Raw genomic sequence first — 144,179 nt, 5'->3', positions numbered from 1 at the left:
GCTCGCGTGCCACAAGTGTGGGGAGCACAGGGGGGTCGAGTGCGGGCGTGCCGCACCCATAATGCAACGCACGACCCCCCCAGTGCACATGCGCGCAAAACGCGCGACCCCCCCATTTTTACATGTTTTTTTTGCCCTCCCCAGGCTCCAGGGGCTTTATAGGAGCCTGGGGAGGGCGAAAAGAGCCTCACCCAACCCCCCGGAGGCCCTCTGGAGGCTTCAGGGACTGTCCAGAGGCTTCCCTGAAGCCTTCGGAGTGCTTAAAACCACCCTCCGAGCAAACCGGAAGTGACTTCCGGGTTGCTCGGAGGGTGGTTTTAAGCGCTCCAAAGGCATCAGGGAAGCCTCGGACGGTCCCTGAAGCCTTCGGAGCACTTAAAACGGCCCTCCGAGCAACCCGGAAGTCACTTCCAGTTTGCTCAGAGGGTGGTTTTAAGAGCTCCGAAGGCTTCAGGGACGGTCCCTGAAGCCTCGGGGGGGGGGGAGGCTCTTTTCGCCCTCCCCAGGCTCCTATAAAGCCTCTGGAGCCTGGGGAAGGCGAAAAATAGCTTTTAAAAAGGTGAACTCAGCTGGCCAGCGTGCGCATGCACGCTGGCCAGCTGACAGGGCAGTGCCTCGCGTGCCCTGACAAATGGCTCCGCGTGCCACTTGTGGCACGCGTGCCATAGGTTCGCCATCACGGGCCTAGACAATTTGGTGAGGTACCGACGTTTAATATTGTAAGGAGCCCCAGACTGCTTCTGAGTGAAGGAGTGGAATGTCTGCCAGTTTGAACTGAGGTAACGGAATGTGAGGCAACTGGCAATTGGAACAGAGTTCTTTTCAGGTGGGGAGGGGGAGTAGAACTCCTTAGCATCAGAGCGTGTTAGTTATTGTATAAGAAATACTAATGATCTCATGGTCATTTTGAAAAATCCTTTCTTAGCGAGCATCTAGAAGCCAAGAGGAACATACTTGTCAAATTTCAAGTTTGTAGGTTTTACAGTTCTGGAGATTTCATGATGAGTGAGTGGTGATTGCCTTTTATATATAGATAGATATGTCTTAATAATAACTCAAGGTACAAACACACACAATAGTCCTTCCATTTCCTATTTTTCCCACATAAAACAACCCTGTGAGGTGGAATTTCACCAGCCCAAACACAACAGAGTTTCTCATAACATTACGGCAGTGCTGGATTGGCTACACTTGGACAGACCACAGAGGGAGGTCCGGGGGTAAACAGGGTTTAGTTCTGTATTGGTGCATGGGAATTTTAGATTTTGCTTGACTCTGCTGCAAGGGTATCAAACTCAGGTTGTCACGGCGATGTCATGTGACATATCAGGACTTTTCCCCCCTTCACTAAACTGGGTGTGGCAGCACATGATGCATCCAGCCTGCAGGCCAGGAGTTTGACAGCCCTGCCCTATTGCAATCAGCATCTCTTATTAAAAGTGCCTTTTCATTTCAAATAGAGTCAAGAGTTTTACTTCCCTATGGGATCAGACTAGGGCAGGCATGACACCTGCATTCTCATTAAATGACTTTTGGTTAGTCACTCTCACACAACAGGGAAGGGAAGGGAAGGGGGAAGGAAGGAAGGAAGGAAGGAAGGAAGGAGGGAGGGAGGGAGGGAGGGAGGGAAGGAAGGAAGGAAGGAAGGAAGGAAGGAAGGAAGGAAGGAAGGAAGGAAGGAAGGAAATGAACATGCAGAATGAATGTGTGAGATAACTCTAACAATCCCTTCTAGAGCCTCTTCCTTGTAGAATTGGGAAACTGAAACTGTGGGGAGACAGAAGTGTTCCTGTTACCAGTGGGTGAGTTTTAAAGCCACAAATGCTTCCTTCACCAAAAGGCTGTAGAGCCCCAAATAACATTGGAATGGCTTCTTATAAAAACAGAACAGGATGGAAGACAATTTGTGTCAGGGGGAAAAACAACAGTGGTGGAGTGACATCTGGTGGCAGATGGAAAGGTAGGATTTGTTAGGCAACTAGATCCACTAAGAATCACATCAGATCGGTTTTGAATACTAAACTCCTGCTGATCTCAGTGATCAGTCCAATGAACCGAATACGTGAATCACACTTTTAATTTGGAGAACGATTCTATTTGGAAGCAAAGTCTACACTTCTCCGAAGCACAGCTAGTCTTTGACTTACAACTGTTTGTCTAGCGACCTAATAGCACTGGAAAAAGTGACTTATGTCCATTTTTCACCCTTACAACCGTTGCAGCATCCCCATGGTTATGTGATCAAAATTCAGCCACTTGGCAACTGGCTCTTGTTTATGACAGTTATTGTGTCCTGGGGTCGTGCGATCACATTTTTTCACCCTCTGAGAAACTAAGTCTATGGGGCAGCCGGATTCATTTAGACATATATCACTCTAGAGTGCTTTAGAGCCATGGTGGCGCAGTGGTGAGAGTACAGTACTGCAGGCTACTTCTGCTGACTGCTGACTGCCTGCAATTTGGCAGTTCGAATCTCACCAGGCTCAAGGTTGACTCAGCCTTCCATCCTTCCGAGGTGGGTAAAATGAGGACCCTGATTGTTGGGGGCAAGAGGCTGACTCTGTAAACCGCTTAGAGAGGGCTGAAAAAGCACCGTGTATGTAAGTCTAAGTCAGTGGTTCTCAACCTTCCCAATGCCGCGACCCTTTAATACAGTTCCTCATGTTGTGGTGACCCCCAACCATAAAACTGGTGTCTTGGTTCCTAAGACCATCGAAAATATGTGTTTTCCGATAGTCTTAGGCAACCCCTGTGAAAGGGTCATTCGACTCCCAAAGGGGTCCCGACCCACAGGTTGAGAACCACTGGTCTAAGTGCTATTGCTTTATAGCACTCTATGAGCAGTTTACAGAGTCAGCATATTTCCTCAACAATCTGGGTCCTCAATTTACGGACCTCAGAAGGATGGAAAGCTGAGTCAACCTTGAGCCGGTCAGGATTGAACTCATGGCTGTTGGCAGAGTTAACCTGCAAGACTACATTCTAATCACTGTGCCACCACAGCTCTTAATGGTATTAGCAAGCAAGGCACAGTATGTAAAAAAAAAAACATTCCAAGTTTCATATTCAAAGAATCTAGATTTATCTGCACAGTAGATTGCCAGAAATATCTGAAAGCTCCCATTATGAGACTGGAAATGAAAGGACTAGTGGCTTCAAATGATACTCCATGTCAGAATATAAAATTGGGTGGGTTACTCAGCACAGCTGGCAACATAATTTCATTGCAATTTCTAATGCCACAACATCTGGCCCTTGGCAGCTGGATTTCCATCTTTTTAGTTCACAGTCCACATTTCTCCCCTGGAGGACAGGGAGAAAATTTGAAAGTTTTGCATTGCTTCCAATGAAAAATTGTCATATTTGCTAATCAACACAAACGATTTATTCGGGAGCTAAACTACAGAGGGATACAATCAAGATGAAGGGAGGTACTAATACCACTCTATAAAGCTTTAGTAAGACCACACCTAGAGTACTGCATCCAGTTTTGGTCACCACACTATAAAAAAAGATGTGAGACTCTAGAAAGAGTGCAGAGAAGAGCAACCAGGATGATTAGGGGACTGGAGGCTAAAACATACAATGAACGGTTGCAGGAACTGGGCATGGCTAGTCTAGGGAAGAGAAGGACCAGGGGAGAGATGATAGCAACGTTCCAACATTTGAGGGGCTGCTAGAGAGAGGAGGGGGTCAAGCTATTTTCCAAAGCACCCGAAGGCCAGACAAGGAATAATGGATGGAAACTGATCAAGGAGAGATTCAACCTAGAAATAAGGAGGAACTTCCTGACAGTGAGAGCAATCAACCCATGGAACAGAAGTTGCCTTCGGAAGTTGTGGGAGCTTCATCACTGGAAGCTTTCAAGAAGAGATTGGATTGTCATTTGTCAGAAATGGTGTAGGGCAGGGGTGCCCAAACTTGGCAACTTTTAAGACTTGTGGACTTGCTATGCTGGCTGGAGAATTCTGGGAGAATTCTCCAGCCAGAATTCTGGGAGTGGAAGGGACCTTGTAGGTCATCTAGTCCACCCCACCCCGCCCAAGCAGGAGACACGACACCAGGGGTGCCCAAACTTGGCAACTTTAAGACTTGTGGACTTGCTATGCTAGCTGGAGAATTCCAGGAATTGAAGTCCACAAGTCTTAAAGTTGCCAAGTTTGGGCACCCCTGGTGTAGGGTCTCCTGTTTGGGGGCAGGGGGGTTGGACTAGATGACCTAAGAGGTCCCTTCCAACTCTCTTAATTTGTTATGTTAATGTCTGAATCCGAATCCCTGCATCCCATTCATTCCCCTACACAGCGAAGGACAAGCATCCCAACTAGGTGGGCTTTAATTCTTTCCAATCCTCTTAGTTACAACTCCAATGTTTTTTTTAAAAAATAGAAAAACAAAATCATTTAAAAATCGCTTCCAGCGATAATTCTCCACGCAGCCAAAGCCCTTCAATTAACACCCCCGTTGCTCCGCCCCCTTTCCCCCTCCCTCTGTTGATGTGGTGCGTCGGCCATGCCCCCTGCACGTGCCCCGTTGGCGCGCAAAGGAGGTGGGGGGAGAGCAAGGAGGGGAGGGAGAACGTTTCTATTGGTGCGCTGTCGGCTTTTTTTTTCCTTCGCCGTGACGCCAACACTGCGCGACCCGTCGCGAGGCTCCGGCATCATCCGAGCGGGCCTAGGCGACCGGCGGCGTGAGGGAGCGACGCAATGGCCGCTTAGGGCCGTTGGAGGCGGCTGTTTTTTTTTCTGGGCGAGGAGGAGGAGGAGGAGAAGGGCGGAAGGGAGCCTCTTTTGCCGCCAGGATGCTCGAAGGGCTGAGGCGGCTTCAGCTGCTCAGTTGGCGGCGGCGGCGGCAGCGGCAGCAACGACCGGGGTGAGCGAGGCTCTCCGCCTCTCGGGGGTGCTTGAAGGGCCAGGAAAGATGAGGCCGTGGCCCCCGAGCTCGCTTTCTCTGGGCGAGAGTCATCCTAGCCCGGTTTAGCTTCTGGGCCCTTCTCCCAGGGGAGGGAGATGGAAGAGCGGCCGTTGGAGGCATTTCATAAGCTAAAACTAAAAACTTAAGGCTGCAGACAGACAGACAGGCACTTGCCACATATCAGCCCAGGCTTAACAACTGCCAATAAGAAAGACGGGGGAAAAAAGACTGTGTGTACGTGGCAGTACTTGAAGAGAGAGAGGGGGGCGGGGGGGCAGGATATAGGTGGTCCTCGACTTAGCGGAGACCCCAATTTCTGTGGTTGAGGAAAACATTTGTTAAGTGGATTTTGCACCATTTTGCGACCTTTCTTGCCACCGTTGTTAAGTGAATCACTGCAGTCAATAAGTTAATATACCCGGTTGTTAAGGGAATCTGGCTTCAATTATTATTCGTACTTCGGAAACCCTAGAAGACGGTTCTTAGATTATTACCTGGGTGAGGCAGATTTTCCAGTCACGGGGATGCAGATCGTAGTGAAGGCAGCAAAGTCAATTTTAAACCTCTACTTCTTTTGGAAAAGGGTAGAGGGGCAGAATCCAGGGGGTACTGAGAGAATCTGTATCGTAGGGGAACCATTGACTTTGCTGGTCAGGGGGTCGCAAAAGGGGCATCACTGAACCTTGGGAGACAGCAACTGTCATAAATATGAGTCAGTTGCCAAGCATCTGAATTTTTATGACATATAAAGCGGTATGTAAGTCTTAAGTGCTATTGCTATGATCGTGGGGGTGCTGCAAAGGTCACATAACAGTCATAAGTCATATTTTTCAGTGCCGTTGTAACTTTGAACAATCACTAAACAAACAGTTGTAAGTTGAGGACTACCTGTAGAAGAGAAAGAACTGGAGAAGGGAACAAAATACAAAGAGCTGCAAATAGACATAGGACAGTTGTGGCAAAAGCAAGCCAAGGTAAATACCAATAGTGACAGGTGCCCTTGAGTGCAATTCCAAAATACTTGGGGCATTCCTTGATCACCGTGCATTGACAAGTTCACCATCAATAAATTGCAAAAGGTGGCTTTATTCAGAACATCTGACATCCTGAGATGATAACTGTAACACCGTCAACCATTCACAGTGATAATCTTACCCGCACAAACATCTATGTTACACGAACTGATAACCCTATGAGTTTTAGATTGCTGGGGACAGAAATGTTCTGTATCAATTAATTATCTGTCCCCGCTGTTCAGTTTAAATGTTTATCCAGAAAATCTGTGAATTTAATGCCAAGTAACTCAGTCCCTTTCTTGGATGGATGCAAACCATCTCTTTTGAACAGTTTTTCATTGGACCAGCTGCAGGCATCGTGACTAATAAAACCAAAGCTTCCCCCTTTACACCACTCCTGTAGCCACACATTAAACTCTGCTACATGCTGGCCCTTCCCTTTTTGTTCCTTATATACTGGTAAAACCTCTGAAAAGATAAGCCTACGACCTACACTACTAAGTTCATACCCCAAGCTCTGGAAATCATTCTTCACAGAAAGTACATCTTTTGGGGACAGATCATTTGTGCCAAGATGTATAATAGCATTAACGTCACATTCCTTACTTGCATTCTTGACTATCTTAAGAATACACCTCTTGTCTCTACTGGCAGTAGCACCTGGCAAACACCTCACCTCTTTTAAAACCTCCATATCCTTTCCTAAACTTACATCCCTTACGATTGAATCACCAACCAGAAGGTGACTTCTCTTTTTACATACCTTGATCTTCTTGTGCAACTGATGTGTGATACCTGGGTCCCCATTTCCCCTTTCCAAAGAAAGTTCTTCATTTTGGACCACGATCCCCTGCTTATTTGAGTCATCATTATCACAACTACCTTGACCTGTCTCTTTAGTGTCCCCATTAAAGTCAGCAAGGGCGCTATATCTGTTATGCTGGGTCACAGCAAAAGCTTTGTGTTTATGGTTCACAGCTCTCACCCTGCCAGATCCCACAGTTGTCCAGACTGCTCTTCTGCAGGATCTTTGTGGTAGAGAGGGTTGATAGCTTGGCATCTCCGTAGTGTGGAATGGCCGAATTGGCACCTAATTTCTGCTTGGAGAGCACAGATTAGAGATTCTAGATAGGTAACCTGTCTATGTAGACTAGTAATTTGTTTACAAAGGGGACAGTATCCAAATTTGAAAAGAGTACTGCGAAAGACAGGTGCAAAACAGCTATTAAGCCGGTCATTCTGAAATAAAATAAAATCACAATCTCAAGCACACTAATCCAGAATGTATTATTGCTATTTTGGTTTATAGATATATAGTCCTCTTTGTTTCTCTGACTCCCCCCTTGTAGAAAACTGCTCCAATTACCAGCCTCAGGGAAGTTCAAATGATATTTAAATGTAAACCTTTTAATAATGATGCTTAAATGTATACATGTAGATAATATATACATTTTAATAATTAAATTTATATACTGCCCATCATCCAGACGACTCTAGAGAGGCAGCTGGAGGGTTTCACACAGGACTTTAATTAAAAACATTGAAAAAGGATTTTTTGGAAGGTTTTGGGAAATGAGCTGGCTAAGATCTTATGGGACTTTAAAATCTAAACAGAAAGGCAACTGTTCATAATATGCATGATTTAAGTTACTGGAAAAAAGTTTATAGATTATAAAACAGCATGACAAGAAACATGAAACAATAATCATGGAGAAAACCAGCCTAGATGGGAACAAGGGAAAAGAAGAAATTATTAGGGCTTATTGTTAATCAGATTTAGAAACTACCCATCTCTCTCTGTCCCTTTGTATACAGGTAGTCCTCATCTTATATGGAGACTAAAACATATGAAGAACAGTTGCAGGAACTGGGTATGTTTAGCTTAAGAGAAAGAAGGACTAGGGGAGACATGATAGCATTATTCCAATATCTCAGAGGTTGCCACAAAGAAGAGGGAGTCAAACTATTCTCCAAAGCACCTGAGGGTAGAACAAGAAGCAATGGGTGGAAACTAATCAAGGAGAGAAGCAACTTAGAACTGAGGAGAAATTTCCTGACAGTGAGAACAATTAATCAGTGGAACAGCTTGCCTCCAGAAGTTGTGAATGCCCCAACACTGGAAGTCTTTAAGAAGATGTTGGATAGCTATTTGTCTGAAACGGTATAGGGTTTCCTGCCTAGGCAGGGGGTTGGACTAGAAGACCTCCAAGGTCCCTTCCAACTCTACTATTGTATTATTGTATTATATCACAACCTCCAAATTTCTATTGCTAAGCAACAGTTAAGTGAGTTTTGCCCCATTGTATGAACTGGCCACAGTAGTTGCATCTGAATCATCACAGTTTTAAAGTTAGTAATAACAATTGTAAAGTGAATCTGGCTTCACCATTGACTTTGCTTGTCAGGAGGTTGCAAAAGGTGATCCCGTGACCTTAGGACACTGCAACCATCACAAATACACACCAGTTTCCAAGCATCTGAAGTTTGATCATGCAACCCCGGGGAATCTGTGATAAGTCACTTTTTTCAGCGCCGTTGCAACTTTGGATGGTCACTAAATGGTTGGTTGTAAATCGAGGACTACCTGTATTCCTTGTATGCAGAGCACAACTTTTAAGATTGTTGTAATAACAGGGAGCAGTTTCTGGGCGGTCTGCCTTTAGGCCTCTTTCTCTAGTCAAAATACTGCTGAGAAAGCTTTTTTTTTAAGAGGAAAGAATGTTAAACAGGTCTGTCTTTATCAACCCAGATACTTCTTGCTCTACATTGTTACCGTGTTTCCCCGAAAATAAGACAGGGTTTTTGACCCCTGAAATAAGCGCTTGACCTTATTTTCAGGGAAGTCTTATTTTTGAGGTGCAGGAGGCCCCTTAACCTCAACCTGTGGCCCGCAGATCAGGGGATCCAGAGAGTGCCAGACATTCTGTCTCTGTTTCTGGCACATTCTTGCCAGCCCTAGCGTCACTGGACCTGCCGCTCTTTTTGCGACCGCCACTAAGAGAAGGGGCGTGGTAGCCAAGGTTCGCGATAGCAGCCTCCGTGAGGCTGTTCTGTGTGGATTCCGTGAAGAGTAAGGTTCTGCCTTTAGGCAAGAAAAACGAAATGCACAGGTACAGTATAGGTGGTACCTTGCTCAGTAGTAGTAACTGTGAAAGGGATCTTGGAGTCCTAGTGGACAACCATTTAAATAGGAGCCAGCCGTGTGCAGCAGCTGCCAAAAAAGCCAACACAGTTCTAGGCTGCATCAGCAGAGGGATAGAATCAAGATCACGTGAAGTGTTAATACCACTTTATAATCCCTTGGTAAGGCCACACTTGGAATCCTGCATTCAGTTTTGGTCGCCACGATGTAGAAAAGATGTGGAGACTCTAGAAAGAGTGCAGAGAAGAGCAACAAAGATGATTAGGGGACTGGAGACTAAAACATATGAAGAACGGTTGCAGGAACTGGGTATGTCTAGTTTAATGAAAAGAAGGACTAGGGGAGACATGATAGCATTGTACCAATATCTCGGGTTGCCACAAAGAAGAGGGAGTCAAACTATTCTCCAAGGCACCTGAGGGTAGAACAAGAAGCAATGGGTGGAAACTAATCAAGGAGAGAAGCAACTTAGAACTGAGGAGAAACTTCCTGACAGTTAGAACAATTAATCAGTGGAACAGCTTGCCTCCAGAAGTTGTGAATGCCCCAACACTGGAAGTCTTTAAGAAGATGTTGGATAGCCATTTGTCTGGAACGGTGTAGGGTTTCCTGCCTGGGCAGGGGGTTGGACTAGAAGACCTCCAAGGTCCCTTCCAACTCTGCTATTGTATTATTGGATGGCAGGTGCATGCGGGGCGCATGGGGCATGTGTTCCTCACCCCCCAGGAAATGGCGGGGACCGGCTATGCATGCGTTTAAATATTTTAGGGGAGGGCTTCTTTTCGTGGAAGGGCTTATTTTAGCGCATGCGCTTAAAAGCCTGATTTGGCTTATTATCCAGGGACGCCTTATTTTCAGGGAAACAGGTTAATCATTAGTCTTAAAAATTTCTGCTGTTGATAAGATACTTTTTTTGCTGCTGCTGTTGCATTTTCAGAATGTGAATTGTTTTTTCCTATATAGAAAAACATTTTGTGACAAATGAACAAGGGAGGACAGCTTAGATGTTAAATCTCTGAACATTTTGTCTTTGTATTTTTCAGATAACTTACAATAAGAAGTCCAAAACCTGGTGTATTGCTACATGTTTACTCTTGCCTTGGTTGATGACTTGAAACTCTACTAAAATGCACCAGAAACTCTTGAAGAGCTCTCATTACATTGAGCTGGGAAGTTATCAGTATTGGCCTGTTCTCGTTCCTCGAGGAATTCGTTTATACACCTATGAGCAGATTCCTGTGTTCCTTAAGGATAATCCTTACATCACTGACGGCTACAGAGCATACCTGCCTTCTAGGCTGTGTTTAAAAAGGTTTGGAGTTGAGCGAAATGGTTCAAAGTGAAATTAATCAACTAGCCTGGATTGAAGCAGTGCCTATAAGAATCAGTGAAATGTGTTTATTTTGAAACTGCTGTGTTTATTTATATTTATATCCCGCTTTCTGCAAAATATAACCAAAGCGACTAATGAAGCAAGGTGCATTGACTTGATTTAAATGTTCTTTTCTCCGCGTGAAATACATCTTAATTCTTCTGTCTTGCTGCTTATCCTTTTGAAACTTTTGAGGCACAAGTCTCTTCTCGCCAGTCCCTTTTTCTAGACTCTGAATAGACAAACTCCACCCTGCAATTTCTCAGGCCTAGTATATCCCTACAACAGCAGAAGTAATTGGCTCTCCTAATAATCTGCGAGCAGTGAGACTAATTTGCATGCTGTCCATTGCTTTAAGGCTGGAATCCCTGATTAGATCTCGGCCAGTGATGGCTAACCTTTTCATTGCTGCGTGCTGAAAGCGCATGCATGCGCCCATAATGCAATGCATGTGTGGACCCCCCATGTGCCCTGCTTCCATGCATTTGTGTGCAACCCTCTGCATGTGCGCACAGTCCCCTGTGCGCCCCCACCCCTTGCATTCACATGCGACCACTGCGCATGCGCACATGACCCCCGGAGCCTGCGCCCCACGCATGGGTGGCATAGTCCCAAAAACCAGCTGGCTGGCAAGAGGCGCGTGCACATGCGTGGTGGAGCTGAGTTGGGGTGACGGCTTGCGTGCCCGCAGAGAGGCCTCTGCGTGCCACCTGTGCCATAGGTTTGCCATCACGGATCTAGGCATTGTCCAAAGCAAAAAAAAAAATTAACAGAAAACAAAAGTTATGGATTGTCACAGGAACCATTTTCGTGCACATACGGCAGCAATATAAATATTGCAACTGAGAAAAACTAAAATCTCTGAATACAGAACAAAGAACTATTCTGTGATTCATTTATTTCAATTTTCTATTCTTCCTGAGAAAATGCAGAGAATATATGCTAAAAACGCTAATTCAGGTTCAGCATAAAGTGCCCCATTTCTGATAGACTAAAGGACAGAATGCTGATCAGATGGCATGGAAAAAATACACTACTAGCTGAGTTGAATCACATACTTACGCTGCTGTTAGTCAAAATTATTTAAAACTCATCAGACATTATTGTTTTTATCTTTTTCCCCCCCAGTCTATTCGTTTTGTCCAATGAGACAATCAATATCTGGAGTCATTTGCTGGGCTTCTTTCTCTTCTTCACTTTGGGCATATACGATATGACTTCTGTGTTGCCTTCTGCGAAAGCTTCTCGAGAAGATTTTGTTATTTGTTCTATTTGTCTTTTTTGCTTTCAGGTAAGTTCTTTTACCTGTGGCCACCAAACTTTGCAAGGGATGGGTATGTCAGAAGGCGTGAGATAGAATAAAGTTTGCATTCTCTTCCAAGGCGAGGCTCTTGCCTCATTTATTTTAATCAAAATGTCATGATAATTTACGGTCCTTTAATTATAGATTGCATGGAACAAAGTTATCATCTTATTCTGAAATCAAGGTAGCATCTCCAGTTGATCTTTTCCCTTCCTTCCTTCCTAGTCTCAATGCATTTGTATTTCATTAGGAATGTTAGTCACTAGTAGAACTAGTACATAGTAATAGAATTTTAGGGGATCGTGTAAATCCTAATTTGACGTTTTCCATTTTTCTGCTTAGTCTATTAGTATTTTCCTATAGTTGTTGCTAATTATTGTTAGCCTTCCTCTAGGATCCCCTTATATTGGAAGGTAGTAGTGTAATAAATAAATACTTCCATCTCTTTTCATATTGTAAGCAGGTTGAGTAGAGCAAAGCCAGATGTTTCTGCTGTGCTCATTTTATAGTTTCAACTAAAAACGCACAAGCCCGTTAGACTGCTGCATGCTAAAATCTAAAAAAAAACAACACAAATCAGTTGCATAAAATTAATGTGAATTTGTTTCATTGTTTTTGTAGGTCTGTATGCTTTGCTCGGTAGGGTATCACCTCTTCAGCTGTCATCGCTCAGAAAAGACCAGTCGAAGATGGATGGCATTGGATTATGCAGGAATTTCGATCGGGATCCTAGGCTGCTATGTGTCAGGAGTTTTTTATGCATTTTACTGTAGTAATGTAAGTTGGGCACAATGCTAGCTGTTGCATACCTTAAATTCTGCTGGGGTTGTCATCTCCCAAATACTGTATTTTTCAGAGTATAAAATGCACCTTTTCCCCCCACAAAAAAGAGGGCGAAAATTTGGGTGTGTCTTATACTCCGAATGTAACCCAACCAACCCCCTCCAGAGGCCAAAAACACGAGACATGGAGGCAGCGATGTCTGTGGCAATCCCTGCAGCCTGGAACAGCTGATTGGGGGGTATTCCGGCAGTCCGATCCACCCACCAATCAGCTGTGCTGAATCAGGCTGCAATAAATACTGAAGCTGACCTGGCTGGTCAGAGTTTGCAGCAGCAATCTCATTCAGAAAGCACACACAAGTAACTGATTCAGCAGGATTCAAAATAATAATAATAAACAATACATTACCAAAAGCAGGTTTTCCAAGGTAGCACTAAATACAGGCAAAACACAAGCAGTTTAACTTTCAGTTCTCAGCTAAGCCAGGCTCCTTCCTGTCTCCTTGTTGCTCACACAGCAAATTTCATAGTCCAGATAGCCCCCATTCACTGACTTAGTTGCTATGCATATTCATTGGCTGATCTTGTTACCATGTGTCAGCTAAATGCCATGGATGCTGGTAGGCAGTGGCAGAATTTTCTTTCTTCTTATTTTCCTCCCAAAAAACTAAGGTACGACTCTGGAGCATCTTTTTTTTTTTCCCAAGATTTATAGACCGCCCCCTCTCCCCGAAGGGACTCGTGGTGGTGTACAGACATCTCATTAAAAACCAGATACAAAAAATAAATACCCTTAAATACCCTTAAAATCGAATTAAACCTAACAGCTGTACAGGATAATAAAAGTTAAAAATCAACCTAAAAACTAACCCCTAAAAATTTAAAAATGCAGACTTGAGGGACTAAGCTGGGATTAGGCCAGGCCGGCTAAATTGAACAGGTGGGTTTTAAGCTTACGGAAGGAGCGGAGATCAGTGGTGGTTCTAATATCAGGAGGGAGGTCATTCCAGAGGGTCGGGCCCATCACAGAGAAGGCCCTACTCCTGGGCGTCGCCCGCTGGCACTGCCTAGTGGACGGCACCCGGAGGAGTCCCTCTCTATGAGAGCAAATCGGCCAAAGGGATGTATGGGGCAGGATACGATCTTATACTCTGAAAAATGCGGTAATTAATTTACCTACATCTGATTGTGCATGTATTCAGAATTCCAATCTGTAGTATAATCTATTTAAAATAAACCAATTCAAAATCCAATCTGCTATTCCATCTAAGCAGACTCGAATCCTGAATAAAGCTTGATCGTTTAATTACAATTTCTCAGAGCCCATGAATAACCTGTTATTTGCACACCTAAAGGCCTTGCTTGCCTCGCTAATTTAACAAATACAACCGAGGATAATGTTGCTCTCCAAGAATGGTGCCTCTTTCATTTGGATCTTCAATATTAGCCCCATTGAGAATGTTGGATCTAAGCGAGCGAGCATAAACTGGGAAAGAAGCCATTCACGGAGGCTCTGCTAATTTTGTCTCTCTGTGGACCAAAACCATTCCCACCTTCATATATTCAACACTGTGGTCTGAGGTAGCTTTTTCCAAGTAGTCCTGAGAATTCGGGCTGAGAAGTGCATGCAAAAGCTTGGGAATGGCACGGCCATCACATCTGCAACATTCCAGATTAGACAAAGTTGCTATAAATACCTTGATACTTAAAACAATCCAGGTAGATCCTTGACTTACGACCTCAATTGAGCTTCCAAAGTTTCCGTTTCTGAGTGAGACGGATGTGTGTTTTGCCCCATTTCACATTGATTTTGCTCTTCAGAAGGTTGCAAAAGGTGGTCACATGACCCCTGGACATTGCAGTCGTGATACATGAGTCAGTTGCCAAGCATCTGAATTTTGATCACCTGACCAGGTGTGGGGAAATGGTCATTAGTCACATTCTAATGGCCACTAAGCAAACTGTTGTACATCAAGAACTACCTGTGCATGCTTCTATTGACAACCACATCTGATTTGAATTGTCAATCCACAGAAACTTCAAATATTCAGAAAAATATCCAAAGTTAAGAGCAGGGAAAGGGACGGTGGCCCATTAGTGCCCATGTGACCCCAACTCCCATCTTTTCAGATAATCAAAAGTCATTCAGTCTTAGCAGCAGGGACTGGAATGTATACAGCTAGTGCAGATTTTGAGAAAGCTACTTCAACAAACACAACAGCATCCCAAATGGGCTAACTCACAGTTGAATAATCAAAACAGGAATACAATCTGTTAAAATTGCAGAGAAGAGCAACAAAGGTGATTACGGGACTGGAGGCTAAAACATACAAATGAACGGTTGCAGGAACTGGGCATGGCTAGTCTAGTGAAGAGAAGGACCAGGGGAGACAGGATAGCAGTCTTCCAATAGTTGAGGGGCTGCCACAGAGAGGAGGGGGTCAAGCTATTTTCCAAAGCACCTGAAGGCCGGATAAGGAATAATGGATGGAAGCTGATCAAGGAGAGATTCAACTTGGAAATAAGGAGAGAAGGTGAGAACAACCAATGGAACAGAAATTGCCTTCAGAAGCTGTAGGAGCTTCATCACTGGAGGATTCCAAGAAGTGACTGGACTGCCATTTGTCAGAAATGGTGTAGAACAGTGGCTCTCAACCTGTAGGTCGGGACCCCTTTGGGGGTCAAACGACACTTTCATAGGGGTTGCCTAAGATCATCGGAAAACACATATTTTCGATGGTCTTAGGAACCAAGACACCAATTTTACGGTTGGGAGTCACCACAACATGAGGAACTGTATTAAAAGGTTGTGGCATTGGGAAGGTTGAAAACCACTGGTGTAGGGTTTCCTGCTTAGGCGGGGGGTTGGACTAGATGACCTATAAGATCCCTTCCAACTCTGTAATTCTATTTTTCTGTTAAAATTATTCTGTCAATATTTGGAAATGCAAATAGTACCACCCTCATTTATATAGTTGTTCCCTGTGTTTTGGAAAAGCAGCTTAAATAGACATTCCAGCATTGGCTGGAATTGCCATGTGAGTACCCAGGTTTCCTCACATAAAGTTCTCCTCCCTTTTCTCCCCCCCCCCCCTTCTAGTACTGGCGTCAAATATACTTGATCACGGTGCTTGCTATGATCTTGGCAGTATTTTTCGCTCAGATTCACCCCAATTACCTCACTCAGCAATGGCATCGACTGCGCTTGGCCATCTTCTGCTCTGTGTCAGGCTACGGAATTATTCCCACCATCCACTGGATTTGGCTTAATGGAGGCATCACAGCATCTATTGTACAGGTAAATCTAGAACAGTTACCTCCTCTGCTACATTTGCTCCAAAGATGGTTCTACGGACCTTATGGAGGCCTGCTTCCCATTATTATTGGTTGAGGGCAGTGCTTAGCACCTAGCCAGCTTTGGTTAACCTTGGAGACTTTACAGGGTTGGCCTCGGTTAGTACTTGGGTACAGGACCATTTGGGATTTAGCTAAACTAGGAAATTGTGGGGGGAAACTCTTGGAAAACCACAGAGGGAGGATACTTTCAAAACCAAGAAACTGCATTTTGTTTGCTTGTTTATTTTATGGTTGTCCTTTTCACGTGGTTCTGGGAGCTTACAAATTTAAAAATGTTAACCTCCCACCCCGGAGTATATCTACTAAAGCCATCAAAACATAAATATACAAAATGTTAAAATTATTTTTTTTTTTAAAACTGTGGGAAGAACATAATTTGTTCTCATAACCACACTGATGCTATTTATCAGTTGAGTTGGGCAAGAGGGCATTTTTATGATACCCGATTTCTTTTGATTATTACCAGTTAAAACGTCAAGCATGAGGACATTCGGTATTTAAACTTGCTTTCCATTTTTACAGCCTCGCTTTTTTTTTTTTTTTTTTGCTTATATTGAAATTAGGATACCTGGAGAACATGGGAATATTCACTTAACAAAGTTGTGAGTGAATGCATTGGTTGCCATTTCTTGAAAAGCCAGGTGCTTTTTTCTTTTTAAAATGTTTTTTGTTTAGGGAAAGCTCAGTGATCCACACAGTTAGTACCCCATATTTAATTCTTTGTTTTGAATGAAATGCATAAAACATGGGGAAATGAACTGGGTAGATTTTGCAAGTCATCCAGCTTTTTTAAAATGTATAATACTTGAAATCTGTTGAAAAGGGTTACCATCTTCTTTCTCATCTGTCAGAGATCTGAAACCTGGATGCTTTCAGTGACTACAGTTAATGTTTTATTCTCTCTTCTCAGGAATTCGCTCCCCGAGTTATTGTGATGTACTTAATAGCCGTCACAGCATTTCTCTTCTATATTTCTAAAGTTCCAGAAAGGTATTTTCCAGGTAAATATATTCCTGATCGTTTGCTAGCTAGATAAAAGGCGCACACTGTTTTTTTTGGCACAAGATCACCCTGTTGTGATCTTGTTTTAGAGTAAATATTGGAGGAAATATAGAAAACTCCCCGGTTGTGCACCTAAATTATTAAGTATTGTGCTTAAGGCAGATGTTGTCTTTAAGTCTGCAGAGGCATTATTCAGTGTTATGAGAATATTTAGCATGATGTGCATCTTAACACACTACGCGTTACTATAACTTGAAAAATAGTATCAACATTGCTGTACACTTATTTTTTAAATAGCAATAGCTGTTAGATTTATATACTGCTTCACAGTGCTTTTACAGCCCTCTCTAAGCAGTTTACAAAGTCAGCCTATGGCCCCCAACAATCTGGGTCCTCATTTTACCCACCTCGGAAGGATGGAAAGCTGAGTCAACCTTGAGCCTGGTGAGATTCGAACTGCCAAATTGGAGGCAGTCAGCAGAGGTAGCCTGCAGTACTGCACTCTAACCACTGCGCCACCACGGGTCTGCCTCAAACATCAAATTGATAGTTAACAGTAGCCAGCCAGACATACCTCGAAGCTCAAGAGCCAAACATAAGTGAGACGGCTCTTTCCTGACCCCAAAAAATTCAATATTCTCTCACTTTCTGGGCCGTAAAGATCATTCCTAGATCAGCCAGAAAAAATAAAAATATTTGAATGGCTTTCTCTGTGTACCTCATCTTCATCTGGATGAACAAAAAAGCACATTCCTTTACTCCCTTCTGATTAAATTGGTTTTCTCTTCTTCCACAGGACAGCTAAACTACCTCGGCTCCAGCCACCAACTCTGGCACATTCTTGCTGTGGTGATGTTATATTGGTGGCACCAATCAACCATGTATATCATGCAGTACAGACACAGCAAGCCTTGCCTGGATTAGACTCATGCGCCAAAGTGCATTGAGGTAAGGTCCTCTCAATATCGGAGAACTGAAGCTCTTCTACCCTATTCTAGGTGGGGAATCCCATCACTGCAATGAATGGGATCTCTTGGACTTGTTGTTAGTTGTGAAGTGGTGTCCAACCCATTGCGACCCCCATGGACAATGTTCCTCCAGGTCTTCCTGTCCTCTACCATCCTCTGGAGTCCATTTAAGCTCACACCGACTGCTTTGGTGACTCCATCCAGCCACCTCATTCTCTGTCGTCCCCTTCTTCTTTTGCCCTCAATTGTTCCCAGCATGAGGCTCTTCTCCAGGGAGTCCTTCCTTCTCATTAGGTGGCCAAAGTATTTGAGTTTCCTCTTCAGGATCTGGCCTTCTAAAGAGCAGTCAGGGTTGATCTCCTTTAGAGCTGACCGGTTTGATCGCCTTTCAGTCCAAGGGACTCGTAGGAGTCTTCTCCAACACCATAGTTCAAAGGCCTCCATTCTTTGGCGCTCAGCCTTTCCTATGGTCTTGGAGAGCAGCTGCTTAATTCCTGGCCTGGAATTTCCCTTTACAGTGAATCCCAGATCTATCAAATTACTTGTTTCCATAGTCAGCCCATTTCTCCTCTTGTCCTTCCACATTTTGCTAATCATTCCAAATCTGTGTTATGATTGCTGGCTGGCAATGTCTCTCCTTCATTTCAGATTGGTTTTTCTTTTTCCTGGCCCTGAAATTGTGATAAGGAGACCCAGTGTAGTTGTGGGGCTAGGGAGACCCAGGTTCTGCTTTCCCACAGGATTACGGAGTTCACTAGGAGAGTTTAAGCTAGGAATGTCCAACCTTGGCAACTTTAAAACTTGTGGACTTCAACTCCCAGCATGGCTGGCTGGGGAATTCTGGGAGTTGAAGTCCACAAGTCTCCCTTACTATTTATATTGATTCTTTCCTAGTATGATTTGATTGCTTATTTGTACCCTCTGACTGTCATTAAGTGTTGTACCTTATGATTTGTGACTAATGTACCTTGTCTTTTTATGTACACTGAGAGCATATGCACCAAAGACAAATTCCTTCTGTGTCCAATCACACTTGGCCAATAAAGAACTCAATGTTATTTTCTATGTTAAAATTGCCAATGTTGGACTCGCCTGGTTTAGGCTAATCATTATCTTTTAGGCCAGCCTATTTCCCAGGATGATCAGGAGAATAAAAGCAGGGGAGAAGGCGTGAATCTTTTTAAGAAAAGGCAGGCTATAAACCTAGTTATTTGTGGGATCGTATCCTGCCCCATACATCCCTTCGGCCGATTCACTCTCACAGAGAGGGACTCCTCCGGGTGCCGTCCACTAGGCAATGCCAGCGGGCGACGCCCAGGAGTAGGGCCTTCTCTGTGATGGGCCCGACCCATTGGAATGACCTCCCCCCAGATATCAGGACTATCACCGATCTCCGCTCCTTCCGTAAGAAACTAAAGACCCACCTGTTCAATCTAGCCGGCCTGGCCTAATTCCTAATTCCCAATTTTAGTTCCTCAAGCCTGCATTTTTTAAATTTTCTAGGGGTATACTTTTAGTTGTTTTTAATTTAATTTTTTAATTTTTACTTTTTGTACAGTTGTATGAGGTTTAATTCGTTTTTAAGGGTATAGGATATTCGTCTTTTGTATTCGTTTTAATGACATACCTGTACACCGCCCCGAGTCCCTTCGGGAAGAGGGGGCGGTCTAGAAATACTGAAAAATAAATAAATAAATAAATAAATAAATAAACATAGAAGAAAAGCTTTTATGATACCTTTTACTCTTACAGGCCGTTTGTAAGTTTTTATTCATTAGGTTATATCCTGTCTATTCTTCAGGAACTCCAGGCAGTGAATACAGGTAATCCTTGACTTAACAACTACAGCTGAGCCCAAAATTTCTGTTGCTAAGTGAAACACTTGTTAAGTGAGTTTTGCCCCATTTTACGACCTTCTTGTTAAGCGAATCACCACACTTGTTAAGTTACCAACACCGTTGTTAAGTGAGCCTGGCTTTTCCATTGACTTTGCTTGTCGGAAGGTTGCAAAAAGTGATCACATGACTCCAGGACACACTACAATCAACCTAAATAGGAGTCAGTTGCTAAGCACGGCCGGCTGAAAAATTATCTTGTCATTTTTTCCAGTGCCATTCAAACTTTGAACAGTGACAAAACAAACTGTCGTAAGGCAAGGGCTACCAGTATAGAGTTCCTTTCTGTTTTTCTCCACCACCTGTCCCTCAGCCACTGAAGTGACCAGAGTGTCTTGGTTTAAGGACAGGGTTGAACCTGCATTCTTCCATTCTTATAATTCCTCCCAGGCCAACCCTTCAAACACCGCATTCTTCTAGCAGACAAAGATTTGAATTTGAGTCCATAAATTGTGGCCCTAATCTTGTGGGTTTGCAATTGCTGTAAATCAGATGGGACGCTGCAGAGGAAAAGGTGGCCAGCAGTGTATTTAAATATTGTCTTTATAAGGAGGAAATTCTGTCATTTTTTAACCAGAGAGGATGATAATTGGGGGGCAGGGGGGGGTTAATATTACATCCCTTTGTGTTTAAGATTCTGTTTTTCCATGCAAACTCTTTCATATTCTAAACAAGTTATATGACCAAAGGCGATCAAAGATATTCGTCTATGTTTCTCCAACTTAAGATGATGGGAAACCTGAGCTCTGAATGTCCAAAATTAGTGAATCAGGAATAAAGTAAGATATTGAGGTTCAGATCATGAAGTGAGCTAAATGATCATTGCACAACTGTAATGTAATTTTGTATTTCCCCGAAAATAAAACCAGGTCTTTTATATATTTTTTTGGCAACAAAAAAGGCAACCGGTCTTATTTTCAGTGTGGGGTGGGGTCCACTGACTCACTTCACTTGCGTGTGTTGCCCCCAGCCTCCTTTTCGCTTTCAGAGGCCTTCAGGAACTACTTCATCCGGCAAGGCCAGCAAGAGCCGAAGGGGCGCAGTGGCTAGAGTGCAGTACTGCAGGCTACTTCTGCCGATTGTCGGCTGCTTGCAGTTTGACAGTTCAAATCACACCAGGCTCAAGGTTGACTTAGACTTCCATCCTTCCGAGGACAGTAAAATGAGGACCCAGATTGTTGAGGGCAATAAGCTGACTCTGTAAACCGCTTAGAGGGGGCTGTAAAGCCCTGTGAAGCGGTATATAAGTCTAAGTGCTATTTCTTTCCTGAAGGACTCTCTAGCCGATAACAGAGCTCATTTTCATAATGGTTTCTATTTTCAATATGCACAGATTGATGGTGTAAAATAAATTTGAGAAAAGCAATGCTTTTTCAGCCATCTTTTTTATTTTGAGAACCTCCCCCTACTAGGAAACCTTTTCTTAGCAGAAGCACCTCGCTAGGTTCTGCTTGCATAATTTAAAATGTGGTTTGTGTGGTTTTTTTTCCAGAATTCCATCCTTGTGCCGAAGTTTGGACCCCGAATGTCTGCATGTCATGCTGATTTCGGGAGCAACAGCCTGAAGTTCTCGTTGGATCCTCTTTCTCTTAGGAATAATCTGTTCATAGGCACTCCTGAGATCATTGATCTCCATCAGCTTGAGTAACTTATTTGCCCACTTAAGGAGGTTGAAAGGACTGCAGATAACTCTGTCATATATAAACAACTTTTCTTTGAACTACTGACCTATATAAATTATAATAGGATGTGGGGACGGTTTGTGCTATCCACAAGAAAAGCTCTCCGAAATGCATGCATGTGACATTCTTATTACATTTGCATGCTGGGATCTCACTTGAAAATCCATGTTAACTGTACCTTTTTAATGTGCTCTGTGTTGTTGCGCTGATTTGGGGGTAAAAAATATTCAAATACAATACAGATTTTTTTTTAATTGGAGTTTCTTTTCCTTTCAATAAGAGTCTCCGTAGATCACCGTAGGGTAATTTTTATCTTCAAACCAAGAGTTGGACCCATCAGTCAATTTAGAATTAAACCATTGTTTTCTAATCTTGGGAGCTTGTAGTCAGTGGGTCAAACGTGTGATAAGGGTCAGAAGATTTTAGACTCCACGACAAATTGCTGCAAGTAACGCTTGCCACAAACTTGACCTGCTTGGCTACTACTTGGATAAGTGGCCTTATGAGCTATTCTTCAGGAAAGTACCTGCCTAATGCCAAACGCAAAGTGCTTGCTTGTGCCTTGACAGCACTTCCTGCTGCCCTGGAAATTTTGGAAGAAAGGTAAATTCAGCCAATGCAGAAAAAAAATATATCTGACTAGCAGTGTGGCCACCTTGGGTTTTGAGATTCCAGCAGCCACGTCTTCACAACCTGGTGCCAAAAAGGGATTTGCAGAGAAGAATGAAGGAGGTAAGAAGCATTTGAGTTACCGTTTGTCAGTTGCAAAGACTGGTATAGAATTGGGGACGGAGGGAAAAATAACGCGGAACAAAATAATCACTAAAAATCTGCTTTAAACACCCCTGGAGAACTATAGCGCTTCTCTCTTTCCCTGTAACTTCCCTCTCTTATTTTTTGATAATATTATCTGATCTTGCCCTGGGGAGTTTTTTTTAAAAAAAATGTAATTCTAGTTTTAATGTGGCTGTATGGAGAAACTTTCCTGTGTGTTTACAAGTTCCTTTCAGCAGGTTTTTTTTCCCCCCATTCTGAAAATTGTGCCGCAAGGCACATTAACTTCCAGAATACCCAGTCCATAAAAGTAACATAATGGGGAAAGTCTTGCTTATTTTCTCCAGGGTAAGATTTTGCCCTGGGCACACATACCCTCAAACTTTAGGACACAAATGGGGAAGGTATGCCTTGTAGAACCTCCCAGTCCTATAACGGTTGGACTTAAGCTGCCTCTTTTTAAGTCTGATGACTACTAGCAGTTTCCCACCAGAGGTTATAATTGGAGAGGGTAAAATTAAGCCTTCCCACATATTTCAGTTCTATTTCTCCAGAGGTACTGTTTGGTGCATGTTTTACAAAAAGGCTTTTATCGCTGAACAGGGATGAGACTGAGGGGGGGGGGAGTAGAAAGGAGAGGAAATGGACTGGTTTGAAAACAACACACTCACCAGTGAAAAACTGTAGAGCAAGGGTGTCCAAACTTGGCAACTTTTTAAGCCTGGCTGGAGATGGGGAATTCTGACCGTTGAAATCCACAAGTCTTAAAAGTTGCCAAGGTTCCACAGCCCTTTTATAGAGCATTATAGTCTTTGGAAGGCATTGGGTTTCTCCAGGTATTTGCAGTGCAGACCTGTAAGGTGCAAAATTTCCCTGGGTTTGGAATGAGCCCAGGCTTATTATAAAGTAAAATAATAAAAACATGAACAGACCACAAAGCCTAAATTGTTCATTAAGTAGGCAGTGAATCAGAGTTCACCGTTAACCAGTGTAAAACGTCCTCTAAAACAAATGCATTTTGTCTTCTGCGAGATCAAACTTTGCCTTTGGTTTCCAGGCTTATCCCTTATTGGTATTGGAGAACTGATGTGTATTTTTGTCTTATAACTTAAACTGTTAAGTTTCACTAGTGCCAGCAATACTGGGGAAAAAACCAGAATCAATGGCTTTATTGTGGTTATTAATAGTATGTCATGGTTCCTAAAACCTCTTTCCATCCTACCCTGTATGTGATAATATAACAAGCTGAGTGTTTGTGCAATAGAGAACAAAATCTACAACTGATGCCAAGATGGAAGTGAACCTCCTTAAAAGTAAATTTGGCTATTCAGACAGAGTAACTCTAGTGTATTTTACATGGTTGAAAACAGTTGCTTAGTTTATGTAAGGGCGTACTTTGTTACTACATTTTGTACAATGTAGAGAAGCAAGTCTGTTCGTTTCTCTGTTTTTAAAAAAATGAAAACTCAAGTAGAGATTCTTATGCAGAAAAAGCAGATATTAAGAGACAGTTAAAGGGCTTTCCAGAGCCGCCTTCAAGGTGTACTTGTAGCGGCAGGTTCTTCAAATAAATGCCTCATTTTCATTGAAGAAGTAATTTAAAGAATCTCCAGCGACTTTTAATTTGCTGAAATTAAAAATGGGAAGACTATTACCACAGGTGCATTGCTAGAAGCAAAATTTTAAATTTGGAAAGCTTATTGAAAGAAGAATTTCTCTGTGTACTTGCTCCTCCGCTTTGCTTCAATTTTCATAATTTCAGTTGAGAAAGGATCCTTTAAAGTAGCATCTGAAATGGTAGATGATTTTTTTTTCCTGCCTGGATAGACTGAATTCCAGTGATAATTTCCACTCTTATGTTTTTATATTTTAAAGGCATTATGCAGCTCTAACTAATGTTTTTGGGATACTTTCAGGAAGCTAAGTGCAACAAACAGCAATACCAGGTTTCCTCCTCTGGAGTCCATAACTGACCTAGGACCTATCAGCAAAGTTGATACATGCCAAGATCTGCCACAGAAGCTGCAAGCATGGCCACAGAGGAATCCACCAGACACTGTTGGAAGAGGTTTTATGGTTTATCGTGAATGCAACCAACTCTTCTAAGGGATTCCGCTCCAACATCTTTATCCATCTCCTATGCCTTCCAATTGTTTCATGCTTTATTGTTGTTGTTTTGCCTGACACTAAAACGAAAGCTACCGCTTTATTTCAGATTTATTCCTCTGGCCTGGGACAACCGTTAACAGAAAAATCTGGAGGAACTGTACATTCCCAGTTCACTGCAGGCGACGTATGTCATGGCGTCACACCGCTTTGGTTCTACCTTCGTCACCTTAGATCTTTAACCGCCTAGGAAAGTCATTAAAATTGTTGCACTCCAAGTATAAAGGCAATTTTACCAGGTTGCACTGTAGGTGTTGTGTAAATAGTGCTTCAATAAACGGTTTGCCAAAACGTATGATTTGGTGTGCTGCAGAGTAACAAATAATTGGGTAAGAAAGGGGTCGTGTCCTCCTCAGAGTCTGACTCCGAGATGGAAGACGAACAGCTGACAGAGAGCAGGAGAGTGGCTCCGTTGGCTGTGCAGGAAACTGGGGAAGGGCAAAGTCAGGCTGGGCAGAGCAGGGGAGGGGTAGAACAAGGGAGAGGGGATTCAGATGAAGACCAAGGGCCACCCCCTCCTCATCCTAGGGAGTCTCCTGGTTGAGCACTGGGAGGTTTCAAAAAGAGATTGGAATGCAGAAGAGAGCAAGGGTGGGGCTTGCATGGCTTACAAGGAAGGAAAAGGCCTCAATCCCCTTCACAAAGGCACACCTGGGGATGGAGTTTAAAGGAGAAGCAATTGGGAGGGGAGTTTGTTGGGAACAAATGCTGAGTTAGCATTGTGGCCTGCATTCCTGGCATCCCTCCCTACTGTTTGAAGTATTTACGACCTCCTGTGTGTGTTTATCTCGTCTTGCTGGAGTTATCTTCCGCTCCTGGGACCTTGCCCTGCTGGAGTGATTGATTGCAGTCATTCTGCTTACAGCGTTTGGGCTGCAGGTTTGTGGAAGAACTTTTCTCCAGGCTGGAGAGTGAAAGGGACGTTGGGGGCGCAGTTGGTGTTAATAAAGGTTGTCTGGCTATGTTGCCTTTGTGCCACGCCCCAGCTCATCAGGAGGCCTGAAAAACCCAGCATGGGAAAAGGCAGGGCTGTAAACTTTGAGAGAGCCGGTATGTCCTCCCATTACTTTGCATGCTCAAAGAAAGAAAACCTTAAGTATTCTTGTGAGGTACCAGCAAATCCCAAGAGGACAAAATGAGCAGCTTTGCATTCCCTTATCCCTCTTTATACGTAGGTTTTTAAGACAAGTATGGCCATATGAGGCTTTCAGTAGGAATTATAGATCAAACTAGTTTGAAACAACAAGCCATACCGTTGTGCTGCCCTCAGAAAGTTCTGAGTCTTTATAAGCTGAGGCTTTGTCTCCCATATGATGTTAATCCACGAGAAGTTGGAGAGCAGCTGGGTTCACACAATTCCTTAAGCCCAAACACACATGCCATCTGATAGTTTACTATGAGAATAATTTAGTTTTTGTGGTGGGCTAATGTATACTGTAAAATTTTGGCAGAAACCAAGGTTTGTGGCATTGTTCCTTAGGATGAAGTTTAGTTTAACCAACTACGGAGAAACTACTCCGTTCCTTTGTACAATATTGCTATATTGCCCCAATCATAGTCTGAAAATACAGAGGTCCGATGGCATAAAACTTCCAAGTATTACAAAACAATTACCAACACTATAACATTTACAGACGCAGAGACAATTTGGTCCAAAACCAGAACTACCAAAATAATTACTGATCTACGAAATGTGGCAATGGGGTGGAAAAAAATTTGGGCATCCATGGATACATAATTCTAGCAAATTAGGAGATTTGCTGGCAAAAATGTAACAAAAATATATTTTCGTGGTGTGATTTCACACTTGGCCATAGCAAGGTAAGGGAAAGCTTCCTGTATCTACCCCCTGCCTCACAAAGCCCCCACCCCACCCCCACCAAATGGACTGGGGGGGACTACATTCTTCAAGACCTCAAAAGAGCAGGTTATAACTCCTGATCTTTTCACATTTACCCATCCCTGACTTCAAAACATATCCAATTGTTTTGGAGGGGTTTTTTTTCCCCCTCATAAACCTCTTAAAATACCTAGATAAACTTTGAAGTTTCACTCGATTGTTATACTCAATTGTAATACCACTTTATAATGCCTTGGTAAGGCTACACTTGGAATACTGCATTCAGTTCTGGTCGCCACGATGTAAAAAAGATGTGGAGACTCTAGAAAGAGTGCAGAGAAGAGCAACAAAGATGATTAGGGGACTGGAGACTAAAACATATGAAGAACGGTTGCAGGAACTGGGTATGTTTAGCTTAAGAGAAAGAAGGACTAGGGGAGACATGATAGCAGTCTTCCAATATCTCAGAGGTTGCCACAAAGAAGAGGGAGTCAAACTATTCTCCAAGGCACCTGAGGGCAGGACAAGAAGCAATGGGTGGAAACTAATCAAAGAGAGAAGCAACTTAGAACTGAGGAGAAATTTCCTGACAGTTAGAACAATTAATCAGTGGAACAGCTTGCCTCCAGAAGTTGTGAATGCCCCAACACTGGAAGTCTTTAAGAAGATGTTGGATAGCTATTTGTCTGAAACGGTATAGGGTTTCCTGCCTAGGCAGGGGGTTGGACTAGAAGACCTCCAAAGTCCCTTCCAACTCTACTATTGTATTGTATTGTATTGTTATTAACACATCTCAGTAAACATGCTTTCTTTGAAAATGGTACAATAAGACTTTTATTATAACAGCTGGCATTGGATGGAACAAGATTTAAGTTAAAGGAGATGTAAATGAGATCTTACACATTGGGGGGGGGGAGAATCTTCATACAGTACTGGAATGACACGTTTCACTCGTTAACACCCCAGGCCCCCGTTGCAAATTCACACAGTGGTTGGCGTTACAGAAACATGGTAATCTGGTTGATTTAACAACTGGAAGTTGTTTTAGGTACATTGTTTTTGCACAAAAAAAGGTCTGTATTAGTGGTTACCCATACACATACATGCACACAGACATACCACACGACGCTTTTAGAAATTTCAAGTCTAAAAAATAATAATATGGAAGTGTAATTTTGAAAAGTGCACTTGAACGCTGTTTGCCAGCAATTAGAACAGTGTTTCTCAACCTTGGCGACTTTAAGTCCTGTGGACTTCAACTCCCAGAATCCCCCAGCCAGCATAGCTGGCTGGGGAATTCTGGGAGTTGAAGTCCACAGGACTTAAAGTCGCCAAGGTTGAGAAACACTGAATTAGAATACAACGTTATTGTTTTATTCTTAAGTGATGTTTTTTCTCCCAGAAACTAATCTGGGTAACGGTTTACAACATTCTCGTCAAAGCACTCTAGAAAAATAATCAGACAGGCAAATGTTGTTGTTTTTTTTTTTTTTTTTGCATTTTCTTGTGACTCTTTTAGCAGCTTTTGGCTCTGTTTCGCTTTCCCAACGCCGTGAAAATGATTGTGACTGCAATGCTGTCTTTTAAATCACAGACTCCCAAGAGACGACACAGGATGTGCGCGCGTGTATGCTTTATATACATCTCTCTATAAAAATACATTATCGTATAAAAAAATATTCCGATAAACTCTTAATTGCTATTCTCACAGTAGTAGCTATCTCCTTTCAGTAGGTTTTTTTTCTTCTTCCTCTCGTCGTTAAGAGGAGAAAACGGAGGACTTTTTGGGCAGCCCAACCACAAGGGTGCTTGCTACTGAATTTCAATGTTTGCAAGATCATCTCCACAGAGTATATCTGGGTAGTAGCCCCGAATTCATATTTCAATCTGCAAGATTTGTGGCGAGAGATTCAATCTCAGTTGCAAAGCTCAAAGGTTGTACCTTCTGAACACATTCAGGTAACGAATGCAGTCCGTAAGAGGGTAAGTGATATTTCCCCCGAAGCACCTTGATTTCTATCTTCGACCACACAGATAGAAATTGTATTTTCAAATTAAATATAAACAGTACCATAGTTTTACCAGTAAATTATCCTGTCCAAAGCTACATAGGCCCCAAGATGAAGTACGCAGCTGATTAGTAAAAGGAAGGCTCAGATTTCTCTACACAGTAATGAGAAGGTTTAAACGTTTCGCGGAAATGGAAACTGGATAACCACCTCCAATTCTGAATCAATACCTCTCAATCTTCTTACTATTGGAGGAAAGACCGAAACAAGAGTAAAGATATGGATAAATGCATCCATCAAGCGAGCAAGGCTATCCCAACCTCCCCACCCAAAGAAAATAAAACAGCTTTTTCAGTGAAGCACAGAATTCCACGATTAAACTAACTTGGCGAGGCGATTAAGTAGAAATCAACTTTGTGGGAACTGCCGATAGCTCATCCAGTTCAGCCACCAAAGAGACACAAAATCAGTGTATGAATCTCATTTACAATCATCTAAGATGGGTCGGCAACCTGCAGCTCTGGAGCTCCATGTGGCTCTTTCATCCCTTTGTTGCGGCTCTGTCACCACTCAGCGGCACAATTTTGAGAGGAGCTTCCGGTTGGGAGGGAGGGGAGCCTGGTGCAGGTTTTCCGGTGGGCTCTACAATTGATAGGGCTTTCGGTTAGGATAGGTAGAGGAAAAAGGATACCTCACTAGGAGGAGACTGGTGGGGGAACTGGACTTCCAGTTGGCTCCAGAATTGAACCGGGTGCTTCCGCTTAGGACTTCTGTGGCTCTTTTGAGTGTTTAAGGTTGCCGACCCCTGAGCTAGGAAATCAAATTCTTTTAAAAGTCTGATTGATCAAAGGTGCAGAAAGCTGGGAGATTAAAGACGTTATTCAAAAGCACAAAAAAAAAAGTTGGTGAAACAAACGAATGGCCATGAATTACACAGGGTTTATCACCAATCCTGCAGAGCTCTGTATATCTTTCATCTCGTATCTTCATCCTTACCAGCCAACAGCTGGAGCCTTGTAGATGTACTCCAACATTGTCCAATGAAAAATCTGTCCTAGCAACCAGAGACGATGGCCAAGATCACCTGATGCGTTTTCTAGCACAGATCAGATTTGGGAAGAATTATCTGAGAAAATATACAAACAGATGCAAAGCACGGAGTTGTGCTATTTCAGCTCCTCCCGTCACCAAATAGATTGGTGCCACTTTTGGTCATTAAGTACAGGAATTCATATAGCCGTGTAGTGTAGAGTCCAGATGTACGTAATGTACAGAATCAAACCAACCACAACTGGTACAAAGGATATCCTTCTGGCAAATTGAAGCCACAACTTTAGGATCCTGGAGACGGAAACCGGAGTGACCCAATTACTCCAAATGTCATTTCTCATCATCATCATCATCTTAACTGCTTACTGGAAACAACTTACAGCAATCTGATTTAATCAGGATTTTCTGGTGAAAAGGGTTTGGATGGAGGTATTTTTAAAATAAATCAAATGGCAGGTGTAATCCTACAGATAACATTCAAAAAATAGATATGTTACCAAACTAATTAGGTGGATTAGCTGCAATTTACTTTTGGTCCCCATTAATTTTAGTAAGTGGTGGCAAATTTGGGGTGAGGAATCCAAAACAGAGGTGGTATCCTGCCGCTTCGCTCTGGTTTGGGCGAACCGATAGCGGCGGTGGGAGGCTCCGCCCGCCCACCATCACGGGTGCTCTGCACATGCGCTCCCGTTTCCAAACCGGTAGAGAAGGTAAGAGGATTTCATGCCTGAACCCAAACTACTGCCTTCCTTTTATACCACATGAAGCACGAACATCTTTTCCAATAAAATGAGGTTATCACATGGAGACCATAATTAAAATCAGCTCTCCTTTCACTTTGGGACTCCAACTCATACGGACGTATCTCTTGCACAGAAAGCCTTCCACTATGACAGCCAGATACAGTACATTTAATTAGCAGGTCCTTAATGACTTGATTTTGGACAGGTTGATCAGACGTCAGCCACGGTTGAAGTGGCCTTTGGAAAGAGTTATTTTACAACACACACAATGTCTGAGGCTTTGGCACAAAAATATAGGAACAGGCCTTCAGAGGCATGGGCATAGCTGATTTTTAACTGATCTTTATACAATATTGAGTGTAATAGACATCTAATTTTGGGGGGCAGATATGGTTTTCAAACCATGCGAAGAGATGGACTTCACTTCTAGAAGCACATTTAGCATCAACTTGAAATTATATCTTCTAAGAACGATTAAAATGTGACATATTTTTTTTTCCAAAACTTTGAAGTATGGTTAGAGGGTCTTAAGCCTCTATCTTCACATTTATGACATTTTGCCAATTATCCAAAAGTTACTCTTAATTTTCTTCAGGTTTTAATACAGTAACCGGATGGCAAAAACCAACTTACTTGGTATCTTTTAAGGAAATTCATTCAATGCTTCCCCCCTGGAATTCTCTTTTTTTTTTCCTCCCCCTCCACAATGATATTCAAATTATGTAAATAGTACTCAAGACATAGCTATAGTTAAGGTCATGTAGCTTCTACAGTTCAAATTCAAATTTTAGCATTTCTGATTCATACACACACACACGTACTCCCAAAAGATCCTGCCATGATCTCTGGATCCCCGGCCGTGCTTTGTGACCAAATGTTTTTTACTACGTCCACTTCCAAGACTACCCATTTTCACGAAACTGAAAAGGAACTGCAGGGCATCCAATGGCTATTTTGAACACACACACGGCTGCCCTCGACGGGACCCACAGCGAATGAAGACATTGGGAGTTCCTTTGCTCCGACTGAAAGTTCCATAATGTACTTGTCTACTCACCGAAGTTCTCCAAATGTTACAATCTGTGTCTCAAGGGCACCAATTGGCTCAGAGGTAAATTAATATCAGGACGCGGTCCTGGCTGTAAGGCATTGCTGGTTTTACTACGCGGTAATGGTAAGAGACTCAAGAGAGCTTCGTTTTTAAGCCTTCAGTTCTAAACCTCCTTTTGTTGGAAACTGATCGGTGTGTTTTGTGTAAAGTCTTAGAAAAGTACAATCGCGTAATACAGAAAGCATTCAAAAATTAGGTGAGAACCATTTTAGAAGATTAAAAACCTTGTGGGGTGCATACAGTTCATAGGAAATACAAAACCCCAGTAAAGCGAACAGACCTGGGGTGAAAACTCTGATTTAAACTCTTTGTAGGTCTGAATTTGCTACAATTTCCTGGCTGTTTTTTCCCCCCCATCGTCTCTCTGTGTTGGTGTGGTTTGCAAGTACACCTTGCTCTCTTCTCAAAATGGCAATCTCCAAAGTGCTGCAAAGAAGCTAACTGTTAGTGCTGCTGCTTTCTCGTTCCATTCCCACTTCCAACTTCCCCAACTAAGTTCTTGAAATCCTAAGAATTACAACGATCCCTGTTTTATATTAATGGCACTTACTGTGGAAAAGCACAGTTCAGGCAGATAGAGATAGAAAGATTTGGGTTTTCTTCATATAAGTTTAGGAACCAGTATCAAGAGCGCAAGCTCTGATTTTCAGAGATGTGAAGAGGTTAAGGAGTGTTTTTCTTTAAAAACAAAACAAACAAAAAAACCTTTAGAACAGGTACAATGAAGCAGTTCTCAATAAACCTGGCTTTTTTTCCAGACATTTTCTTGATTTTTTTGACTGATAAGGTCTCGTTTCATTCGTCCGACCCGGTCTGATGCTTCCATCAATTGAAGTGTAATTGCACTCTAGAAAGGACACAATTCAGAAGGTTCTAGTCATAGCCGATACCGTTGGTGATAGCTATCTCCCGATCTAACTTTAGGAAAGGTTTTTCTCTTACTCAAACCTTTCTCACCGATGTATCATCCCGATCTTGCATCTTTTAACATGGCGGGTGTTAAAATCTCATCGGGCCACAGCAGAGAAATAAGCGCGTGTTTTTTTAAATAAAAAAATTGCTTCTCAACCGAAGTAAATGAATTAGAGTGGCGTATTAAATCCAAGTTTGAAAAGGAAGAAAAAAAAATTTGGATGTTCCTAAAAAATAAAGAGCCTTACGGTTTGGAAGGAAACGGAGCTGCCCCAAATGGATCAAACTCCTGTTGCTGCTGGCTCTGTTGAGACTTCACACTTGGCACGACTTCGGTGAAAGGAACTGCTCCAAAATCATCTGTTAATTTTATGCCGTCGCCAGAATGAATGCTACCAATTAAGGAGCTCTGCCTGGGTCTCCCAGGCGCTGCGGAGTTGTGATTATCCCCCCGATTATCAGCCAATCCTTGGTGTTGGGGGAGACGTATCCCTTCGGCAGGGTGGAAAGGCTTGGCTCCAAAGGGATCCAGGAGGTTATCCTCACCCTGCAAGGGATTGACTCTGTCCTTGCTATCCGACAGGCTAATACTTATGTTTTCCTTGGAATCGGAAATGGTCAGAAACTCGTTGCTGCTTTGGGAATCCCGGCGGCCGGCTTTTTTGTGCCTTCGGGCTCTCTCCGGCGTCCGGTAACTGGGCTTCAGGGTCTTCTTGCTGCTGGTGGGGGTTCCGTGATGGCGCTTGCCGTTGCTCTTGGACCCCTCTTGCTTCATGCGCCTCTGGCGGGAAGAGAGCTTCTGCAGATTCCGTTGCTGCTGTTTCGCCTTGTGTTGCTGCTGGCTGCCGGTTATCTCCTCAAACGGGACGAGCCCAAAGAGATCCTCCCTCGCTTCACCGTGCCTCTGGATGGAAACCGGCTGGAACGGGAGGCAGCCAAAGATGTCCACGCTTTTGGGGGAAACGGGAGACGTTTGAGGTTCCGAGCCTGTGATCAGATCATCTTGCTGGGATATCCTTCTGCTGAAGGGGGCTTTGGTGAAGACATCGAAGTCGTCCTGGTCTTGCTGGGGATGGGCGATGTGGGAAGAAGAATCCTTTTGTTCCTGGGGCTGCAAAACGTAGAACGGAACTGCTCCGAAGACATCAAATTCTTGTTTGGGGCTCAAACTGGAACCGGGGAACTCGGTCAACGAAGGACAGGGAAGAATCATCTCTCTGCTTTCTACATTGCCAGGCCCTTCTCTGTATCTGCCGCAAGGTACCTCTTCTGGGGGCCGAAAATGGTGACTGTCCGAGTCAGAACTGTGCTTATCATCATCTTCTACATCTTCTTCAGAATCCATGAGAAGGGGATGCTGGCCTAAGTTTTCTGGCTCTGTGTCGTTGTCGTCAATAAAGTCTCCCGTCTCGCCCTGCAAGACTTCTTCGTCCTCTTGCTCTTCCTCTTCCTCACTGCTCTTTGGAGAAGGGGGATCGGATTCAAAATCACTCTCCGATTCATCGTTTCCTTTCTTAGTAGGAACGTCCGCGGCCTTCTTTCCAGCATCCTGGTCCTTAAGAACCTGGCTTGGCCTCTCATACTTAGAAAGACCCTCTAACGTGTTTTCTAGATTGCTGGCTGGGTTATTAACTTCATTTCCTGGGGAGCCTGAAAGGATGAAGAACAGGCAAAATAACTTCAATTTCAAATCAGTGTTTCACACCTCCACAAACACACATACAGATATACATGCTTTTACATTATACAGTTGGACAATTCTTAGACTCAAAAGCAGACACTAGAACTTTAAATCTTACAGCAAGAAAAGGCATATCTGAGTATTAGTACATTCACTCTCAAAAGCAACAACTGTGCTAAACCATCAACAGATGTCTTCCCACCAACTATCATTTTGCAGAGAGGAATTTATAATGGAGGTCAGCACATTCTCTTATTCGGGGGTGAAATTCAGCAGGTTCTGACAGGTTCTGGAGAACCGGTAGCGGAAATTGTGAGTAGTTCGGTGAATAAGTAAATACCACCTCTGGCTGGCCCCACAGTGGGGTGGGAATGGGGATTTTGCAGTATCCTTCCCCTGCCATGGCCACCAAGCAACGCCCACAGAACTGGTAGTAAAAAAAATTGAATTTCACCACTGCTCTTATCTTATTTATATACAATAAGTCACACTGCTTTGAAAGGAAACATACTGAAGTACAGTACTTAATTATGTTTATAGTGTCGTTCCTGACCACCTGCTTATTTAGAAATGTTTCTATTTAATTACTGAACGATTTTTTTCCAGTACGGATTGTCCCACATCCTGGCACTGCTTATTTTCACACACTGAAGATAAACAATCCCGAAGCTGACATTTCCCTCTCTAGTCATTTTGTCCTTTCCACACTCTTTTCTATCCTAAATACACACTCCTTTTCGGCTAAACTGGAGTTTGGCATGCAGCATTCTAGCAATGCCGCTCTGTATCTGTTTCTTAAGAATTCCCACGGTGGTCCATACGATTTAATACCTAGGAAACATGTTTCGGAGTTCACCTAAATCTTTATGTAATAAAATATACCTATGTATTAATCAATTTTATTTGCCCTCTTATTATTCCCACAAAGTATACGGGCTGGTATTTTCCTTTGGAATCAACTATAACTTTTCCCCCTTACAGTATTAGTGACTAGTTTCGCTTTGATCTGTTTACATGTGAAGCTAGCATTATTTATCTCAACACACATCAAGGAAACTTTCTGTCTCATTTCACTCACCAAACTGTTGTTAAGGGGAAATTATTTTCCTTACAATGTGGAACACTGTCTCTTTGTATTTAAGCTGCGCTTCCCAGTTATTGATTTCCTGTAAATGGACCTTTGGATTAACTATTGTGATTGCTTTTTGAGTCTAAAGAGCAACGGATTAGTACAGCTAGGCCCAACTAACTGACAAAAAGAGGATGCGGTGGCTCAGGGGCTAAAATGCCGACTTTATCGATCAGAAAGGTCAGCAGTTCGGCGGTTCAAATCCCTAGCGCCACTTAACGGAGTGAGCTCCCGTGACTTGTCCCAGCTTCTGCCAACCTAGCAATTCGAAAGCACGTTAAAAAATGCAAGTAGAAAAATAGGAACCACCTTTGGTGGGAAGATAACAGCTTTCTGTTCACCGCCCCCTAGAGTCGGGAATGACTAGCACATATATGTGAGGGGAACCTTTACCTTTACGTATCTGAACAAAATCTGTCACTAGGCATTCACAAGGCCACGGTGAAGCAAAGGAGGTGCCAGGCATCCCTTCTTCCTTTTTCCTTCTGTGGTGTATCCATTAGACTCCAAGTCTTTTGAGACAAAATCTATCTTATCCTTTACTCTCTGCTCAACATTAGAACTGTTTTTCTTCCCTAACTCGGCAGCCGCCAAACCTTTGGGCACCAGGAACCGGTTCTGTGGAGAGAGGTTTTTTTCCATTGATAGAATTTGCTATAAACAGCCTATATCAGGGGTGTCCAAACTTGGGAACTTTAAGACTTGTGGACTTCAACTCCCAGAATTCCCCAGCCAGCATGGCTGGCTGGGGAATTCTGGGAGTTGAAGTCCACAAGTCTTAAAGTTCCCAAGTTTGGACACCCCTGGCCTATATCCTCCAATTCAATTTAAACCTAGAGAGCGTTTCTTTCAGTTTTTTCTACATTTAATAATATACTATAATTTCTTTATTTCTTAATTAGTAAGATAACCATAACAATTGTACTGCTATTCTCTTTAGTCTACTAATGTAACTCTTTTCCCCTTACTTCCTCTTTTAGCCATTTTCTCTTGGGCTCTCAAAAAATTCCACTTTTAATTCTTTTTCTTCTTCTCCCCCTTTCCCCTAACTTCTTCTTTCTCTTTTCCCTGTTTTTGTGATTGTTGTATCTTTTCTTCAGGGTTAATTTCTTTTATTATTCTAGTGACTTTCCCCAGGGTTGTCCCTGCTGTCCTCCTGTCCTTACTATTTCGTGGTTTCTTTTTGTGTCTGCTTTTTCTTTGTGAACTGTAAACATGGAGAGAGGTTTTTCCATGGACTGGAGAAGGCATGAGTTCACGTGCTGCCTGAATGGGGCTACACTTGTTTGCGCGGACCGGTTTCTGGCATATCGTGGCCCAGTCGCTGGCCAGTCGCAGGGTTGAGGGATCCCTGCTTTAAGTGTTAAATAGCCATTACTGATTATTTTTTTGTTGCATCCAATATTTTATCACCATTTGGGGGGATCATTTTCTATCCATGGTTTTCTAAGATTAATGTCCACATGTACCATAGATATATCAAACATATATAGTACGTGTTTAATCCTTAGCTGCTGCCTTTGAAGTGGTTGCAACCTGCTCTATTCATGCCTATAAGCAAAATATTTTAATCATTCCTTCTAGCCTGGGAACTGTATAAAATAGTCCCTATTTTCATTTTTTCATTCTTCTGCCTTCTCATTCCTTTTCCTCTTATTTTTGCAAAGTTTTGCCTGTTTTGCAAGCCTGGTAATTATTGCTCTTTGTAATATACCGTGTGGGGAGCTTTCTAAGACAAAAGAGGAAGGAGGAAAAAAAATCCTAGTAATAATGTATCATTCATAAAATATTCAAGTGTGGGATTAGAATTCATTCCACCCAGTACAGTAATTAATCAAGGAAATGTGTTTTTTAATCAAAGTGTTCGGAAAGTAAGCATATTTCTATTAATTTTCCTTTCTACTTTCTAAATTGTTCTCCTTTACAGTAAAAGAAAAAATTCCCCCTTACAATATTACATTGATTTTATCTAAAGTAAAAGTTTCTTTCATCTCCCTGACAGACACTAAGACATTTACTGACAACAAATTAATACTAATGTAAGATAAAGGTAAAAGTAAATGTTCCCCTCGCACATATGTGCTAGTCGTTCCCGACTCTGGGGGAGGGCGGTGCTCATCTCCGTTTCTAAGCTGAAGAGCCAGCACTGTCCGAAGACGTCTCCGTGATCATGTGACTGGCGTGACTAAACGCCGAAGGCACACGGAACACTGTTACCTTCCCACCAAAGGTTTCTACTTGCATTTCTACGTGCTTTTGAACTGCTAGGTTGGCAGAAGCTGGGACAAGTAACGGGAGCTCACTCCGTTCTGCGGTGCTAGGGATTCAAACCGCCTAACTGCCGACCTTTCTGATCGACAAGCTCGGCGTCTTAGCCACTGAGCCACAGCGTCCCTAATACTAATGTACTTTAACCACAAAAGTTACACTTCAACAATATCCAATACTATGGAAGTAATTAACAGAAACAGGGAAGAAGGTATAGGGGCATACTGCTATAGTGATAATCCAATCCTACAAATAGTCATAAAAATAATTGGCCTGGAAGGGGGGGGGGGGACGGACGGACACCCACCCATTTTTTTTTAATGGAAACAAATAAACAACTGTTTTTCAAGTGTGATACTATAATAGGTTGTGCTACATTTCATATAATGGATTTTATAGTCATATGAATATGTAGATTCACTTTCTTGATGTGATAAGACTTTCCCCAAAGTAACAGTCGTAATAAAGAACTTTCAGAATCCATTTCCACGTATCCTTATATGCTAAAATTGCTTACAGAAATGATTATTCTTTCAAATTAAAAATGTATTCTTTTCGGATGAACATAATTATTTTTGTTTAACTACTAACTTTAAAACTGTTGGTAATATGGGCATACCTCTATTTGTATAACCAACAACAGCTAAACACACACACATACATATCTATATCTCTATATCTATCTATCTATCTATCTATCTATCTATCTATCTATCTATCTATAGATATATATAGATGATATATAGATATATAGATATAGATGATATAGATGATATAGATATAGATATAGATATAGATATATAGATATATAGATATATAGATATATAGATATATAGATATATAGATATATAGATATATAGATATATAGATATATAGATATATAGATATATAGATATATAGATATATAGATATATAGATATATAGATATATAGATATATAGATATATAGATATATAGATATATAGATATATAGATATATAGATATATAGATATATAGATATAGATATCTTAAAGATGACGTACTTTGCCTTTATATCAGGAAGATAATTTGTTATATGTAACATTTGCTTAGTTGAGATAACATATAAATCAGGAACTCATAAATTGCTCTAAAACTACTTCTCTGTAGTTGAGCACTTCGTTTACAGGAAAAAAAGAAATTAAGTCCAAATGAATCCAGATATTAACTCAATAGTAGTTCTAGCATAATGCTACTTTAAATATATGCACACAAGAGGTACCAAATCCGTATTTTAACCCAATTCAACTTCCTGTATCAACCTCCCCCTCCCATTTAATATTCTTACATTTATCAAAAGCCCAAGAGAGAGAAATTTCAAATTCACTTTTAAATTAATGCCATAAGAATGTTGTAATACACAACATGTAGAAAAAGATTGGATGGCAGTAATCTCAAAGCTGCTCCAATGGACATCTCAAATCTGAGTTTATGAACAGCTCAGAACTGGGCAGCCTAACATCTGTTCGCAAGAAAATGTGCAGATTATATCACTTCTAATCAGGTTTGCCTCTTGTAACAGGCTGTAATTCTGCCCTCAAATCCAATGCAGGTAGAACATCTTTAATCATTAAGATCCCAATCTTCAAGATAACAAGAAAAAAAATATTCTGTTCCTGTGTTCATTTTCTAGACATCCGATTATAAGAGGATGAATGGCTTGTAACAACCGGAGTAATTACATGCCTTCTGCTTGTTCATCATTTCAAAAAACGGGGAGAAACCCATGGGCATAACCATTTTTTAAAGCTCTGCCTGAATTGGGAACATACTGCTGTCATCATTCCCCAACAATCCACCACATGTTAGTTCAAGGATTGCAAAGATGTCAGCTAAATCTGCAGCCTTCCAACAACAGACAGAGAGGCAGATGTTGGGACACCGTCAAGAGATTTAGTGGTTAGCTTGGTGTTTTTCACTTAAGGGGACAGTCAAGCGGCATTTCCTTCATTCCATTCACCCGCTTCCTTTATGCTTGTTGCAGTCGTTGGAAATACTGCAAGATGGAACCTTTTCCATTCTCAGTTCTCAACCCCGGGGACTGTTAAAATCATCGAAGAGAAATATTTTTGAGAAAATGATATCTTTTTTTTCAAACAGGGAATGAATGGCAGACTAAATGGCAGATCATCCTCGGCTTATGACGGTAATTGAGCCCAAAATGTATCTTGCTCAGAGAGAGAATTTGTTGAGTGAAATTTTGCTCTGTTTTGCGACCTTTCTTGCCGCACATGTTAAGTGAATCGCTGCAGTTGTTAAGTTAGGAACACGGTTGTTAAGTGAATCTGGCTTCCCCATTGTCAGAAGGTCTCAAAAGGGGATCACTGTAACCGTCGTAAATAGGAACCACTTGCCAGGCATTCACATTTTGATCATGTGACCATGGGGATGCTGCAACAGTTGTAAGTGTGAAAAACAGTCGGAAGTCACTTTTCTCAGCGATGTTGTAACTTCAACTGGTCACTAAATGAACTGTTGTAAGTCAAGGATTACCTCTATTAAGCACTGGTATTTATTTCAAGCATTTCAAACCCACCGTTAGAGGAAAAAATCCCTCTCAGGATGAATTCTATGTAGAAGAATAAGCAATAATCCCAATTTATGCGTAAGAATCTTTGGGCTAAACTAGGTGTGCCAAAGCCTGTGGTCCAAGGGTCGCATGTAACCCTGGACATCTGGTAACGTGGCCCCATTAGATAATTAAAAATATTTTTTAAAAAGGAAGTAGTTAATTCCTTCTCACTCAATGCAAGTCCTGGCAAGCTAAAGGATTGGACAATCATGGCTTAGATCAGTGTTTTTCAACCTTGGCAACTTGAAGATGTCCGGACTTCAACTCCCAGAATTCCCCAGCCAGCAAATGCTGGCTGGGGAATTCTGGGAGTTGAAGTCCGGACATCTTCAAGTTGCCAAGGTTGAAAAACACTGGCTTAGATGACATATGTTCTCCAGTTGGCTTTCGTCGTAATTAACTACTCCTCAATTTCTGATGGCAAATCTTGACAGCACACTAAAAAGCAGAGACATCACCCTGTCAACAAAAGTGCGTATAGCCAAGGCTATGGCTTTCCCAGTTGCAATGGATGGCTGTGATAGTTGGACCATAAGGAAAGCTGAGCGCCAAAGAATGGAGGACTTTGAACTCCGGTGCTGGAGAAGACTCCTGCGAGTCCCTTGGACTGCAAGGCGATCCAACTGGTCAGTCCTAGAGGAGATCAACCCTGACTGCTCTTTAGAAGGCCAGATCCTGAAGGTGAAACTCAAAGACTTTGGCCACTTAATGAGAAGGAAGGACTCCCTGGAGAAGAGCCTAATGCTGGGAAAGATGGAGGGCAAAAGAAGAAGGGGATGATAGAGAAGGAGGTGGCTGGATGGAGTCACCACAGCAGCAGGCGTGACCTTAAATGGACTCCAGAGGATGGTAGAAGACAGGAAGGCCTGGAGGAACGTTGTCCATGGGATCACGATGGGTCAGACACAACTTCGCAACTACCCTGTTTCCCCAAAAATAAGACCTCCCAGATAATAAGCCCAATCGGGCTTTTGAGCATATGTGCTAAAATAAGCCCTCCCCCGAAAATAAGCCCTCCCTGAAAATATTGCAACACAGCAGCAGCCATGAGGTGACCACGCTCGCCGCCTCCTGCACCTCAAAAATAATAAGACCTCCCCAAAAATAAGGCTAAGTCCTTATTTCGGGGGTCAAAAGAAAATAAGAACCTGTCTTATTTGGGGGGAAACATGGTAATAACAATAACAATTTCTAAATGGCTAGAAGGGTAGATATTACTAGCCAAGTATTACTCCAAATTATGAAAGAGGCTAAATTATGAACACACAGTTCAGAGGCTTGAGGTCCAATTTCAAAACAGGAAGAGCAGCTCTTTTTAGACACTTTCGCCAAAAGAAAACAGTAAGGGTGGTTTTATTTCCCCCCTGAATTTTCTCTGTGCTTGGTAGTAAAGAGGGGGGGGGGGTAAGTTTGCCAGAGGAAGTAAATTCCAGCCTGTGTTACATTTTGATGATTAATGGACTTCTTTCTATTGAAAATAATTCAGACAATATGTGGATTTGTAAGCTTACTGTGAAGACATATAAGATTTAGTCCCAGTTAATAAGCCACGTGCTTTAAGGTAAATTTATAGAAAGTGATCGAGTCAATATTTGGAAGAAGTGTTCATGTTATTGTTTATGAGGCTATGCAGATTTCCATATAATATAAACACCTCATTCTACCATCGATAGAAACATCCGTTGTGTTCATGAATGAAGAAAGATCTCCTTTGTTCAACTTGTCCTAGTCAGCTTATGCAAATCCACTGCTTCTAAACTTGTTTTCCCAAGGACAATCGGTTCTGCACTTTTCTCAAACTCCCAGTTTACAGAAGAGGGCAGTATCTCCCCATCCACAAAATAAGAAATGGTCGTTAAGTGTGAAAAATGGCCGTAAGTCACTTTTTTTCAGGGATGTCATAACTTCGAACGCTCACTAAATGAATTGTTGTAAGTCGAGGACTACCTGTACATATTGGCTAACCTTCCTATGCAGTGATGCACACTGTAATGGATTTGTTTATATGACCCCCGCCCCACTCCAAGAATCCAGCTCTGCCAGTTTCTCCTTAGAGCCAGCTATTCACTCAAACTGTAGAGGATCTGTAAGAACATTTTACAAGTACTTACAATAGTTCATTTAATGTCAGTTTTTTCATTGACTGTTTTTCACACTTACAACCATTGCAGCATCACCTGATCAAAATTCAAACACTTGGCAATTGACTCATATTTATACAATACAATACAATAGTAGAGTTGGAAGGGACCTTGGAGGTCTTCTAGTCCAACCCCCTGCCTAGGCAGGAAACCCTATACCGTTTCAGACAGATGGCTATCCAACATCTTCTTAAAGACTTCCAGTGTTGGGGCATTCACAACTTCTGGAGGAAAGCTGTTCCACTGATTAATTGTTCTAACAGTCAGAAAGTTTCTCCTCAGTTCTAAGTTGCTTCTCTCCTTGATTAGTTTCCACCCATTGCTTCTTGTTCTACCCTCAGGTGCCTTGGAGAAAAGCTTGACTTCCTCTTCTTTGTGGCAACCCCTGAGATATTGGAAGACTGCTATCATGTCTCCCTTAGTCCTTCTTTCTATTAAACTAGACATACCCAGTTCCTGCAACCGTTCTTCATATGTTTTAGCCTCCAGTCCCCTAATCCTCTTTGTTGCTCTTCTCTGCACTCTTTCTAGAGTCTCTACATCTTTTCTACATCGTGGCGACCAGAACTGAATGCAGTATTCCAAGTGTGGCCTTACCAAGGCCTTATAAAGTGGTATTAACACTTCACGTGATCTTGATTCCATCCCTCTGTTGATGCAGCCTAGGACTGTGTTGGCTTTTTTGGCAGCTGCTGCACACAGCTGGCTCATGTTTAAATGGTTGTCCACTAGGACTCCACTTATGACGGTGGTAGTATCCCAGGGTCACGTGGTCACCTTTTGCAACCAGCAAAGTCAATGGGGAAGCCAGATTCCATTTACAACCATGTTACTAACTTAAAAACTGCAGTGATAAACTTGACGGAAGGAAGCTAGAAAAGAAAGTAGTGAGAAGATAAAGTACCCAGACGATGCACTATTAAATGGAAAAGGGGGGGGAGGGCAAAACAGAAAAGAAAATATTAAATATATAAGTATATAAGTATATATTCAAGAGTGAGATATAAAGGGGGGGGGAAACATAACTAGGGTAGATTAGCAAAGTTAAGGGAATAAGAAATGATATTAAATTATATCTGGGTTTGCAGAAATTCCATCCCAAGAAACATAAACTGAGTTTTGAAATAGACACCAACAACAATAGAAAAAGAAAGGGAGAGAGGACGAGAGAATGAAAGGAAGACGGGGGAAAGAAGAAAGAGGTAAGGAGAGGAGGATGTAAGGGAGAGAAAGAGAATGAGAGAGGGTAGGAAGAGGAAGAATAGGAGAAAGGGAAGGGAAGAAGGAAGGGGAAGGAGAGGAGGAAGGAAGTAGAGAAGGAAGGGAGGGAGGGAGAAAAGAAAGGGAAAATAAGGTAGTGTCACAACAGGAGGAAGGGATGGTAAATAAAGCAACCCAAACTGTATATTAGAACCTATTAAGTGAAATAATAAATGTATAAGAAATACCAATGTAAAGAAGAATAACAACTATGTGAATGTATACTTAAAATGCTATGTAAGAGAATACTTTTTTAAAAATGTTTTCAAAAAACTTCAAACGCTTGGCAATTGACTCATATTTATGACGGTGGCAGTGTCCCAGGGTCACGTGATCACCTTTTGCGACCAGCAAAGTCAAAGGGGAAGCCAGATTCATTTTACAACCGTGTTACCAACTTAACAACTGCAGTGATTGACTTAACAACGGTGGCAAGAAAAGTTGTAAAATGGGGCAAAACTCACTTAATTGCCTCACCTAGCAACAGAAATGCTGGGCTCAACTGTGGTCATAAGTCGAGGGCTACCTGTAATTTTAAGAATTATATTGTATTTCATAGATGTATCCTTTTATTGTTATGGTGTGATTCTTAAGATTTATTTTTTCTCTTTTATTTTTATAAAGTAGTGTAAAGAATGCTCAAGAAAAAGTACAGGTAGTCCTTGTTTAGTGATCACAATGAGGAAGAGCTGTTCAGTTGTTAAGGAATGTGGTCCCTAAGGGGAAATATTTTACTTCGTCCTTCCATTGTTTTACAGACCTGCACTGTGGGGATTCATCAAAATGTCACTTTTTCATCACCATTATAATTGAGAATAGCTGCTAAATTAGGCAGTTGCTAAAACAGGACTACCTGCAATCCTGTTTGATACATGATAAAGTCATAAATTCAAATTACATCATCAAACTGATATATTGAATTAGAGACTGATTAGCATACAGAGGAGCAAGCAAAATTGTTTTGACTGGGGTTTGTTTTGCCAGGGGGTTGTTAATTTCACAAGAAATATATGTATGATTTATTTAGACACTATGTTAGCAACTTCCTTTTCACCTGGGGAATTTACAGCAATGCATAATTGGGCCTTTAGCACTGTACTGAAGAGATCGCGGGATATTTCATTAGCTTCCTCCCAACATGTACATCTGACAAAAAGGAAGAGCTGAATAATTGGGCAGAGAACACACAACCTCGGACTGAAAAGTCAGCATATTTTGATATTTGTGCCTAGGGCTTACTGGGTAGGTGAGTATATCTCAGCCTCAGCCACTTTAAGGTGTGCGGACTTCATTTCCCAGAATTCCCCATGCTGGCTGGAGAATTCTGAGAATTGAAGGCCGCACACCTTAAAATTACCGAGGTTGAGAAACATTGGGGCAGGTTATTTCTCTACCAGTAGAGCCAATTTGGATATAAATGTTGGTTTACCCCTCAGGCTGACCAATATTATTTCTCCATTTCTTTCTTTTTTGCGTTCTTTTGCCTAAGCCTCACCTACTTTGAGATGGGAGCGTTTGAAGGTGGGGGGGGGGCGCAAGGGGCAATTAAAATGGCTGCACTATTGGAAACTCAACCTCCTGCCACGTGTCCATTTCTTCCGTGGTGAAATCTGGACGTTGGAGCTCTATATGCAAAATTTAGATTTAGTTCAATCGGAAAAGATGCTTAAGATAATAATAGCATTTAAGCAATAGCAGTAAGACTTATATACCGCGTCACAGTGTTTTACAGCCTCCTTAAGCGGTTTGCAGCGTCGGCCTATTGCCCCCAACAATCTGGGTCCTCATTTTACAAACCGAAAATAGTCTTATCAAATGTGCTCAGGAAGAAAACAGTGGGAATTCTCTATCTCAGGGTGTCAATCTCAAGGCTCAGGAGCCGGGATCCAGCCCGCGGGGTGCTTAGATCTGGCCCGCGGGGCCACCCTGGAAATAGTGAAGGACCAGCCCGCGGCGCCTCTGCCAGTGAAAATGGAGCTCACAGGGGCCATGGGCAGCCCTCCCGAGCTTTCTTTTCGCTGGCAATGGGTTTTGGGAGGCTGTCGCAGCTGAAAACGTAGCTCGCGAGGGCCGTGGGTTGCCCTCCTGAGCAACTGGCAGAGGGTTGCAGGAGGCCATCGCAGGTGAAAACGGGAGCTTGGGAGCCCGTTTTCGCTGGCAGAGGACTCGGGCCACCACAGGCACCCCCAACACGAGTGACGTTGAGCTGGCCACCCCCAACCTGGCCATGTCCACCCCAGCCCTCGAGGTCAAACACAATCCTGATGCTGCCCTCAATGAAATCAAGTTTGACACCCCTGATCTATTTGGTTCTTGACCACAGGGAAGAATTTATACCACTGAATCAGCCCCATTTCCTTTCTATCAAGATAAATTTACACAGGAGGAAAAAAAGGCACGGTATATACTATGTGACTTGCCTGCGTGTGAAATGAAAGGAACAGAACCAAAGGGATCTTCTGGAAGATGGGTCAGTGGAGCAGAATGTGACTCCACTGGCTTATCTAAGGAGGTTCTCTTCTCCACCAGCCTGTCTGCAAAAATAAAAACGAAACAAAAACAAAAAAACAAAAGTAAAACAAAAATGGCAACTTTTAAGCCGGTTAACGTTGTATTTTTCATAAGCGTTCTTTTTCTTTTATGGAAATAATACCCAAAAATTCTTCCTGCAACCCTTCTGAGATAATTTGCAGAAGTGTAACAAAAAGAAAGGAAAAAAAAGACCTCAATTTTAACCCAAACATTTAGTTGAACTAAGGGACAAATGTAATGATTGCTTCCAAAAATTGCCCGGAATTTAATAAATATCCAAGCCAAGGAGACCTCACAAATGTGCAGCAGCCACAGGAGGACATGCATTAATAAAAGGGTAAAGAAATTCAAGAAATCAAAATAAAGATTGTTTAATTTCTGAGTTGTTCCAGATTACTTATTATACTTATTCGTTCTTCCAATTATTTATTAGTCAGGTTTCAAATACTTTAAAGGCTGGGTTCTGCATGGAAAGACACTGTTGTTATTTAGTACTAATTCAGAATTCTGTAGTGTTTCACGTTTCATTCATTTTAAAAACAGTGGCTTAACTCTTTCATCATTCTCCCGCAGAACTGTTCTGTTCTAGCAATGCGTAAGAAACACCTGTCAAAATTAAATATAAAGCACAGGCAAACTGCGTGCTTACAGCAGCTGTTTAGCGATAGAAAGACTGTCCAATTTATCATATATGAAAGCTGCATTGCACCTGCTCTTCAATTCTTTTTTCAGAAATCTATATTGTTTTTGAATTTATTTATTTATTTTGACATTCTTAACAGCGCAGTACAGTTCTGCTCCAATTAAGAACTCTTTCGGGTAAAGCTGCCAGGAACAGTATATTCCATTTTGCTTCCCAAAAGCTATTTTTAAGGCTTCATCCCAGCTTGTGCAAACTGCATCAGCCCCATTCCCTCTTCGGCTACAGGCTGATCATTTCTCAAAGTGCAAGAATCATTTTGCAGAAGAGCCCAAATGTGATAATTTCTTGCCTATGTAGATCTGAGCCATTAGTTGGATATGGATTATCCCTTCTATAAAGCAGAGACCCGTTTATTTCTGAAACAATTGAAAACTAACAAAGCATCATTCTAGGGGGTGGCAGTTTTGCCCATATGCTACTTGCTAAAGCCTAACTTTTCAAACAACAAAATTGTATCTGCTTTTGTCTGTGGTCAGGATCCTTTTGTGAATGAAATTTTACTGAAGAGGAACGGTAGAATTTTTATAATCAATTTAAAACTTTCCCTATAAATGCCATTCCAGAAGACAGCGGTATCAGTTTTTAAAGCAATTTAAAACAATGTAAGTTTTTCTCTGGTAAAGTCCCCAGTGATCAAAGCCAGTTAGCCTGTACAAATGTCAAACAAATTAACAAATAAAATATTCACAGAATCAACACCATGCAGGGCTATAGACAGCAAAAAACAATTGTAATTAAAATACAGATTACAAAGAATAACATAAAACGTTTAACATTCAACCTTCAATCACAGTAAATGAATATTCTTCATGCAAGACTTTGTGTGTGTGTGTGTGTGTGTGTGTGTAGTGTCTTGGAAAAATGAATTATACTTAAGTGTCATTTGGTATTATTTCTCCTTTTCTACAAGAAAGGAAACTAAAAGAATTGGCATATTCCAAGAGTTTCTATCCAGTACAGAAATGTTTCTCTGCTACATGCAGATTTTAAAAACTTAACACTATAATAATAGTAATAGTAATAGTAATAGTAATAGTAATAATAATAATAATAATAATAATAATAATAATAATAATAATAATAATAATAACAATAACAACACTATAATAATAATAAATAGTAATAATAATAACAATAATAATAATAATAAATAGTAATAATAATAACAACAACTAAATCATAATTACTGTATTATCTTTTGTTCATTCGGGATAATGCAAGAATGAATAATCAAAATCCTACCGGATTGTTTATTCTGCATTTTTGATTGAATCTACTATTCTGTTTCCCTGAAAATAAGACCTCCCAGATAATAAGCCCATCGGGCGTTTGAGCGCATGTGCTAAAATAAGCCCTACCAGGAAAATAAGCCCTCCCTGAAAATATTGCAACATAGCAGCAGCCATGAGGTGACCACACTCGCCGCCTCCTGCACCTCAAAAATAATAAGACCTCTCCAAAAATAAGGCTAAGTACTTATTTCGGGGATCAGAACAAAATAAGAACCTGTCTTATTTTCAGGGGGGTATTAATTATACAGAAGTAAATTTAGAGATTGTCACAGGAAAAATACTGGAATTTTATCTTAGTAGATGTACTTATAGGTACAAAAAGTGAGTTTGGAAGACAAAATTCTCATGAATAAATATTTTTTTTACACATTTTATATATTTCAATTCTATAACTACAGGAAGCCTCGGATGCTTATACTGTTCACAATCCAAAATTTTCAAGCGGTAATTCAGTTGACTTATCAAAATGGAATAAATTGCATTCGTTTCTTCAGTTACTTAGATAATTAAGGGGAAAAGAACAACTTCAGAAGAACATAAACTGGGTTTTCCCACTTCACTGACCTGCTATTATATTCATTATCAGTTATTTACTGTGGAGATTGCTGGAACTGTACAAAGTGCAACAAGAATGCTATAAATCTATTGAGTCTTTTTTAAATCCAATTTTTGCTGCAGGTGAGAATTGCAATTCAGTTACTAACAGCACAACTTCCAATGGCTGAAATACAGTTTGGGGAATAATCTTCAGTTAATATCAATAGGTATGGCCCAGAAAGTAATTCTAGATCTAATTGTGGTTTGAGAAGCAAGAAATTTTGTGAAATCCTTTCAACTCTTACATATTTATTTACACATTTATCATAGATTTCTTCCAGGGTGATTAAACACTTCATTAGTAATACTGAATTTTTACTACGTGCTCTTTAAGTAAGCAGCTCCAAAACAGATATCAAAATGTTGTAAGTTTCCAATGCTATGAAAAAGACATTCCTGTACATAACAAAAAGCATTTGAGAAGTTGAAACATTTATTCAGAGAAGAGGAAAAGCAAATGTTTTATCATGGCTCCTTCAAAGGGAAGCATTTTGAAAATTTACAGAGTTAATACATTCCAAATAAACTGCAAAACAGTGCAAAACTGTGGATTATAAAACTACTGCTTTCAACTTAATACATAGATTTTTAATAAATTACTAAATGTTTAAAGCTTTCTGTTTGACTTTCTTGTACTTTTGCAAAACTTTAATAATTTCCGATTAAATCTACAAGAAAACATTTGAAAAAAATTAACCATAAAACACAAAGAAAGGTAAAATCCAATTATGGTTGATTCTCGTATGGGTATTCTATCATATGAAGTTATCCAATTTTATAATGTTGTTTAAGGAATAAGGTTTACTCCTTGCCATTTTATAACTTTGTGGAAGATGAATAGATATATTGTAACTGATTCATTTTTAATCAAGTAATTGTTTGGTAAATCAAGTAAAACTCAACATTCATTTAATACTGGCATCTATCAAAGGTCCTGTAACAGTTTCTCTGTTAGCCTTCCCGAATTTAGTTACATGTGTTAAATATACAGCAATACAATAAATGTTATATTTTAACAAAGTGTTAAAACAGATAATAAGAGACAATGGGCAATATGGATTAAACTTATTCATATTTAAGGATACAGTTTAACTGGAATCTTTCAGGAGTCAGCCCATCGTGTTAATAACATGTCTATCAAAACTACAGCTCATAGGATGGTTGTTTCAGTGACGATCAATGACATTATCCATTATTTTAGCCACGTAACAAAGAAAGCCCAGATTTAAGCTTCTTAGTTCACATGTGAAGGGCGTAAGAGAGAACATTGGTTGAAGATTGTGTTAATTCTGGGATGCTATGTCTAAATTGGACCACGAGCCTTTCATGACAGTGACGCTTCCAATCAAAACAAGCAAGCTGCATTATTAGTTTCATCATCTGTATTTTGGTTAGGTTGCCCTTTACCAAGTTTAGAATCGATTTATCCTTCAGAGCATTCTGCGTTTTCTCCACAATTCATCTCCGCGAAAATGAACGATATAGGTAAGGGGAAGCAACTTCAAGTAAACACACTGGCTTTTTGACTTGAAGATATTTTATTCAAATATTGTTATTTTAGAACAATAAAGCAGCCTTTAACATTAAGCTACTCAAAATACATTACAAAACATTAACATAATGTACTGGGTCATTTTTCCCTCTTTCAGGCACTTTCAAAAGGCATTTTCAGACCCACAGAATCTCCTCTTCCGGTGTGCAAAAGAACAAAACTGCCAAGTGAAGCAATAATGCACAGTGCTAACTGGTATTCTGCAGGGTTACACAAGCATATATTTTTTTTGCATTCTCATTTTAACATTCAAGTAATTATTCAACATACGACCCTGACGTTTTCTGTGGTTTTTGCAAATTGTTAAAATTATTTCTATTGCACACATATATATTTTTTTTGTTTGTGACAGAAAGACAATTCACATAGCGGGTCTAGTTTTACCCTCAAATGCTCAGAAAGAGTTCTCTCTCTACGACAGACTGCGTGGCCCTTGAACAAAACAGTCTCCAGCACTGTCATCGGTACCTAACGAGCTTTTTTTAACTTTTATTGTGAAGCGAAATAAGCCTTCAAGCGTCCCTTACTTGATCTCAGAAGGTCAAACTCCCTGTCCAACAGCTCCTCCTCTGTCAGCTTGGAGAAATTGTCTTCTCCAAAAGGATTCCACCCAGACATATCAGGGGGGCTGCTGATGCTTTGTTTCGGGTAGCTGGAAACAGACTCCGTGTCAGAGGAAGATGATCTGTGGGAAGGGATTGAGAAAATTACTTCAGGCACTCTTCGGGTTGTTTTAAGTCACATTAAATGTCATTAAACACAGTGTAGAACAGGGATGGCTAATCTTTTCAGCATAAAGTGCCAAAAAGGGAGCGCACGCGCACACACACTCTCGTCTGGGTCGCGACCATTTTTAATTCAAGGATTAAAACATTGGGTATTAAAAGTTCAAAACATCACAAATTATTATTCAGGCAGATAAAAAGAGCCAGTACATAGATGAGGTGGAAGTGGGATCTTCTACTTATCAACTGCCTCCAAAATGAGATACCTCCATTGAGGCCCCCAAGCCTGTTGACAAAGACAGGTTGTCAAGCTGTCCCAAAGATGCTTTTTCAAGAGGCAAATGGACTTTCTGGTTTTTTCTTTCTGTTTTCTGGACCCAAGAAAGTCCAGTTGCCTCTTGAAAAAGCACCTTTGGGACAACCAAGACCTGCATGACTTGAGAATCTCCACAGACAGGTTCTCAAGCTTTTCCAGAAGGCCAAGGAGATAGGGGTGGATCTCACTCCGAGGGGCAAGATATTCCAAAGGGTGGAAACCATGGCAGAAAAGCGCTTTTCCTAGACCCCCCCCCCAACTTGTTCTGACCTAGACTTCTCCAGCAGCATGAATCTGATTCCGAGTCCCGATAAACCCCTTTTATTTAATTTACAGTGAATTCCTCTCCCATGATCTTTCAAGATAGTTCACAATTACTGACCTTTTATCAGGCTTGGAGAGTGGCCAGGCTGATATATTTCAGACGCTGCAATACTTGGCAAGAATGTAGGAATGAACTCATTGTCTCCTGCAAACTCCACTCCCTTTATTCCCTATGAGAGGGGCCATTTATCGTCCACCTGTGGCTTTATTCCCAAATTGACCCTTGTTCCTTAGCTGTTCCCTTCGTCTGGCAACTCTGCGCATTCGCACACTGGGAACAGGCTCCAGCTGTTCCTCTGCCTCACTGATGTCTGAAGGCAGCTGATAACTGGCATAGGGCTCTGGCCCCCTCTCTGCCTCCAACACAGAGCCCTCATCAGAGCCTTCCTCAGACTCCAGGACTGGCCCATGTTCCTCCCCAACCTCCTTACTGTCCGAATCTGCTGCCAGCTCCACTGGCGGGCCACAACACAAGTGCAATTCCTTGGCTAACGGGATCCAGAGCTTGCGCCTTCTGTCGGATTGAGTGGAGTTGGCCAATCCCATTGGGGTGAGATGGTTCTTTAAGTACAGTGACTAAAAACGTGAGTTAAGGAAGCTTGCCTGTTTGTGGAATAAGGAGCATCCAGAGCTGCACCAACATGAGCTGGAAAGGATTTAGAATGAGAGATTAAGGCTGGTGAAAACTCCTGAGGAGAGGTAAGAAACTCAGGAGAACGTTTCGGTGGTGGCAACTGATTCCCAAGGACCTGTTGCTGTAGAAGAGCTTGTTGGTACTGCTGCATCTCAAAGGAGAAGGAGAAGAATGTCAGCACTGCAAAACTCTACCTCAGGTAAGCCTTAAAACAAATAATCCCAATCACACCTTGTACAGAAAATGAACATCTTAACTGAATTAACAGAAAAACACAAACATCTGGAATTTAAACTGGCATCAAGAAACAAACAAGCTGTTAAAATAAGTTAAATTGGTTAATTAATTAGTTTCGCTTCGTTTCATTTATTGTCACTGCCCCACAACAACGAAATCAAACGCCATCGTCAATGTACATTAGAACTATAAAAATAAAAACACAAATACACATCCTTCACATGCTATTTAATTGAAACTGAAAACCCCCGATTTTGCATTAATATTGCACTACACCGTAAAATTCAATACAGTTACTGCCCTGGGATAGAAGCTGTTTTTCAGCCTGTTTGTCTTTGTTTTTATTGTCCTGTACCGTCTGCCAAATGGTAATAGTTCAAAAAAAAGGGTGCCCAGGATGAGATGGATCTTTAAAAATGTTTTAAACTTTCTTAAGGCAGCGGGAGCTATAAAGCTCTTCCAAAGAGGGCAGAGGTCAACCAATGATCCTCTGGGCAATGACCTTGACCCTCTGGAGTGCTGTCCTATCTGCCACTGTGCAATTGGCAAACCATACACAGGTGCAGTAAGTTAAAATATCTCTCTGGTGCAGCGGTAGAAGGTCTCTAGCAGTTTTTCATTCAGTTGTTGTTTCCTGAGAAGTCTCAGATAGTTACATAATTAGCACAATTAAATTATGCCATCCATTCCTCTAGCTCCACATTATGAACATAAAATGATGTAGCAAGATATTCTTGGGTGGGTGGGGGGGTCTTCACCAAAAACTTACAATATTGAACAAATATTGCTGTTTTTGATGGGTATTTTTCCCTGTTTCCAATATTTACTTCTGGTTTCCAGCAAAAAATACCGACTGCGTTCACTCAATGACTACCGGAAAAAAATTGCCGAAAAGACAGGTCCAGTCACATGATTTACAACTGCAACAACTTACAACCATACTTCCGGGTTCAACTCCGGTTTTGAGTCGAGGATTATGTCCATTTATTTTGACCAAAAAAACCCTTACAGACAATTTGTTTTTCAAGAAAGAACATCTTTCTCCTATAATTAAATATTATGGGAATTAAATAATATGGAAGGGATTGAAAACTGAAGATGTATCATTTTCTTCATGCACATTCATTGTTTCATAAGCCAAGATTAAAAAAAAAGTGGCAGCTCAGAAAAATAAGGTACCTTGAAGAGAATATATTTAAGATGAGGCTCCGCTAAAAGCCACCAGATTTATATATTCATGAGTTTCATTTATTTACATAATACTGTTAAATTCGCTCTCAACTCGTTGGTTTGCTTTAGTGAACAATAAATGGTTTCGCAAAATGTTTGCTAAGTAAAGCCTAATAAATTAAGAGGGAGCTAACCAGTGCAATCAAACTATTATTACAGTCCAAGCTTCCCTTTCTTAGCTAGAAGGGTTTCATTTGGTTTCCCAAAGTGATTTACCATAGCAGGATATGGAGAAGGAGGGGGCTGCTGCTGCTGCTGCTGATACACAGTGCGTATCAAAAGCTGCTGTTGAACGACATGCTGCTGCATTGCTTGCTGATACTGTAATTGAAAAAAGAAAATATTTGCATAAATCACAAATGCTGCTCAATCAAGTGAAATTACCCACAAACAAAACTGCTTTTGGCAACTTGGGGGGAAAAAACCAGGGAAAGCCACACAGGAATTCTCTAGTAATTGCTTAATCTTTATTGTGAACAAAACAGTCCCAAGGTAAGCTACCGTGTTTCCCTGAAAATAAGAATGTAAGAATCTTGCTGTAAAGGCAAGGACAAAGCATACTGACTTAAGATATATAAATGTACGGCAAAGTGTTAGTAGTAAACTGATTACACTAGAGTATTGTATGTCTGAAGAAAACATTGCTGATCATTTTACCAAAGCTCAAGGTACGGTCAAACATAAACATTGTTGTGAAGCATATGGACTAGGAATGTAAGGTTATATATATTGCTTACCCAAGGGGGAGAATGTTAGGAATGTAAGCTAACAGTTGGGTTAGCAATATATAAACCAGGATGGTAGTACTGTAGCTTTAAGTACTGCTGTAATGTGATTGGTTGCTGTTACCTCAAGCAGCCATAAGAGGGAGCCAGAATGTCTGTTAGCTCTCTGTTTGTTAGACGCTGATCGATGGATGTATTGTGAGGTACTGTGTTTTTGCTACTGTTAGCTGCTGTGTGTGCTAAACTGATTATTAGATACTGGACTGTGTTCGAAGGCTCATTCCTTAACTGAGAACATTGATAACTGAGTGACTGAACCGTGTATGACTTGGACTGTAAATTGAACTCTGAATACCTCTATATTTCCACATAGTAAACTACTATATTTTATACTATTTGGTGTCCCTGTATGCTGGTTTGTGCGTGTTCTTGCATACCTCTCTCATTACGCTTCTCTGCACATTCGCTCTCCTAACGGGGAGCTTACTTACTTAACATGTCTTATGGGTTTTTTTGCCACCAAAAAAGGCACCAAGTCTTATTTTCGGGAGGGGGTGGGATGTCGTCCACTGACTCACCTCACTTGCGCACGTCGCCCCTGGCCTCCTTTTCGCCTTCAGGAACTTCTTCTGCAGCCAACAAGGCTTTCCTGAAGGCCTTTGTAGACGATAACAGAGTTCCGGATCAATCTGGAGCTCTGTTATTGACTGAAGAGGCTGTCAGGAAAGCCTTGCAGGTAGAAGAAATGGGCCGGCAAGGCAGGTGTCGGGATGTGCAAGACGTGGCTGCAACGATCCAAAGATAAGTAATAGGGCAGCTCCACCCCTCCATCCCACCCTAGCTTATTTTTCATCCGTGCATCCTAGAGTGGGAGGTATCTTAATTAGGGCTTATTTTGGGAGGTAAGGCAGATGTGGGCAGATGTGTAAAAATCAAGCTAGGACTTACTTTCAGGGTAAGGCGTATTTTTGGGGAAACACGGTAGTTTGGGGGTGAGGCGGTTGAGGGCTGTTCCTACTCTGTGTTTCACATTCTCTACGCTCTGTACCCCACATAAAAATGTTAGAAATAGCAAATAGACACATCCCAAATGCAGAGCAAATCAAAAGGCATTCTGCAAAATGTTGAGGAAGATAGATAGGTTGCAAGATTTAAGTTTTAAAGAAAGTAGAAGAGGCAACATGAAAGTGGGATTACACATCACAGCTAAGCCACAACGTTACCTGCTGCACGTATGAATCATGGAGCAATTGTTGTTGTTGCTGCTGCTGTTGCTGATGCAAATGATGCAACTGCTGTAGCCTCCAGTCTCCTTGCTGTAGTTGTTGCAATACTCTGTTTTGCTGTGGGGTTCCCGGCGACAATACGCTCTCGTGACCATTTCCAATCTTTGAGGCTCCTGGAACATTTTAAAATGCACATTAATGAATTTATTTAACATGTATTTTCCTGATGACTCCAATGGCCCATCCCCAAGCTCCATAAAACTCTTAGCCTAGGAATAGCAAATCTTTCATGCTGCACTTTTCTACAGAATATTTTGCACGCTCTGCTTTATTTCCCCTTCAGCTTGCCCAGTAAATTTTACATCTTAATACAGAATATTGAACATTTCCTGTAAACGTAATCCTGTTGTTGCTCACTAAGAACTCCGCAATGTAACATTATCGCCTGAAATATTAACAAGACTTCGTTTATTTTGGGATGAGTGAACTGTTTGCTACAGAGAAATTTTTAACTAGATGCATTGCTTTTTAAAACAATAACATGTTTTCACAACTCTGCGGTAGCAATTCTCATACTGTGCTAAAATCCATTTGAGCCTAGGGAAAACCCACAATTGCTTGATTCTTACACATTTAGAAGGCAACTGCTGGTGCCTTCTAATTCTGGAATGAAGGAACCATGATTTCTACTCGTTACCAAAAGGAGCTCCTTATAGCTCACTGCATTCATTTGAGAAATTACCTTTGTGTTCATTGTTAAAATCACCGGGAACTGGCACTTTTACTGGTGTGACTGAGCTCTGAATTGTAAGAACACTAGAAGTGGCAGTGCTTGTATTGGCCTTTGGTCTCTGACGTGGTGCTATTGAGGTTTCTGTTGGTCCAATGGCATCTGTTATTCTAACAAAAGAAATTAAGAAGGAACTTTGTTATAATCTTTTTATAACCAATGTACAGAATATTATGGGTGGCAAAGGTGTGTAGGAATTTCACAAAGATTACTGGGGTGACAAATACAGCTCCCCAACTCAGAATGTTTCTAATTTGTTAGTTACTTACTTACTTACTTACTTACTTACTTACTTACTTACTTACTTACTTAGTTCAGTAGGTAGGTATGTAGGTAGGAATGAAAATACCTATCTACCTACTGAACTAACTAACTATACCACACATCTCACAGTTATAAAAATTCTGGGAGTCTTACAGCATAATACAAAGATAATACAAAACAACTACAAATTAAGAAAGATTAAATGAAAACTGAAAAGCCAAGACGACGGACAATATAGGGGTGGGGATTTATTCTCTAACTACTCATCTGCCACCCCTAGCATATTGGGGCCACAGACCTCCAAACAAAGCCAGGTTTTAAGGCTATTCCAGAAGGCCAGGAGTGGGGGGGGGGGGGACTGAAATAGGCAGTTTCATCTTATTTGAACTACTGCAGGGCTTCCCTTAAAGACCATCCAAAAACTATAGGGGTGATTTAATTCCATCTATGTGATACCTCTACTACACAAACTGCATTGATTGCTAGTTTGCTACTGGCTACAGTTCAAGGACCTATTACATCTGCTTGGCTGAGGGCCTGGATATCTATGGGATCGCCTTGTTCTATCTCTTTCTATCCCTCTGATAAGACCCAGCAGGATCACAGGCACCAAAAGCAACAGTACTTCAACAATGGTCTTCTCTGTGGTCACTCTACTTGCTGAAAATACATTTCCCAAAGTTCACAAGCTACAATCTTCCTGTCCTTTGAGGAAGCTGTAAAGACCTGATTGTTTTCAACAGGTTGCGGGCAAGGTGATTTTGTGACCCCACTTTTACTAATTGACTAACAGATGCATTGTAATTATCTAATTGCTGGCTGAATACCCCTGCTTCATAACGAAACTATGTGATCGGGCTATGCAGAAGAAATTCAGTTCATAATCCGTTGGCTCAGTGGTGGTCAAGATTGAAACATATAAGGGAATATCAGTCCCACTGCCTTGAGTCAGGAAGCAGTTCCACAGGTGGAAGGCGTAGACGTTTTGGTGAGGTACCGGTTTTTAGTACTGTAAGGAGCCCCAGACTGCTCCTGAGTGAAGGAGTGGAATGTCTGCCAGTTTGAACTTAGGTAACGAAATGTGAGGCAACTGGCAGTTGGAACAGAGTTCTTTTCAGGTGGGGAGGGGGAGTAGAACTCCTTAGCATCAGAGCGTGTTAATTACTGTATAAGAAATACTAATGATCTGATGATCATTTTGAAAAATCCTTTCTTAGTGAGCACCTAGAAGCCAAGAGAAATATATGTGCCAAATTTCTGTGCTGCCTTATACATTTCAAACAATAAAAATAAAACCATCTTTCTCCTTTACCAGCTATGAGACCAAGGGAGCGTGAATGGGAATAGTGTTTCTTCACCCCATAACCAGCCTATTGTTTCTCAATGCTGAGCCATGACAACAACAACAACGTTACAGTTGAAGGGATAGAAAAATCCTTATCACCAGCCCTTGTTTCACAATAAGAGTCTACTAGTTGGCAGTGGAAGTATAGATCATTTCATCTTTGTATCCCTTTTCAGCATCCTGTTATATTAATATGTACCATGTCTGGTTAAGAAGCATAGCAAGAAACGAAGTGAACTCTTTACTACAGCTTGATTTTTTTTTAAAAAAAGGCGTTTTTTTACTCTGAACAGTTTGAAAGTGAGTTTTAAAACAGAAAAGTGTGTTCTGGCTTCTACCCCTAATCCTTATTATGCAAAAAAAAAAAAAAAACATAAAAAGCACAGGTTAGAAACATCTCGGCTCAATTTAGTTAAATTATGTGATGCATAAACATATTTAAGTTTTTTTCTATGCATTCAAAATTGTGCATTGGGAAGCAGTGTGTCTGTGTGCATGTACACATGTGTATATCTTAGGGTATGTGTCAGAGGTGGTATTTAGCTGGTTCTCTCCGGTTCGAGCGAATCAGTAGCGGAGGCTGCGGGAGGCTCCACCCACCCGTCCTGATGTAACGCGCGAGCACTGCACATGCCCAGATGAGGCACATGCCCTCACATTTGAGAACCGGTAGGGACATTAAGTGAACCCCAGCTCTGGTATGTGTGTAGACATACATCATATGTGTTTATTCTTCAAAATTATCACAAGAGGGAGCTTGTGTAACATTTTCTCTGAAAAAAACATACATTAATGACTTATTAAATCCTGATTGTGCCACTCAGTTTACCTTCAAATGTACCCTAGTACATTTGTACAAAAATTGAATGTTTACAAACAAAAAATAATAATAAACCACTGCAGTTTTTTTTAAAAAAAGCAAAATCAGACGATTAACAATGGAAACCATTCAAGAGCGAATATTAAGATCTTACAAATAAACCGGATTATTCTCTTTAAATGGGCAACCCTTGTCTCAAGTACCCTTTCTCTTAACATATATGCAAGAGAACAAGAGTGGAAGGCAGAGGAAAATATGGGAGCTCCAAGATGCCTGGAGCAATACTGTGCTGGTAGATGAGGAGAGAACATGTCTGGACACAGGGATGCACTGAAATACAAGCCTACTACTCAGAGACGTTAAGGGCAGTGAAGTAGAATTCATTTTCTTCCCCTATTGCAGTGACAGCAAAACTTTTCAGCACCGAGTGTCCAAACCAGAACATGCACGCATGTGTGCCAGTGTGCCAGTGGTGGGTTCCGGATCCCGGTGCAACCGGTACGGTGCAATGGGGCCTGGCGTCCACCACATGAATGCGCACAGCATGTGTGCACCTGCCTGCAACATGCGTCCTTACCTCCTGCGACGTTCCGCGACGCCTCCGTGATGCTCCAGCTGCTCGGCGGAGCATTGCACAGGCGTCCTAGGCTCCGTGTGCTTGCGCGGAAGCACCAAAGAGCTCAAATACCAGTAAGGAGCGTGGGAGGGCCCTCCGGAGCACAGCACCAGAACGGTACTCGGTACTCCCGGCAGGCACCGATATGCCCGTACTGGGGTGTACCGTTTGTAACCCGTTTGTAACCCACCACAGCAGTGTGCGCATGCCAGTTTTTTGGCTGTTTTGGGCCATTTGGGGGGCTGTTTTCATGTTGTTTTTCAGGCTGTTTTTGGACAGTTTTTGGCCCACAAAAGGCCTGAAAATGGCCCAAACCACAGACTAAAAATGGCCGAAAAACCTGAAAACAGCCCAAAAAACAGCCGGGAAAACAGCCCGGAAAACGGCCTTCTTTTTGTGCTCCCCCCGCCACTCCATGAAGAGCAGCTGGCGATGGCACGCGTGCTCACAGAGAGGTCTGTGCCATAGGTTCACCATCACGGCCCTATTGCATCTGCAGAATGTTTGCTGGCTGAAATAAATAACTAAATAAATCTTCCTCCTTTAGTCAGTAAGCAGTTTTAGAAAGAAAATCACTCACATTCACTCTGAGTTGGATGGAAGCCTGGCAGCCAAAAGTTCATCAAATTTGGTAATGTTATCTGGAAAGTTATAAAACCAGTGGAGCTCATTAAAAAAAAGGGGGATAGGGTTCCTTGTGGTTTTAGCTCTCCCATTTGGAGATTTGATACCTTCCCTCTCCTGCCAGGTTAAACAGCCAAAAAAAAAGGAGGGGGGGGATTGGAACTGTCAATGTCACTCTGTGAGAGGAGTGGATTCCAGCAGTCTTAAAAGAGGTTGCTCCAGCCCCCTCTTAAGAGATCTGCTCTAACCCATTAATGTTGGACATGCTGATGGATATAAATATTTCATCCTATTTCCAACTCCCACGTTGAAGAGAAAGCACTGCAGCAACCTGCTTGACCACTGCAGTGAGATTACTAGATGCTCTTAAGGTGGAAAGATTCAACACCACCCATCATGGAGGAATGATTGTGAAGAGGATGGAACTTGTACAAAAGGCTAAGTTAACTTCTTTGACTTACATGGGAAGGAGTGGGGGGAGACACCAGTATCTACATTTATGTCTGAAAATCCCCTTGTATGGCACAGGGGGAAAATGCAAATGATTTGTGGTTTTGATGATTAGGGAAAAAAAAAGAGGTTTCAGGAGGGGAGCATCTTGTGGCCACAGGACAAAGCTCTGCATAATGAAGTTTAATAGTATGCCAAAAGAATTATTAATAAAATTATTGCACTCACCTAGCTTTTATTTGGCTTTTCTTAGCAGCAGCCTCACTAGCTGTCAAGGGCTCAGGAAGAGTTGAAGGGAGAGGAGAATTCTTGGGGAAATAAGCGAGTATATGTTAGGAATAGTTTTTTTTTTTAAAAAAAATATAGTAACAGAAAAGTTTTATATCATACTAAGTTGAACATAATCACATTGCATACCAACGATAAACAAAGAAACCCATATACGGTATTATTCTATTTGGAGAACTGGGGGTGCAGCCTCCTTGTGAGGTTTCAGGTGGTCTCCATAAACTTCTAAAGCACAATTTCATTGAGGGCCGCATCAAGGTTGTGTTTGGCCTCGAGGGGACGGGGTGGGCATGGCAAGCTCAATATCACTCGTGTTGGGGGCACTGTCAGGATGCCCTAATTAACTCTTGAAGCTCGAGCCAAGTTTCAAAAGAAATCCAGTTATTTATTAAGAGCAACATCTCAGCACATACCGGAGTGGAGTCAGCTCTGCCCCATGTAATTTAAGGCCCAACTATGACCGTGTTTCCCCCCACTCCTCCCAGGGTGTGTCATAAATCACATTCTCCAATGGAGCACTTTCTTGGGCTGTAGAAAACATGACTCTCTGGCTGGTTCTGGTAACCTGGGATACAGCCTTGAGAAAGGTATGCGTGGAATGTGTTTCTGGTCATGGCTGCTGAGCTGCTCCATCAGTTCTCCGCCGTCCTGCCTATGGCAACTCGAGAACAGGCCAGGAATGCTTTACGAGTTGACTGTTTTCGGCTGCAACGGTCTCCTGCAACCCTCTGCCAGCAAAAACAGAGCTTGGGAGGCCTTGCGAGATCCATTTTCGATGGCAGAGACACCATGAACCGATCCTTCGCTGTTTCCAGGGCAGCCTCGCAGGCCAGATCTAAGCACCCCGTGGGCCCCGAGTTTGACATCCCTGTTCTAAAGTATCACAGGAACAGTATGCGCTATTTGAAGAATGACATTTGGGAAGAAGTCTTGATGTGGCTAACAGCTGCCTCACATAAGGAGGGGCCAGGTACCCTACGTCAACAATGGAAAGAATATGGTGAAAGTCACCTGAGCGCAGCAAGGCTTGCAGAGTGCAGGGAAATGGAGGCGGCTTTATGATGGTGGCTTTATGATCACATTGCTTAGTGACAGAAATTCCAGTCCCAATTACTGTTGTGATTCAAAGACCACCTGTACAGTACTATTCTGCATTTTTAACTTTGTTTTTTGTTTGCAAAAAAACAAGGTGAGGTGAATAGCTCTTAACTTTGTCAATTATTTAATGACACAAGCATATCTTGGAAATGAGGCCAGGAAGTAATATGTCAAGTGCATTAAAAATGCATATTGCGTTTGTTATGATCAATACAAGCATACATTATCTTATTCAGTAACTTTTAAAAATAAACTCTTCCCTTGTCGATACTACATTTGGTTAAAGATATGGTCTTTTTCAACAGAGGAAGATGAATTTTTTTTTTTTTTTTAAGTAAACCTGATTACCACTCCTACTTATTATTCTGAACAAGATGTATTGTGTCAAAACAGGCAGAAATACAGATCTACGTACATTCATGTTTAAAATTGGACAGTCCTTTTTGGCAAGTTTAAAGGCAAAATAAGATACTTGAAAGATATCAGGTCTTCGCTCTTGATCTGGTTCAAGCATGTATCCTGTTGAGTACAGCAAATTAAATTATTAACATAAAAGTAAAAAGTCACTAAGGCAACCAAGTTTATTAAGAGTGAATAAATTGATTTTATAGTTTACCTCTGAGTTCTAATTACATTATTTAAGATTGTAGCAGTGGTGGGTTCCTGCTGGATCGCACCGGATCGCGCGCGCTCCCTTTCAGCGCTCCACCTGGCTTGCGCGCTCCCTTTCAGCGCTCCACCTGGCTTGCGCGCTCCCTTTCAGCGCTCCACCTGGCTTGCGCGCTCCCTTTCAGCGCTCCACCTGGCTCTCGCGCTCCCTTCCGGCGCTGAAACCGGAAGTACAGTTTTGCCCGGCCCTGGCAAAGCAACGACGCCTGTCTGCGCTCCACCAGCTCCGAGCTGGTGGAGCGCAGACAGGCGTCGTTGCTTCGCCAGGGCCGGGCAAAACTGTACTTCCGGTTTCAGCGCCGGAAGGGAGCGCGAGAGCCAGGTGGAGCGCTGAAAGGGAGCGCGCAAGCCAGGTGGAGCGCTGAAAGGGAGCGCGCAAGCCAGGTGGAGCGCTGAAAGGGAGCGCGCAAGCCAGGTGGAGCGCTGAAAGGGAGCGCGCGCGATCCGGTGCGATCCGGGAGGAACCCACCACTGGATTGTAGGTTAAGGAAGTACCATAGCCAGGTATGGGTGTTAAGAGGATAGAGTGATTGGATTGATTCCTCTTAATTGTCATTACATCATTTTACATAATAGTTTTACATCTATCCATAAGTCACACTGTGAGATTTGTACCAGTTCAATCTAGCAACAAAGCTACAGGGTTTTTTTCTTTTTAAATTAGATCTGGCTAATTTCATGCCTTCACAACAGCTAAATTATTCTAAACTGTTTCAAAAAATTATCTTAATCACCATTTGGCACCATTGTAAATTATCTTTCAGGCCTAATTTCAGTACCAATTTTAACTTTCCACACCCTTAAACTGCCAAGGCTAGATATTCTTGAATGCTGTATCTCCTATTGTATCATTCGCAGGCAAATAAAATACCACATCAATTCTACCTAGAAAATCATCACAATGTATATTTGATGACTGTGTGATAATGAAGCAATTTTCCCTGAGATTCTTTACTTCTTAAACACTATTATTTTTTAGATTCCAAAAAGAGTCTCATCTGTACTGGCCAGGATTAAGCTACAGACAATAAAATTTTTTAGTACCATTCCCTGCATAAGCACTCTAGTAGGTGAATGGTTTTTTTTTAGTTTGAAAGCAAAGTGAGCCTACACAAAAATGGAAGTATCACTTTTCATACATCTGTAATTTTTTTTAGTTTATAAATTAATGGCATTTTTAAAGAAGAAAAGTGGCTTGATAGGGACCCGAGAACTTTCTAAACTTATTTTATGGGTGGTGATTCATCACACATAAAAGATTACATTAACTAAGCCGTTGTTCAGAATTAGCAATGCTGTCATAAAATATCAAAATAAATTTAGAGGACCAAAAGAGCACTGCTATTCCAACATAGCTAAAATTATAAATCTGTAAACAAAAAATTCTATTTATATTTGCAACAATAACTTTCTCTAGAAAGGGAGGGGAAGAGAAAAGAAGGTATTAACAGGAATTCGAAGTCTGACTATACACAAAGAGCCATTGAAATCTAAGTATAATAATTTAGGACTACCTATAACAGACTTTTTTGAACACATTAGGTAAAGGTAAAAGTTCCCCTAGAACATATGTGCTAGTCGTTTCTGACTCTAGGGGGTGGTGCTCATCTCTGTTTCAAAGCCGAAGAGCCAGCGCTGTCCGAAGACGTCTCCATGATCATGTGGCTGGCATGATTAAACACCGAAGGCGCACAGAACGCTGCTACCTTCCCACCAAAGGTGGCCCCTATTTTTCTACTTGCATTTTTACATACTTTCGAACTGCTAGGTTGGGAGAAGCTGGGACAAGTAACGGGAGCTCACTCCGTTATGCAGCACTAGGGATTCAAACCGCTGAACTGCCGACCTTTCTGATTGAGAAGCTCAGCATCTTAGCCACTGAGCCACCACGTCCCTTTGAACACATTATTTATTTTTAAAACCTCATGATATTAACATGTTATGCCTACACGTAGCAATTTAATTTCACATAGAAAGTTCGGTTGGTAAAGTGTACCAGTTACTTACTTATCAAACAATGCATACTGTGTGAATAGCGTGAATTGTCTGGGATGGTAAAGCTTCCATCACAAATAGCAACCTGACTCTCACCAAAGGGAAGTGTGAAAAAACAAAGTTTATACAGCAAGCAGCCAAGGGCCTGTTTAAAAAAGCACATCATTATAGTAGTAACTGAACTATAAAAACAGCAGACTATTTCAAAAGTTGCAATCAGTTTTGTTATCACAATTTCATATTATTTGAACAATTGCTAGATATAATAATAAAACCATTGAAACATGTTGTGTCACTTAGATCATTTAGTACTATTTAGCAGCAACTTTTCCTAAACTATAATTCGGTCACGTTTGCTCATTTTAACAATAATTTTCTTGATTTTTTTTTGCTGCTTGTGGCATTATGACAATTTATTCTGATGGTTATTTATTTCACTTCTACATACGCAAAGTACACTTGTCCTAGTAAAAGTGCTATTGTGGTAAATACCGTATTTTTCAGAGTATAAGACGCGCCTTTTTCCCTCAAAGAAAAGGCTGAAAATCTGGATGCGTCTTATATACAGAATGCAGGATTTTTTGCCTCCCGAAACCCCACCCGCTTCACCAAAATGGCCATGCAGAGCCTGTAGTAGGCTTCCAGAGTGCTCCTGGGAACTGGGGATGGCAGAAATAAGCAAAAAACAGGCTGTTTTTTGCTCAGTTTTGCTCCCCCCCCCCGCCAGCCCCCAGAAGCACTCTATAAGCCTCCTAAAGGCTATGCCTGCAAAAAATTTTGACAAAAAAATGGCCCTGTTTTCATGAAAAACAGGCTGTTTTTTGCTCATTTTGGGGGGGCACCCCCCCCCCAGGAGCACTCTACAAGCCTCCTAAAGGCTATTCACGCCCTTTTTTCCCCGCGAAAACGGGCCATTTTGGGAAGATCTGCAGAGTGCAAAAACTTTTTTTTTAATTTGCCTCTTCAAAACCTTGGTGCATCTTATACTCTGAAAAATACGGTACTTTCCAAATGTAATGGATTGAATTGTTTCTATAAATTTAGTCAAGAGAACAAAAAAAAACCAAAATAAATATGATTCGTTTAAAATTATGTTCTACATTGAATTTGGCAGATTAAAAATGTCACCCATTTCATTTTTATAAATTGTATACAAGATATGAGTTGGATTCAGACACTTATAAACAGCAGACTCACTGAAATTAAGAAAGATTAAAATAAACCTGGCTACTTATAGATTCTTCTAATATAGTGATTTGGTCAGCTCCTTTCTTATTAATTCTTACAAAACAGTTTGTCTTACCCAGATATCTGCCTTGGTTGTAATCGTTTTCCCTCCATAAAGATTGATCATTTCAGGAGCTCTATATGACAATGTGGTATACCTTAAGGCAAAATAATAAAAATTAAGTGTAAAAGTTAATCAAACACAAATATGACTACTGTAACCTGTTTTACAAGCCCAAACTACACAACTATTGTACTAGTGTACTTGAACATGGGGTATTATTTATTTTATTTTTTAAAAAATTTGACACTCTTTGATACATTTTTCTCAAGGTGGTTGATAAAGAAATCAGACCTGGATATGCGCATAAAATGTTTTGATTACTGATGGTTTGGCTTAGTTTTTTGGAATTTAGGGATGCACACAATAGCAAAGAGCAAAAGCATTCCACATCAATGGCAGAAGGAAAAAGATACTAAAGGTCAGCTGGGGGCAGCAGGAGTGGCAGGAAGGAGGGGGATGTCACAGAATGCAGAGTGGCCAAAGGGGCAGAGATGGCAGAGTGGGGAGGGTTGAAGTACATGCTAGAATTGTAAATGCAGACAGGCAGAAAAGCTCTGGATTTTGATCATGTGACTACAGGGAGAGAAGTGCTTCAGTGACTTTACCTCTGAAAAGCATAACTATTTGTTTAGCACCACTGTAACTTCAAAAGGCCATTGATGGAATGGTCATTAAATGAGGACTATATATAACCGATTTCTAAATGTACAAATTCATTCAATTAAAGAACCGAGCCTTTGGATACATTATTTCTTTTTAAAACGTTCTGCTATTAAAGCAGGCACTTGAGATTTGCAAACACTTTAAAGATGTATTTTGCTGTTGTTGGGATGGAGAAAACGACTGCCTTAAGATGTGTAACTTACTTTTTAATTTCTTCTTCAACTCCACTGACTCCATCCTTCTGAGGGTTAAGGAATTTATTAGTGGCACTGCCGAAGTCACAAAGCACATAGTTTCCACCGTCATTCAATAAAAGGTTTTCAACCTAAAAGGAAACGAAAATCAATTTACGACAAATGCACACAAACACCGAATACGGTTCTAATAATTTTCAAGCACTTTCACTTAGCTGTTTGAGTTAAGATTGAAGAACTAAATGTTATTATTACTTTAATTCCCCCAAGTAAAAAATATATACACCGTATTATGACATGCACTGCATTCACACCTCAAGAGTAAATATAATAGAGTTAACAAGCTGCTTGCAATTAGTCTGCCAAATATTCTGCCCCCAAAAGAAATGAAGAGGGTTGGCTATATCAGGAGGCAGAACTTTTCAGTAGAAGCCCCTACTGCAGGGGTGTCCAAACTTGGCAACTTTAAGACTTGTGGACTTCAACTCCCAGAATTCCCCAGCCAGCTCTGCTGGCTGGGGAATTCTGGGAGTTGAAGTCCACAAGTCTTAAAGTTGCCAAGTTTGGACACCCCTGCCCTACTGGATACGCTCTTCCTGGAAGCATGATTCCCCTCTACCCTACACTCACTTACAACGCTGTACTTTCTCAAGATAGTCTATTATCTAGGTTTAGCTGCCCAAATAGTACATCCTACATTTGCACATTTTAAAGGCACTGAGATCTCCTCAAGAACATAAAAGAGAATGAAGTGTGGAGTGTAACACGCACAAAAAGAATAATTATAACAAGTCAAAATAACTTAAGTCTTTTGTTTTCAAATGATCTCAAACTGAAAAACTGTAGAAGAGCCAGCCAAACCAAACCAATAGAGATTTTGAGATTAAAGGTTATGTTATTGATTATTTGCAAAGATTAGAAATAAATGTGTACATCTTGGTGTATTCTTTAATCCTTTTGATTGTGGGACTTTCCAAGTAACACTGAAACTGTTTACAAGATTGTTATATAGAATTTGAGTAGATTTCACAGTGTTGTTCCAGCTTACAGAAGACTAAATTGTGAGTTTAAATTACAAGGAAGCATTTTCACATCTATAAGCTCAGCATCTGATAGGGTTGGTGCTGAATGCAACTCATACGTATGTGTGTGGAGAGGATACTTGATACTACCTCAGTACATAAAGAAGAATTTACTAACAATAAGAGGCCTTGAAATAGCTTGCCCCAGAAAGTGGTAAATTTCAGTGGAAAAAAGGGTAGGATGCCATAGGTTTCATAATATATTCTTCCTGGATTAGATGACCCCTACAGTCCCTTCCAACCTAATTTATAATTCTATGAACATTTTAAGCATGAAGAAAAGCTTTCTGGAGATCTCTGGCAAGAACTGTTCATCTTTTCTATAGAAGCCTAATAAGTGAGACGGAAGGGCATAAAGTATGACAAGCAAAGGAAGCAAAACTGGCTAAAACTGCTTTACACAGAGTTTTTGGATCTAAGAGAAGGAAGAATGTCTTGGTGAACGAAAGGAAGGCACTGGATTAGGCACTGGATTATTTAGCTATTTATTGATGTACTGATTTGGTTGATTGCATGTCTAATATTTGATATTTAGATTGCATTGTATTGGATTGTATATCCTGCTTATAGAGTCATGTGACTAAATTGCACTTGAATCTCAGTGGCAAATAAATAATACAATAAAAAGTGATGGGAGAAAGATTCTGTTCAAGTCAGTTATCAGTTCTGATGTTGCCTGAATGTAAGACAGATGCCTACTTTACAAAATTAATCAAATAACTTAAGAAGAAAAGCAATTTGATGCAACCTAGGAAAAATCCGACCAGACAAGTTCTAGCAATAGCAATAGCATTTATTCTTATATAAGGTCCTATAGCAATTTACAGCACTCTCTGGGAGGTTTACAATGTAAGCATTATTTGCGTATTTTCTCCAACAATCTGGGTCCTCATTTTACCAACCTCAGAAGGATGGAAGGCTGAGTCAACCTTGAGCCAGTCAGGATCAATCTCCTGGAAATAGGCAGAGTTAGCTGCAATACTGCATTTTAACCACTGCTCCACCAGGACTCCCTAATTTTAAACTAGTAGGCTCTTCTAACTATTTCAAAGGACAACGTATATGTTTTAGAGTACAACCACCACCTCCACGTTATCTGATTAGGAATTATGCCTTTTAATGTATGCCGATTAGTATACATTTGAAGTGACAGTAAAATTATTTTTAGTCTATTGTCAATTCCTGTGATATGGTAAAGTAGCATAGATATTATTAAAAAGTAGCTTCCTCTATGATTAGGAAAATTCTGTTCAGGAAAAATCAAGACTGCTAAAAAGTCATAGCTTGTCAGAATCGTTTATGTCTCTAAAAAATACTGGATCATTTTCTAGAGACACAAACTAGGGGGAAAAAGTATTCCTTTTTCTTCAAAGGGAAAACTATCTGAACTGGAACACATAAGGATCAATCTCCCAGATCAGAAATTATCCAGCTTCTTGTCAACAAATGGCTTTATCTTACCGCCTTTTAGTTTATTCCATTACTTAATCAGACAATCCTTCAATACCATCTATCCTCACTCAGTTGATACAAGCTGAAAGCCAAAACTATCATCAGCATACTAGGATAAATTACTCCAAATTCCCAGAACCTGCTTAAAATATTATAGCTATTTCAGAAGCCAGTAATTTCTCTGAAAACTATTGTTTAACAGTAACCCCGCAAATACAATCATATTCAATTTATTATCGATTTGGCCTCCAATCTATTAAACTACTGAAGAAAGAAATCAGGGTTGAGATTAACGTTTGCTGTCAGCTAAAAAACAGTAAAGTCTTATCCCATAAGTAATCCGCTACAGTAAACCCAAAATTTTCAAGTATTTTACACAAAAAGGGCACACCTGAAACAAATGATAAATAGTAGTTATATTATTTCCACAAGCCTTTCCTAATTAATTAATACCATTACTACCAGTTTCAAAACAGCATTTCAAACCATTCTTTCTTTTGGCAAGACAGCAATTTTTTTCAGTACATTTGGTATAGTTTGAAATGCTGTTTCGAAACTGGTAGTAATGATATTTGGCCATCATTTGGCCATCATTTTCCACTTCCATTCAACTGAACTTCCGGTTCCACTTAAGGAGCAAGATGAAAAAGAATTAATTATTCAGATAATTTCTTAGATCTCATCCAGCAAGTTGAGCATATTCTCAAATCAAAGAAACCAAAATCGATATAATAACAACAAGGTTTTTTAAGACACCGTCTATCTAAACTCGATTATGTACTTAGGAAGAAAACATGGACATAAGCAACCTAATAGATAAATTGCACAAAGGCAAATATAAAGACTTTATTTGATTGTTTGAAACATTGATGTAGACACCCATTTTATACAAGAATTGAAATATTGATAGTAAAAGCTAAAAAAAAACCACATTAAATAATGCCATGAACAGTTTAAGGCAAAGATAATGAATAAATAAAACTACGCCATACAATTATTCATTCATAGACAGGAAATAGCATGGATTTCGGTCATAATTTTCTCACCTTCAAATCTCTATGAACAATGGGAGTTTTGCATTGGTGCAGCCTAGCAACAGCTTCACAGGCATCACAAAAAATTCTTAGCACTTCTGATTCAGTAAAGCCCGTTTGTAATCTCTGGTTCATCTGATTCACTATTTGCCCCGCTACAAAGAAGGAATAAAAAAAATGTTATAGAGCAGATTGGATTCAATTCGGTAAGATTGGAAACATTAAATATTCAAAACCCTGAAACATTTAACACAACGTTGCTATTCAAAGTAAGAGTTTAGATTTCATCTATTATTTATTAGAGATAAATACTAAGGATACAGTTAACATAAGCATTTCACAATAACAAAATTGAATCAAAGCATTTTTTTTATTTAATCTGGCAATTTACAGTCAAATTAGCCTGATAAAAAACATGTCCCAATATATGGATCATAAACTGCAGTCCAAGCACAAATAACAAAATTAATTGCACCACATTGAAGAAAGGATCTTCTCCAGATAAACCTAAAACACTGATTCTATCTGAAATGTGCTCTAAATATTTCATATTGCACTAACATACGAGTGATCACTGTCATTTTTGTACCATGTTTGCTTTCTAACAAGAAGCAACGAAATGGAGGAACATTAGGAAACCAGGTTGGCTGTGGATAATCTATTTCACCTTGCAGTAACTATGTCCAAAGCTGCTGTATTTTTCTCCAAAACACTGCATGCTAGCCAACTATTTTTGTTATTAAGATGACAAAAAAATGTACTTACCGCGACAATATTCCATTAAGATAAGCACTTCCCACACATTATCACTAACAGAATTAACAGCACAATCCAAATACCCTACAATGTTCTTGTGCCCAGACAATTCTTTCTGTAAAAAGAGAAACATTCTTAAGTATAAAGGGGGAAAAAAGAATATGCTAACTTTTAAGGCCAAAAACAAAAGTAATTCTATCACAAACTATCATTCAATGCAAACTATTAATCATCAGTTAATTATTTTATGATGTATTAGACATTTTATTAAGTATTTGTTTCCTGTTATCATCTTGAATACAGAATCTTACCAATGTGATGTATGAAATAGTTTCATCTCTTCTAAATAAACTTATGAAACTCTCTTTGTGTTATCTATTACTGGCTTAGAATCATTAAATTATTGAAAGCAGGGGTGTCAAACTGGATTTCTTCAAGGGCCAGATCAGCATTGTTCTCCACAGACCAGCCAAAGTGGGGGGCAGAACGGGACGGACGCCTCCTGCAGCACCCTGCTGGCCAAAACCAGAGACACCCCCCTGCACCCCATTTTGGCCAGCAATGTGCTGCAAGAGGCCATCCAGGCCAAAAACGGGGCATGGTGGGGGCCTCATGCCCCCCTGTGCTCCATTTTGGCTGCCAGTGGTACCACAGGCCAGTCCTTTGCTATTTCCAGGCCGGCCCTGCGGGCCAGATTTAAGCACCCCTGATTTAAAGCTTATTTAACATGATCTAGCAATTAAACAAAACATGGATTTGAGGCTTTATATAGAAAGCCAGGTTAAAGGGGAAATAAGCCACATAAATATTGAAGCTCTTATACAAATTAAACTGCAGTTCCTATATTGTTTCTGAAAGTGATCTAATCATTAGGAATGCGCAGCATTTCAAAATTGACTCCAGAAAGTTGTTTTTAAGTACGTTCAAGCACAGAGTACCCATCTCCAACTCTACAAATGCAAATTGTCCAACCCTCTTAGACAAAACTAACTGTTGAAATAAAATGTGGAATGCTACAATCCAGAAATAAGCTATTTTTTGCAATACACTCCATAATTTAACCACAGTGGTTTCCTCATATCAAAGAATCACATTTAAACACAATGAAAACAAATTCAAACATTAGATCCCAAACTAATGCATCATTTCTAAATTATACATAGCCTCACATATACTATAACCAGGGGTCGGTTCCTGCCAGTTCTAACCTCTTCTATATAAGAGGTTCCACAAATCTACCGTGCCGTTTAGAACCGGTTCCACCTCCCTCCCCTCACCCGTCCGCACATCATCAAGATGAAGAGCGAGAGGAGGAATTCTGGGAGTTGAAGTCCACAAGTCTTAAAGCTGTCAAGTTTGAACACCCCTGGGTTTTTTTTTTCTAAAGGGTTAGGGGTGCAAGAGTCTTGTAACTTGACAGCTTTAAGACTTGCGTGCGTCAAATGCCAGAGTTTCTGAGGCAACATTTTGGTTGCTAAGCAAGAGCGTTGTTAAGTGAGTTTCACTACATTTTACAAGTTGGCCACGCCCACCTAGTCACAGGGCCGGCAAGCCACTCCCACAAAGCAGGCCACACCTACAGAAGAGGTTCTAAAAAATTTTGAAACCCACCACTGACTATAACATAAAACTTATATTAACTTACCATTATTGTTATTTCCCTTTTGCAGATATTGAGGTCAGGCACATTATTTACATACATTCTTTTCAATGCACATCGAATTCCACCATGAGTACGCACAAGGAGTACCGTTGAAAAGCCACCTAGAAGAACAACAGTGCTATGAATAAGTTCATCTTTTTAACTTAAGAAGTTAAACGTTTATTTCGTAAAAAATAATTCAAGGGATTACTAATATTCTTGAATGCTTTCATTTAATAAAACTACGTGAAAGTCTGCAAAAAGAATTATGCAGTAAAAGACAAATGCCTATTATTTTCACATTTCAGAAATTCATTCATTTAGAAAGAAGGAATTAGGCTGAAGCAGTCTGTTTGAATCCAAACTTGGAAATCCAACATATCAAAATAATCAGAGATGAAGAAAATCTTATTCAAAAAGTAACTATTACTGTAAACTCTGCAACTTCATAGAAACTTCTGCAAACATCCTATGAAATATCAGAAGTTTGTTTCACAGAATGGTTTACACAGGGGCAAATAGTTTTAGAACTATTTTATGATGCTGCTGAAGTTAATACAACTTCAGCAGCATCAGAAAAACAAATTTCATATGAAATCCTGATATAGCATACGCAACAACTTTAAGTTTCAAATTTTCATTGTACAATATAGCTTTTATACAATTACTGTGTATTGTATTATTGTTTATACTAAATGAAGTCTGAAACTACCAAAGCACAGATTCAAGCAAGTATTCTTTGCCATTAGATGGCAACGTATCCTAGCACCTTTTAAATCTATCACTGTTCTGGATAGTAAACTGTAGTGTCCTGAAGAATGTCACGTACCGATATTATTATTTCCAACATTATATTTATTGAAGATTTTTTATGATTAACTGACCAACTATTTATAGAATTATACAAAAGAAGTTGTCGACTGGCTAAAGCAAAATGTGATAAGGCTTGCAAGTCATCTATTCCACAAAAGTCCTCATTAAGCAGATGTGGGCATGTTCCTACCCTTACATCCTTCCCATTATAAAACCTTTGCAAAAATGCCATGCTGCAGGTAGAAATCACATAACCATCCTTACTCTACTTAAAATATTGGTTCAAGTACGCACAAAGTATGCAACCCTCTCCATAGCTACTGCTTTCTCCGCAACAAAGTCTGAGACTCAAGACGTCATGTTAGCACTATGCTATTTAAAGCTCTTACATTTTAAGAGATTCTTTTTATTAAATATATTTACAGCAGGGGTATCAAACTACATGCAGCCCCCCCCCCGTGCCTCGTTTTCGCCCTCCACGGCCTCCTGCAACTCTCTGCCAGCTGAAAACGGGTGGGACGCGGCCCATTTTCCGCCAGCAGAATGTTTCAGGAGGCCATAGAGGGTGAAAACAAGGCACAGGGGCCACACACCTTTTATATTTCCAGGCCAGCCCCGCGGGCCGGATTTAAGCACCCTATGGCCCGGATGCAGCCTGTGGGCCTTGAGTTTGACACTCCTGCTTTACAGCAACAAATAGTGCTTTGCAGAACTTCAGCTTTAAAGGCAAAAAAAGTGTTCCAGTGTATGTAGAGATTCAAACATTGCACCTCTCTGCAACTCCTCTCTGTAAACCAAATATGTATAATCTTCTATAATCAGGCACAAATAGAAGTGTGATTCGGAGGGGGGGAAAGCATTTGAGTTGCAGACTGATGCTACATTCCAGTCAATCCAAAGAATATTTGGCCCTGCACAGCCTTAGAAACAACCAATGCACCAATATGTTTTATTCCCATTCCACAGGAACCGAGCTTCAGTAACTAAAACTGGTCCGGTTAGAGAGTGACCCTAGCAAACAAGTTTCAAAAACCACATCCTCAACAGTGAGATTTTGAAACTGTATTCCACAGAAATCTAGGATTCTGCAAAGACTTACAGTAAATGGGTTCAATAGAATTAAAGGGGGGGGGGAGACTCTCTGCGAGGAACCAAGGGGAAAAAAGGGGCATATTGTAGTCTCATGTAGAAAGGACTCCACCCACCCCCATAGTCTGTTGTGAAGAGATTCCTCCACCCAATTTTAGCAAGAATTTTAAAAAAATAAGGGAAAAAAATCTCTACATAAGAAAATTGTTATGGGTACCCCTAAAGAATAAGTTGAAAGTGGCTGAGTGTATTGAGTTTCATATCCTTTTTCTCTTGGTTCCTTCAGAGAGTTTCTCTTCACTCTTTTAAACCCTGGAGTTCTGAAAAAACAAATTCTTAACAATCATTTTTTGCAGCCTTAAAAAAAAATTGAACACATTTTCTTCACATTAAGATGATAAAATATTTCCCGATAAAATTCCAAAAGGTTGCTTTGGAGCAGACTGGAATGGGAATGAAGCACCTGTCTGCAACCTTTTAAAGCAGATGCATCTCCTTCTGAAATGGCCTGACTATCACGCAATCCCAGAAACAATGCAAGACGGAAGGCATACGCCCGTATTTCAAAACATATTTTGAATCAAAACTAAATCCTACCGTACAATACAGCATATTTAGAGTACAATACAAAGATTATGGGCAAGTCTCTAAGTCAGGGGTGTCCAAACTTGGGAACTTTAAGACTTGTGGACTTCAACTCCTAGAATTCCCCAGCCAGCCTGGCTGGCTGGGGAATTCTGGGAGTTGAATCCACAAGTCTTAAAGTTCCCAAGTTTGGACACCCCTGCTCTAAGTGGTTTGTCATTGCCTCCTTCCTGGGGCTGAAAGAAAGTGACTGGCCCAAGGTCATTCAGCTGGCTTCATGCCCAAGGTGGGATTAGAACTCACAGTCTCCCAGTTTCCAGATGCGTCAACTACAACTGCAAACTGGCTCTCACAGAAAGAGCTCATAAGTGCTAGTATATTCAAGCCTTATGAACACTTTTTCCTGTTTATAAAGAATTATATTTCACATCCCAAAAATTATTGATCCCTATACACCTACCCCACCAGTGTTCTCTCATCTATACTGCAATTCCAAAATAGATTCCTATGAATACAGTTTCTAAAGAAATAACTATTTAGATCTTTTACAGAAAGAAAGGACTTACAGCTCTTTAATAGACTAAGTTTTATATTTATTCAAACTTTTGTAATCAGAGGTTCACTTTATGTACTGTGGGTTCAATGCAGTGGTAGGATTCAAATAATTTAACAACCGTTTCTCTGCCCTAATGATTCCTTCCAACAACCAGTTCACCAAACTGCTCAGAAAGTTAACAACCGCTTTTCCCGAAGTGGTGCAAACTGGCTGAATTCCACCACCGGTTCCATGTCATAAAAATCTTATCACATAATACAGTCATTAAAATGTACTATAACATGTAGTTTTCTATAAGTGAATGAATTCTAAAACTTTCAACTTATGCCTTCCTTCTTTTCATGTCACTCCCCAGTTTCTTTTTTTTAATTTTGCTGCCTTAATTCACAGGAGTACATTTTTTTTTAAAAAAACTGGAAAAGTCATAGTAGCAGAAAGGCATTTCTCAAAATCTTACACTATGTTTTTCTTTTCATCTTAAAAATGTACAGTATACCCGTCTGTTGCCTGCCTATACATATCTCTCAAAAGATCTAGCCCTTGAAAACAGAACAATATTAAAATCATTTTAAAGTACAAAAAGACCTTTAAAAATTCAGAATACTTGTATGGAATTCTCTTTTCACGGAGAGAAGATGCCTTACCCACTCTCTTGGGCTTTTATAAGCTATTCAAAATTGGCTTACTATACTGTGTCTTTGACCCAAATTGAATAGGGGCATCACTCTAGTTTTTAAAAGGAATGTTAATTGTTTGGTTGTCTTGTTATTTTTTTAGCACTCACTGACAGAGTACACTGGAATTGGGGCAGTTTATGCTGCAGATTGAATGTGTTACTGTAAAGCTGACAGAAATCACAGAATAAAATGTAGGCTGCAAGTTTCCTAAAAACAGGAAGGTCCTTGCCCCCTAGCAAAAGATGGGCTAAAAATGCAACTGTGTCTCTGAAGAAAGAGGGTCCCATCATTTAGGAGTAGCTACTCGTAAGTTATTTTCCCTTTATCTCCACTATAACTCCACAATAATTGGGGACACAGGGAAGGGCCGACTCCATCAGATCTGAAGCTGCAGAAACACTGACATGGACAAAGGAGCCTCTGTGTAGAGAATGCAGAAGATGCTCTTGATGGAGAGAGGGCAAGTCAACGATCATACAAACTTAGTTACGCCAATACAAAGATATTTAGAAAATGTTTAAAACAGGCACCTCCCTAATCCACATGAAGACGAAAGAAGGACAAGGAGAAGCCCATTGAAACTGCTATTATTGTTGTATAGCCATTCTAATAAAATAAGTTTTAGGACCAGGTGGCATCTGTTTGTTGATGTGGAGTATCTTATCAGACTGACACTCTACAATGTCTTAGTCATGAAGAACCTTCTGAACTATGCTGGAAACAAACTGGTCATGAATACAAACCTCACAGGGCAATGTGATATGGCCGCTGAAAATCCTTTAAAATTCTCACTGCCACAGTATGAGAACAATCATAGTTTACAAAGATCTTCAAAGATTTTTTCACTGCTGTTGTAATTTTGAACGGTCACTAAACAAATGGTTGTAAGTGGAGGACTACCTATAATGTGGGAAAGCTGAATGCTCTATACCGGGGTCTCCAACCTTGGCAACTTTAGGTCTGGTGGACTTCAACTCCCAGAATTCCCCAGTCAGACTCTGCCAAGGTTGGAGACCCCTGCTCTGTACAGCACCAGTCTAAATGGAGTTTATCATCATTGTTGATCTTCACGGAACCGTTCCAATTTCCTGCATAAATAATCAACCACTAAAATAATTCTTTCAGATCCAAATCCAGATCTGAAGCTAAAGTAAAATGGATCCAGACAATCCCACTCAAGAATCTAAGATACCAACAAATGCTTTTAAAGCACCTTGCCCAAGAACAAAAAATTGAAGATGTCTATGGAAATTCTCAGCCATCCGTGTCCTGCTTGTCCCAAGGGTGCTTTTTTTCAAAAGGAAACTGGACTTAACAACCTTGAAGATATTTTGCTTCTCGTATGAGAAGCTTCTTCAATTCTGATTGCCTTTTGAAAAAGCACCTTTGGGACAATAAATTGAAGACTGCTGAAAAACTTTCCCAATGCTTTTTAGATATCACAGTCTTTCTTATTAAAGATTTCCCAGTATGTGCATTATTACCAGATCCTACACCCTCTCTATCCGGCCTCTCTTTACACTGCTCACTCAGGAACAGCTAGGGTGACACACATACAGGTAGTCCTTAAGTTACAACCGTAATGAAGCCTTTCCATTAAGGTCCTAAATCGGAGCCTGTCCATTACAGTCATAAATCATAATAGTCGATTTTACACATTTTTGCAGTGGTCATTGAGTGAACGTCACAGTAGTGAAATGAATGCCGCAGTTGTTAAGTATTAAGTGAATCCATTGTTCACTAAGGAATGGTTTTGCTGGAAAATGGAAGTGAAAATTGTTGTAAAATGCAGTCGCATGACCGTGGGATGCTGCAAACAGCAGTAAATGTGGCTGTGTTGCCAAGCACCCAAAGTGCAGTCATATGACCAGGAAGGAACTCTCAAAATTTCAGATCCAGGTCATGTCCCCTTTTTCAGATAGGTCATAACTTCAAATGGTTTCTAAGTGACCAATCATAAGTGAAGAACTGTCGGTACATATTGGTCTCAAACAACTAAGAACTCAAACAACAGTGTATCCATAACAAAAAAAACAGCAAGAAAAAACCACTGGTATATCATTAGACAAAGCACCTGAATTTATTTCTCCAAGCAGTAATCAGTCTGTGTAAATAAATGACAGCCGGTATATACATAGCTTATTTAAGTATTATTTTGTCAGACTGAGAAAAAATTAGCTACTAAAACATTATGTGTAAATTTCACTAGTACGGTAACTTTGAAAGCAACTATCACAAGGCAGAGCATAATATTTGACTAAATCAAGCTTCTACAGATTTTTTTTTTTTTTTGGAAAGAAAATATAATTGAAACCATTGTTTCACAAAACTGCATACATGTTTAATTTTTTCTAGAGCAATTAATACAAAAAGGGCATAAGAAAGCCTGGCTATGTGGAATCAGCACAGCAAAACTGATTCAAAATAGTAACATATTTTCCTTTAATTCAGACTGTTTTCTGAACAAGCATGCCAATTGATTTCTGTAACAAAACATTTTGTTTTGCTAACTGAACAGAGCTGATGCAGTGTACTAAGCAGTATATTTCAAATTAAGTCTATGAGTTCTTTGTCTCATAGATTTATTTATTATTCAATTTTAATCCCACTACAAACTCATGACTCTCAGTTAGTCATTTGTGCAACAAAGCAGTTATATTTGAACTCTGGCTAATTAATATTTCACAATAGTATAGAAAGCATACAGAAAACACTCATATTCTGAAAAGGTCACAGATCCTAAGGAAAAGATGTGGTGACATATATGGTGGTACCTCAAAAACCATAACCACCTTCTTGGGATATTCCCTCAATACCCTCCCCTTTTAAAGTGAAATGCAATGAGAGTCCTTCCTTGGTAGCTGAAGACAATTGCCAAAACACCCAGAAAAACTTGTCAGAAAAACGAAGTCATTAATGGATCAAAGGATGATAGAAGCTATAGACCAAAATATTCAGAAAATGCCAAATCTCCTTCTTTTCTACATTCTGGAGTCTTTCCTGTTTTTCTATGATGCTATAGGAAATCAGACATGGAGCTGACTTCAAGATTTGAATCTAAATGCGATTATGCTGTTGTTAACATTCTTTCACCGCTAATAGCTAAAACAAGGAATTTTAACATGGGGCAATCTTATACAAGGACACTGCAAAATTCCTTAAAAGTTTCAAAATACTTGGATGTTTCAAATGGTGGTTCTATACAAATATAGCAATAAAGTTACATTATAATTTCTACAAATTCCCAAAGTTTTATCCCGCTTCTGGGAGATTCCTCATTACCATTCTTCAGAATAATCCCTCCCTAACTCCTATATTTTTTATTTCATGAATTTCCAAACGTCCTCACTTGGGTCATTCTTTCCACAGCATAAAAGTTATTTAGCAGAATTTCCTCCATGCATTATAAAATAATCCCCATGAAGTAAGCAGTATACATCCAAAAAACTTCATGTTATCATTTTCAGAACAGTTTCCCTAGTGCCTAACAATAGCCAGCAGCTGTCTCTTCCTCTACAAATATCTAAGAAAAATGTGCTCACAATTTCCTTGATTATGTTTTTGTAAATTTTCATAAGCATTATAGACAATTCCTACCAAAAGCCAACTTTTAATTTACTTCAAGGGTAAGAAGCAGTTTTGTTAAAGCGGTTATGTGAATGAATCAGATACAAGAACACACCTGGACATCTCATTTACTACTTTGAACTGAATCTATATTGATTTATTAAAAAAATATGTACGGTACATATCTTTTCCACATGCACAGCAATAGCTCTTCTGAAAAAGCCAGAAAGGTTATTAAATTTAGGGAGGAGGACGAGTAGGAGTTCCTTCTATTCTTTTTCAAGCTAGAGAACCTTTAACATACTGCGGTTTCCAGCCAGGAAAAAGGAAGCACCAACCAAACACACCTATAGATGTTTATTCAGCTATGTAATGTAAGCATGCACTCTTAAGTCCAAACAAGTTAAAACAAAAGTAGAATGATAGTTTGATACAATCAATATTATGATGATCTCTTCACTTAAACCTTTCTTCCATGATTCAGGGAGTGAGGTGTTCTTCTACCTGTCTTTTAATTTATACGTAACATTTTAATTTAAACTAATTTAATAGGCTTTTTCCCCGCTTTTCTATTTTAGATACAGGTAGGTCCTCAACTTACGAACATAGTGGAGCCCTAAATGTATGTTGCTAAGCAAGACAGTTGTTAAGTAAGTTTTGCCCCATTTCACGATTTTTCTTGCCACCGTTGTTAAATGCATCATGCGGTTAAATTAGTAACATGGTTATTAAGTGAATCTGGCTTCCCCACTGACTTTGCTGTCAAAAAGATGACCACATAAAGCCGGGATACTACAACCGTCATAAATATGAGTCAGTTGCCAAGTGTCTGAATTTTAATCACCTGGAGATGCTGCAACAATTGAAACAGTGAAAAATGGCTATAAGCCGCTATTTTCAGTGCTGTTATAACTTTGAATGGTCATTAAATGAACAGTTGCAAATTGAGGACTACCTGTATGTTAATTCAAGATCTGCCCAGCCAAAAGAAGGGAATGTTCCCAGATTCTTTGATTGAACAGCGTCATCTATAATAGGGGTCTCCAACCTTGACAACTTTAAGAATTGTGGACTTCAACTCCCAGAATTCTTCAGCCAGCTTTGCACTGGGAGTTGAAGTCCACAATTCTTTTAAATTGCCAAGGTTGGAGACCCCTGATCTCTAAGGACTCAGGAAGTGTGCCTTCTTTGCTCTTATTTACTTGTTTCATGTTGTTGTTGTTACTTCAATAGTTACCCAGATTCAGTTCAAGTGGGGGCGGTATCAACTACAAAATAAATTTTAAAAACAAAAATATTTCAACACAGGAATGTGTTATAAAAATATATCAAAAACAAATCAAAAAATAAGACACAGGCCATAGCGTATACATGAACAGAGAGTGCATTGCTTAATTAAATTAACCATCCGATTGAAGGAAATTGACTAAACAGCATTTAAGATGGCAATGATTCACCACTGGAAAGCATTTTATTATATCAATATCTGGACCTTCATAATAATAATAAATCACTTACATGCGGATCGTCAGAATAAGCCATGTGATGGGCACAAACAGAACCCAGCCAGAGATTTATATTCCCCATCTCCTATCTTCCTCCATCACGCTACAAAGAGCTCAGTTATGGGCTATTTTTTAATTAGCTACAGACAGTCATTTTACCCATGCCTTAAAAGTGGAAATCTATTTTCAAGCAAAGATCCCAAAGGTGCTTTTTTTTCAAGAGGCATCTGGATTTTCTGGTGTTTTCTTTCAAGACGTTTTACTTCTCATCCAAGAAGCTTCTTCAGAGAATCAAAACGTCTTCAAAGAAAATCCAGAAAGTCCAGTTGCCTCATGAGAAAGCACAACTACGTATGGCCTGCATGACTGAGAATCTCCGTAGACCAGTGTTTCTCAAACTTGGCGACTTTAAGTCCTGTGGACTTCAACTCCCAGAATTCCCCAGCCAGCTATGCTGGCTGGGGGATTCTGGGAGTTGAAGTCCACAGGACTTAAAGTCGCCAAGTTTGAGAAACACTGCCGTAGACTTATCAAGCAAAGGATACCACGACAGTGCCACCGAAGCAAAGATAGTTGGGATGAATGGTTTAATTCATGTGTTACGCTAAATCATCCAAAACAGGACTGAAAATGTAATTCCTATAGTAATTTTTACTTACATTGTGTTAGTGAAGTTTTTATTGAGTTACTCAAAGTACGGGCAGCATATAAATATTGTAAAATGAATAAATGCATTTCCCAAGGTGGAAAGGAGACTGAGCAAATAAACCTAAAATCTCCTAGTCTGTATTTTGCTATCATGAGAAACAAAGGCAAATCCAGCCAGTGCCTTGGAATAATACCGTGTTTCCCCGAAAATACATCAGGGTCTTATTTTCTTTTTACCCACAAAATATGGCTTGGCCTTTATTATGGGGGGAGGGTTTATTGTTTTGGGGTTGCCGGGCGGCTGCTCTCTTGAGAGCGGGTTCCCAAGGAGCCGGGCACAGCCTCATGGGCGAATGGCTGTGTTGCGCTGTCGCAGCAGCGCAACACAACAGCCGTGAAGTGACCACGCTCACGAGCAGCCACCCGGCAAACCCCCTTTGCAGCCGGGCACAGCGCCATTCACTGACCTAGGGGTATTGCCAAGCCGCGTAAGCGCCTGTTCGCTGCCACCCGGCTCCCGCAGCTTGGCGCCTTCCAAATGCCAGTGAATGGCGCTCTGCATGGCTGGAGAGGGGGGTTGCGCGAGCGGCTGTTCCGCTCTCGCTCACCCACCTCCCAGCCTCACGATGCATGGCCCAGCTCTCATTACGGAGCCAGGGCACCGCTGCCACCGCCGCCATCCCAGCCTGGCTTTTTCCGCGGCTTCCAACCCGAGTCTTTCGGCAGTGGACACTCTGGGCGCACGCTCTATGGTTGTGGGCCAGCTGCCTGCAGAGCGTACAACCATAGAGTGTGCGCCCAGAGCGGCCACTGCCGACTCGGGTTGGAAGCCGTGAAAAAAGCCAGGCTAGGATGGCAGCGGCGGAGCTGCCCTGGCTCCGTAATGAGAGCTGGGCCATGCATCGTGAGGCTGGGAGGTGGGTGAGCGAGACCGGAACAGCCGTTTGTGCAACCCCTCTCTCCAGCCATGCAGAGCGCCATTCACTGGCATTTGGAAGACGCCAAGCTGCAGGAGCTGGGTGGCGGCAAACAGGTGCTCACACGGCTTGGCGATACCCCTAGGTCAGTGAATGGTGCTGTGCCTGGCAGCAAAGGGGGTTTGCCGGGTGGCTGCTCGTGAGCGTGGTTGCAGCAGCGCAACACAGCCATTCGCCCATGAGGCTGTGCCCGGCTCTTTGGGAGCCTGCTCGCAAGAGAGCAGCCGTCTGGCAACCCCCCTCTTCAGCTGGGCACAGCACTGCTCACCAACCTAGCGGTATCCCAAAGGCACCAAGCAACGCGATCACCTTTGCCTCCCCCCAGGTTCCCGCCGCTTGGCACCTTCGGGATACTGCTAGGTTGGTGAGCGCTGCTCCGCCTGGCCGGAGGTGGGGGATTGTCCAGGGGGCTTATATGTGGGGGGGGGGCTTATATTTTTGCCCACCAGAAAAATGTGACATGGCTGTATTATGAGGACATGTCTTATTTTGGGGGAAACACAGTGTAGTCATGTTAAATAGGTATTTTTCATTTTTCTTCTTGATAAATCTTCCCTTCCCCCCCCCCCCCCCAACAAGGGGAAAAACTCAGCACGAGCTGAGCTAAATAGATTGGGAATGTCATTTCTTTTCAAATTTAAAATCATTGCCCTATATAAATTTACCCATCAATGATAAGGAAAATAGATATTGTGCCTATTATGCCCTCCTAAAAATAGTACAGTAGACCATGAAGCAATTTTAAAAGATATGGCACCCTGGGGAAATGTTAAACCTCTTTCCCCAACTAAATATACACAAAGAGCTGCTTTGATCTTAAAGAAATACTTGCATCCAATGTTGCATTTACATTCATAGCATCTGCTGAGTCTTAACTTTTGGAATATCAAATTAACCCTTACCTACCCTTAATACCCCAAATGACTTATTAAAGTGCCTTATACAAATATCATCAACCTATCAATAAGCAGCCTGGCTAAATATTTTGCCTAAATATCTGAGTATCAGCTTCCAACCGGATCAATATGAAATGCATTGCTGCTTAGCTTTCACTATTATATCAGGTCATGTTGCTGACAAGTTACAAAAATTGCAGTGACAGTCAACATGAGCAGAATAACTCCTTATTACACAAACTGAAAAGTTATAGCCACCCTGGCAAACTTGCTCTCCAGATACACTGAACTTCAATCCCCATAATCCTTAAATGTCTATATTTGTCAGTATATTCCTACCCTTTCCTATCTGAGCTTCCTATCTACTGCTTAGGAAATCCTAAGGATTCGTTCCAGGATTTATATTTTGTTCCTGGAATGACCAAGAAAAGTTATCTATATCTGTGGTCTTTGCAAAGATTAAATCTCATCCAAAAGGACAAACTTATTTTGCTTGCATAAAGAATGCACAGTCTGATCCCTTAATTCATCTGAATGGACAAGGGGGGGGGGGGGTTACAATGCTTTGGATCCAAAAACTTCCCTTCTATAAACAAAGAACAGTGTGAGAAAAGTGAAAAATCAAATACATTGGGTCACAATTATACTTAGTTTCATGCTGAGAACAAAGGGCCACAAGACCCTGGATGTTTATAGCCAAATTTCTGGATGGCCTGAACGTTCAAGGACCAGTGAGCAGGGAGCAAAGGAGTTCTAACTTCCACCATAGAAAGGATGACTGGTGATAGGCTACAGAAGCACAGCGTAGGGTTCAGCCCATGTGCTTTCTCAAAGGCACCTCTGAGAAGAACCGTGGCGCCAAACACATCTCTATGAATAGCGACTGGTAAAAACTGCATGTTCATTTGGCTATTTCTACCACTACTGCTAGGCAGCCACTGCTGCTAATGAAAGGATTCAGGGTATCTGGAAGCATTTGCTACAGAGCCCCTTTTGCTCTTCAGTCCCCATTTTACTAGACAGCCAGAGATCCAACATCTTCCTTCCTGCCACAACACTTCAGGCTCTTCCTCCGCAGCCCTTTAAGATAAGGTCAGAAAACAGACTGTACCCGAATGTTGGACTCTATTGTATTTCTGCAGCTGTCGCCATTGTTTCTTCAATGTCATCTCTGCGGCTGTCTAGTCTGGCACTGCTCTCTCTGCCATGTCTCTCTGCTAGCCACGTAAGTTGTCACGTTCTTCAAGTGCCTTGGATGCACCAAACCTGACAATTACCTTCCTCCTATGGCAAAGGGCATCCAAATCCAGATTCCAGAGGTACCTTCACACACATACACACCACTAAACTTGCTCCTGTGGACTGGAAGGGCTATTCTAAAATCCGTTTTATACCAGGAGGATTGCCAAAGCTATTAGTCACCAGAGGCTGAAACCAGCAGAAGGACTGACTGGGAAGTGATGGCTAACCTTTTCTAGACCGAGTGCACAAAAGTGCGCATGCACGCCCGAACCCCAAAATGCAGTGTGTGCCCCCCCATACATGCGTGCATGATCCAGGCCCACCTCTCGTGCATGCACGTGACCCCTGTGCATATGCCCACCCCCCTGCACATGTGTGTGCGTCCCCCCTGCATGCCCCCGCCCCAACATATGCGCACACAACCCCCTACACGTGCCCCATCCACTTCATGCGCATGTGGTGCTCCCACACACCACATACGCCTGCGCAGCAGAGACCCAAAGGCCACCTGGTTGGTGGGAGGCGCACATGCATGCGTGTCAGAGCTGAACTGGGGCAACGGCTCCTATGCTATCAGAGAGGGTGCTGCGTGCCATCTCTGGCATGTGTGCCATAGGTTCCCCATCATGGGACTAGGGGATCTAGATAGTAAGAAATTCCCATAGGATAGCAAGTGGTGAATTCTCACTTTCCAGAGAGGCCTTTCCCCCTTTTTCTTTTGACCTCTCTCTCTCCCCCGCCCTCCCTCCCTCCCTCCTTCAACTCTTTCTCTTCAAGAAGCTTGCTCCATCCTCCTGCCTTCTCCTCCCTGCTTCTTGGACCAATAATTTCAAAGTTGCCAAGCAGAAACTTGGTGGAAGGAAAGCTGAGCCAACTGCCCCTCGGGACATTTTCACTCAATGAGGCACGCACACATAAAGTGCATCATTTCTCAGCTGCCATGCCTCAGAGACTTCCTCAACAACATTCCTCCCAATCGTCTTGCTTCCAAGGCCAGGGAAAAACTCAAATCCCACCATCCTAACCCGCTGATGAGGGGAGACAGAGGCAGCAACCGGAGCTTCTAGAATGCAGAGCAAAAAGCCCCTTGCCGTAGGAAAAACGTTCGTTCTTTCAACAGCTATTACTGTTGTATCTTGTTGCATTGCTTTTGCTGTTATCACTAGCACTGTTTAGGACTCACACAAATATATTATTTTGGTGAGATACAATACCACAAAGCTCCAGAAACCCTGCCTTTAGGACTGAAAACCACACACCCAAGTTATCGGCAGCTTTCCATTTCCCGTGACCGATAACATCAAACTCACTAACACAACAACAAAACTGTGTAAAATGAAATACGGAAATTATGGCTATGTTCATAGAGTGCATTGATGTGTACACAGCAAAAGTATTTTCTTCTATGCAAATAGCGTTTGTCACTTAACATCTTGCAAGGATGACTGCAGCTGGGTTGCATTTACTTCCATGTATGGCTAAACACCTTCCATCCAGCATATTTACTTGAAAATTTATCTTATCATTCATTTAATGATATCTCACTTAAATAACTCAAAGCGATGAATATACTCGGCACACTTTCCTCCTCCTAGTTTCCTCACAACAATCCTGCGAGGTGGAGTTGGGCTGAGAGAGAGTGACTGCCCCAAGGTCAATTTGGATAACTAAATTCATACATATGCTGCATCAGTTTACCCTGGCCTGTTACATTCAAGCAAATAAATGCTCTAAAATGTACTAACGGTCAGTTCCTTGTCACTCGGGTAAATAATACGTATCTTTTTTTTTTCAAACAGCAAGCCTGAGAAAGATATGGGGGCTACTATCTTAAACATCACTCTCTAGTAACAGCTGCCTTCTTGGTATACCTAAATGAACAGCTACAGACAGCTTTTTCTCAATATATGCCTTCTCAAATACATTGTACAACTACTTATGGATTACAGGCATTTATGTCCTGCCTTTACTCCAGGAGTTTAAGACATTGTTTCCTCTTTTATTTAATTTCCAATAACTATCACTCTTGAGGCAAGTAGGGCTGAGTCTGAGAGAATGGGATTGGCCCAACATTAATTCACCAGTTCTAAAGGGTTCTTCAGTTTGGTTTAGTGATTAAGACATCAAGCTAGAAATCAGGGGGTCGTGAGTTCTAGTTCACTTTAGTCACAAAGCCATCTGGGTGATCTTGGGCCCATCACTTTCTCTCAGCCCTAGGAAGGAGACAATAGCAAATGACTTCTGAGAAACCTTGCCATGAAAACTGCAAGGATTTGTCCATGCAGTTTCCAATAATGGGAACATGATCGAAATAAGGAAAAATAAACATGCTAGAGAGCTGGTGTGATGTCCTGGCTAAGACACCAAACTAGAAAATGGGAGAGTTCCAGGAGTTCTAGTTCTACACTAAGCATATAGGCCAGGGGTGTCCAAACTTGGGAACTTTAAGACTTGTGGACTTCAACTCCCAGAATTCCCCAGCCGGCTGGGGAATTCTGGGAGTTGAAGTCCACAAGTCTTAAAGTTCCCAAGTTTGGACACCCCTGATATAGGCAGTTGGGTGACCTTGGGCCAATCATTCTCTCTCAACCCCAGGAGTGAGCCAATTGGAGGCCACTTCTGAAATCTTGCCAAGAAAACTGCAGACTTGTCCGAGAAGTCACAAGAAGTCAATACTGGCTCAAAGGCACATGCACGCATACTTACGCATGCGCACACATACACACCCACAAGCACACACGGTTCAAAGTTGGAGCAGGTTACCTAAGTTGACACATTTACTCCGTTAAAAAGGTTATCTAATCCCAACAGTCCAATGGCATCAATAGACTCACAGATAGAGCCCCTATCAGACTTTATAATTAAATAACCAGGTGCACTGTACACACACTTTCTTGTTAGCAGGATGCAGGCAACACTTAGTTTGCATAAAAGTTCAAGGACAGTTTAGTAAATTGGGTTTTGGTTCTGCTTGCGACATACTGGCTAAAATATACCACTTGTTATACTCCGTCCGAATGCAGCATTCTATACTAGTTACAAGAGCATACTACCAATCAGTTTTGATTGATAGTATCTCCTATAATCAGTATAAAATGCTGCATTCAGACAGAGTATAACTTAAGTCATCTAGTTTCTTTGCTATCTTACTCAAAAGTACTATGTGAAAGCCTTGATTAACCAAAACTATAACTTCTCACTCATATTGTACACTTTGCATCACACTATCATAGTATGATGGGTATGTATGTACGTTATATTTATCTGAATTATAAAAGAGGTTGCCAGGCTGCAAAGTGAAGTGCTAGCCTCCAACATCGTCTTTATTTCCAGAAACATCTCTAGTCCCCTCATGGACCCACATAAGTTTTATGGTATGGCTGTAACTTAGTTTTTGTTTTGTTTTTAATTATACCTCCTTACCCTGAAAAAGGGCAAGAATCAATAAGAACGGCAGAAAATGAGTAGCAATAATATTCTATATAAATTAATGCTTTGTATCCTATTATGACCTCCGTGGCCTCCACATTATGAATAAGCAATGCCTCCCAGCAACCATTTTGCAATTTCGGTTCGCTTCAAAATTCTCAATGTGACCACTAGATTATAACAAGTATTAGAAGTTATCTAATTATGTATTTATGCTTCAGATAAATATTGTTTATAAAGAGTCTTGAACATTCTAGGGGAAGATGAATAAGAGCTTCCTTAAAAATAATAACCTCTGAAGAATGCAGTTTTTAAAGCATTGTTGTGTGGTTATTTACACAGTTGAGGAGAAAACTTACAATTTGCCTGATGGGGAAAGGGGGTACCTATTCCATAAGAATCATAATTTACTCCTAAATATTTAGAAGAAATACCAAAAACACCCAGGTTTTCAGCATATATAAACTAATCAGCATATCCTAATAATCGAATACATCTGCAAGTTTTATATCCGAGAAAAAATCCAGGCATAATGTATCTGACTGCAAGGCACTTTCCTTCTCTCTCCCCCTCTCCTTTTTTATTAAATATATTATTAACCTATGCCCACAAACCAGGCTGTACATCTTTTTTCCGTCAACTTTATATTTGAAATCATCTACAGTGCTATATGCAAAACTTTCCAAAGTGAAAGCTGCCTTATTCTGTTTCAACAAAAACAAAAATAAAGTACTTTGTGACACTTGAAGAGCATCAAATTTGGGGCTGTAGTTTTTATAATTCCTTACAATTCCCAGTTATTTTACAAATGTTTTAATCACACTACAAACTAGAGGCAATCTGTCATGTTTTTATTTATAGGAAAAGCAAGCCATTCTTTCAGGACAAATTCTTTCATTATTCTAATTACAAATATGAGTAGAAAACAGTAAGTGAAACTCATAAATGTGGAAAATATTTCTCCTTTACATTCAACTACTACACCGTATAAATTCATGCTGTTTCCTTAAAAATACTAAATTTGTTTTGAATACCACTTTAACCTACGTCAGGAATCCCCCTTCCCTCAGCAGGAATCCCCCTTCCTTCACCCAAACATTGTTTTATTTTAAACATGCAAAAGTTCAACAGTAGGAATCATTTTCAGCCAAACAAAACAATTATAATGTACTTCATGCACATTTGCCTTTGAAGATGGCTTGGAAATTTAAATTGGTGCAGCATGTGACCATCCGGAGGCTGGAAAATCTGAACATGTAACACTTCTTCTGAACTAATTGTGTTAGTTACAAACCCGCTTTCAGGCCAAGTTCATAGTGTTGTTAACAAAATGGCTTATTCTTATATTATCATCCCTGTATGTGTATATATATACATATATGTGTGTTGTATTTGTGCTGATAAAATAAAGGGAGACTAGTATAGATCCATTTCGAGCTATTTAGCTCTCATCAGCTAGCCATACCCTTACTGGGATTCGAACCTGGGCTGTATCATACACTAGGCAAGAGTTTTAGCCACTATGCCATATATATATGCTGGTTTTGTTGTATTCGGGTCTTTTCCCGTGTAAGGTTGAGATTGTCTTTGCAACAAATATGACAAGGACCTTTCTGGAAGTGACAGGCCCATAAGTATATAATCTTTCTACTGTTATTCAGTGCTTGACTATCTTGATGATGAATCATGAAAACGAATTTCTTAACTTCAGAATGCAAACAGCTCATGCAATTCAGTCACTTTGCTTAGCTATATTTTCCCATACCTATTTCCAGTGCTTAATTTGTTATCTTCTATCTGCATCTCTATACGCCGTTCTGGGAGAAACAGACCCTATAAGTCACTTATAAGTTATAACGAAGCCTCAACAATAATAGTTATGCGCCCAGAATCTTGAGCTGATTATCAATGGATTTATAATAGCCTTAACCCCTATGAGGTTCACATGATGAATGTAAAACATTAAAGTGGACCATGTCAAACAAAAAGAAGAGCAGCTTTTATATTTATTTGATCGACAGGCTTAAGGGTGACTTTGGGCCAGTCACTCTCTCTCAGCCCAACCCAACTCATAGGGGTTTTTCCTGTGGGGAAAACAAGAGATGGAAGTATTACATATGTCCATTGCCTTGTGATCAGGGGTGGGTTCCTGCCAGTTCTAACCTCTCCTATAGAAGAGGTTCCACAAATCTACAGTGCCGTTTAGAACCAGTTCCAGCTCCCTCCCCCCCCCCGCCCATCCACACATCATCAAGATGAAGAGCGAGAGGAGGAATTCTGGGAGTTGAAGTCCACAAGTCTTAAAGCTGTCAAGTTTGAACACCTAGGGTTTTTTTCTAAAGGGTTAGGGGTGCAAGGGTCTTGTAACTTGACAGCTTTAAGACGTGTGTGCTTCAAATGCCAGAGTTTCTAAGCCAACATTTTGGTCGCTAAGCAAGAGCGTTGTTAAGTGAGTTTCACCACATTTTACTTGTTGGCCACTCCCACCCAGTCACATGGCTGGCAAGCCACTCCCACCCAGTTGCATGGCTGGCAAGCCACTCCCACCCAGTCACATGGCCAGCAAGCCACTACCACAAAACAGGCCACACCTACAGAAGAGGTTCTAAAAAAAATTGAAACCCACCACTGCTTGTGATACATAGATGACAGATAGATGACAGACAGACAGATGAGAGAAAAAGGAAGGAAGGGAGGGAGGGAGGGAGGGAGGGAGGAAGGAAGGAAGGAAGGAAGGAAGGAAGGAAGGAAGGAAGGAAGGAAGGAAGGAAGGAAGGAAGGAGAAAGGTGAGATGAAATAGGAGAGAAAGAGAAGAAAGCGAGATGAGATAGGCAGCATAAAATTGAATATTACAAACTGCCTATCTCACGTAATTGATAGCCTGTCGTGGATAAAAATGCCAAACCCAATCTAGACATCTGATTATTATCAATATATAGACATAATATGTGTATATGTGTGCATCTGTATACACACACAAACACACACACACAAACATATATACACTGTATATCTTTATATATATACATACATTATATGTGTGTATGTATGTGTGTGTGTGTGTGTATGTATATATATATATATATATATATATATATATATACACACACATATAATGTATGTATGCATACACATATGTACATGTACACTCGGTATATCTATTTATGTATCATCTATCTATCTATCATCTATCTATCTATCTATCTATCTATCATCTATCTATCTATCTATCTATCTATCTATCTCTCTGTCTGTCTTGTCTGTCTGTCTTATTCCTCCTCGTCCTTTCCAAGCGAGCATCTTTCCATGCTCAGGGCCAACATCGCTGCAGGAAGCCCTGAGAGACCATCCTGGAAACAGGACTACAGTAAACCCACATTTCAATTCAGCCCAACGCTGTAATAAAGACACCCTTCGATTCCAGTCCAATTCTTTCCCATTTGGGGAACCGACACCCACCGGGCCTCGAACCCCCCCCCCCCCAGGCCTCCCCACTACTACACCCCCTAACCCCCCACCCCAATGCATGGCTTCGTGCTCGCTTCCCAGGGAGTCACCTCCCCACACACAGGCCAGGCCAACCCTTGGGGGAAGAAGCCGAGCCTTTGCGCTCCAGCAACCCCGGCTTTTCTTGCAGCAGCGCCGGAGAGAAAAGGCAAGAAGCAGGACGGGAGGAGGGGAAGCCCGCACGGCCGGCAACTTCTGCCTTCCGTCCGGGCAGACAAGCGGGGAGGGTGGGGGAAGGACCCGCCTGTCACAAGCCGGGAGTTCCTTCGGGTGGGCAGGAAAAGACGAGGCCCCGGCGGTGGTGGGTAAAGCCTCGCTCGCCGCCGCCGCCGCCGCCCCGCTCACCTTCGGCCAGCACCTCCTCCACCGTGACCTGGAAGCGTCCCACGGCGAAGACCCGGCTGCTGCCCACCGCCAGCGAGCCCGAGACGCTTCCGATGATGCCGCCGCCTCCTCCAGCCGCCGGTGCCCCGCCACAACCGATGCCTCCGGGGCTGTCGCCGCTGCCGTCCGACTTGGGCATCCGAGAAAACTTCTTCATGGCGGGAGAGGCGCGAGGAAGCGACCGAGGAGGGAACCTCACCGCACCGGGGAAGCCTGAGCCGACCGCCGCGCCCCCTTCCCCCCCCCTTTTTTAAAAAAAAATCAATTATTATTTTATCTTTATTTTATTCGTCTTCTTTCTTCGCAGCCGCTTCCTCGCCTCACATTCCCAGCCCTTCTGTGAGGGGAAGCCGAGCCCGGAGCCCGGCGGCGGACGCCCCCGCTTCCCAACCCAGCAGCAGCAGCAGCAGCAGCGCCGCCTTCACGGCCGGACCCGCCTCACGGGGCACTGAGGGGGGCGCGCCCTCCTCCCTCCCGGCTCGCGGACGGGCGCGCGCGCGCCGCAACCCCACAAGAGCGCAGGCGTTCCGCTGAGGGGCGTGTGCGCTCGCGCGCGCGCCTGCCTAAGGCTCGCTTGCTGGTTGGCGGGGCGGGGAGGCTCGGGAGGGATGGGGGGCGGAGCCGAGCAGGGAGGACACGGGGGGGGGGTGGGCGTGCCTTTTGGGGAGTGTATATATGTAGGGCGCGAGAGGGAATGAGGGAGGGAAATATGACTCCAACTTGAGGGGGAAATGTTCGCGCAGGCGCGCTGCTGGTTCTTCCTCCCCCCCCCACCCCCCTCTCTCTCCCCCCAACCTTTCCTCCCCGTCTCCCTTTCTCCTCCTCCCTATTTCCCGCTGCCGGAAGTGAGGTTTGCCCTGCCCGGAGGAGCACGTGCTAGAGGGGCTGGAGGAGGGCGGTAGGGGCGGGGTAGGTGGCTCTTCCGCCGCTGCGCTAGTCGCGGCCGGTTGCTGCGCTTCTTTGGGAGGTGGGGGCGGGGTCCTCCGCTTGATTATTTTCCCCCGTGCAAGGCGACCCCAGTTCCCATCATTTTCCCTCTTTGCCAAGGGGACCACAGTTCCCATCATTTTCCCCCCTGCAAGGAGACCCCAGTTTCCATTTTCCCTTGTCCAAGGGGACCACAGTTCCCATCATCTTCCCTCTGTGCCAAGGGGACCGCAGTTCCCATCATCTTCCCCCATGCAAGGAGACCCCAGTTTCCATCTTCCCTCGTGCAAGGGGACCCTAGTTCCCATCATTTCCCCCCCATACAAGGGGACAGCAGTAACTATCTTCCCCCTGTGCCAAGGGACCGCACTTCTTATCATCTCCCCCCCCCCCCCCGCAAGAGGACTACAGTTCCCATCTTCCCCCCTGCAAGGGGACCACAGTTCCCATCATCTTCCCCTCCGTGCCTTAAAAGGTTTGAACCTCTTCCTGGGGGAAACTTGGTTCAAGTCCATCTTTAGCACTGTGTGGAGTGAGGCTCTGAATCCAACCTGGTTCTAAGAGAAGGGGAAAAAACCAACCAAAGATGAGATATATGCATATATCCTCAGCTCAGGATACCAAATTAATAAAGCATGAGTGTTCCTTGCATCTGGAGAGCGCCAAGCTGGAAAAGGCTCAAGACTGAAGCTCTGCCTTTCTTGGGGCAAGATTTCTGCAACATCTGTTTGGATTTTAGTGCCAGAAATTTATGGTTAAGCAACACTTTATATGCATGCAAAGTAGATTTGCAGAACTCGCTGGACCGAGGAGCAGTTCTGTAAAAACTTTCTGCGTATGACTAGTGCAGAGTTACAGGCAAGGGGTCAAAGAGGGGCATCTATGTCAAAATTGAACAGCCCCCTCTCAACAGGGGGAGGGATACAATATCATCTCTCTCCAGTCTACAATCCAATCCTTTCGGCAGTCCCAAGAAGGCTCCACACCCAATTGTATCACTCAGGTGACCCTGAGGACTTACATAAACCTCAACAACTAAACTAAAAGAATGCAAATGGCCAGCTGTCTGCAAGGGATGTTGAGACTCTAGAGCAGGGGTGACAAACTCAATTTCATGGAGGGCCGCATCGGGGATAATCAGAACTGCAGAAAAAACAATCGCTGCCAATCTGCCTTCCATTGAGGACCTGTACACTGCATGAGTCAAAAAGAGGGCTATGAAAAATACCTACAGACCCCTCGCATCCTGGACGTAAATTGTTTCAACGCCTACCCTCAAAACGATGCTATAGGGCACTGCACAACAAGACAACTAGACACAAGGACAGTTTTTTCCCCTGAACGCCGTCGCTGCTAAACAAATAATTCCCTCAACGCTGTCAAACTTATTTACTAAAGCTGCATTACTATTACTATTAGTCTTCTCATCGTTCGTATCACCCAGCTCCCACTTATGACGGCAGGACTGTAACTTATCCTTACGATTTATATTGATTGTTTCCTGATTGCTTATTTGTACCCTATGACTATCATGAAGTGTCGGACCTTATGATTCTTGACGAATGTATCTTGTCTTTTTATGTACACTGAGAGCATCTGCACCAAAGACAAATTCCTTGTGTGTCCAATCACACTTGGCCAATAAAGTATTCTATTCCACTCCATTATTCTATTCTATTCCATTCTATTCCTCTGCCTCCGTCTGCTGCTTGGACAGAGAATCAACAGGGCACTGGTGGGACTGCAGCTGCTGCAGGATATCATTGGTCCCCAAGCACTTGCCCCCTCTTGTGTGCATGCGGGGTGCCCAGCTGGGCTGATCACCTTGAAATTGTGTTTCTCCAAATAATAAGCCCTACTGCTTATTTTGGGGGGGTGGGGCAAAAATATAAGACTGGGGTTTTATTTTCAGGAGAATATTTGGAGAATTAGCTAAGTGAAGGAAAACAAGCGTCCTTATCTTAACGTGACGGACAGGGAATCTCGCCGCTACAAACTTCAATCAGCCTGACATCAATTCCCTGGAAACATCTGCAAATAGATCAAAAAGAAATCATTATCCGTTTTATAAGCACCTTGAAACCATTGCAGTAATTTTCAGAAATCGGCAAAGAGTGCCAGGAACCAGCACTGCTCAACTCCCTTGATCTCATTTGTTTACTTTCTTAATAGACTGTGGGGAGGATGACGTACTTAATAATTTTGAGTTCAAGACAGTGGGTATGAAAGAACAACCTGTTCGCTATTGCTTTGATTATTGTGGCATCAGAACTGCGTTGGTATTGTGGTGGGGGAAGGGAGAACGCAAAAAATAGAGTTTCTGGTATTATTACAGAAGATAAATGGGAAAGAATGGAATGGGGTGTGGGTATCTATCTGTGGAAATATCTGGGAAATGAAAGGAAACGCACAGGTACCTGTTTTCCCCAAAATAAGACCTCCCTGGATAATAAGCTCAATCGGGCTTTTGAGCGCATGCGCTAAAATAAGCCCTCCCCTAAAATATTTAACTGCATGCGCAGCCAGTCCCCACAATTTACAGGGGGGAAGATGCTCCATGCACCCCACATGCATTCCACGCGGAATGGCCTCACAGAGGCCGCTCCCGCAAACCCTAACTACTGCGTCCCTTCTCTTTGTGGCATCCACAAAAAGAGCGCAGACTCAGCGACACGGGCTGGCAAGAGGGTGTCAGAAACAGAGAGAATTTCCAGCGCCCTCTGGATCAGCTGATTCACAGGCTGAGGTTAAGGGCCCTCCTGCCTCTTAACCACAAAAACAATGAGACCTCCCCGAAAATAAGGCCAGGCGCTTATTTCAGGGGTCAAAAGAAAATAAGAACCTGTCATAATTTCGGGGAAAGACGGTACTAATGATGGATTAGGCATTTACACAAAAGGGCAGGACTTGATTAGTCCACACAAAAATCGGACTTGGAAGAATTACCTTTACAAGCAGTCCTCGTTTAGCAACTGTCTCATACAGCAACCATTTGGAGCAAGGGGTCTCCAAACTTGGCAACTTGAAGACTTGTGGACTTCAACTCCTAGAATTCCTCAGCCAGGAATCTGAGAGAACATCTTCATAGCTGTCCGAGGAATTGAAGTCTTAAAACACTCCAACACATCTTGAAAGTTGCCACGTTTGGGGACCCCTGAGTTGCAGTGGTGATGAAAAAATAACTTCAACCAATCCTCAAGCTGATAAACTTTTTAGATCTACCATGTTTCCCACAAAATAAGACAGGGTCTTGTTTTCTTTTGACCCTCCAAAATAAACGCTTGGCCTTATTTTGGGGGTCTTATTATTTTTGAGGTGCAGGAGGCAGCGAGTGTGGTCACCTCATGGCTGAGGCTGTGTTGCAATATTTTCGAGGGGGGGTTAATTTCAGGGGAGGGTTTATTTTAGCACATGCGCTCAAAAGCCCGATTGGACTTATTATCCGGAATGGTCTTATTTTCGGGGAAACGGTATATAATAGAGAGAGAAGCTGAAGTGAACAAACTAATGGAAATGCTCAAAGTCCTGATATTAAACTCTGCCCAGAGAAATCCATTTCAACTACCTATAGAGGTATTGATCTGGAAAATGAACCCTGGAGTTGCATTTGAAAGCCATTCAGAATGGTCATCAGGGATATATCTCATCTTCCCTTTTTTCCGTTAAAATAGCAGCCATTTTACTATCACTTCTTGACTGACTCCAGCAGCCTCTGAGAAGTCATCTGTGGGACTATGTCACCTCCAGTTAAAGCAGGTATCAGCTAAATAAAGCTACCAAACACATAACACAACCCCATTTATCTTTAAAGCCATCTACAGTCCTCAAAGATAGTTGTTTTGGCTGTGTCCTTGAAAAGGGGAGAATAGGATGACAAGTATAAGCCATTCATTTCCCAGGTAGATCAGAAAAGAGCAAAAAAAATTGCAAAAACTTCAGAAATCTGAAAATTTTTCATTTTTGTGTACGGGATACAAGTAGTCCTCAACTTACGACCACAATTGAGCCTAAAATTTCCTTTGCTAAGCAAAACAGCTGTTAAGTGAGTTCTGCCCCTTTCTGGTCACAGTTAGTGAATCACTACAGTGGTTAAGTTAGCAACACGGTTGCTAAGTGAATCTGGCATCCCCCTGGACTTTGCTTGTCGGAAGGTTGCAAAAGGGCATCACATGACCGCAGGACACTGCAACCGTCATAAATATGAGAGTCGCTTAACAACAGAGTTATTAATTTAACAACTGCATCGATTCACTTAACTGTGGCTAGAAAGGGGATAAAAATGGGACAAAGTTCACTTAACAAATTCACTGGGCAACAAAATGTTGGCCTCAATTAATTGTGGTCGTACGTTGAGTACCTTACTTACTTATTAATTACCTGTATAGTAATTGATAGCATCCTCTAGCATCATCCAACCCTTGTTATTTCAACAGAGCTTTAACAAGGACAGAGCTTATATGACTTCCAAGATGGCTGGATGATGGCAGAAGATCTTATGAAGCAGGGGTATCAAACTCAAGGCCCCGGGGCTGCATCCGGCTTGCGGGATGCTTAGATCTGGCCTGTGGGGCCACCCTGGAAAAAGCGAAGGACTGGCCCGTGGTACCTCTGCCAGCGAAAACAGAACTTGCGGCACTCCTGAGCTCCGTTTTCTCTGGCAGAGGGCTGCAGGAGACTGTCGCAGCCGAAAACGGATCTTGGGAGCCCGTTTTCTCTGGCAGAGTGCTTGGGCCTCCACAGGCGCCCCCGACATGAGTGATGTCAAGCTGGCCATGCCCACCTTGGCCACGCCCACTTCAGGTCCCCGAGGTCAAACACAACCCTGATGCGGCCCTCAATGAAATCGAGTTTGACACCCCTGCTATAAAGCATGATTAAAGGAAATGGGCATAAAGATTTAACTGTATCTGCCATACAGCCCTGAAAAGTTGCCCTGCCGTGCCCAGAGAGGACTGAATTGTACCCATAAACTGATTTAACCTGTAATTCCTAGCTTTATACAGCAGCCCTGGCCAAAGGCCACCTGAGAATTTCTTCTTACTTAGCCCATTAACTTCCTGATTGTCTCCTTAGAAACAATAAACAGAATAGGTGATTGTGTAAACACCTGGGCATTCCAGGTCCCTGTACATCTTGCTAAAACAGGTCTCTGCCAATTAGTGAGAGCGTGTGAACCGAGAGTTCTCTGGATTGCTGTGGGGCTTTTTAAAACCAGAACGAAGAGTCGGAACTGGGAGAATTGCTTACTATTATTAATCTGTGGGAACACAAAATGTTGGAAGGTGACACATCAAGAATGCTGGTTACTTAATGTGGAAACTAAACCTTTGGAAAGAAACTTACTTGCTTACGTACCTACCTACCTACCTACTTACCTACCTACCTACCTACTTACCTACCTACCTACCTACCTACTTACTTACTTACTTACTTACTTAATTACTTACTTTTTCTCATACAACCTTCCTTCCTTCTTTTTTTTCAACCTTCCTTCTCATACAACCTCCCACACTCCCTTCCTTCCTTCCTTTTATTCTCAACCTTTGTTCCCATACAACTTTCCTCCCTTCCTTCTATAAGATATTAAAACTCACCCCTTTCCTAGAAAATGAAATATTTTAGGAAATATTAAAAAGGCAGAATTTTTCCCCTAAAAAGAGAAGCAGAAACTTAGAGAGGGAGAAATTCTGCTCCCCCCCCCTTTTGTCAATGGACCATTAAGGCCTGAGCCAGTTTATTCTACATAACAAAGAACTACCCCCTTCAGGCAGAGCCATTTCATTGCCCTTCATTGCACCACCCACCAAGTTTCAACCAAACGTAGCACACAACCTACACAGCTAGCTATGACCTCTGACAGCAACCAATCAGGATACTCTTCCTGTGCCCCAGGAAGTTCAAAGCCCAGAGAGGGCATAAAACCCAGGGACTCTCAGCATCTCGGCCCTTTTCACCCAGGAGATCCAAAGCATGTGATCCTATCCACCATTAAACCATCTTTCCAAACAGCCTCCATGTTTCCAGTGTCTTTTTCCCCACTTGGAATTGAACCCAGATGGACATTTCTTCCAACACTTCCTTCCTTCCTTCCTTCCTTCCTTCCTTCCTTCCTTCCTTCCTTCCTTCCTTCCTTCCTTCCTTCCTTCCTTTGACCTAAAAGCATTAACAAAAAAAGCAATTGCATTGGAGCGTGGGGGAAAAAACACAAGAGTTTGCCAGATATTTGTATGCTGTACTTGAGGTTAAAATGTTTGTTAAAATGTTTTAGCTAAATAACTCAACCTGTTTCCAGTTCAGCGTAGAGAGTGGCTTCATTAAACTACTCATAGACCTTTATAGATGCTCAGAGCCACCTTGTAAGGGAGACAGGTGGCGTAACTAATTAATAAATAAATAAAAATAAAATATACAGACAACTCCAAACACAGCTTTTTGGCATCTCTTATCTGTTTCATTTCTTCCATCCTTGACTCATGCAATTCCTCTCAGTTTTGGAGTCACTCAGAGTTCTATCTTATGCCTAAAATGGGACTAGAACTCTCATCCTTCTGGTGATGTGTCCAATGTCAGCCAACCGGCTTTCAAGCCTAAAATGGTACTAGAACTCTCAGTCTCTTGGCAATTGGCCCAACATCAACCAATCCATTTTCATGCCTAAAATGGGACTAGAATCTCAGTCACTTGATGATTGGCCTAACATCAACCAATCAATTTTCATGGTACTGGAATTCTCAAATTCTTGGTGATTGGTCCAACATCAGCCAACCAAATTTCATTATTTCATGCCTATGGTGGGATTAGAACTCTCAGTCTCTTGGTAATTGGTCCAGCATCAACCAATCGAATTTCATTATTTCATGCCTATGGTGGGCTTAGAACTCTCAGTCTTTTGGTGATTGGCCCAACATCAACCAACCAAATTTCATTATTTCATGCCTACGGTGGGCTTAGAACTCTCAATCTCTTGGTAATTGGTCCAGCATCAACCAACCGAATTTCATTATTTCATGCCTATGGTGGGATTAGAACTCTCAGTCTTTTGGTGATTGGCCCAACATCAATCAACCAACTTTCATGCCTAAAATGGTACTAGAATTCTCAGTCTCTTAGTGAATGGCCCAACATCAACCAACCAACTTTCATGATTAAGTGGAACTAGAATTCATGGTCTCCCAGTTTCTAGCCTGGTGCCTTACCCACTAGACCCAGCTGGCTCTCAATTCTATGATTTATATACATTCAGTACCGTATGGCATTCCACTTCCTAAGTCATTTTGGGACCAATACATTGCTGGTATGGGGAATATATTACTGGCTAAACCACAGGATTCAGATGATGAGAGAAACATTCAGGCTGAGGCAAAGAGGCCAATAAATCATTTTTGCTACTTCTGATAAGTTGGGAAGGAAGAGGCAAGGGGATAAAACAAAAGAACAACGAGTCTTATTGGCAGGTCCCTGCAATTAACAGTAAGTGTTAGAATCTGTTGTATAACAAGTCTTAATGAGCTTCCTAATGATACGGTCTTAATAACTAAGCAAAGAAGTTATATTTATTTTAGCAGTTGCTACTTAAGGCTTTGTTAAATACAACTCTGAGAATTTGTCCTTAGGCAAATCAAAGTGGGTAAAACTACAGTACCATCTGTTCTAGGCTCTGCCGTTAGAATCCCATCTCTCAAGTTACGTGATGTCTGAGCATAAAAACGAAGACATTAATAAATATAAATAATTGTTGAGTTATGGAAACCGGGGGACACATAAGTTCTAATCCCACATTAGGCATGAAAGCCAGTTGGTTGACATTGGGCCAATCACTAGGAGATGGTGAGTTCTAACCCCACCTTAGGCATGAAAGCCAGTTGGTTGACATTGGGCCAATCACTAGGAGATGGTGAGTTCTAACCCCACCTTAGGCACGAAAGCCAGTTGGTTGACATTGGGCCAATCACTAGGAGATGGTGAGCTCTAGTCCCACCTTAGGCATGAAAGCCAGTTGGTTGACATGGGCCAATCACTAGGAGATGGTGAGTTCTAACCCCACCTTAGGCATGAAAGCCAGTTGGTTGACATTGGGCCAATCACTAGGAGATGGTGAATTCTAACCCCACCTTAGGCATGAAAGCCAGTTGGTTGACATTGGGCCAATCAGTAGGAGATGGTGAGCTCTAGTCCCACCTTAGGCATGAAAACCAGTTGGTTGACATTGGGCCAATCAGTAGGAGATGGTGAGTTCTAGTCCCACCTTAGGCATGAAAATCAGTTGGTTGACATTGGGTCAATCAGGAGATGGTGAGGTCTAACCCCACCTTAGGCATGAAAGCCAGTTGGTTGACATTGGACCAATCACTAGAAGACGGTGAGTTCTAGTCCCATCTTAGGCATGAAAGTTGGTTGGTTGACATAGGGCCAATCACCAGGATACAGGGTGTTCTAGTCCCACCTTAGGCATGAAAGCCAGTTGGTTGACATTGGGCCAATCACCAAAAGACCAAATGTTCTAATCCCACTTTAGGCATGAAAACTGGCTGAATGACTTTGGACCAGTCATTCTCTCTCTCAACCCAACTCCCCTCACAGGGTAGTTTTTATGAGAAAACTAGGAGGAAAGTATGTTCGCCGCCTTGAGTTATTTGTAAAAATAACAATGGTGGGATAAAATAAATAAAACTGTCACATTATCTTATTCTGTTTCCTCTTCTGACAGGCCAAACAAGCCCTTGAGTTCATTGCCTTCCCTGGATATCTTCTCTTGGGACATCCTCTCAGATGTTTGGCATCTCTCTGTCAGGGAATAGCGTAGCAACTGTCCAAATGAATTCAGAAACACTGACACAAAGTTGTAGCTTTATATAAATAAATATATTTTACACTTACATTTACAGCAGACAAGGTAGTCAGGGACACAGGAACATCATGCGGTAAATTCAAACAGCATAGCACAAAAGAAAAAAAGGCGGGAAAAGGGGAAACTGCCCCTTTACACCCACAGCAACCATGGACACCCTTCAAATGGCGTGGGAGTAGGAATGGATTTCCAGAGGAAAAAATTGCAGACTACAGGAACCAGGAGAAATACTAAGGACAGAGATAAACCTCCAGGTGCTTCAACGACCCTCTAAAAGGATGCCAATGACCAGCTGCCTGCAAGGAGTATAAATCCTTCCATTCCCCACCATCCTGTCAGAGCTGAAGAAGCTTCTTGGATGAGAAGTGAAACGTCTTCAAAGAAAAACCAAGAGAAGTCCAGTTGCCTCCTGAAAAAGCACCTTTGGGACAACCATGACCCAAATGACTGAAAATCTCCACAGACCAGTTATGGCTAACCTTTTCGGCACTGAGTGCCCAAAGCACATGCAGGAATCCCCAAAATGCAATGCATGTGTGTGCGTTGCCCATGCATGTGTGTGTGTCCCCCATGCATTCCCCGCACATGCATCTCGCCCCCGCCCCCCAAATGCGCAGCAGAGACCCGAAGACCAGCTGGCCGACGAGAGGCGCGCATGCATGTGAGGTGGAGCTGAGTTGGGGCGATGGCTCCTGTGCCCACAAAGATGGGTCTGAGTGCCACCTCTGGCATGCATGCCATAGGTTCGCCACCACTGCCATAGACTTTTAGCTATGTGTTGCTTCTCCTGCGGGAGCTGCACTGGTTACCAGCCTACTTCCAGGTTATTATTATGATTCATCACACAGTCAGCCAACGTTCAGACTGGATTTGGCTTTTTTGACTTCCTAGCAAGTCGTTCCCAAGAATTGGGGATAGGCAGATTTGCATGTTTGATGGTGTCGCAGATGTCATCGCAGGATTTCAGCTGTTCTGAGTTGTTGTTTATTAAATTTATTTGCCACCCATCTCGTTTCAATGCAACAATTCAAGGTGCTGGTTATTACCTTACGTGGCTTGGAGCTAGGCTATTTGAGAGACCACCCCTCCCCTATTACATCTACCTGGCCCACCAGGATGGAGAGGCAGGGCATGTTACTGGATGTACATCTTGTAAAGGTAAAGGTTCCCCTTGCACATATGTGCTAGTCGTTCCTGACTCTAGGGGGTGTTGCTCATCTCCGTTTGAAAGCTGAAGAGCCAGTGCTGTCCGAAGACGTTCTCCATGGTCATGTGGCTGGCATGACTAAACACTGAAGGTGCACGGAACGCTGTTACCATCCCACCAAAGGTGGTCCCTAGTTTTCTACTTGCATTTTTACGCTCTTTCGAACTGCTAGGTTGGCAGAAGCTGGGAGAATTAACAGGAGCTCACTCCGTTATGCGGCACTAGGGATTTGAACCACCGAACTGCAGACCTTTCTGATAGACAAGCTCAGCGTCTTAGCCATGGAGCCACCGTGTCCCTATACATCTCGTAGGACCACAAAAAAGGGCCTTTTCAGTGGTGGCACCTTCCTTATAGAACATCATTCAACTCAAGGTACGGCTGGCCCCAAGGCTGTTGCTCTTACGAAAGGCCCTAAAACATGGTTTGTCAGCAAGCCTGGGGACCTCAAATGGAGATGGAGTCAATCAAGTGGATGATTTGATTATAATGTTACTGATCCGGGTGTGGGGAGGAGGGGGTGCTTGTAGGTTTTTATTATATGATGGATTTTTAAAACATTGTAAACTGCCTGGAGTCACCTACGTGTGAATTGGGTGGCTGTATAAATTGGTTTAATATATATACCAGTATATATAAAACTTGGTACATAGATAACTTACTCTCTAGAAAAAATACTGTGGTGGTGGGGAAACACCCCTAAAACCCCTCAGGGCGTGTGTTCTGTTAAGATACAGCCTGTTGTGCCTTAAAATGGCTTCTACTGTACTGCCGTAAAATGGCTTCTACAGTGCAGTGCAGTGGAGTTGCCATGGTAATGGCTTCACAATACTCCACAAGGGGGCTCCCTCTGGTAAGGGGGAAAATCCAACATTAGAAATTACATTTGGTCCAGACATTTTCCCCCTATAAATAAATACCTGGGCAACGGCGGCTTATCGGCTAGTAAATAAATAAATGTCCAGGCCTCAACCCAGAAATCAGACCTGTGGTTATTAATGGTAAACATTTTAAAAAGTGGGATAATCTATGTGTGAAGAGAGAAACAAGCCTCACACGGTTGTGAACATCAATGTTTTTGATCAATGAATAATCCCTCTGATGGGCATGAAGTGGGCACATCATGGACAGGGCCAGTTACAAAACTCTCCCTTGCCAATTAGTCTTATTTTTTTCAGGAGGCGCATTTCCAAATAAAGTATCACGTGGCAGATATCCGCGGTTCTCATTTTCTAAGGACTACTCATTAAGGCATTATCCGAAATAAATATACCGTTGGAGGTTGGCACTTTATTTTGCAGTACTTCAAAAAAAAAGAAGAAGAAGAAGAAGAAGGACTCTTTACAAGCTGAAAGCTGGTAAATGACGGGCGCCAAGGGAAATATTTATTATATTCTGTTCAGATCTTCATACTAATGGATCTAATTTCAGAGCAGGAAAAACCACTTGCATCCTCTTCTTGTGTCGTCTAATCTATAGTTTTTAATCACTTTGAAAAGGCCCTTGAACTACTCCATAGCAATAGCAGACTACTATACAGGGAGTCCTCAATTTACGACCACGATTGAGCCCAAAATTTCTGATGCTAAGCAAGACAGTTGTTAAGTGAGTTTTGTTTCATTATACAACCTTTCTTGCCACAGTTGTTAAGTGAGTCATTGCAGTTGCTAATTTAGTAATACCTGTGTTTCCCCGAAAATAAGACAGGGTCTTTGTTCCTTTTTGACCCCTGAAATAAGCGCTTGGTCTTATTTTCGGGGAGGTCTTATTATTTTTGAGGTGCAGGAGGCCCCTTAACCTCGGCCCGCAGATCAGCTGATCCAGAGAGGGTCGGAATTTCTGTCTCTATTTCTGGCACACTTTTGCCAGCCATAGCATCACTGGACCTGCCGCTCTTTTTGCGGCCGCCACTAAGAGAAGGGGCGCAGTAGCTAGGGTTTGTGGGAGCGGCCTCCAAAGGCTGTCCCATGTGGATGGCAGGTGCATGTGAGCTGGGTGGGGCATGTTCCCCCTCTTCTTCCCCCCCCCCCGGAAATGTTGGGGACCGGCTGCACATGCGTTTAAATATTTTAGGTGAGGGCTTATTTTCAGGGGAGGGCTTATTTTAGTGCATGCACTCAAAAGCCCGTTTGGGCTTATTATCCGGGGAGTTCTTATTTTGGGGGAAATAGGTATGTGTTTTAAGTGAATCCATCTTCCCCCATTGAGTTTGCTTGGTTATAAAAATGGTTATAAGCACTGTTCCCTCTAAGGTGCGCACCTGCACAGCCGCGCACGTGCCTAGAGTACGCCGCGCAGTAATTTCTAACTGCCGCGCAGCGCCAGCATCGCGTATTTGGTGTGGACACGCGGTCTCCAGCCAGCTCTAGCTAAACGCAGTTCATTGCCGCCTAACTTGTGACTTCAGGATTCTCCTTAATCAGTGTAGGTCAAAAATAAAAAAGGGAAAGTGGCACTTCAAAACAAGCGCCCCTTTCCCTTTTTTCTTTTCGACCCACAATGATTAGGGAGGATCCTGAAGTCGGGCGGGGACGAGAAGCGAGGAGGCAGAAAAAGAGACGGAGGCCAAGGAGCTTCCCCCCCGCCCCCTCCCAGCAAAAATCTAACCGGGAAGCCGGGCGGGCAGTAGCAAATTAGCCAATCACGCCGCGTGATCAGTTAATTTGCTACTGCCCACGCGGCGTGATCGGCTAATTTGCTACTGCCCGCCCGGCTTCCCAGTTAGATTTTTGCTGGTAGGGGGCGGGGGGGGAAGCTCCTTGGCCTCCGTTTCTTTTTCTGCCTCCTCGCTTCTCAGCCCCGCCCGACTTCAGGATCCTCCCTAATCATTGTGGGTTGAAAAGAAAAAAGGGAAAAGGGCGCTTAAAGTTTCAAAATATTGGAGCAAAATATCGCTTCAGAGGCAACAGTTCTCATGGGGAATTAGCCCTGGAGTTTCACTGCCCCACCCGGTCAAACCTCGCTTTCCGCGCATGCCGCGTGATCAGCTAATTTGCTACTGCCCGCCGGCTCCCTGATAAGATTTTTGCGGGGGGGGGGGGAGAAGCTCCTTGGCCTCCGTCTCTTTTTCTCCCTCCTCGCTTCTTGGGGCTCCACCAATGGGGGAGCAAGGCCCGCCCAGCGCCAGGCTTTGGGCTAACACAGAGGTCTGCAAAGTTGGCTGTTTTAAGACTGGTGGACTTCAATTCTCAGAATTCTGGGAGTTGAAGTCCACCAGTCTTAAGAGCCAATTTTGCAGGTCCCTGGGCTAATATGATTGATGCCCTTGGTGGACTTCAATTCTCAGAATTCTGGGAGTTGAAGTCCACAAGTCTTCAAGCTGTCAGGTTTGAAGACCCTGGTTTTTTTTCCTAAAGGGTTAGGGGTGCAAGGGTCTTGCAACTTGACAGCTTTAAGACTTGCATGCTTCAATGCCAGAGTTTCTGAGCCAACATGACTGGAGGAGGAATTCTGGGAGTTGAAGTCCACAAGTCTTAAAGCTGTCAGGTTTGAAGACCCCTTGGGGTTTTTTTCCCTAAAGGGTTAGGGACGCAAGGATCTTGTAACTTGACAGCTTTAAGACTTGCGTGCTTCAAATGCCAGAGTTTCTGACCCAACATTTTGGTTGCTAAGCAGGAGCGTTGTTAAGTGATACTATATGACATTAAGCGGGTACCTTGAATAAACATAACTTTGAGTTTCAAATAATACTGATTTTCTTGTTGTCTTAGGTGACACCTGTGAAAAAAATTCAGGTGCTGCTCAGGCATAGAAATGTGCCGCTCAAACACTATACTTTTCTGCTCACACTGAAAAAAAATTAGAGGGAACATTGGTTATAAGTCACTTTTTTCCATGCTGTTGCAACGTTGAACAGTCACAAAACAAATGGTTATAAGTCTGATGACTACCTGTAATTCTTCTTTGGTTCTTTTCTTGAAGATATCGCTTTTCTTTTTCCTGTAACAAACTAGATTTCATTTTCGACTGAGAACAGACTTGGAGAGTACATGTAGCTTTCTATACTCTTTTGACACCCAAGTTAAATGTGTTTTTTTCCCCCAAAAAAACTCATTCATTCTTAAGATGTGACCTTGAAGTTGAACCATTTCATGTAAACAAAATAAAAAGTATTACATGTAGATAGGTTTCATTTTTAGCTTGCTCGTGTGCAAATTTTCCACCCGGACTTCTGTTTGGTTTAATTCATTATCTGGAATTAAGATTAGCACTGAATGCTGTTTACACCCCAATAAATATCCATCAGATAGCAAATACCGAGAAAAATCCTTGAATATTTACTCAAAATATCTCAACCACATTCAGTCAGGTTTACTTCCTAGTAAGTGAAAACTGCAGTTTTCTCTGGCCTTTGACCTATTCCTTAAAAAAAAAAAACTTTACATCTTAAAAAAGATTCTCTGATATCCTGTTCCCATACCAGGGTATTAATAGCATGCAAAAATTAAATTCTCTTTCCTTTCTGAATGCTGGCTGGGATGACCTTTTCACCTAAATGAGGGGTGTCCAAATTTGGGAACTTTAAGACTTGTAGACTTTAACTGCCAGAATTCCCCAGCCAGCATAGCCAGAATTCTGGGAGTTGAAGTCCACAAATCTTAAAGTTCCCAAGTTTGGACACTCCTAACCTAAATCATTTGGATTCATCTTGAATTCTTAATCTCCATTTTTTGTTTGCAGCCTACATTTATTTATTAAATTTATACTATGCCTGTCTCATTGTTAAAGCAACATTACTGGAAGACTGGTGTCCTCGACTTGCAACGGTTCACCTAGTTACAACAGCATTGAAAAAAAGTGACTTATGACCGTTTTTTACACTGAGATCCGTTGTGGCATCTCCATGGTCACGCCATCAAAATTCAGACACTTGGCAACTGGTTCCTGTTGATGATGGTTGCAGTGTCCCAGGATCATGTGGTTCGACTTTGGCAAACCTCTGACAAGCAGAGTCAATGGGGAACCAAGATTCACTTAACAACCGTGTTACTTTGTGTGTGTGTGTTTTAACCCTGGGTAAAAGTAAAGGTAAAGGTTCCCCTCGCACATATGTGCTAGTCGTTCCCGACTCTAGGGGGCAGTGCTCCTCTCCAGGGGTGGGTTCCTGCTGGCATTGCTACCAGCTCGCCACCCGAAAAATTATGCAGACCCATTTCTGGACTTCCGGTACTTCCGGTAGGCCTGGTTTTTGCCCTCCCAGAGCCTCCGGGTGGGCCCTGCACTTACCTGGCATGATGAATGGGCCACATGGAGACTCCTGGGAGGGGAGGGGTGGGCGAGGTCAGACGGTCTTTGTAACTACTGGTTCCATGAACAGATTAAAATTAACATCCAGTTTACCCGAACCGGTCCGAACCGGCTGAATCCCCACCTCTGGATAAGATACCTTGGTTAGGAGGCTGGACTAGAAGACCTCCAAGGTCCCTTCTGGCTCTAAGATTGCATATAATTCTGTGTGCATTCTTATGGAAGCATCATCTGGCCTGTGGTTGTGGCTTAAGCAATACCCTTTCATTAGCCACCAAGAAAGTGCAAAAGCAGAAGTCCTTTTTCCTCTTTTCCGATCAGCATCTTGCCATCAGCTAGCGGTTTTAAATATCTTTCTTCTGAACTGGAACCCAACCCTTTCCTGGCCTCATCCTCTGGGGTATCTGTCAGTTGTCACCATGACATGGCGGGAGGGAGGGGGAATACCCGCGGTCTGAAAATAGCACCCTTGAAAAATTTAAATTGTGGCCAGGGACAGCTGTTAATCAGAAAATGGGAAGAAACAGTTTCACTTTAAGAGGCATGAAAGTTTCCAAAATATGACTCTCGGTTTACTTTTACTGCTAAAATTACATTTTATGTCCGCTATGTTCCATAACCCACTTAACCCCCACCTACACTTTTAGTTCAGCTTTTTAACACGTGCTGTGGGAGGAACAAAATGCAAAAGGTCATGATAATTCCACTTAAGGATGGCAAACTACAATCGTGAAGCCATCGGTAGAAAATTTGTTCAGTTGCGTGTCTTTGCAGTGCCCACCCGAGCTGGTTTGCACACGTTAAATGCGAATTTGTGTAAGAAATGGGCCATTTAAGGGCTGACAACATGTCTCCAGATGGCTATGGAATTGACTGGCTGACTTATGCAGTCACTGTAGGAGAAGAACAGGTAGAGATAGAGGGTGGAGTTAAATATGTCATTAGCTTAGCAACCATTAGATATTTATATATAGGCTTAAAGAAATCTTCTGTGCTGCAATTTAATGTATGATTCTGACCCCTTTGTGCCTGATAGTCACTCTTTCTCAGTTCAACAGATCCCAGAATTGTTATGGGTGAACAAAAATGCATAGAATACACCCATGTAAGCAAATAATAAAGTATGGACTCAAAGCCCAGTCTACAGAGTTGCCCCTGCGTGGCCCCATGGGAGTCTGACAACCAATCAGAATACAAGCTCAGGTTTAAAGCCCAGAGAGGGCATAAAACCAGGGACTTTCAGCATCTCTGCCCCTTTTTCCCCAGGACCTCAAGCCATGTGATCCTGTCCACCATTAAAACCATCTTTCCAAGCAGCCTCCATGTTTCCAGTGTCTTTTTCCCCACTTGGAACGGAACCCAGAAGGACCTTTCTTCCAAGGACTAGGACTAGAAGATAGTTCCATAAAACCTTCCTAATTCCCCTCCAACAATTGGAGCGGCCTGCAGTTGTTGGTGTGTGTGTGTGTTTTTTAATTCTGCATTTCTGTACACCACTACTGTATACACCCATTTTGCTTTCATCACTTTGGATTCAACCCAAGAAAAGATTTATAAGCAAGCACTATTACGGTAATAAGCCAGTAGATTTGCAGCAAAGGTCTCACAAGTATCTCCTCCTCCCCCCCCCGCTCCCCCCCCCCGCCCTCCCCCGAATGGACACGGGCATGTTTGTCTAAGCAAGTGCCTTTGTGTTTGTTTGTTTTTTGCCCATTTGTGAGAGGTTGCTAGGAAACAATGACAAGCAGTTTGCCATTGAGTCCAAATCCTGCTTTCCTCCCCTAATCCCCCCCCTCTCCCCCTCCCTCTGGCACCTCTTTCTCTTCTGCTGTCCATTCTACTTTTTCCCGTGAAATCCTTAATTTCTTTACCGTGCCTTAATGCAAAAAGACCTTTGCTAACGGCTGGGGGAAGAAGCAAAACAAACAAATAAAAAAAAATATCCCCAGATTTTCCTTCCTGTTTTTGGAACTTGCAACGTGAACATACGCTGCAACGTAGAAAGTTAGCACCCGCCTCTCTCCTAGGAGAAGGGAATATATTGAGAAATATTTAAAAAGCAGAGTATTATATTTGCCTGGATGGGAAATGGAGAAACGTGCTCTTGGAAAGCAGCCCCCACCTTCCTTAATAGCTCACAGCAGATGTCAGCACTTAAGACATAAAGAGATAGATAGCTCTATTCATAAGCAAATTCCCTGCAGCAAGGTCTGAACAAAGGTAGGGTTAGCCCTCAGCCACAATAGGAATGGCCCAACAAGCCCCTTCATTGCATCAACCCAAACTTCAACCAAACGTAGCTCAGACAGACTCCTAGGAGCTGTACATGGTGCCCCGGGAGTCTGACAACAGCCAATAGAATACATGTTCTTGCACAGGAACAGGAAGCTCAAGTGCAAAGCCCACAAGAAAAGGTATAAAAACTCCTCATTCTCAACTCCATGTGGTCAGCTGCACCAGAGAATCATGTGCTTGGTGGTTCTGCTTCATCAATAAATGGACCCTCTTTCCAATCAGCTTCCAGCCTCCTTTTTGTCTCCAAGGCCTTTCTCCAGGAGTGGGATTCAGCCGGTTTGGACTGGTTTGGGCAAACCAGATGCTAATTTTGTATCTGGGTGCCGAACTGGTTGTTGGAAGGACTGGCTTACTCCTCCCACCCCTCCCCTCCCAGGAGTCTCCACGTGGCCCGTTAATCATGCTGGGTAAGTACAGGGCTCGCGCGAAGGGTCTGGGAGGGCAAAAAACAGCCCTACCGGAAGTTCCAGAAGTCCAGAAACGGGCACGTTTCCAGCTTCCGGAGAGCCTTCAGAGCCCAGGGAAGGCCATTTTTGCCTTCCAGGAGGCTCCGGGAAAGCCTCCGGAGCCTGGGGAGGGCAAAAACTCCACCACCACCCCGTCGTGGTGCAGGAGGCAAAGTAGGCCACACCCACCATGGCCACACCCACCAGCAACCAGGCACAGAACTGGTTGCTAACATTTTTGAATCCCACTGCTGCCTTTCTCCCAGTTTGGAACTGAACCAAATGGATATTTCTTCCAACAGTAACATTCAATCCAGATGTGTAAAAAGATATGGAAAAACAAACAAACCAGGAGTCAGAGAAATGACAATTGGGTGGGAAAATCCTCTCCAGAACTGGTTTGTGTTTATCAATGACCTCCAATCCTTAAATCGGTGTTTTTCAAACTTGGGCAATGTCGGGGTCCGTGGATCAATTCAATTCCCAGAATTTCCCAACCACCGTGAAGAATTCTGGGAGTTGAAGTCCACGGATCCTGACATTGCCACGTTTGAAAGACACAGCATTAAATAAAACTGACCTGATGCCATTCTGAAAGGCAGTTTATGTGTTGGTCGTGATGGCACAGCATTTCTAGGCTGTAAACTTATGTTCGTTTTCTCTATATCCCTTTGTGTGTCACATCAATCACAGATTTGACTTTCTCCAATAAATTCTCACTGGAGGTGAAGCAAACCTATTTGTTTTACAGTTCAGGAAGAGGTGGAAAAAACATATTGATTCTTGTCAGGCCTTTTACAGTAATGGTACTTTTTGTCCTTCTTGTATTTATGGTTGTTTTTGCTGATACAATTACGGGGACCTTGTAGGGTATGCAGAGTTGTTAAGGGCAACCCAAATACCTCCTTTTTCAATGGCAGAGGGTTACAGGAGGCCGTCGCAGCTGAAAATGGAGCTTGGGGGCCCGTTTTTGCTGGCAGAGTACTCAGGCCACTAAAGGCACCCCCAACATGAGTGACGTTGGGCTGGCCATGCCCACCCCAGCCCCTCAAGGTCAAACGCAATCCTGGAACTAATTGAAATTGAGTTTGATACTCCTGGCCTAAAGGGCAGAGGTGGTATTCAGCAGGTTCTGACCAGTTCTGGGGAACAGGTAGCAGACATTTTGAGCAGTTTAGAGAACCGGTAAATATCACTTCTGGCTGGCCTCGCCCCATCTATTCTCTGCCTCCCGAATCCCAGCTGATCAGGAGGGAATGGGGATTTTGCAGTAACCTTCCCTTGGAGTTGGGAGGGAATGGAGATTTTACAGTATCCTTCCCCTGCCACACACCACCAAGCCACAGAACCAGTAGTAAAAAATGTTTGAATCCCACCACAGCTGAAGGGATCTCTTTCCTAAAGAAAATGCTCCCTTGCGAATCTAAAAGCGTGTAGCAAAACAGCAGCTGGCTTGAAAAATGGTCTCTCTTGCTCTACAAATAACTGAGTCCTCCTCTCCACCCACACCAAATTCAGCGTGCTTCTTGGGGTCAGGATACAACGTTCCTGTGACTAGCCCAGAACCAGCAATGGCTTAAAATGAGCATTTGTCCAGGCCTGTCAATGGTGAGCAAGGCACCAGCTTAGATTGGCAAATTCTCTCTTGCACCACACGCTTGTGAGATTGTTACCCTGTTTCCCTAAAAATTAAGGCCTCCCCGGATAATAAGCCCAATTGGGCTTTTGAGAGCATGCGCTAAAATAAGCCCTCTCCGAAAATATTGCAACACATGAGGTGACCAGGCTCACCTCCTCCTGCACCTCAAAAATAATAAGACCTCCCCGAAAATAAGCGCTTATTTTGGGGGTCAAAAGAAAAGAAGACCCTGTCTTATTTTCAGGGAAACTCAGTATCCCCTTCCCTCCAATCCATCTCTCTAAGCTACCGTATTTTTCAGAGTATAAGACGCACCTCCCCCCCCAAAAAAGGAGAAAATTTGGGTGTGTCTTATACACTGAATGCAGCATTTTTGGCCTACCCCCTTTGCAAAAATGGATATGGAGAGGGTTTGAGAGCTCCTGGGGGCTGGGGAGGGCAAAAATGAGTGAAAGACAAGCTGGTTTTGCTCATTCCCCCCCCCCATTTCCCAGAAGCACTCTACAATCCTCCCAAAGCCTCTGCATGCCCCCCCCTTTTTTTTTTTGCAAAAAACAAGGCATGCAAAAGGTTTGGGAGGCCTGCAAAGTGCAAAACCTTTTTCTTTTAATTGCCTCTTCAAAATCATGATGTGTTTTATACTCCGGTGTGTCTTATAGTCTGAAAAATGTGGTATCTTGAAGTTAAAATAGTATAGGTAGTCCTCAACTTATGACCACAACTAAGTCCAAAATATCTGTTGCTAGGCAAGGCGGTTGTCAGCTTAATCTGTCCGCTTACACATCCCAGCTTTTTACCCACGTGGCTTTCAGATTCGGGTTAATGTCATGGGTCCAAGTAACACCCTCAACAGAATCATAACTTGGAGGCAGGCATCTTCCTCACAGTATAGCTTTATTAGAGATGTCATATTGGCACATCTGGGGGAAACCCGAATCTGAAAGCCAAAGTGAAGTCAAAGTTCCTTTCCTTCCTTTCCCGAACCGGTAGCATTTAACACCCCTGACCCAAACCATGAGTCAACGACAGAATCAACCATCACCCCGCTAGCTGAATTCCACTCCTTGCGGCAACCAGTCAGAAGTCACAAAGTCAGTTCGCAAAGCGCTTGTGTATGTGAACTGAAAATGTACAAATAAAACTGTTAAAAAAAAAGACGTCACAAAGTCACGAGACCAGAGTCAGCCTTGTGATTCAACCAGCCTTGTGACTCAATCAGCCTCGTGATTCGACCAGCCATGAGACCAAACAACCAGGCAGGACCTATGAAAACAAGACACTTCCCTCCAAAGTCCACTGAAGTTGTTACCTAGTTTGGTAGCGAAACGTCCAGGAGCTGAGCAGGTCTCGGCCTAGACCTGTTTTATTTTTCTTCTTTCATCGAGTGCCATCATGACCGACCGTACAAAGATGCCGTAAGTACACCAAGTTTAGGACTGCTGGAAAACACACACACACACACACACACACACACACACACACACACATCAGTAGAGTCTTTGTTTCCCTTCTGTTTACTTCAAAAGCAACAATTACACTTTGTTCCTGGGCTGCAAAGGCACATTGTAACTGTCCATCCACCAAAGAGCTCTGAGGTTGCTGATCCTCCCAGTGTGAAGATAACACCGTGGGAGTGGTGGAAATGGAAAACAGACTGAAAGATACGGAAAGGAGTGTGTGAAAGACACCGGTGCAGGGAAACTGCCTGTATTCTTTTATTAGCAGTTGTTTGCTAATTAGAGCTGAAAATCGGCTCAACAAGAGGGACAAAAGGGATTTTTAGGTTCCGAGTAATTCTCAACTTACGCTTCATTTAGTGACTGTTCACTGAGAAAGGAACCTATGGCTGCTTTTCGCACGTATGACGGATGCAGCATACCCAAGGTCACGTGATCAAAATTCAGATGCTCGGCAACCGACTCGTATTTATGACGGTCGCAATGTCCCTGGGCCGTGGGATCCCCTTTTGCGACCTTCTGACAAGCAAAGTCCATGGAGAAACTATATCCATTTAACCATCGTGTTAGTAACTTAACCCTTAATGATGGTGGCAAGAAAGATAGTAAAATGGGGTAAAACTCACTTAACTGTCTCACTTGATAACAGAAATGCTGGCCTCGATGGTGGTCGTAAGTGAAGGACTGCCTGACTAAATCCCTCCTAGTGTTTGCCTCCTTAGAACATGGCTGCTGTGGTAGAATGTAGTCTGGATTCCCCAGGAAAGCCAAGAGACAGTAAAGTTTAGATCAGAGGTGATCATCATGGCAACTTTAAGACTTGTGGACTTCAACTCCCAGAATTCCTCAGCCAGGCTGGCTGAGGAATTCTGGGAGTTGAAGTCCACATTTTTAAAGTTACCAAGATTCGACACCCTGGGTTTAGATACACTATATTGCCAAAAGTATTCGCTCACCTGCCTTTCCTCGCATAGGAACTTACTGTAGGTGACATCCCATTCCTAATCCATAGGGTTCAATATGACGTCAGTCTACCCTTGGCAGCTATAACAGCTTCAACTCTTCTGGGAAGGCTGTTCACAAGGTTCAGGAGTGTGTTGATGGGGATTTTTGACCATTCTTCCAGAAGCGCATTTGTGAGGTCACACACTAATGTTGGACAAGTTTACGTGGCCTACCACTTCGTGGCTGAGTTGCTGTCATTCCCAAATACTTCCACGTTCTTATAATACAGCTGACAGTTGACGGTGGAATATTTAGGAGCGAGGAAATTTCACGACTGGATTTGTTGCACAGGTGGCATCCTATCACAGTTCCACGCTGGAATTCACTGAGCTCCTGAGAGCGACCCCTTCTTTCACCAATGTTTGTACAAACAGCCTGCATGCCTAGGGACTTGATTTGATACACCTGTGGCCATGGGAGTGATGGGAACACCTGATTCTGATTATTTGGATGGGTGAGCGAATATATTTGGCTGTAAAACATTACTGTAAAATATTCTATTCTATTCTATTCTATTCTAATCCAATCCTCTTCTATTCTATTCTAATTCTATTCTTTTCTAATTCTATTCTATTCTAATTCTATTCTATTCTAATTCTATTCTATTCTATTCTATTCTATTCTATTCTAATTCTATTCTATTCTATTCATGTCCCATTCCATCTATTCTATTCTATTCAATTCATATCCTATTCCATCTATTCTATTCTATTCTATTCTAATCTAATCTAATCATCTAATCTAATCTAATCTAATCCAAACCTCTTCTATTCTATTCTAATTCTATTCTTTTCTAATTCTATTCTTTTCTAATTCTCTTCTATTCTAATTCTCTTCTATTCTAATTCTATCTATTCTATTCTATTCATATCCCATTCCATCTATTCTATTCTATTCTAATCTAATCTAATCTAATCTAATCTACTCTAATCCAAACATCTTCTATTCTATTCTAATTCTATTCTTTTCTAATTCTATTCTATTCTAATTCTATTCTCTTCTAATTCTCTTCTATTCTATTCTCTTCTAATTCTCTTCTATTCTAATTCTATCTATTCTAATCTATTCATATCCCATTCCATCTATTCTATTCTAATCTAATCTAATCCAAACCTCTTCTATTCTATTCTAATTCTATTCTTTTCTAATTCTATTCTCTTCTAATTCTATTCTATTCTAATTCTATCTATTCTATTCTATTCTATTCATATCCCATTCCATCTATTCTATTCTAATCTAATCTAATCTAATCTAATCTAATCTAATCTAATCTAATCCAAACCTCTTCTATTCTATTCTAATTCTATTCTTTTCTAATTCTATTCTTTTCTAATTCTCTTCTCTTCTAATTCTCTTCTATTCTATTCTATTCTAATTCTATTCTATTCTAATTCTATCTATTCTCTTCTATTCATATCCCATTCCATCTATTCTATTCTATTCTGTTCTGTTTTACCAGCCTTGAGTTCACCCCTGGACCAAATCAGTTTTACACCCTGCTCTTTTGGCGTGACGATTCCCACCTCTGCATTTTGCAATGCCCTTCCTCATCAACGACAGGCGGGGAGCAACTTCACCCCTACCTGGCCTTCCTCTCTCTAGCTGCCCTTACCAAGAGGAGCCCATGCCAATCCCCAAGATTGAATTATCCGGAGGCAGCTAGCCAGAAACTTTCATAATTGGGGAAAAACAACAACTGCAGAGCGAGAACCATCCTTTCCGAGTAGATTGATTTTTCCCTGCTGAGTCAGCAAAAGGCTGTGTCAAAAAATGACGCAACGTTTCGCTGTTTCCCATCTTGCACAAACCGGGATTTGGTTGGAAAATTTCTTCTGCTTTTCGGAGTTTGTTCTGAAATCATTTGGGGGGGGGCTTTCTGAGCCAAGTGCCCTAAAGCAGCGGTCACCAACTGGTGGTCCGTGGGCCACTGATGGTCCACGAGAACATTTTGCTGGTCCGCAGAAAAAGTATTTGCATTTTTTACGTTGCACTAAATCGGGAGTCCTCAAACTATGGCTCCTGGGCTACATACGTATAATGAATGAATGTTTCTGTTGCTGCAGAGAGTCTCCCCCTTTGAGGTCTTTTTGTTTAGGCCAGATGGGGAGCAAATTTAAAAAAAAAAAAAAAAAGAAGATATTCCGACTTGGAGTCTGCTTCAGCCTCCTGGTGCAGGGATTTGAGCGAAGGCTGGAGGGAAGCGTCGTTGGTAGCAAAGAGCCGGAGGGGCTCGTTCCAGTGGGACTGCATCATGGTTTGGAACTGGCTGACCATCTCAGCCTGCTGAGCCTCCAGGCACCGGTACCTGGCCTTGCCCTCCCGCAGATCTTCCCTCTGCTTGGAAAGCCTATGCTCCTAGTCCTCAGTGAGGTGCTTCTGCTGAGCCTCCTTCTCAGTCAGATCCAATTTGAATTGAGCTGTTTTGCCAATTCTTTCTCCCGGTGGCTGCTTAGCTCCAACAACTGCTTCCTGTTGAGGCTCTAAGAAGCCCGGGTGGGGAGGCGATGAGTGGTGAGTAGACGCCGGCCAGGCACCCCTTGATGTGAGTGACATCGAGTTGGCCACACCCACCCAGTCACATGACCACCTTGCCACGCCCACCCATCCAGTCATTGGGCAGATCATATTAGTGGTCCGCGGGATTTTAAATTATGAATTTAGTGGTCCCTGAGGGTTGTTAACCCCACATGTGAATTCTTAACATCGGTGTACAACCGCCTAGCAACCGTTCACACGGACAGACACACATTTCTCGATGCTATTATTATTATTTTTTAGCAAAGAATGGATCTCCAGAGCGTTATGCAAAGCTTCCCTCCAGTGACCAATTACTGAGAAGCAACGGCAGCATTTGCCTTTGTTCTCTGTACGTTGCGTGGACTCTCTGAGCCATCAGGGAAAGTCCTTGCAAAACAAGGACTTTCTTTTACAGGGGAAAAAAAAATGGGGTGGAAAGCAGGACAAGAAGCAACGGATGGAAACTAACCGAGGAGAGAAGCAACCTAGGAGGAATTTTCAGACAGCACAATTAATCAGTGGGACGACTTGCGTCCAGAAGTTATAAATGCTCCAACCCTGGAAGTTTTTAAGAAAAGTTTGGACAAGCATTTGTCTGAAATGGGACAGGTTCTTCTGCCTGAGCAGGGGGCTGGACTAGGAGATCTCTGAGGTCCCTTCCAACTCTGTTATTCTGAAGTGTGTGGAAGAAGCCAAAAATCAGCTGTTGGTGCAGGTACAGGCGCTATTCAGTAGGTACCTATGACAGAATAACAAAGTTGGAAGGTCTTCTAATCCAAACTAAGGAGAAATTTCCTATTATTATTATTATTATTATTATTATTATTATTATTATTATTATTTATTCACATTTCTAAACCGCCCCCTCTCCCAAAAAGGGACTCAGGGCGGTGTACAGTCCACAATAAATCACAGATAAAATACAAATATAAATAGGGCTATAAATATATGTATGTATGTGGAGGAGGTTAAAATTAAGAGTCCTGTACAGAAGAATAAATATGAGGCTAAAAGCCCTAAAAACAATTAAAACTAAAACATTACCCTTAAGATAACCAGATGAGAATATACTACCAGGAGTTCATAGATGTAACATTTATAATCATGCCAGGCCAGCTAGTCGGAACAGGTGAGTCTTCAATTTTTGACGGAAGGAGCGGAAGTCCGAGGTGGTTCTAATGTCGGGGGGGAGGTCATTCCAGAGGGTTGGGCCCATCACAGAGAAGGCTCTACTCCTCGGCGCCGCCCGCTGGCATTGCCTAGTGGACAGCACTTGGAGAAGGCCCTCTCTGTGAGAGCGGATTGGCCGCAGGGATGTATGTGGGAGGATGCGATCCCGCAAGTAACTAGGTCCTGAGCCATGGAGCGCTTTAAAGATAGTAATCAGGACCTTGAAATGCACCCGAAAAACCACAGGTAGCCAGTGCAGCTCGCGCAGGAGCGGTGTTACGTGGGAGTATCTAGACCTCCCCATGATAACCCGCGCGGCCGCGTTCTGGACTAGCTGCAGTCTCCGGGCGCGTCCCAAGGGAAGCCCCATGTAGAGAGCATTACAGTAATCTAGGCAAGACGTCACCAGCGCATGAGTGACTGTGCGTAGGGCATCCCGGTCCAGTAGGGGGCGCAATTGGTGCACCAGGCGAACCTGGTGGAACGCCCCCCTTGCCACGGCTGCCACATGGTCATCCATTGACAGCCGGGCATCTAGGAGGATGCCCAAATTGCGCGCCCATTCCACAGGGGGCAGTAGCTCGTCCCCTATGGCCAGCGATGGAGTCAGCTGGCTGAACCGAGGTGCCGGAAGCCACAGCCACTCAGTCTTGGAGGGGTTGAGTTTGAGTCTGTTGTCCCCCATCCAGACCCCGACGGCTTCCAGACACCGGGACATCACTGCGACAGCCTCGTTGGGGTGGTTTGGGGTTGAAATGTACAGCTGCGTATCATCAGCGTACAGATGGTATTCAACCCCAAAACCACGGATGATCTCGCCCAGCGGCTTCACGTATGCATTGAACAGAAGGGGCGAGAGAACCGACCCCTGCGGCACCCCACAAGAGAGTGGCCTCGGGGTCGATCTCTGCCCCCCTGTCAACACATATTGCATCCGGCCGGAGAGGTAAGAGTCGAACCACCGTAACACGGTGCCTCCGACTCCCATCCCCTCCAGCCGGCGCAAAAGGATACCATGGTCGATGGTATCAAAAGCCACTGAGAGATCTAACAGGACCAGGATAGAGGAACAACCTCTATCTCTGGCCCTCCAGAGATCATCAACCAACGCGACCAAGGCTGTCTCAGTGCTGTGCCCGGGTCGGAAGCCGGACTGGCGTGGGTCTAGATAATCGGATTCATCGAGGTGACGCGGAAACTGCTGCGCCACCACATTCTCAACAACCTTCGCCAAAAAAGGGAGGTTGGAGACTGGACGATAATTAGCTAGCTCCATTTGGTCGAGTGAAGGCCTCTTGAGTAAGGGCCTCACCACCGCCTCTTTCAAGACGGTAGGTAAGGATCCCTCACCCAACGAGGCGTTCATCAGGCCCAGAAGCCAGCCTCGTGTCACCCCCCAGGATGCCAGTACCAGCCAGGAGGGACACGGGTCCAATGAACATGTGGTGGGTCGCAGCCTTCCACGCAACCTGTCTAAATCCTCGGGGGCAACAGAGTCAAACTCCTCCCAGAGTGGACTCACAAGACTCACTGTTGACGGCCCATCCAGACCACTGGAGGGGGCCCATCTGCTCCGGATCTGAGCGACTTTGTTCTGCAGATATTCTCCAAACTCCTCTGCTCTACCCTGTAAGGGTGCCCCCCGCGTCTCTTGCACCAAGAGGGAGCGGGTGACCCTAAACAGGGCGGCAGGGCGGTTATCCGCAGACGCAATAAGAGCGGCACAATGTCTACGTTTGGCCGCTCTCAATGCCACAAGGTAAGTCCGTAAATAGGCTCTTACCTGTGTTCGGTCAGACTCGGAGCGTGAGGACCTCCACCTGCTCTCTAGACGTCTCCTCTGGCGCTTCATCACCCTCAGCTCCTCGGTATACCAGGGAGCCCGGGTGGGTCGCTGCCGTAGGAGAGGTCGCAAAGGCGCAACCCGGTCCAAGGCCCCAGCCGTTGCCCTATTCCAGGCGGCCACTAGGTCCTCCGACCGAGCGCGGGTCAGGGCTACAGGTAGCGGCCCAAGCTCCGACTGGAACCTAACTGGTTCCATCAGATGCTTGGGGCGGTACCAGCTTGGACAAACTGGTTCCGCCTCCTCGCGGTGGGGGGTAGCGCCAGGGAAGTCTAGCCGGAGACAGGAGTGATCTGACCATGACAGGGGAGTAATGTCTAAGTCCCCTATTCCCACATCACTCGTACACTGCTCAGATACAAAAACAAGGTCCAGTGTGTGGCCACCTTCATGTGTGGGGCCCTGAATTAGTTGGGTCAGGCCCATGGCTGTCATGGAAGCCATGAACTCCCGAGCCACCTCGGATGCTGCTCCCGTCGACGGCAGGTTGAAATCCCCCATAACCAAAAGTTTGGGGATCTCCACCGCCGTCTCCGAGATCAGCTCGAGAACAATCAACCAATGGAACAGAAGTTGCGTTCAGAAGTAGTGGGTGCTCCATCATTGGAAGCTTTGAAGAAGAGATTGGACAGCCATTTGTCCAGAATGGTATAGGGCAGGGGTGTCCAAACTTGGCAACTTTAAGACTTGTGGACTTCAACTCCCAGAATTGAAGTCCACAAGTCTTAAAGTTGCCAAGTTTGGACACCCCTGGTATAGGGCCTCTGCTTGAGCAGGGATTTGGAGTAGAAGACAACCTAGGTCCCTTCCAACTCTGTTATTCTGTGTCCTATGTTCCTTCACAGGAAGTGTTCTCACCTAGGCTTCACCAAATCACGAAGCAGATTCCTTGTCCCGACAAAACCCCTTTTTATTAAGCGAATGTGAATTCCTCTCATTCACATCCAGCAAAGTCTCGGCAAACAGTCTTTGAAGGGTGAATTTGACAACCACAGACCTTATCAGGCTTGGAGAGCTGCCAGGCTGATATCTTCCAAACGCAAGACTGCACAAGAAAATAATTGGCAAGGAGTCTCTGAGAGTCAGGAACAAATCTTCACACCAATTAAGCGAACTAATTGTCTTCCCCAGACTCCACTCCCCTTTCGCTCTTTATTCCCTATGGAAGGAACCCTTCACTATCCACCTGTGCCTTTATTCCTGAGTCAACGCTTGTTCCTTAACTGTTTCCTTCTCCTGGCAACTCTGCGCATGCGCACACTGGGAATAGGCTCCAGCTGTTCTTCTGCCTCCCTGATCTCCAACTCCAAAAGCAGCTGATAACTGTCGGATGGCCCTGGCCCCATCTCTGCCTCCGACACAGAGCCCTCGTCAGAGCCTTCCCCAGACTCCAGGACTGGCCCAGGTTCCTCCCCAACCTCTTCACTGTCTGAGTCTGACACCAGCTCCACCGGCTGCTGGCGGGCCACAACAGGAAGTAAGGATTGCTGATTGCATCTTTCTCATAGGTCATTTATGTCCAGCTTTGGGTGTAGGTTTCCTGTGGGTAGCCATTCATTTGGAGCGAATGCAATCTACCTAATGGTCATATCTTTTAATGGGTTCATTGATAGAAAGAAGGACTAGGGGAGACGTGATAGCAGTGTTCCAATATCTCAGGGGTTGCCACAAAGAAGAGGGAGTCAAACTATTCTCCAAGGCACCTGAGGGTAGAACAAGAAGCAATGGGTGGAAACTAATCAGGGAGAGAAGCAACTTAGAACTGAGGAGAAATTTCCTGACAGTTAGAACAATTAATCATTGGAACAGAAGTTGCCTCCAGAAGTTGTGAATGCCCCAACACTGGAAGTCTTTAAGAAGATGTTGGATAGCCATTTGTCTGAAACGGTATAGGGTTTCCTGCCTAGGCAGGAGGGTTGGACTAGAAGACCTCAAGGTCCTTTCCAACTCTGCTATTGTATTGTATTGTATTGATAACATGAACCTTGTATATCCATTGCTTGCATTTAAGTCATTCTAAGAATTTCCTTGCATGTATCAACCTGCATGCAAATTTCTACTGCGGAAGTTATAGCCCAGGTTTCTGTGTGAGAGATTAGTGAGTCGTGTCTTGATTAATTGTTGGTGTTGGTGGATACATTCTGTTTGTCTTCCACCTGTTGGTCTTATATGGTGTGGATCCGATAGATGTGTTTCCTGCTCCCTTTGGAGATCCTTGAGCAGTGTGTATTGTAGCAAAGCAGCTATGATATTACTGAAGCATGATCGGTATAGTAAGTGTCAGACCTGTCCCAGCTTAGATAAGAAAGATCCTCGAGTCCATTTGGAGTAAAAGGTATACTTTACTATAAGCCAAGTGGAATACACAGCAAAGCCAGTACCGACTTTCGCGCGCCAAAGTTTCCCAGTTAATTTTCCCCATCTAGTTCCTCTCCTCTGCCAGTCCCTAATGGTCCAATTATATTTAAATACATTGTGAATGGCCTCTTCAACTGGTTGTTGAGCCATTACATTCCTTGAGATAGTGCCTCTGGAAGGTAGGATAAAATTGTAGCTTTCCCCTCTCCCGCCCAGCTCATTCCTCCCCATAGTTCATGGCAGATGGACAGCTAGCAAATGCGAAGCTCAAGCGTATGATGGCAATTCTGACAATACGGTTCTGTTCGGGCTGGAAATATTACAGAAATTGTCACAGTTTTGGCAGTGTGATTATTATTATGAGATAAACCCCAAAAAACACAGCACACAGCACACAGAGTCTTTAGACATTTAATAGTGGTCTATACTGCATATACAAATATATAGAGGTGTATACATCAGTGTTGAAATTCATTTTTTTAAACTACCGGTTCTGTGGGTGTGGCTTGGTGGGCGTAGCAGGGGAAGGAAACTGCAAAATCCCCATTCCCTCCCCACTGCTGGGGCTAGCCAGACGTGGCATTTGCCAGTTCTCCGAACTACTCAAAATTTCCGCTACCGGTTCTCCAGAACCTGCTGAATTTCACCTCTGGTATACATGGAGATAATTTTCTTACCACTCAGCTACAAACACAAGGAGAGAAATGAGACACATGATGAGAAAGAGAAACGCCCTCTAATGGCCACCTATATATAAACACCTCAGCAGAGTCTCCACCCCACCAGAGTCTTAAACCAGCGATGCCTGTATTGCTGAATCATCCTCATTGCATCAGCTTACAACCTTACATCAGCTGGCAGCTATTAAATCCTCATTACCTGACAGAAATGTTAGAAGACCACATTTTAAATGGGGTTGGGTGCTTATTGTTGTCATACTTCATACAACAGGATGCCGAAACAGTGCCAGTCACCAGGATTTCCCTTATTGCCCGACTATCTTCTGTCAAGCAGGTTGTGTAGGATTTCGAAAGCCTGCTGAAACTTGATGATCCAATTGGTCCAACTGTTGGACCACAATGCCATGTGAACGAGAGCACAAAAACCTCAGGATCAGAACTTTTTCAACCCTCTATAAAATAAAAACAACCACTTAATCTCCAAGTCCTAACTGTAAATTGAAACATGGTTGATTTCTTGTAAAGGAGGAAGGAAATTGCCCAAGTAGGAAACAGTGTGGTCAGCTTGACAGAGCCAAAAGTGTCATGAAATAACTACGAAATGTTCACATACTTCTACAGTGGTTCTGAGCACACTTTTTGCCAAGAATTTAAACCCCTGGAGCAGTGCTGACAAATGAGATTGGCTCAGTCAGTCTACTATTAGTGGACAAGTTCAATTGAGTTGTAAAATCCACAGGAAGCACAGAGACTATAAATGTGATGTCTGTCCAGTTTGGTCTACTGCTTAGCGCATCAGGCTAGAATGTGGGCGACTGTGAGTTCTAGTCCGACGTTAGTCATGAAAGGTGATTGGTTGACACTGGACCAATCACCACAAGACAGAGAGCTCTAGTCCCACCTTAGTCATGAAAGCTGGTTGGTTGACACTGGGCCAATCACCAGGATACAGGGAGTTCTAGTCCCACCTTAGCCATGAAAGTTGATTGGTTGACATGGGGCCAATCACGAGAAGATGGAGAGTTCTAGTCCCACCTTAGCCATGAAAGTTGGTTGGTTGACACTGAGCCAATCAGCAGGAGATGGAGAGTTCTAGTCCCACCTTAGTCATGAAAGTTGAAGCTGCCCTCTAGATTTGATGGAATTCAGCTCCCAGAATTCCTGACGTGCATATTACCTGGGAATTCTGGGAAATTTCCAACATATTTAGGGAGTATCCGTTTGGTGAGATTTAATGTACGGATCTGGCAGATGAGAGAGATGTGACAAAATAGGAGTCTTAATAATACTGAATCACAGAATTCAATCACCCCTCCTTCCCACGAAACCTAAAATTCTGTGGCAATTTTCATCTGGCTGGTCCCAACACTAACCATTAATTCGGGGTCTCATAGGATTTTATACCATCTGAAAGAAATCTAAATCAAGATTCTCACTCTACATTATTTTCCCTCATATTCTGGCTGGGCCTCTTGCTGTTTAACCCTCCCCACCCCTTTTAATGCCGCATTTATTTTTTTATGTTTTTAAGTAGACTTAATTCAATGTATTAATTAAAGTACAAAACAGCCCATGGATCTACAATTAAATATTTAGAACTAGAAAACTCTGTAATTTTAATTTGGAGGGAGGGAGGGGAAGGGAGGAGAAGGGCAGGAGGGTGTGAGGGAGGGAGGGAGGGAGGGAGAGAGGGAGGGAGGGAGGAAGGAAGGGATTTCCCAAACTGTGAAGGTAGTATGGGTTCCCTTAACAACTACAGTGTTTGCTTTACAACTGTGGCATTCTCTTTAGAACCATGGCATTTACTTAATGACCACTGCAGAAAAGTTCATTAAAGTGGACTCATGATGGCCCGCTTAATGATGGCATGATTTATGGCTGTAATTCCAGGCTCAATTACGATCATAAGTTGAAACTACCTGCATATTTCTGGGTCAATTATTACTAAAGCATCGTCTTATTCCTCATAAATGTTGGCTAAACCGCAGGTGGTACTTCAAAATAAAACCTAATGTTATCAGCTACATTTGACTAGCCTGCAATGATGGGGAGATCGTGTGACATGCCAAGCAACAAACCAATCACATTGTAGCAGGTAATGAGTAAGTGTACTTTTAAAGCCCTCTCCTGGGTTTCCTCTCTGCCCCTTTTAATGAGGTGACTCAAGACCCATTTTTGGCAAAAGTCTTTAAAGGTAAAGGTTGCCCTCGCACATAAGTGCTACTCATTCCCAACTCTAGGGGACGGTGCTCATCTCTGTTTCAAAGCTGAAGAGCCAGTGCTGTCCGAAGACGTCTCCGTGGTCATGTGACCGAAGGCGCACAGAACGCTGTTACCTTCCCACCAAAGGTGATCCCTATTTTTCTACTTGCATTTTTACATACTTTCGAACTGCTAGGTTGCCAGAAGCTGGGACAAGTAACGGGAGCTCACTCCGTTACGCTGCGCTAGGGATTCGAACAGCTTTCTGATCGACAAGCTGAGTGTTTTAGCCACTTAGCAAAAGCCTTTGGTCTTTTGCTCTTCTGCTGCTGTTAGTGGATTTCTTTGGAGCACAAAAGGAGAAAGAGCTTTTGGAGATTGCTATGAAACTGGTCGTGCTTTGCCAGCTAATTTTGAGCTAAGTTGCCGAAGAATGCTGATTCTTGTTCTCTTCCTTATTTTTTTTCTGACAACGCAAACGCCCTCCTGTAGCATCTTCCAGAGAATGGAGCTGGTTCCTCAATTCCCAGCTCAGATCAGTAATAAACTCTAAATCCTGTGTCTCTGGAGAACATTGCACAAGCTTAGAATGGTAGTTTAGAGCAGTAACTTAGCAGCCAAAGAGTCCTTCTAGAGATGCTTTTGAGGGAGGAATAATGGAATGCTTAGAAAGAGACTGGAGTGGAGTGGAATGGAATGGAATGGAATGGAATACAATAGAAAATATGAAGTGGAGTGGAGTGGAGTGGAGTGGAGTGGAGTGGAGTAGAGTAGAGTAGAGTAGAATAGAATAGAATAGAATAGAATAGAATAGAATAGAATAGAGAATGGACTGGACTGGACTAGACTAGACTAGACTAGACTAGAATAGAATAGAATAGAATAGAATAGAATAGAATAGAATAGAATAGAATATTTTTATTGGCCAAGTGTGATTGGACACAAGAAATTTGTCTCCGGTGAATAAGCTCTCAGTGTACATACAGACAACAAAGTGATAGGCCATATATCATAGATCACCGTTGCAATCATTAATCATAAGATACAACAACAAGGGGTCAATCATAAGATACCAATAGGAGAAGGTATTCAGAAAGACGAGAAAATGAGAAAGAAGCAGAAAGGATTGTAAAACAAGAGCAGCTGCTCTTTCTCACAGTCATGCTGTAATTTGTCTTCGATTTCAATCCAGCTTTTTCTTTTCTGACGGTTGCTTTTTAAAACTACGAGTTTTGGCAGTTGAAGATTGGGCTGGGGGGAGGTCAGATGTCTCCTTCTAAGCCCCCCCCTTTACGATGCGGCTGTTCTGATCTGCAATGAGTAAACAAAATAACATCAAAAGGAAATGAACAATGGCCTATTTTCACACATTCTGTTATGCTGGACATGATTTTCTCCCAAAGCTGTTCTGATGAATTTCCTTTTCCTTCTTTCTTTCTTTCTTTCTTTCTTTCTTTCTTTCTTTCTTTCTTTCTTTCTTTCTTTCTTTTTTTCCTGCCTCCCACGAGACTTTCCGTTGAGTGAACACAAGCAGATCCGAGAGCTTTCCTGTTATCTGTGTGGGCTGAAGCTGGAAGGTTTACCAATGGGGCCTTATCACAAGGATGCGAACCAGGAAAAAAAGCAAAACGCAAAGGACTTTAATGGAACTCTTTGTTTTTCTCCAACCTTTTTTTGTGAATTCTGGCAGCCTGGATTTCCTCTGGACTCCTAGGGGCTCCGTGGCTTTGAAACATCAAACCAGAAGTGGGTCTGAGTTAATACAGCCCGGGGAAGGGTTTTTGCGTTATCTCCCAAGATTGGAGACTATTGCATTTGTGTGCCAAGACTTCAAGACTTTTAGACCGTCTGCATACATCATTTTGCAATATGCTGGGAATGGGGGGAAAAAATCGTCTAAGCCTTTTTAAGTCTAATGAAGAGAAAGGGGTGACATGAATAGCGAATTCCCGATAGTTGAGAAGCTGTCAAAGAGAAGAGGGGGTGGGTGGGGGAAGGTCAACTTATTCCCCAAAGGCCTGGGGGCAGGACAAGACATAACAGAGAAAAAGAGAGAGAGAGAGCCAATCAAGAATAAAGGAGAAATATTCTGACAGTGAAAGCAATTACTGTATTTTTCAGAGTATAAGACGCAGCAAGGTTTTGAAGAGGAAAATTAAAAATAAAAGTTTTTGCACTCTGCAAACCTCCCCTTTGTGAAAACGCCCCCACCCTTTTTTTAAAGGGCATGAATAGCCCTTAGGAGGCTTGTAGAGTGCTCCTGGAGGTGGAGGGGCCAAAAACAAGCAAAAAACAGCCTGTTTTTCATGAAAATGGGCCCGTTTTTTGTCAAAAAAAAGGGCATGAATAGCCTTTAGGAAGCTTGTAAAGTGCTGCTGGGGGTTGGGGGGGCAAAAAACGGACCATTATTTGCTATATTTCAGCCCTCCCCAGCCCCCAGGAGCTCTAAAGGCTCTGCACGGCCATTTTGGTGAAGGGGGCAGAGTTTCGAGAGGGAAAAAATGCTGTATTCAGTGTATAAGACGCACCCAGATTTTCAGCCTCTTTTTTGAAGGGAAAAGGTGCATCTTATAGTCTGAAAAGTATAGTAACCACCATTAGAATAGCAAAAGCCACGAGGTTCACTACATCGCACAACCCCCCTGGAGCATCTCAATCCCCAAACCCCAGGACCCTATAAAAATCCATCCACTCACTCAGCCGTTCTGTCAGACACTCCAGAAACATTGCTGCTGTCATTGAAGTTTCTGGAAACCAAATAAACCTTCTTTCCTTGCAGTTATCCAGCGTGAATTCAGCAAATGCAGTTACTTCTGCAGTGGCATCTTAAGTGCTCTCTAAAAGACAATGCATGGGGGCGATGGTTGTGTGGGCATCCTTGAAGTGGCCCAGATTCTTAGACGACTGCAGGAGGAAGGGAGGAAAGCAGCAGGCAACACATCCAATTATTTTCCTCCCTGCTTGCAAGGATGGCAATTCTCAAGCTGAGTGTCGTCGCTGTTCAGCCTCAAATGCACAAGTGTTTTGGGGGGGAATCTCAAATGGCTAGTTATAGCAATAGCACTTAGCAATAGCACTCAGACTTATACACCGCTTCACAGTGCTTTTCCAGCCCTCTCTAAGCAATTTACAGAGTCAGCCTCTTGCCCCCAACAATCTGGGTCCTCATTTTACCCACCTCAGAAGGACGGAAGGCTGAGTCAACCTTGAGCTGGTCAAGATCAAACTGTTGGCAGTGAGCAGATTCCAACTATTGTGCCACTATGGTTTTCATCCATCCTTCACGTTTCCATTCCTTCCTTCTCTTCCCTTCCCTTCTTCCCTTCCTTTCCTTCTTTTCTTCCTTCGTTCCTCCTTCCTTCCTTCCCTCCCAAGCAATAGCACTTAGATTTATATATCGCTTCACAGTGCTTTTACAGTCCTCTCTAAGCTGTTTACAGAATCAGCCTCTTGCCCCCAACAATCTGGGTCCTCATTTTACCGACCTCGGAAGGATGGAAGGCTGAGTCAACCTTGAGCTGGTCAAGATCAAACTGTTGGCAGTGAGCAGATTCCAACTATTGTGTCACTATGGCTTTCATCCATCCTTCACATTTCCATTCCTTCCCTTCCCTTCCCTTTCCTTCCTTTCCTTCTTTCCTTCCTCCCTCCTTCCTTCCTTCCTTCCTCCTTTCCTTCCTTCCTTCCTTCCTTCCCTCCCTCCCAAGCAATAGCACTTAGATTTATATATCGCTTCACAGTGCTTTTACAGTCCTCTCTAAGCTGTTTACAGAGTCAGCCTATTGCCCCCAACAATCTGGGTCCTCATTTTACCGACCTCGGAAGGATGGAAGGCTGAGTCAACCTTGAGCTGGTCAAGATCAAACTGTTGGCAGTGAGCAGATTCCAACTATTGTGTCACTATGGCTTTCATCCATCCTTCACATTTCCATTCCTTCCCTTCCCTTTCCTTCTTCCCTTCCCTTCCTTTCCTTCTTTCTTTCCTTCCTTCCTTCCTTCCTCCCTCCCTCCCAAGCAATAATACAATACAATAGTAGAGTTGGAAGGGATCTTGGAGGTCTTCTAGCCCAACCCCCTGCCTAGGCAGGAAACCCTATACCGTTTCAGACAGATGGCTATCCAACATCTTCTTAAAGACTTCCAGTGTTGGGGCATTCACAACTTCTGGAGGCAACTTCTGTTCCACTGATTAATTGTTCTAACTGTCAGGAAGTTTCTCCTCAGTTCTAAGTTGCTTCTCTCCTTGATTAGTTTCTACCCATTGCTTCTTGTTCTACCCTCAGGTGCCTTGGAGAATAGGTTGACTCCCTCTTCTTTGTGGCAACCCCTGAGATATTGGAACAATGCTATCAATAGCAATAGCAATAGCACTTAGATTTATATACCACTTTACAATGCTTTCCAGCCTTCTCTAAGCTGTTTACAGAGTCAGCCTATTGCCCCCAACAATCTGGGTCCTCATTTTACCCACCTCGGAAGGATGGAAGGCTCAGTCAACCTTATCTTCTAACCGCATAAAAAACTAAGATCACCATTCATGCATACACAGTGTGAGTATTTTAAATCAAGTTCTCCACCCTGTCCTATGCTGGCCTACCTTACCGCCCATTCCTTCTGCTCATCTTTCCTACATTTGCGTGCCATAATCCTCACCTTATGACCATGAGCCCAACATTTCTGTTGCTAAGCGGGACAATTGCTCGGTGAGTTTTGTGCTCCGCTTCACGGCCTTTTTTGCCACAGTTGTTAAGTTAGCAACATGGCTGTTAAGTGAATCTGGCTTCCCCATTGACTTTGCTTGTCAGAAGGTCACAAAACTGATGACCCCAGGACACCGTAACGGTCATAAATATGAATCACTTGCCAAAGGTCCTGTTTCGATCACGTGACCCTGGGGATGGCTAAAATGGTCATAGTTGTGAAAAATAATCATAAGTCACTTTTTCAGCGTCATTGTAAGTTCAAATGGTGACTAAATGAATGAAGTTGAGGACTACCTGAACTGTTAACAAATAAGGTGAGTCCATTCCACCTTATTCTTCTCTTCTTTTTCTTCTCCTTCCTTTCAACTTGCTTTCCTCCCAATTTGAACTATGTCACTGTGGCGTTTTTCCTCTTGTTCTGGCACGATCCAAGGTATATAAAATTGGTTAGACTTTGTCCCCTATTGTTTTGAATGGAAGTCAGGTGACTGGCAGTGTCTGAAAACAATAGAGACAGGATAAGAATCAGCAGTAAGGGCAGCCAATATTACAACGGCATAGTTTTAGGATTTGGTCCCAATCAATAAAGACTGATGTATAATTTCATCTATCTATATAAAAATATCTCTGTCTCTGTCTCTGTCTCTGCCTGCCTCTCTCTCTCTCTCTCTCTCTCTCTCTCTCTCTCTCTCTCTGTCTCTCTCTCTCTCTCCCTCTCTCTCTGTGTGTGTGTGTGTGTGTGTTCCAGCATAACTCTGGAACCCCTCAAGCAATTTCAACCAAACTTGGTACACAAATGGCTTACACTCTGGAAAAAAAATACTGTGGGAGTAAGACACCCCTAACACCAGTTTGTGTGTGTGTGTGTGTTCTGTTAAGATACAGCCTGTTGTGCCTTAAAATGGCTTCTGCTGTACTGCGTTGAAATGGCTTCTACTGTACAGCGCAGTGGTAACAGCTTCACAGCACTCCACGAGGGAGCTCCCTCTGGTAAGGCGGAAAATCCGCCATTAGAAATTACGCTCCTGGGGGCACAGGGAAAACATTTTTAACTAACTTAATTGTCACCGAAATCAGGGCTCAGAGAGAAGTTGCCCTTGCCATTGCCTCTTCAGGAATTGCGGAGACGGGAAGGAGGGAGGAAATGCCATTCCGCACTTACGTTGCGAGTTGACATTGCAATTCCTGTCTAATACAGGACTGGGGTAAGTAAATACCCGGGCAACTCCTGGTTATCAGCTAGTTACCTATAGGAAACTGTGAGAAAGTAAGGAGAACTTTCATAGATGGAGAAGACCTTGAGATTGTGAAAACTGTGATGATCAGAGGAGCAATCCACAGGGATGTTTGCAAGGCAGGTGAATAGCAATAGCACTTAGACTTATATACCGCTTTACAGTGCTTTACAGCCCGCTCTAAGCAATTTGCATAGTCCGCCTATTGCCCCCAACAATCTGGGTCCTCATTTTACCAACCTTGGAAGGATGGAAGGCTGAGTCAACCTTGAGCCGGAGATACCCAAATTGCCAAACTGCTGGCAGTCGGCAGTCAGCAAAAAGAGCCTGCAGTACTGCATTCTTACCACTGTGCCACCGCAGCTCTGCAGGTCCAAAAAAGTCAAGATTTCACGGCATTGGCAAAACTGACTGTTTTAATTAAAGAGCAGAACCTATTTAGTGTTACGTCTACTTGAAAACACCTCTTCTGGATTGTTTGTTGTTTACTCAACGTGTATGTCGCTTATCTCATTGTTACAGCAATGCAGTTTTTGGTCCAAATTGAAAAAAAATGAAACTTTGATTTTAGGTTTGGGTGATGTGGGGAGTGCATGTTGGCTCAGCGGTTAAAGACACTGAGCTTGTCCGCTGGAGAGCGGATAGCCTGAGATTAAGACTCGAATGCCACGCGACGGGGTGAGCTCCTGTTATTTGCTCCAGCTCTTGTCTACCAAGCAGTTTGAAAGCATGCAAATGCGAGTAGATAAATAGGTACCACTTTGGTGGGAAAGTAACAGCGTTCTGTGTGCCTTTGGCATCTAGACATGCTGGCCACATGAACACGGACAATGCTGGCTCCATTTTTTTAGCTGCATCACCCACCCACCCATATTTAAAAGGTCAGGGTCTTTGATTGCACAGAGAAGGGTATCATTCTGACTTGTTTGAACCCACCCCTCCCCGAAAGAATTTGAAGGAGAATGAATTTTCTGTTTCCATGTTGATCCATAATTCCATTTTCTTCGCAACCCTTTGCGTATCACAAACCAATGAGAGAGTTTAGAGAACAAAGACCCAAAGAAGAATAAAACACACACACATACACACACATCCATGATGTGTTAAGTCAAGAACAAGGTGATTTCGATGAGATGCAAACACAAAATGATGCTTTAGGATGGAATCCATGGTGAGGTTTCTGCTAAGATGTGTATTAGTTCCAGCTCATTATCTTTGCCAAAAAATAAAAAATAACATCTCCCAGTTTCATCATGGTTTTTTTCTTTTCCTTTTCCTTTAAATATTCCTACTCTGATGGCCTATTTGGAGAACTCTTGTTGAGTTCTATGCGCCCATGCTGTTTTTCCTTTGCTGCGTAATCCTTTGGACAGGAACAGTATTGTTTTCCTGATTCTTTGCAAGTTGCTTTAGGAAAAATTAACAGTAAAGTTAATTATCTAACTTTGGCTGAAGAGCAGGATTTTAAACAGTTGAAAATACCAATCGATGTGCAGGAAGCCAAGAGATCAGAGACGGAGCTAAATAGATTTGGGGAGCACAGAATTGCTGGCAGGAAACTTTTTCAATACTTTTATTTTATAAATAAAACAAATGAGCCACTCTGAGCCTGGGAGATAAGCAACTCTCTGAAGTTATTGAGTTTTTCCTTGCAATTTCCCCACAAGTTCAAAGTTTACAATACTAGAAGTCAAGAATTTACGGAGCAGAATCTACAAGAAATGGGTTAGGAGATTTCAGTTCACTTCCTGTTCATCCTATCTGGATAGAAATAGATAAAGAAGCATCTTATTTTGAGGAGAAAAACACGACGGTATTCTACGCATTTTTCTTGTTGTTCGGAGTAGTGTAGGAAGATCGATATCAAAATATATTTTATTTTTTATGCTGTCTCCATCTTCTCTTAAACATTTTAAAGAAGACGTTGGAGAACCATTTGTCTGAAGTGCTGTAGGGTTTTCTGCCTAAGCAGGGGGTTGGACTAGAAGACCTCCAAGGTCCCTTCCAACTCTGTTATTCTATTCTATTCAGTTAACAGGATTGAGAATCAGTGTCTCCACTAGATAATTGACAGTAAAGTTAATTATCTAACTAATTATCTTATTAGCTAAGTTAATCAGCTAAATTTCTAAAAAATAGCAAAGTGGGAAGGGGAGGAATTGTCTACTCAAACTTCATCAAACCATCAAATAATCTACATATCAAAGAAGACAGTCTGTAAATACAAATAGAATTAATTACAATGGTCTCCTCATGCAACCTGTGGGCCACAGCCCACTACTGAGCCGTGGCCTAATTGCCACTGGACCGCATGAGTGGCCAGCCGGTATGCGCACGGCCCAATTTGCAGAAGTGTCACCATGAGCATCGCATGGGGGAGTCGCGGGCCCGCTTGCACAAGCATCATCGTGGGCGGTCGTGGCCCCACTCGTGCGAGCCTTGTTGCAGGCGCTCGTGATTCGTCTCGTGTAAACTTCGTTGCAGGGTCTTGCTGTCCCACTCATACAAGTGTCGCGAGCAATCGTTACCTTTCTCATTGTGGGTGGCCCATGAAAATGTTTCTTCTTCTTCTTCTTTTTCTTCTTCTTCTTCTTCTTCTTCTTCTTCTTCTTCTTCTTCTTCTTCTTCTTCTTCTTCTTCTTCTTCTTCTTCCTCCTCCTCCTCCTCCTCCTTTTCTCATTTTCTTCTTCTTTTCTTTTCTTCCTCCTCCTCTTCTCCTTTTCTTCTTCTTCTTTTCTTCTTCTTCCTCCTCCTCCTCCTTTTCTTCTTCTTCTTCTCTCCCTTTCTTCTTCTTCTTATTCCTCCCTCATTCCTCCTTTTCCACTTTTCTTCTTTTTCTTCTTCCTCCTCCGCCTCCTTTTCTCCTTTTCTCCTTTTCTTTTCTTCCTCCTCCTCCTTTTCTTCTCCTTCATTTCTTCTTTTCTTCCTCCTCCTCCTCCTCCTCTTCTTCTTCTTCCCTCCTTTTCTTCTTCTTCTTCTTCCTCCCTCCTCCCTTCTTTTCTCCTTTTCTTCTTCTCTCCTTTTCTTCTTCTCTCCTTTTCTTCTTCTTCTCTCCTTTTCTTCTTCTTCCTCCCTCCTCCCTCCATTTCTCTTTCTTCTTTCCTTTTCTCCTTCTTCTTCCTCCCTTCTTCCTCCCTTCTTCCTCCTTCTTCCCTCCTTTTTCCTTCTTCCTTTTCCCTTCTCCCTTCCTCTCCCCTTTTCTCCCTTCTCCATTTTCTTCCTCCTCCTCCAACTATGCAACTAAAAAACACACTTGTTAAGATTGCCATGTCCTCAAGATTATTGTTTTTCTCCCTTCTGTCTTTTGGAAGTTCCCAGAAAAAGTACATAAACACCCCATTTGCAGATGAATAATGGGAACTGAGAGCAAAAACAGGCAAAAGCTAGAGCTAGGCGACAACAGAAAGGAAAAACACAGGAAGTTGAGATGTGACGGACAAATAAGAAGAAACCCACAGTTGTTTGCCTCGAAAGTTTGTAAACGGAATGGAGTCATTTCACTGTTCCTTTCTCTGGAAACCATCTCTGCCCCCTAAAGCCCAGTAATAGAGGAGGAAAAAAACAACATTCCATAACAGAAAATTATGGGGAAATCCTCGGGAAAAGCACAAGGGGAGGGCTTATCATTTTAAACTAGGTGTTAGGGTGTTTCTTAAATTATACCATGTTGAAATTGGACTGGCTCCTGCTGCAATGTTTCAGGTTGTTGTTGTTTTTTAAATGAACGCTTATCTCTCCATTTAATTTTTTTTTTAAAAACAACAACAGTGAAAATATGAGATATCAGTTGCATACGTATCAAAGCTGTTTATGGGGGAGGGGGTTAGGCTTATGCACATTCACAGGCACACATGTATGTATAAATATACTGTAGCTAGAGCACACACACACACACACACACACGTGTCTAAGGAGAGAAAGAAAGAGATGATACATGAGAGAGAGAGAGACATGAGAGATATAGATGAGAGAGCGAAAGATAGACGATAGATAGATGATAGATAGATAGATGATAGATAGATAGATAGATAGATAGATAGATAGATAGATAGATAGATAGATAGATAGATAGATAGATAGATAGATAGATAGATATTTAGGTAGGTAGGTAGGTAGGTAGGTAGGTAGGTAGGTAGGTAGGTAGGTAGGTAGATAAGATAGGTAGGTAGGTAGGTAGGTAGGTAGATAGGTAGGTAGATAGGTACATAGATCATAGATAGATAAATAAAAGATAGATAGATAGATAGATGGATAATATAGACAGATATTAGATGATAGATAGATAGATAGATAGATAGATAGATAGATAGATAGATAGATAGATAGATAGATAAATAGGCAGACAGGCAGAGAGAGAGAGAGAAATACAGTAGGTAGGTAGGGAGAGAGAGAGAGAGAGTAGGGAGGGAGGGAGAGGGAGGGAGAGAGAAATAAGTAGGGAGGGAGGGAGAGAGAGAGTAGGTAGGGAGGGGGGAGAGAGAAATACATTAGGTAGATAGGGAGAGAGTGAGTGAGTAGGTAGGTAGATAGGTAGAGAGAGAAGTAAGTAGGGAGGGAGGGAGAGTAGGTAGGGGGAGAGAGAAATACAGTAGGTAGGTAGGGAGAGAGAGAGTGAGTAGGTAGGTAGGTAGAAGGAGGGAGGGAGAGAGAGAGAGAAATAAGTAGGGAGGGAGGGAGAGAGAGAGTAGGTAGGGGGGGAGGGAGTAGGTAGGGAGGTAGAGGGAGGGAGGGAGGGAGGGAGGGAGAGAAATACAGTAGACAGGTAGGGAGAGAGAGAGTAGGTAGGTAGGCAGGTAGATAGGTAGGTAGGTAGGTGGAGAGAGGGAGGGAGAGAGAGAGTAAAAAAAATATATGATAGAGACAGAGAGAAGTGTCCCAGGGTCATGTGATCACTTTTTGTGACTTCCCAACAAGCAAAGACAACGGGGGAGCCCATACTTGCTTCACAACTATATTACTAACTGAACAACTGCATGGATTCGCTCAAGAACTGTGAGTTTGACACCCCTGCTATAGATGTTTCCAGGTGTATTTATCCATGTGCTGGAGAAGGAAATCACTGACTTTCTTTCTGCTGGCACAGCACTTGATCAATCTAATTCCCATCCATCACTCCAACTAAAGAGCTTTCCGAAAGATTTTATGAAATCCCAACGCCTGTGGGTGTTCCAGATCCATAAAACGATGTTTTCTGCAGATTGAGTTAAGAATTATGGCCCTTCCAGGAGCCTCAGCAGTCGTGAAAAAGACAAAAAAGATACCCGGGTCTTCCGTCCACTTAAGCCAACAATGGTTAGTTGCGGAGTTGCTCTTCCTGTTTTCCACTGCCTGGTTCAAAGAAGAAAAGTCAGCATCGCTGGACGAGGTTCAGAAGTGGGGGAGTTCCTGTGAGAGCATCGGACCTGCATTTTCACTCAATATGGATAGAGCACAGTGGTGAAATCTAAAAACTTTTACTAGCGGTTCTGTTGACGTGGCTTGGTTGGGGCCTGGCTTGGTGGGGGTCATGTGACTGGGTGGGCGTGGCTCAGTGGCGGGTTTCAGGAGGTACGCCCTGGTATGGGCGTACTGGAACCTGCTCGGGTCACCGGGTACCGTTCCGGTACGGTGCTCCGGAAGGCCCACCAGCCCGCCCGAGCTCCTTACCTGTCTCCGCTGAGCAGCTGGAGCATCGCAGAGGCTTACGGAAGCGTCACTGGCAGCTATGACACATGTGCACAATATGGGCTATGCCATGTGGGCAACGCCAGGCCCGTTCCAACCATACCGGTTGGAACGGGATCCGCAACCCATTACCGGCGTGGCTATGAAGTCATGTAACTGGGGGATCAGAAGACAGAAACTCACTTTAACAATGTCCTGCTGGAGCAGTGTTGGACTAGATGACCTCCAGGTCCCTTCCAGCCCTGGATTATCCTCTGAAGCTGCGTCTAGTGCCAGGTTTATAGTCCTTCCTGTCTCTCCTTCTTTTCTCCTTCCCTCCCCCTCCCTTTCTTTCTTTTTCTTTCTTTCTCTCTCCTTTCTTTCTTTCTTTCTTTCTTTCTTTCTTTCTTTCTTTCTTTCTTTCTTTCTCTTTTTCTCAGCAAACCCCCCACCCCCGGGTTTCCGGAGAACATGTAGTTAAAAAAAAGCTTAAAAAGTTTTTTTTTAATCCAGCTGTGCAACATGCGATCATCGTAACGTGTTTTTTTTTACTTTTTTTAGTATTTTTTACTACCGGTTCTGCGAACCAGTAGCATTTTTTGCTACCAGTTCGGGTGAACCGGCCCGAACCAGTAGCATTTCACCCCTGGTAGAGCAGCCTTAATGGAAATAGCACCGTCCCTGAGATGGGCAATCTTGATGCCTGAATTAGCACTTTTGGCATTTTGAAAACAGGTTGTTGGATCCTCACACAAAATGATAACCAGGGAAGACTTAAGGATTTATAGATGATAGACAGATGATGGGAGAAACAGTGGCCATGGTAGAACGTGGCCAGTGACAAATCACCACGGGTTAAATGCAAACTGACAAAGTTGTTCCCTGCCACCTATTTTATGCCCTACAATCAGAGATGGCATTCTGCCGGTTCGCTCTGGTTTGGACGAACTGGTAGCGACAGCGGCAGGAGGGTAAACCCACCCGCCCAGATGTCATCATGGATGCTCTGCGCATGCGCAGAAGGTTCTGAGCATGCGCAGAAGTGCCCTGCGTGCACCCTCCAGTTTCCGAACCGGTAGCGAAGGTAGGAAAAAACCATTACCACCTATGATGTTCAGTACTATCACATTATTTTAGATGGATAAATGATACAGCTAGATAGATTATAGATGATAGACAGATGATGGGAGAGAGAGAGAAGATAGATAGATAGATAGATAGATAGATAGATAGATAGATAGATAGATAGATAGATAGATAGATAGATAGATAGATAGATAGACAGACAGACAGACAGACAGACAGACATATATAGATAGATGGAGATATGAGAGATCTTCTTCAACCTCATTGGATGTTGGCGATCATGTCCTATTTATTGGATTGGGAGAGAGAAGGAGAGAGAGAGAGATGGGTGGATAAGACAGACAGACAGACAGATAGATGATAGATAGATAGACAGACAGATACCGTGTTTCCCCGAAAATACGCCAGGGGCTTATTTTCTTTTGCCCCACGAAATATGCCCTTGGGTTTATTATCAGGGAGGGCTTATTGTTTTGGGGCTGCCGGGCGGCTGCTTCCTTGTGAAGTGGCTCCCGAAGTGCCGGGCACAGCCTCAGGGGCGAAGCAGCCATGAGGTAACCATGCTCACGAGCTGCCGCCCGGCAAATCCCCTCTCCAGCCGGGAAGAGCGCCATTCACTGACCTAGGGGGTAATCCCTAAGGTGCCAAGCCATGTGGCGCTCTGCCCATCCCCCAGCTCCTGCGGCTTGGCACATTCGGGATACCCCCTAGGTCAGTGCATGGAGCTCTGCCCGGCTGGAGAAGGGGGTTGCGCGAGCGCCTGTTCCGCTCGCAGCTTCACCAAGCCCTTGCCAGGCTCTCCCAGGCCACCGCCGCTGGCTGCTGCTGCCCGCCGCCGCCGCCGCCGCCGCCGCCGCCGCTCCGCTCCGCTCCGCTCCGCGCAACTTCAAAACTCGGGCCGAGTCTTTCAGCATCGGCCGCTCTAGGAGTGCTCTCTATGGTGGGCCGGCTGCTGGAAGACTCCCTGTCCGGCAGCCAGCCCACCATAGAGAGCACTCCTAGAGCGGCCGATGCTGAAAGACTCGGCCCGAGTTTTGAAGTTGCGCTGAGCGGAGCGGGGCGGCGGCGGCGGTGGCGGGCAGCAGCAGCCAGCGGCGGTGGCCTGGGAGAGCCTGGCAAGGGCTTGGTGAAGCTGCGAGCGGAACAGGCGCTCGCGCAACCCCCTTCTCCAGCCGGGCAGAGCTCCATGCACTGACCTAGGGGGTATCCCGAATGTGCCAAGCCGCAGGAGCTGGGGGATGGGCAGAGCGCCACATGGCTTGGCACCTTAGGGATTACCCCCTAGGTCAGTGAATGGCGCTCTTCCCGGCTGGAGAGGGGATTTGCCGGGCGGCTGCTCGTGGGCATGATTACCTCATGGCTGCTTCGCCCCTGAGGCTGTGCCCGGCTCTTCGGGAGCCAGTTCACAAGGGAGCAGCCGCCCGGCAACTCTCCCCTTCGGCCAGGCAGAATGCCACTCCCCAACCTAGCGGTATCCCGAAGGCAGCAAGCAACGTGAGCGCTCCCCCCCCTCCCGCTCCTGCGACTTGGCGCTTTCGGAATAACGCTAGGTCAGTGAGCGGTGCTCTGCCTGGCCGGAGGGGGGGTTTATTTTCGGGGGTGGGCTTATATTTTTGCCCACGCGAAAAATGTGGCATGGGTTTAGTTTCGGGACAGGTTGTATTTTCGGGGAAACACGGTAGACAGATAGATAGATGTTAGATACTTCTTATTCAACATCATCGGATGTTGGCGATCATGTTCTATTTATTGGATTTGGAGAGAGAGAGAGAGAGGGAGGGAGAGAGAGAGAGAGAGAGAGAGAGAGAGATAACCAGATATACGTAGATAAAAGAGAGAGGGAGGGAGAAAGAAAGAAAAATTCAGTATCTGCCCACCATTCCAGCACATATGCACAAGTATGTCCTTAAATTCACTTTTTAAAAACTTTAAAATAGAAAGTTGGTTAAAGACATTTGTTTTATATAAGCCAAGCTTCTGGATTTGAAATGCAGTTTAAAAAAGAAAAAAGAAAGAAATACCAATTGTTTTTTTTTTGAGGGGAGGATTGTTTTTATTTTTTACTAAATTGGCAAGGCTTCCTTTTCCCCATTGCCAAGAGCAGGGCAATTCATCCACTCCTACTGGAAAGCAAAGAGCCACGTGGACTCCCTCTCCCCTTCTCTCCCCGCAACCCCCACAAGACCCTCAAAGTAGAAACACAGCTTGTTGCAGCTGGAAGCAGGAAGAAACCGTGGAATTTCTGGCTGAGGGAGTCGGTGTCTGGAAAAGTTGGGCAAACTCAGTAGCTAGAGGGAAAATGTTGGAAAGAATAGGGCAGCGTTTCTCAACCTTAGCCCTTTGAAGATGCATGGGCTTCAACTCCCAGAATTCCCCCAGCCAGCATATTTTACAGAAACTTTACACAAATACCCCAGGCCATCACTACACTGTATGTATTTTATCCTCATAGGTGTTCCAAGGGGACCATTGAATATTCGATCTGATGTACATCCTGTGTAGAAGACCATATCAGATTAGACAGTTTAACAGAGTTGGAAGGGACCTTGAAGGTCATCTAGTCCAACCCCCTGCCTAAGCAGACCCCACACCATTTTTGACAGGTGACAGTCCAGTCTCTTCTTGAAAGCTTCTAGTGATGAAGTTCCCACAACGTCCGAAGGCAACTTTTGTTCCATGGGTTGATTGTTCTCACTGTCAGAACATTCCTCCTTATTTCCAGGTTGAATCTCTCCTTGGTCAGTTTCCATCCATGATTCCTTGTCTGGCCTTCAGGTGCTTTGGAAAATAGCTTGACTCCCTCCTCTCTGTGGCAGCCCCTCAAATATTGGAAGACTGCTATCATGTCTCCCCTGGTCCTTCTCTTCACTAGACTAGCCATGCTCAGTTCCTGCAACCGTTCATTTGTTTTTATCAAGTCCCCTAATCATCTTGGTTGCTCTTTTCTAGAGTCTCAACATCTTTTTAATAGTGTGGTGACTAAAATTGGATGCAGTATTCTATATATCGAGGGACGTGGTGGCTCAGTGGCTAAGATGCTGAGCTTGTTGATGAAAAAGGTCGGCAGTTGGGGGGTTCGAATCCCTAGCGCCATGTAACGGAGTGAGCTCCCGTTACTTGTCCCAGATTCTGCCAACCTAGCAGTTCAAAAGCATGTAAAGATGCAAGTAGTAAAATAGGAACCACCTTTGGTGGGAAGGTAACAGCTTTCTGTGCACCTTCGGCGTTGAGTCATGCCTGCCACATGACCACGGTGACATCTTCGGACAGTGCTGGCTCTTCAGCTTTGAAACGGAGATGAGCAGCGCCTCCTAGAGTCAGGAACGACAAGCCCACATGTGGGAGGGGAATCTTTACCTTTGCCTTATTCTATATATTGGAAAGCATGCTGGCTGGGGAATTCTGGGAGCTGAAAGTCGGACATCTTAAAGTTGCCAAGGTTGAAAAACACTGTATTAGACTATGCTTATTATATCCCCCTCTTTCCTAGATCTTAAACAGCTAGGAAAAACCATTAAAATTTCATGCACTTCTGCTGGTGCATTCCAGTCATTTCAGCTTTGCTCAGTTGCAACGGACCAGGCTGCCCCAGTGCAGAATGGGAGCAAATGTATTAAAGCCAGGCCTTTCTGTAACCTGAGTGGGTGGAACGGCAAGCGTAGAGTCTCTACCCCTGGCATGGAACAAAACAAAAACACACCTTCTTTGTGTATCAGTTTTGCATCAGCCAAAGGACTTTAGAGAGAAAAAGAAAGAAGACAGACAGACAGACAGACAGACAGACAGACAGGAAGAAAGAAAGAAAGAAAGAAAGAAAGAAAGAAAGAAAGAAAGAAAGAAAGAAAGAAAAGGAGGAGAATGGAAAGAGAGAGAGAAACAAAGGGAGGAAGGAACAAAAAAAGGGCTAGCAAGAGAATGAGGAAGAAAGAAGGAAGGAAAGAAGGAAGGAAGGAAGGAAGAAAAGAAAGAAAGAAAGAAAGAAAGAAAGAAAGAAAGAAAGCAGAGGAGGTGGGGAGGAGGAGAATGGAAAGAGAGAGAAACAAAGGAAAGAAGGAAAGAAAGAAGAAGAAAGAAAGAAGAGGAGAATTAAAAGAGAGAGAAACAAAGGAAGGAAAGAAGAAAAGAGAAGTAAAAAGGAGAAAGAAAGATAGAGATAGATAGATGAGAGAGATGGATGGATGGATCAAGGAAGGAAGGAAAGGAAGGAAGGAAGGGAGAAAGAAAGAAAGCGGAGGAGGTGGGGGAGGAGGAGAATGGAAAGAGAGAGAAAGAAAGGAAAGAAAGAAAGAAAGAAAGAAAGAAAGAAAGAAAGAAAGAAAGAAAGAAAGAAAAAGAAAGGAAGAAGAGGAGAATTGAAAGAGAGATAAACAAAGGAAGGAAGGAAGGAAAGGAAAGAGAAGTAAAAAAGAAGAAAGAAAGAGATAGCTAGATGAGAGAGAGATGATAGATAGATAGATAGATAGATAGATAGATAGATAGATAGATAGATAGATAGATCAAGGAAGAAAGGGAAGGAAGGAAGGAAGGAAGGAAGGAAGGAAGGAAGGAAGGAAGGAAGGAAGGAAGGAAGGAAGGATGTTGCCCACTGACTCACCTCACTTGGGCGTGTCACCCTTGGCCCCTTTTCACCATCAAAGGCCTTCAGGAACTTCTTTGACTTTACTTTAATTTACTTCTTTGGTAAGTAGTATGGCAGCTCCACCCCACCCCTATCCCCACCCTAGTTTAATTTTTATCCATGCACCCTGCAGTGGGCGGGGTCTTAATTAGGGCTTAGATGAGGTGGTAGGGCTTATATTGGGCGCATGTGTAAAAATCAAGCTAGGACTTACTTTCAGAGTAGGTCGTATTTTTGGGAAAACATGGTAGATCTTGTGTGGGCATGCAGGAACTCATGACTGGTGACACATTTGACCCTTCCCTCAGGCTCAGCCTGGTCAACTCCTCCAAAATCCTCTTGGTGATTCTATGGGCCAGATCTCTCCACATCTTCCGATCTTGTACCGCTACTTTGGGTTTATCTATGCTCTGGCTGGTGTCAGCTTTGATGGTGTCCAGGCTTCGTGTTCTTTGGTGGCCTGGTTTCCTTTAACCGCCAACTCTTCCAAACATAATTCGTCAGCTGCTACCTCATGCTTGCGCTTCAGTAGCATTCAGTGCCAGTCTGACATGAACTCTAGGGAGTGGGACTGATTGGGAGCGGGGGAGATTTCAAGGGAAACGAAAGGTATCTTCCTGAGACGCGGCTTCAAGGTCAGTCATCTGGGAATGGAACGCAGTTGCGCACCAACCTACACTTGAAGTGACCATTCTCAAAACACCTTCTTTGAATTTGATTGGACATGAGGGGAAGCACCTAAGGGAAGGGGAAGTTAGATTTGGGGGTTTTGGCGTGCGATTTTCAGTTCCGGCTTTGCATCATTGTAATTCACTTGACTTCTAGTAAACTATAAACTTTCTCAACAAATGGAGCCAAGGTTCATTTTTCACTTAGGGATTCAAGCTGAGGCAGGTCTGACATACCA

The 144,179-nt window shown here is 42.8% G+C and overlaps 2 protein-coding genes across 4 annotated transcripts; one reads left to right on the top strand and one right to left on the bottom strand.

Moving 5' to 3' along the window:
- Positions 1-4,614: 4,614 nt before the first annotated feature.
- PAQR3 (progestin and adipoQ receptor family member 3) lies at positions 4,615-24,665 on the top strand. Of its 2 annotated transcripts, XM_081959683.1 has the most exons (9): positions 4,615-4,869; positions 10,113-10,381; positions 11,570-11,732; positions 12,366-12,521; positions 15,627-15,824; positions 16,794-16,884; positions 17,682-17,833; positions 21,241-22,162; positions 24,121-24,665. In XM_081959683.1, the coding sequence occupies exons 2-7, from the start codon at positions 10,197-10,199 to the stop codon at positions 17,807-17,809; spliced, it is 921 nt and encodes a 306-aa protein (XP_081815809.1). In that variant the 5' UTR covers positions 4,615-4,869; positions 10,113-10,196; the 3' UTR covers positions 17,810-17,833; positions 21,241-22,162; positions 24,121-24,665. The 2 variants fall into 2 exon arrangements, with proteins under 2 accessions (XP_081815809.1, XP_081815810.1); XM_081959684.1 differs by lacking the exons at positions 4,615-4,869; positions 10,113-10,381 and adding an exon at positions 10,391-10,546.
- Positions 24,666-31,816: 7,151 nt separating this feature from the next.
- BMP2K (BMP2 inducible kinase) lies at positions 31,817-92,660 on the bottom strand. Of its 2 annotated transcripts, none has more exons than XM_081960355.1 (16): positions 92,108-92,660; positions 72,274-72,392; positions 70,638-70,743; positions 69,885-70,027; positions 66,314-66,435; positions 65,460-65,541; positions 64,169-64,301; positions 61,908-62,011; positions 60,335-60,414; positions 55,940-56,097; positions 55,195-55,370; positions 53,463-53,567; positions 51,749-51,930; positions 50,308-50,465; positions 45,525-45,638; positions 31,817-33,685 (listed from the first exon to the last, which is right to left on the bottom strand). In XM_081960355.1, the coding sequence occupies exons 1-16, from the start codon at positions 92,301-92,303 to the stop codon at positions 32,280-32,282; spliced, it is 3,384 nt and encodes a 1,127-aa protein (XP_081816481.1). In that variant the 5' UTR covers positions 92,304-92,660; the 3' UTR covers positions 31,817-32,279. The 2 variants fall into 2 exon arrangements, with proteins under 2 accessions (XP_081816481.1, XP_081816482.1); XM_081960356.1 differs by having other exon boundaries at positions 51,749-51,924.
- Between the last annotated feature and the right edge of the window lie 51,519 nt (positions 92,661-144,179).

This window comes from Natrix helvetica (genome assembly GCF_964273705.1).
Source record: "Natrix helvetica genome assembly, chromosome: 7".
In the NCBI taxonomy this organism is placed as follows: Eukaryota; Metazoa; Chordata; class Lepidosauria; order Squamata; family Natricidae; genus Natrix; species Natrix helvetica.
This window is presented reverse-complemented; position numbering and strand designations above follow the sequence as displayed.

Bases quoted from the DNA above. Each gene is read 5' to 3' on its own strand.
- PAQR3 (XM_081959683.1), top strand. From the start codon at position 10,197: ATGCACCAGAAACTCTTGAAGAGCTCTCATTACATTGAGCTGGGAAGT. The intron at 12,522-15,626 runs GTAAGTTGGGCA...CCCCCCTTCTAG, and splicing joins ATGCATTTTACTGTAGTAAT to TACTGGCGTCAAATATACTT. The intron at 16,885-17,681 runs GTAAATATATTC...CTTCTTCCACAG, and splicing joins TCCAGAAAGGTATTTTCCAG to GACAGCTAAACTACCTCGGC.
- BMP2K (XM_081960355.1), bottom strand. From the start codon at position 92,303: ATGAAGAAGTTTTCTCGGATGCCCAAGTCGGACGGCAGCGGCGACAGC. The intron at 45,639-50,307 runs GTAAGGGACGCT...TTATTTTTGCAG, and splicing joins GTTTGACCTTCTGAGATCAA to ACAGGCTGGTGGAGAAGAGA. The intron at 33,686-45,524 runs GCAAGTCACATA...TCATCCTTTCAG, and splicing joins TCCTTTCATTTCACACGCAG to GCTCCCCAGGAAATGAAGTT.